This window comes from Schistocerca cancellata, chromosome 10 (assembly GCF_023864275.1).
Source record: "Schistocerca cancellata isolate TAMUIC-IGC-003103 chromosome 10, iqSchCanc2.1, whole genome shotgun sequence".
Taxonomy (NCBI): Eukaryota; Metazoa; Arthropoda; class Insecta; order Orthoptera; family Acrididae; genus Schistocerca; species Schistocerca cancellata.
In genome coordinates, this window is record NC_064635.1 from 64479000 (window position 1) to 64588180 (window position 109181).

Below are 109181 nucleotides of genomic sequence, written 5' to 3' on the forward strand. Positions count from 1 at the left end.
ACAAACGCGCGTTTGAGTAGCTAAATCGCACCACCTCAACAGCTGTAGATGGAAAAAGATCATACATTCGCACACATGTACACTCATTTTCCTTTCAGACATATGTACACATACCAGGTGATTCCGTGATCATGTTACAAACTTTCAGAGATGATGGAGAAGGGTAAATGTGCCAGTTTGAGGTAAAGGACCCTGGTCCGGAAACGACAGAGAAGATATTTATAAGCGAAAATCGTCCGGATACCTCTGACAATGGGACACATGTATCGACATTGACGTTGCTAAGATTGTAAGGTAGGTAAACTGCAGACGACCAAACCAAGACAAAAATGTCTAACAAACATGTCCCCTAAAGTGCATAGCTTAAGAGCTACGAGCACTTGATTGTGCATATCTTAAGAGCAATGGTCACATTCAGCGGAAGAGATGTGTCTCAGATTAGCGTAGGTGAACAAGTGCTCATACCCCTCGAGGTGTGGACTTTAGACACATGTTTACTAGACTTTTTCTCTTGTTTTGGTCCATACTATCATCTCTGAGAGTCGCCTACCTGACAGTCTTAGCGACAACAGTGCCGGTACAAGTGTTCCACTATTAGAGGTATGAGACTCGGTCGTTTCCATGCCCTGGTCTCTTTCCTCAAATTCATACATTCACCCTTCTCCATCATCCCTGACAGTATGCTACACCATCAAGGAATCGCACTTTATGAAACATAGCACACACTCATAGTAATAACTGCAAAAACATAGTTCTTCACACACACACACACACACACACATATATATATATATATATATAAAAACAAAGATGATGTGACTTACCAAAAGAAAGCGCTGGCAGGTCGATAGACACACAAAGAAACACAAACATACACACAAAATTCAAGCTTTCGCAACCAGCGGCTGCTTCGTCAGGAAAGAGGGAAGGAGAGGGAAAGACGAAAGGATGTGGGTTTTAAGGGAGAGGGTAAGGAGTCATTCCAATCCCGGGAGCGGAAAGACTTACCTTAGGGGGAAAAAAAGGACAGGTATACACTCGCACACACACACACATATCCATCCACACATATACAGACACAAGCAGACATATTCAAAGGCAAAGAGTTTGGGTAGAGATGTCAGTCGATGCGGAAGTGCAGAGGCAAAGACGTTGTTGAATGACAGGTGAGGTATGAGTGGCGGCAACTTAAAATTAGCGGAGATTGAGGCCTGGTGGATAACGGGAAGAGACTATCCGAACTCCGGAGATGCGAACTTGCCCTTCAATATATCCTCTCTTCCCGTTATCCACCTTCCCGTTATCCAGCAGTCACCTAGAAAATTCGGTCAACCACCACGGAAAAGGAAACACGTCGTGGACAACATACTGCTATAGAGCACTTGAATCACGTATTCAAGCCTGGAAGATTTGGCACAGGCATCAAACACCGGAGAATTGGCAGAACTTTTTGGAAACACAGAAGAAAACATCCAAAACCATCAGACAAATTAAACGCACGTACCATCACGAACGATTATAGGACATTGATAATGATTTTAAAAGAAACAACACAAGAAACTTTTATAGGGCATTTAGGGAAGAACTAGCAACCTTCAAGCCACCCACTCTTTGTTCTCGGCGCCCTGATGAAACACTTGAGACGAACAGAAAGGCCAACTATGAAATCCTGAAACAGCAAATGGTTCAAATGGCTCTGAGCACTATGCGACTTAATTTCTGAGGTCATCAGTCGCCTAGAACTTAGAACTAATTAAACCTAACTAACCTAAGGACATCACACACATCCATGCCCGAGGCAGGATTCGAACCTGCGACCGTAGCGGGCGCTCGGCTCCAGACTGTAGCGCCTAGAACAGCACGGCCACTCCGGCCGGCCTGAAACAGCAATTCGAGAAGTTATACAACTGTGAACGACCAGCAGACAAATTTGACTTTCATGTTGCGAACCAGGATTCAACTCCACCTACACATGAGGAGGTATGAAACACTGTATCACAACACAAGCACCGGGGGTAGATGGTGTAATTGCCAAAATGCTCCAAATTGGAGGTGAACTCTTTATTGACAGACTAAAATCTATCATCGAAAATATATGGGAAAGTGGAGTCATACCAGCAGATTGGAAAACTGCTTTGATTCACCCTCTACACAAAAAGGGCGACAAGACCGATCCCAACAACTATCGAGGCATTTCACTCCTACCAGTCACTTACGAAGTGCTCTCACGTGCTCTTCTCACCAGATTAGAACAACAGACTGTTGTGACTTGGCAAGACAGCCATGCCACTATGAGGAAGCCGAAAGGCACGCGTTTAAGTTCCGCAGGCTGGCGTGAGGTCTGGAACAGGACAAGGTAATTAATATAGCCAATAACGTACGTTGCTGCTGGAATACTTAACTTTAATCCATAATTGGTGAACATCGGTCTGACGGTACATGCATCACAAGATAAATAGCAAATGATAATGGCGCCTTGCTAGGTCGTAGCAAATGACGTAGCTGAAGGCTATGCTAACTGTCGTCTCGGCAAATGAGAGCGTAATTTGTCAGTGAACCACCGCTAGCAAAGTCGGCTGTACAACTGGGGCGAGTGCCAGGACGTCTCTCTAGACCTGCCGTGTGGCGGCGCTCGGTCTGCAATCACTGACAGTGGTGACACGCGGGTCCGACGTATACTAACGGACCGCGGCCGATTTAAAGGCTACCACCTAGCAAGTGTGGTGTCTGGCGGTGACACCACACAGACAAAACATATGATCGGTGAATATCAGGCAGGCTTCCGCCCACATCGATCCTGGGCAGAACAGATCTGGAATCTGGAACTGTCAGTCAAACTGCACGGTAGTCACCTTCGTAGATTCCAAGAAAGCACACGGCTCGATTTATCATTCCAGTCTGTTCAATACACTTCGTGCATATGGTGTAGATAACAAAACTACTTCATTAATTGAACAGACTTTAGCAGACACAACCTCAAAGGTAAAATTCATGGAAGAAGTTTCTGAACTTATTCAAATTAGGACAGGAGTGAGACAGGGAGATGGGTTGTCCCCACTCCTCTTTAACCTGGTACTGGACAATATTATCAAGACGTGAGAGAAAGCAATGCCTGGAATAAATGTGGGAACAAAAGACAAAAACATAGAATGCCTTGCTTTTGTTGATGGCCTAGCAATAATTACGTGGACTCCCTTGGGAGCCAAACATGCCATCGAGACACTTCATGAGGTGGCCATCAAAACTAGACTTCAAATTTCTTACGAGAAAATACAAATCTTGGACTCCATAAGTTCAAATCTGAAACCACTAGCAGCAAAATATGGTGACATCAAACAAAAGTACTTCAAGTACTTGGGTGAAATGATCAGCAACACTGGCAACGAAAGAGTAGCTCACAAAACACGAGCAGGAAAATTACGCAAAGCTCATACAATGACCTGGAACACATACAATAAGAAATCGCTATCCACCCACACCAAACTTCACCACTATCATACAGTCACTCGCCCAGAAGCGCTCTACGCAACTGAAACATCATTAACCATCAACATCAAGGACAAGGAAAGGCAAATACCCAGGAACATATTTGGACCCAAGATTCAAGATGATATCTGCATGTGCAAAAGCTCTGAAAAACTGTACTCAAGGGCTGAACGTTTCACGTCAGTTGCACGGAAAAGACGACTGAAATTCTACAGACGTTTAGCAAGAATGGACGCCTCTAGAATGACCAAGAAAAGCTTTCTTATCAGCAAAGAAACTCGCCAAACCTGGGCACGCTGGCTAACAGAAACCCAAAATGACTTCACGGAACTCAGTATTGACCCATTACAAACCACTTGGACTGCGAACAGACAGAAAATCAACTCTCATATATTCACAACCAAAAACCTGACGGAAAAGAATCTGAAATTGAAAAACGCATGGACACAAGAAAGAAGACAGGTCCATAGTGAAAGGATGGGGAAGTTTTGGGAAGAAAAGATGAACAAGAAAGTTAAGAAGACCAGTGCTAATTAATGGTTCCCCATGCTCCTTTATTCGTTTCGCCCTGTAAGGAGCACATGGAAGACCAGTGCTAATTAATGGTTCCATGTGCTCCTTACAGGGCGAAACGAATAAAGGAGCATGGGGAACCATTATTTAGCACTGGTCTTCTTAGCTTTCTATGTATCTTTCTTAGCTTCCTATGTATATAAATGAGAGAGGGTTTCAGCAAAAATCTTGGAAAATTCTTGGCCAATTTACTTCATATCTTTACATGATACTCTAACAAACGTTCAGACAGACATAGGCTGCATATTTATGTATAGTTTTATATGATGACAAATAGCAATTTAATGTTGTTACCGAAAACCTCGAAAAGTACTTGAACAATCTACTTCAAATTTTTGCACAATATCTTAATAAACGTTTGGACAGCCATCTGCTAAACATTTTAATATATATAGTATAAAATATATACAACGCAAAGATGAAATGTAGTCAGCAAAAAGCTCAAAAGTTCCCTGACTGATTTACTTCAGACTTTTACATCATATTCTAATAAACATTTAAATGTACATAGTACATATTTATTAATATGTGCAATACATATGTACAACATAAAGGGGTAGGCCTAGTGTTTTCAGCAAAAAATTTTGAAAACTCTTGACTGATTTACTTAAAATTTTTACACAACACTCCAATAAACATTCAGACGGACATGCGCTACACTTTTTCTTAATATACACTCCTGGAAATGGAAAAAAGAACACATTGACACCGGTGTGTCAGACCCACCATACTTGCTCCGGACACTGCGAGAGGGCTGTACAAGCAATGATCACACGCACGGCACAGCGGACACACCAAGAACCGCGGTGTTGGCCGTCGAATGGCGCTAGCTGCGCAGCATTTGTGCACCGCCGCCGTCAGTGTCAGCCAGTTTGCCGTGGCATACGGAGCTCCATCGCAGTCTTTAACACTGGTAGCATGCCGCGACAGCGTGGACGTGAACCGTATGTGCAGTTGACGGACTTTGAGCGAGGGCGTATAGTGGGCATGCGGGAGGCCGGGTGGACGTACCGCCGAATTGCTCAACACGTGGGGCGTGAGGTCTCCACAGTACATCGATGTTGTCGCCAGTGGTCGGCGGAAGGTGCACGTGCCCGTCGACCTGGGACCGGACCGCAGCGACGCACGGATGCACGCCAAGACCGTAGGATCCTACGCAGTGCCGTAGGGGACCGCACCGCCACTTCCCAGCAAATTAGGGACACTGTTGCTCCTGGGGTATCGGCGAGGACCATTCGCAACCGTCTCCATGAAGCTGGGCTACAGTCCCGCACACCGTTAGGCCGTCTTCCGCTCACGCCCCAACATCGTGCAGCCCGCCTCCAGGGGTGTCGCGACAGGCGTGAATGGAGGGACGAATGGAGACGTGTCGTCTTCAGCGATGAGAGTCGCTTCTGCCTTGGTGCCAATGATGGTCGTATGCGTGTTTGGCGCCGTGCAGGTGAGCGCCACAATCAGGACTGCATACGACCGAGGCACACAGGGCCAACACCCGGCATCATGGTGTGGGGAGCGATCTCCTACACTGGCCGTACACCACTGGTGATCGTCGAGGGGACAATGAATAGTGCACGGTACATCCAAACCGTCATCGAACCCATCGTTCTACCATTCCTAGACCGGCAAGGTGACTTGCTGTTCCAACAGAACAATGCACTTCCGCATGTATCCCGTGCCACCCAACGTGCTCTAGAAGGTGTAAGTCAACTACCCTGGCCAGCAAGATCTCCGGATCTGTCCCCCATTGAGCATGTTTGGGACTGGATGAAGCGTCGTCTCACGCAGTCTGCACGTCCAGCACGAACGCTGGTCCAACTGAGGCGCCAGGTGGAAATGGCATGGCAAGCCGTTCCACAGGACTACATCCAGCATCTCTACGATCGTCTCCATGGGAGAATAGCAGCCTGCATTGCTGCGAAAGGTGGATATACACTGTACTAGTGCCGACATTGTGCATGCTCTGTTGCCTGTGTCTATGTGCCTGTAGTTCTGTCAGTGTGATCATGTGATGTATCTGACCCCAGGAATGTGTCAATAAAGTTTCCCCTTCCTGGGACAATGAATTTACGGTGTTCTTATTTCAATTTCCAGTAGTGTATATGGTGTAAATATACACTGTTCAAAAGAGTTTGTGGAACACTTGTATCAACGTCTGTTGTGTCTTAACAACAAGCGCCGGAACGAAGAGAAAGAGCTTGTGGTGCCGATGAGGACGTCACCAGCATCGATATACGTTTGTCTCTAGACTCCGAGCATCGTCTTTGGACGTTGAGCATTGGCTTTGGGCTCTTCCGCCATGTCATTTCTTTGTCAGCCTTTGATGTGTTCACGTGAATAAACGAACTACTCTTAAATTGGCGTTGTTTGGTGTAACCAACACGAATCACCACCTCACTGGTGACCCCGAGCTGAAGCGTCTTCTATTTTCACCATTTTACTGTGTCCGCGACCTCCGCGTCGGTTATTTTCGCGTATATTACATCGACACAGCATTCGAACAATGACTTCGGCCCAGCGCCTAACGCCGGATTTTGTGATCGACATGCATCGTGTTGCAGGCGATGTACACCCACCAGGACTGCAACACGATGCCTCTCACTAGACGATTATGCCGATTTCGCCGGACGTTAACGAGCCTGCAACAATAAGTGAGGTTAGGAGTGTGCATGACTCTGGCTATCAAACGCCTTTGTTCCTACCACATGTGCCCTCCCTCATCGACTGCGCAGTTACTCTTACGGATCTCTGTGCAGTGCGGAATCAATGCCGATTTCTGCAAATGCTTCGTTGGACAACCTACCACCACTAGGACAACTGCAATCCGTGCAGTACCACGCGGATACCTGCCACGTGGCCAGAACTGCGTTGTTCACAGGTCAACCTCCTCAGCATCCGACCACGCCCACGCCTGCCTCGGTTCAGCATCAGCACATGCCTTCCTACTTCGATACCTCGGCCTGCAACAGGAACAATAACTTGTTATCTGTGCCTGACCTCCACCTTCGTCCCACTGCTATGCCTCAGTGTTTTGTGCCACGACATTCACCTTGTCCGCACACCGTTTTGAGTGGAGTGACTATGAACAGTGAACATTCACATATTCCGTCCCACACTGTGCCTCTGGACAGCCTGCATGTCCGCAGACTCCCTGCAACACAGGTGGCCCCGGCTCTGATCATACGTCTCGCTTCCCGCGGACTAACACGCGTTCTCAAACTCTGAACTTTTTCTCACCTGTCACCCCCGCGCCGGCTCCAGTCGAGCTTCCGCTACCATTCTCGGCACATCTCGGTACCTCATCTGCGTCAGTCTTCCGCGACGCGACAATCTGAACACAACCGCAACGTGTCGAGCTTTCGCAACCGCAATCGACACATTATGGTGTCTCACCCGTGTCGCCTTCCGCGTTGCGATGCATCGCGCTCAACCACAACGTGTCACCTTCACTCTGCCACCTGAACAGCTGTCGTTGCCACATCCCCTGGAGGCATACTCTCCTGGAATACTACAGCAACAACAGCTCGTTTCAGGCAATGCCTGACGAACTCAACTCAACCTGTTCTTCCGAACATTCTACAATGCTTAGCGATGCTGCCGCCGTTTAATCCCGACAGAGCTACAACCTGGTTCAAAATTGCGGACGAAGTGTTCGACCATTACAAACTCGACGAGACAACCAGGTTTCTGTGCCTCATCACCCACCTGCACGACCAGGAGGACTTGATAGCTGACCTGGTCGACGCCCCGGACTCATCTACCCAGTACAATCTAGCAAAAAAGACAGTTCTACGTTGGCTTGCACGCTCAACTGAGGCAGCAATATGGCAAGTGCTCCATGTCGAGCAACTAGGCAATGACAAACCTTCCCAGCTCTGGAGATGGCTACATGCCCTGGTCAGCGCTGATCTACTCTCTGACACAGCTCTCCACGCCATCTGGTCAGATAAACTATCTCCTCATATCCGCTTTGCTCTGGCTCAGAGGCCCCCGAGCCTGTCGAGCAAAGAATGACAATTGGTAACAAGCTACACGATGCATCACTGCTCTATTTCGCCAGCCACTGCCTACCCGACAAATCTCAGGTTCAGGCTCATTGCCCTGTGGCCAGATGCGGCTGGGGCCTCACTGTGTCGGCCGTTCCGCTCGCTCCAGCAAGCAGTAAACAAGCTACTAAGCTACTGGGACGTCACCAGCTCCACCCGTGGTCACGCCCTCTCCTGCAACCGAGCCTGCTGCGGCCACCGAACCTCGGCCACCGCCACTGGCAACGAACGTTCCACAGGAAATGTAACCGCACTACCCGTACTGTTACTTCCACACACAGTTTGGTGAGGCGGCACGGAACTGCAGACCACCCTGATACTTCCCAAACGACAATCGCAGGTAGGTCCGGATGCCACCTCCTGCGCACAACATGACAGGCACACCCCAGTGCTCCATTCTGTCCAGGAACGACCGGATAATTGCGGACGACTTTACATTAAAGACATTTCGTCAGGATACCTTTTCCTAGTGGACACAGGTGTCGATGTTTCGTTGCTGCCTACGTCCTTAGTGTCGTCGAACATCCGCCCTCACCATACTTCACTGCAGGCCGTGAATTCAACTAAACTACAATCTACAATACTCGGGTTCAACTTCCCACGTCGTCTCACTCTCCACAAACTGCAAACTCGAGTGGACTATTTTACCTATACTAGGCATTGACTTCTTGCGACACCACAAACATTCACTGGACCTAGTACAAAATGCCGTGTTTCATCACTGGTCCAAGACTCACTTCCCCTGTGCTCCGTCGAGCACACATTGGTCCGGGGTCATCTCATCTGTACATGCTCGTCTCTGTCGACGACGTTACAAGAAACAACGCACAAGTGCCTTGTCGAGCTTGAAAACGTCGCTCGCCTATGCAACGAAAACTTCGAGCTCTCCCTCCGGCTCCACAAAACTCAGCTCCAGCTCTCTGATGCAGCAAAGGAATTACAGACACTACAGCAAGGACAAAGCGAGGTCAGTAAGTGCTCCGAATCTGCTTGCAGTCCCAGAAATCGAGCCTCCGTGTTTTTACCTCCCGCTACCTCTTGCAACTGTGCTATTAAGACTGCCATAACATGTACTGACAGCTCCGCAGGGCCACACCCTCCTAACACCGCAGCGTTTAACACTCGGCTGGACACAAGTGCGCATGCGCGATGAGCATCATGTGTTCCTGAACTGACGGCTCCTACCCCGGCCCTCGCAGACAGCACCTCAAACTATGCAACTTCGGCTCCTGCACGCCGCTGTGCGACTGCCACTGACAACACAAACAGTGCACTTGCGCCAAACGTTTCGCCCGCGACCGTGCTGCCACAGGCTGCGCCCTCGGACAATGGACTCACTAACGTATCACGAGCTCTACCGAGCTCACCCGACCACGGTGCCACTGCTTCGGGCCGGCGGCCATCTTGTTGCATTGACTCCTGGGGCACTTTGCCGCCTCGGCTCCCGTCGGATTTGCAAGTGGCTCCGAACACCACAACCACGTCTCACCTGCCCCGCCTGACACACATTGTGAACAAACCGCATCCCGCGCCGCGGGCAACATTTCTGACGTCACCAACGGCATGGTTCACAAGCTTTGCCTCACGCCAGGTCCCCCAATCTCCAGTAAACCACGTCGACTTTGTCCCGAGCGCCTCTCCGACTTTAAAAGTCAGATTTCTGAACTACTAAGCTCCGACGTCATTGAACCCTCTGTCAGTAACTGGTCTACGCCCATACATATGACACCCAAGAAAGACGGGTGCTGGCGCATGTGCAGAGACTACCGTTGACTAAATGCACAAACACTTATAGACACCTACTCCATACCCAACATTGCCGACTTTACCAGTTCCCTCCGAGGTGCAACCACGATCTCTGTCATTGATTGCAAACGGGCCTACCACCAGATCCCCATGGCACCTGAAGACATCGGGAAGACAGCAATCACCACCCCGATCGGGTTATTTCAGTTTCGATTGATGCCCTTCGGTCTGAAAAACGCAACCCAGACCTGGCAACGCTTCATCAACGAAGTGCTATTTGACCTAAAATTCTGCTTTGCATATCTTGATGACATTCTTGTGTTCAGCTCCTCCGTTGAGGACTACATTCAACATGTGCAAACTGTTATGAACACTCTCGCAGCAGCAGGCATCGAGACCAACCAGGACAAATTGCTGCTACATCAACCCGCTGTCACTTTTCATGGTTTTCGGGTCTCTGCCGACGGCATTTCACTGCTCCCTGAGAAAGTACAAACAATACTAAACCTACCCAGACCTTCGTCATTCAAAGAGCTCCGGCGCTTTCTGCAGACAGTTAATTATTATCGCCGACATCTACCTCGGGCTGCGGAGATTCAGGCTCCACTGACGGATGCCTTGGCAGGCACCAACACTTTTGGATCTCGGCCTGTTCCATGGACCCCTGCTGTGGCTGACTCTTTCACTGTCCTCAAAAATCTTCTTGCCGAGGCCTGCACCATCGCGCATCCTCATCCCAATGCGCAGCTTTTCATCACCACAGACGCGAGTGATACTGCAATCGGCGCTGTCCTTAGCCAGACAATCGACAGCCAAACTTCGCCTCTGTAGTTCTTCTCACACAAGCTCACCAATGCACAACGGAAATATTCCATGTTTTACAGGGAGTTGCTCGCGGTCTATGAAGCGATCAAGCATTTTAAGACTGACGTTAAGGGACGCCCTTTCTATGTTTTAACGGACCACAAACCCTGGCTGCGGCCATTAAAAACCTGCCAGCTGACCTGCCTCCTTGCCGCTTCAGATACGTGGACTTCATATCTCAGTTCACCACCGATGTCAAACACACAAAGGGCGCTGACAATATAGTTCCTGATTTCCTTTCATGAGTCGACGCTGTCCATTCGCTGTTAGACCTCTCTGAACTGCCTAACCTAACACAAAACCTGATTTCAGACTCTACCTCTTCACTACACTTCGTCCACACCACCTTCCCTGGCATTTCTGGTGAGATCTGGTGCGACAACAGTATGGGCACGTTATGCTCCCTCATCCCAACCACACTCCATCGAGCTGTCTTCAACGCATAATTTAGTCAACCCTGGTGTTTGTGCTTTGTGTGGAGAAATGTCAACAAGGACTGCCAGCAATGGGCATGCTCCTGCGTCGCGTGCCAATGCTGCAAAATACACAAGCACACTTCATCCCCCCCCCCCCCCTCGGCGCCTTTTCGATCCCTCCTGGGCGTTTCCAGCATATTCATATTGACATTGTCGGCCCTCTTCCCCCCTCTAATGGCTTTCGTTACGTTCTCTTGTCTATCGACTGAACAACTCGCTGGGTCAAGGCTGTCCCCCTCCCCAATATTATGGCCTTGCTTGAGCTATCGTCCAGTCATGGGTATCGCATTTCGGATGTCCAGCTATCATCACAACTGACCAGGGCAGACAATTTGAGTCAGCCCTGTTCAACGAGTGTACCATTTGCGGCGTCCGGCGCATCCATACCACAGCATATCACCCGCAAAGTAACGGGCTAGTTGAGCGCTGGCACCGCACTAACAAGACGGCTCTTCGACGCGGCCCTTCCCCTTGTCCTACTCGGCATTCGTGTGATCTATAAGGAAGACATCAAAGGCACAATAGCTGAGTTCGTATATGGCCAGAACATTGTTCTCCTTGGAGAACTTGTGAGCCTTTCCGCTTCTCTCCCTCAGTCTGACTTACCTTCCTTCGTGGACCGCGTCGGACGCCACTTCATCAACCTTCATATCCCTCCGCCCACCAGCCACTCCCGCCCTAAGGTTCATGTCCCGAAATCTCTGGACACTTGCGAGTACGTCATGCTCCAAGATGACACTGTCCGTGCTCCCCTCCAACATCCGTATACCGGCCCGTACCGAGTTCTCCGGCGCTCAGCCAACACCTATGACATCCAGATGAAAGATTCAGCTGTTACAGTCTCTCGCAACAGACTTAAGCCTGCTCATGTCAAGCCTTCTTCTACCCCCCTTCAGGCCACGACCACGCCACTCACTGTTGTGGCTCATGATGCTCCAACCACTCCCTCCACGTCGGACTCACACGCTCGGTTGAGTGACTTCCAGCTCCAATCGTCGAACTCTCCTCCGACCTCGCCCCCTATTCCGGTGTCACGCACTCCATCAAGTGACCACATGCTCCCCACGTCGAGCGTACCTACGATCACACCCTCACCGCAAGGCCCTTCCACCTCTCCACAGTCGCCTGCCTTGCCCTGTTGAGGTTTCGTACGCCCCCCCATCTAGAACGTGCCGTCACTCGAGGTGTTTGTGCCTACCTTCATCCAGTGCTCATGACACAACCTCTGCCATCTGGTGAATGTGTTCCCCTCTCGCCCGACGTCGACCTGGACATGCTTCGTGTGTTTGCCACACCCACCGGAGACATCATCGTCGTCGCTCCGTTCCACCCACAAACCGCCGGCCTACCTGTGCCGCACAACCAGCATGCCCAGTACGATGCCTGGCGCGCTTCAACGACTTCCAGGTTCAGTGGCTGAACCTTCCTTCACGACATCTACCCATGCAGCTCCCCGACGACACTGTCAAGCTGACTGTGGTCCGGCTCCCACAGACCACCCCTGCGGACGCCTTAGTCACCCGCCCGGCTTCTCAAGAGTACTCCGTACTGCAGGGGGGCTATGTGGCGCCAATGAAGTCGACACCAGCATCGATATATGTTTGTCTCTAGACTCCAAGCATCGTCATTGGACGCTGAGCATTGTCTTTGGGCTCTTACGCCATGTCAGTTCTTTGTGAGCCTTTGATGTGTTCAGGTGAATAAACGAACTGCTGTTAAATTGGTGTTGTTTGGTGTAACCAACCCAAATAACCACCTCAAGCTCAAGACCAGATAAGGCGGTGAGGCAACGTCAGCCAGTAGCCCACTGACAAGGACCACACCACAACAGGAGCAACCTCTGTAAGAAGTGAATGTAAGTGCCACTCCTGCCAGCCTCGGTTGCCGATGCCATCCATCCCCTGCCCATGGGGCAGGGGAATGAAATTACAATAAAGAAAAAAAAAACAGCCTCGGCAGACATTACTGGACCGTATTCACAGAGTATTAGCGTGACCTAGCAGAGAGTGCTACAAGAACAGTTATTAGTGATCCATTACCACTGCTTGTTTGGACATTGTCTACAGCAAAGAACATTTCTGTAGGTATGTCGCCCACCGCTTGTGACACTTGCTGCACATACAAGTATTGTCAATCTTCCTATTTGTAATAAAACTACTAACATTTTTTGCTTGAATTGTTGTATAGCATTCCGAGGACGCAGCATCCTTTAGGTACCCTATACGAGACGAGTAGACAGGACTCCACATTTGGGGATGAAGCTTCAACGTCTAGTATGTTAAATCTGTTTTGATACAGACGGGACCTGTGATCTTATTGCATGGCTTGAGATCTTCGCTTTCAGTGCAAGCAACAATTAAAATTATTTGCCATCTGTCGACTATGTTATGCATACCAGTGTCAGGTGATCCCTCTGTAGCGGCACCACCGCGTAGGATAGGAAAAGTTAGTTTTGTGCGATATTCGGAGCACGAGTTACAGCCAGGTGTGGGCCGGATTGCAGTAAGTTACGCATACCAGCAGTTGCGAAGGCAAATAGAGGCCACAGGGGCATAGAACTGCTGGAGAGGGCGCACACAGCAGTTTCCATCCTGCAAGTCACAGGTAGAAGGGGGCCACCGGCCAACCTAAGTGTTACGCGTACGTGACGCGAACCGGTGCGCTTAGGAAAACAGAAGCGCACAGCCGAGTATTAATATGTGCTGTTTTCTAACGAGAGTCATTCAAGTGTGGCAGCTATCCTGGATGGCAGGGCGTATCACACCACCGGGATACAGGCAGCAACAATGGGGCACCAGCGTCCCCGTCCACGGCGGGTCGTTGGTTCGACCCTCTGAGGCTGACGTGGGGTCTGCAGCCAACCAGCGGCGGGCCACTCTGGCTAACTACCCTGGGCAGTCATCGCGGCTCCCGACACACGCTGGAGACTTTCCAAGGCGAGGGCCGCTGATTCGGACACCGGATAGCGGGCACTTGTTCGTCGCCACGATTTCAGCCATGTCAGCGAGGAGAAGGACACAGCTGGCCACCTGCAGCTCACACCGAGAGGTGCTGAGTAGGCAGGGACACAGACCGCTGAGTCAACTGCGGCATCCTGACAACAACGCACTCCACTGGCATACAAGGCTCGCACGACACAGCGTTGCATTGCACAGGCTGCTGGAGTGCTTCCTCAGCATAAATGCTCACAAAGAACATACAGGGTACTGAAGCTCTCAGAGTCGAATGAAAACCACTCAGGAGGATGTGATGAATGATTTTTTCCATTTTGTTATCACACTGGTCAGACATTTCACTTCTTTTCAAGTAAATGATTGAGTGTGTAATGATGTTTTGTTTTGTACTAAATTCTTGAAAGATAAAGGTGTAATTTGTATCATACCCAGTCCTCAATTATTACTCAACTACGTATAGCATTTGCCCTGAGTCATATTCCCCCAATTCTTCTGAGCAATGTACACTTATGTATTAAACGGAGGGAAATGTTGTTAGCAAAAATCTCCATCGATTTACTTCAAATTTTTACATGATACTCTAAGAAAGTTCTGATATACAAGAAATACATACTGCAAAATGGTTCAAATGGCTCTGGGCACTATGGGACTTTACATCTGAGGTCATCAGTCCCCTAGAACTTAGGACTACTTAAACCTAACTAACCTAAGGACATCACACACATCCATGCCCAAGGCAGGATTCGAACCTGCGACCATAGCAGTCGCGCGGTTCCGGACTGAAGTGCCTAGAACTGCTAGGCCACTGCGGCCAGCTATATACTGCATAAAAGAAGAAATATTTCTAAATATCTTAAAGTTTCTATATTGATTTACTTCAAATTTTTACATGAATATTTGTGTTCATGTAAGCTATATACATTTTAATACATATCATATAAAATATGTATATCATATAAAAGGATAACATCATTAATACATACTGAACATTTCTTAAGCAATTCACTTCAGATCTTAGCATGATGCCCAAACAAAAGTACAAACAAACTTAGGTTACATATTTTCAAACATACGTAGTACATAAATCTATATACAAAATCTATGCTACTATATAAGGATAACTGATAGTTTATCACTCTTACCAAAACCTCAAAAAGTTCTTGAACAAATTACTACAAAACTTTACACCGTACACCAATAAATGTTCGGAAGGACACAGGATACAATTTTTTCAAATACACTCCTGGAAATGGAAAAAAGAACACATTGACACCGGTGTGTCAGACCCACCATACTTGCTCCGGACACTGCGAGAAGGCTGTACAAGCAATGACCACACGCACGGCACAGCGGACACACCAGGAACCGCGGTGTTGGCGGTCGAATGGCGCTAGCTGCGCAGCATTTGTGCACCGCCGCCGTCAGTGTCAGCCAGTTTGCCGTGACATACGGAGCTCCATCGCAGTCTTTAACACTGGTAGCATGCCGCGACAGCGTGGACGTGAACCGTATGTGCAGTTGACGGACTTTGAGCGAGGGCGTATAGTGGGCATGCGGGAGGCCGGGTGGACGTACCGCCGAATTGCTCAACACGTGGGGCGTGAGGTCTCCACAGTACATCGATGTTGTCGCCAGTGGTCGGTGGAAGGTGCACGTGCCCGTCGACCTGGGACCGGACCGCAGCGACGCACGGATGCACGCCAAGACCGTAGGATCCTACGCAGTGCCGTAGGGGACCGCACCGCCACTTCCCAGCAAATTAGGGACACTGTTGCTCCTGGGGTATCGGCGAGGACCATTCGTAACCGTCTCCATGAAGCTGGGCTACGGTCCCGCACACCGTTAGGCCGTCTTCCGCTCACGCCCCAACATCGTGCAGCCCGCCTCCAGTGGTGTCGCGACAGGCGTGAATGGAGGGACGAATGGAGACGTGTCGTCTTCAGCGATGAGAGTCGCTTCTGCCTTGGTGCCAATAATGCTCGTATGCGTGTTTGGCGCCGTGCAGGTGAGCGCCACAATCAGGACTGCATACGACCGAGGCACACAGGGCCAACACCCGGCATCATGGTGTGGGGAGCGATCTCCTACACTGGCCGTACACCACTGGTGATCGTCGAGGGGACACTGAATAGTGCACGGTACATCCAAACCGTCATCGAACCCATCGTTCTACCATTCCTAGACCGGCAAGGGAACTTGCTGTTCCAACAGGACAATGCACGTCCGCATATATCCCGTGCCACCCAACGTGCTCTAGAAGGTGTAAGTCAACTACCCTGGCCAGCAAGATCTCCGGATCTGTCCCCCATTGAGCATGTTTGGGACTGGATGAAGCGTCGTCTCACGCGGTCTGCACGTCCAGCACGAACGCTGGTCCAACTGAGGCGCCAGGTGGAAATGGCATGGCAAGCCGTTCCACAGGACTACATCCAGCATCTCTACGATCGTCTCCATGGGAGAATAGCAGCCTGCATTGCTGCGAAAGGTGGATATACACTGTACTAGTGCCGACATTGTGCATGCTCTGTTGCCTGTGTCTATGTGCCTGTGGTTCTGTCAGTGTGATCATGTGATGTATCTGACCCCAGGAATGTGTCAATAAAGTTTCCCCTTCCTGGGACAATGAATTCACGGTGTTCTTATTTCAATTTCCAGGAGTGTATATACTATACAAAGGGAAAACGTTTTAGTAAAAATCTCGAAAAGTTCTTAATTAACATAGTTCAAACTTTACACAATACACTAATAAAAACACTAATAAGTATTTGGACTGATTTACATCAATTTTCATGTGATATTATAATAAAATTTGAATAGCCACATATCTTTAAATATATGTAATATTTGATTATATATAAAATATAATAGGCAAAAATTGTTAGCAAAAAATGTCAAAAAGTTATTGACTGATTTAATTCAATTTTTTTCACAGTACTTTATAAAGTTTCTGACAGACATAGGCTATATACACACATCAAAAAAGGTTTTGCGTCACCCCGGTTCCAAGAACTCCTGAAGATAGACATTGCATGTGGATATTGCATCATACACACAGTCTCTTTGACTATTCAGGGATGTCACTAAACTTGCCCAAAGATGTAAACGACAACACATGAGCAGCACCTATTACATGGAGGAAGCCCGAGAGCTGATCAGATGTAGTGGATGACTGCTACCTACGCATTATGGCTAGGAGGAACCCTGACAGCAACACCACCATGTTGAATAATGCTTTTTGTGCAGCCACATGATGTCATGTTATGACGCAAACTGTGCACAATAGGCTCCATGATGCACAACTTCACTACCGACGTCCATGGCAAGGTCCATCTTATGCAACCATGACACCATGCAGCACGGTACAGACGGGCACACCAACATGCCAAATGGACTGCTCAGGATTGGCATCACGTCCTCTTCACCAACGAGCGTCGCATATGCCTTCACAACCAGACCATCGTCGGAGACATGTTTGGAGGTAACCCGGTCAGGCTGAATGCCTTAGACACACTGTCCAGCAAATGCAGCAAAGTGGAGGTTTCCTGATGTTTTGGGGTGGCATTACGTGGAGCCGACATACGCCGCTGGTGGTCATGGAAGGCGCTGTAATGGCTGCAAGCTATGTGAATGCCATTTGCCAACCGATAATGCAACCATATCGGCAGCATATTGGCGAGGTATTCATTGTCATGGACGACAATTTGAGCCCCCATTGTGCACGTCTTGTGAATGACTTCCTTCAGGAGAAGGCATCACTCGGCTATAGTGGCCAGCACGTTCTCCAGACGTGAACCCTATAGAACATGCCTGGAATGGATTGAGAAGGGCTGTTTATGAACGACATGACCCACCAACCTCTCTGAGGGATCTATGCCGAACTGCCGTTGAGGAGTGGGACAATCTGGACGAACAGTGCCTTGATGAACTTGTGGATAGTATGCCACAACGAATACAGGCATGCATCAATGTTAAGAGGATGTGCTGCTGGGTATTAGAGGTACCGGTGTATACAGCAATCTGGACGACCACCTTTGAAGGTCTGGCTGTATGGTGGTACAGCATGCAATGTGTGGTTTTCTTGAGCAATAAAAAGGGCAGAAAATGTGTTTATATTTATTTCTATTCCAATTTCCTGTACAGGTTTCTTAACTCTCGGAACCGAGGTGAGGCAAAACTTTTTTTTTTTTATATTTGTATATTTTTAAACGACAAAGTAAGGTTTTCTCATAACACCTAGAGTGAGGAAAAAAAATAGTGTGTGGTACTGTACTGTGAAAATATGCGGTTTGTTGTCTTTCTGACAGTGATATCATGGCATTTAACCTACTAGACAGTTTGTTTCTCCTATGCATATTCTTTCTCTAATTTTAAACAAAATGTGTGTACACAACAATGTGCTGTTTTGTTTTATTCCTTGTAGTCAGTTTTAACATAGAACAGCTAAATTCTATTTATGGATTACCAGCTTGTCATTAGAATACTATGGAATCTCAATTGCCTCAAACTGTCACCAACGTCTAATGCAAGTGCTGAACAAAGAAACTTTCTGCTCCAACAAAAACCCTTAAAAAGCAACTTTAATCATGCTCTTTGGTTTACTGACATTTCGTAAAGCTATTAGAAGTTGTTACCTGTGGCTAAATTTGTGAAGTAAAATTAATGTCAGTGGAAAACATATGTTTATAAATGATAGAGCACAGCAATCAATCGTCCTTTTTTTTTCTCCAAGTTCTATTACGCAAATCCAGATTTCGGCTAGTGCCTAGCCATTATCAACACACTATTTTCTAATCTTGATGCATGTTAGTTCCCTGTTGTTCGGGTATCAGTAACAGTTCTTTGAAGATTCTAGCCCTGAATGAAACAGGTAAACACTGAATGTGGCCAGAGTTATTCACACAGTACGAGATTGATTTAGTTGCAATACTTACGGTTAGTAGTAGCCCTGAATGACTTTATCTCTCATCACATTCACACAGGTCATGTTCTGCCTTTTCCTATCAGCTAAATATTAACACCAACTTACATCTTCTGTTGCTAGGCACTAGCCGAAATCTGTATTTGCAAAAAAAAAAGGACTGACTGCTGGGCTCTAACATTTATAAATGATATAAAATTTATATAAATAAATCATTTATATAAACAAACCATTTATAAATTACATAACAGTTGCTGAGTGCACCCACTTTCCTAATGGAAGGTAACCTGATATGTTTTCCAAAACAATGTGTACACCAGGAACTACCAACAGATACTACTAACTGTAAGTATTGCAACTAAATCGATCTTGTACTGTGAATAACTCTGGCCACATTCAGTGCTTACCTGTTTCATTTATACATTTTGCCCATAATGCTGTAATCATGCAACGAATATATCCAGTTATTGAAAATAAAAGCTGAATAATAAAACAAAAGGTGACTGGTTGCAGTAATTTGTGGAAACCTTCATTCTTTTAAAATTAGAGTGAATATTTTCATTTAGAATGAAAATTGCTGGTTGAGAGGACTTGCAATGGCAGACACATCTACAGGTGCTTACATAGTGTTTCCTATGATGTGATTTAAGCAGGTAAGTGATATAGGTACAGTGAAGAAAGCACATTCAGTAGAGGAAAAGCACAAAGATGAGGCAATTGTAGAACCTGTTACCATTCATATAAATGCATCAGTCTGTTAATAGAGTATGCTGTAGAAAATTTGATTGATTATACTAATGTTGGTGACAAACATCCTCCAGAAAACAGTGGAATCAAAAACAGAAAAATAAAGATGTTGTCTGGTTATTTCTCAAAAATAAACTAAAATACACTGTGTCTGAAGTGGAATTTTGTAAATAAATTGTCAGTTTCTGGAAAGTAATGCATCAGTGATGGTGTGGACTTTGAAATGTGACAGTAAACAGCAGTTTCAGGTAAAAACATGTGCTTTAGATTATTCATGTTTTCTGGTTATTCTTTCAATCTTAGGTCCATCTTAAACTGGATGACTGGGAGTTTGATGCAGTTTACTATGTAAATGATTGAGCATTATGTTAAATTTTATAAGAAAATAATCACTTTATTGTCCATTTTTAGTACACATCGCAGTTACACTACTCTCTGCAGCCTCACTGAGAAACAACAAGCAATATCTACTTTACAAAATGTTAATCTTTAGGCCATTTTATCTCATACACATATACACTGCTATTGCATACTTACAATAAGCTTTATGTTATTAAGTAGAATACATATCACTGCTAGTGCATACTTACAATAAGCTTTATATTATTAAGTAGAATACATACAGGCTTTTCTGTCAAGACATCAATACTATGGTTGAATCGTCATATACCAGCTAATACAGTAATTAGTTTTTGATCTTAAAGAAATAAAAATTTCTTCTTTGTATTAAAAAAGGAAGAAATTACTGGTGAGATGTGATTTTGTGTGAAGCAATGTAATATCACAGGATAATTGACAGTGCATATTATGTAAGATAGTGAGCTATGACAGATCTTAAATCTGGGAAAGAGGTTACTGAAATACACAACACAACTGTTTTAAAAAGTTATGAAAAGTATAAATTCCCCATGCACACTACTGTAAACACACTTCCTCAGGAAAAACGAGTAGAGATCATGGTGATTTTAAACCAGAATGCTGCCATATAAACATCGTCACTGCTGTCCGATATAGTGTACACATGCAAAAATTATTTCCTCTTTTTTTGTACACAGCGTTGGACTCGGGACATAATACAGGAGAGTGCTTTCTTTGGGACCAGATTTCATTATGGATCACAGACAAAAGAACCACATTAGATTAGCAGCTCTTGAGCATCACCCACTCGTCGTCTTCACATGGAAGTTATACTTATTTGTGGGTAAGTTCAGAATGACACGAACTGTTGTAAAATGAGTGGTTGCTAGAACCAGGTGAGGTAATGGTGCGCTGTGTCGAAACAGTGAAAACAGACCTCAGTTACATTCTTCAGTCAGAAACTACAAAGTAGTCAGTCTTCACTGCAGTGTTCTCAATGGGTGACATAATTTTGGCAACTACAGGTGCTGTGTTGCTGAGGTGGTATTTGATGTGCCTATTTATTACCAATTATGTGAATGGTGATAGCTTCTTTGATGGTGTAATGAGTACCCTCGTTTTGTTTTAGCCCATTCCATATACAATGCTCAGAAACTGCATATTTTTCTCAGTTGTCTGAAATGCATACGACATTGATCTTTGGGTGTACATCCTTAGTAGTGTGGGAGGTTTCAGGGAAGGAGTTTCAACTACCTCGCTATCTCAGGCGAATTTCTCCTTTATGAAACCTAGCTGAGCAGATAGGTATGTGAAATAGTGAAAAACATTTTTAATCGCAAACTCTTTAAGGAGAAATTTGAGAACCTTTACAATACTTAATATCGGGGGAAAGCTTTACACAGTAAAAAACCACATTTCTGATTAGAGGCACACTGAAGTATATTATTATAATTTATGTAATGTTATGTTATAGTTCTTATAACCATTGGACACCACCCCAGGAACATTGCAAGTTAAATAGTTTCTTTACAACACAACACATTTCTACTGCCCACACATTTCTGGGGAAGAAAAGTTACAAAATAATGCCTTTGTAGCCTCAACTGAACACAACGTGCAAATACACAGAAGAGAGCCAGCAAAACAGTTGCTTTGCAGTCGTTTAATGTGTGATCAGTCACGGAACGTATGAGATACAGCTGCCAATTTCACTTCCCTTACTACAGACTGCCACCATTTCAGCACAACGTGCTTCCGCAGCTGCCAGATCTCAACTACCGTGTCTGCCATACTCAGTCCATTCATCAATGCATCATTGTCTTTCAATCTCTATTTTTTAAATCTAGACCAGATTTTATCTGTACTACATTATTTCTCACACTTGAGCTTCCTTTCTGTCACCTATTATAACCTGTCCATATTTACTGAAGTTACACTCCTCTTTGATTGACTACACATCTAAATCCTTGTACTCCACTTGTTTCATTTAGATCTCTTACAATTTTTCCCCACACTATCTCTGAATGGCTTTATCTCGCACCACATGCACACAGGTCACGTTCTGCCTCTTCCTATCAGCTAAATATTAACACCAACTTACATCTTCTATTGTCCATTGTTTCCCTATTTTCTTCCTTTATCTCAATTTTTTGCAGCTCAATAACACGAAAAGGAGAGATTGCTGTGCACTGCACAGAGTGGCACACAGACACACTGAGAAAAGGTTGCCAGATATTGTCAGCTCTCAGGCTAAGCTCTTCATCGGATACAGACAAAACGAATCACAAACAGTTTACACATACATCCTCCCACTATCATCATCTGCAGTCGTCTCGCACACATCTCCCTCCCCACTTGTGAAAGCTACACTAGCACAACAATTGACAATCTGTCTGTCCACGTGAAGGCCATCACCTAACTGTGGCCGAGCGTGCTGCCAGACTTAAGACTACCCAAGCCAGATACATTATGCCCTACGACACCAGCTTTTTTTGAAGTGCCCAGGTAGGAACTCTACCTACAATGTGTACTTCATTGCCTGGAACCCTCCTCGCCTTAACCCTCATTAGTCCCCAATCTCCACTACCCATTCTGGCAAAGATTGCCATTCATCTCAGATGGAGCTGCAGTCTGGCCTTAGTGCGCGGAGATGAATGTGGCCGTGTGTGTGTGTGTGTGTGTGTGTGTGTGTGTGTGTGTGTGCGCGCGCCCGCGCGCGCCCGTGCGCGCATGTTCCATTTTGTGTGAGTCTGACAATGGCCTTAGTCCGATAGCAGATATCTAGTAGTGTCATTTAAACATGCTTCAATGCCTCTTCTATGTGGCGAGTAGCAATCTATCCTTTTCATACTGCTGCTATTTCATTCCAGATTTTTTTGTTGCCCACATATTTTTGTTTTAATTTCACAGTACCACTCATTTGTAGTCATTTACAAAGTATCACATAATATAATAACACAGTTAGTAGCTCAGATGAAGGCTTTCTGTATGACGTGAATATAAAATGCAGGGTTGTCAATCTCGTGAAGCTGTTTAAAGTCACCATATAGTGTGTGTTCAGACTTCGTTCCAAAGATATCCTGCAGCATCCTCTTAAATACCTCCAATCTGTGCGGGTAGTACGAGAGACGGAACCTGTTCAAAAGAGGTCAAGCAGTATATTACTTTTTGGTTCTAGAAAGTAGCAGCGATGTGGCAGCTTAATTTCTTTTCATGAAAAACATTGAGTTTAAAACAACTGACAAAAACATTGGTGAATTTTATAATTACCTAGCAATTGTGTCATCAGGAGTTACTCCGTTTTGCACATTCTTCTCTTTTTCGTCAGACATGTCGAGCAGGTAGTCCAGAGTAACTACAGTCGGCTTCGCTTCCACGTACAGCACGGAAGTTACAATTTCTGTTGTCCTCTTACTCTACAAATTAATACAGAACTTCAGTGATACCAGGGAGGTGTGACTAATTTTATGTCATTTTGTTTACTGCTAGTATGTTAACTGACTGCAAAACCACACTGAACAATTTGAGACAATTTTTAATTCTTTTGCCTTAATTTACAATATCACTTCATAAAAATCAGGAGAAGAAACATGTACTTATTTGTTATGACAAAGTAGGAAAATTGTTTACCTTAACTTCTAATTAATATAATTTATTTTCAATTACCTTATCAATAAATCTGCAAATTATGGTCATTCACATCTATTAAATATTCTCCAACATGCTACTTGTATGGTAAAATAATCCACCTCAGCATAAAAAGTAGCAGGTGACTAGAAAAATCAATGTCTCACAAAAACTAGGGGCAGAAGAGTTGTCAAACGGGGAAAATGTTAAGACATGAAACTGGGAGTCCCATCCAGTTCAAAGTAAATAAAAATGCATTTATGGAAAAAAACACATTTATTTGTAACAGGTATCACTCACTATGTATTTTTGTGACATACCACAGTTTTCATGTTATTAGGAAAGGTGATGTTGTGCATAATAGTACAAATGTAGACAATAAAAAGAATTTACAGCCATCGAATATATCAACCGTTAACAGTAAATATATAAAATAATGGACTCATAACCGTAGATCACTAAGTTCTGTAGTCTGCCCAAAATTGACTGGAGATAACACACAGTCCTGCGGGCAGTAGATGGAGAAATACCACAACCCAGTACAGTTGCCTGGAGCCATTACTGCTCATGAGACTGGAGATCGAGATGCAGCACAAGACCTGTCAGAAGGAGCTACTTTCTGTTACTCTCCATTTCTCGGTGCTGCTCGACACAACCTGTTCAAATTCTGTTACATTGTGCTCCAGCATAAATGAATAAGTCAGCTATTTATTTATTTATTTATTTCGGTGTTCTACTATCACAAATGTACAGGGTGGTATCTCCCCTTTGAATTCAAATGCAATATTTCCACTTCTGGAGTAAACAGTTGCAACAATGGACAGTTTTATGCAATAACTGATTCATTCTTCTGTCAGCATTTCAGTTTACTTCATCAGTGAAGTTAGACATTTCTGTTTACACTCTGCAAAATGACTTTCTCAATGGAAGAAAGAATTGAAATTGTGGAAGCATATGTGAAAGCAGGTTCAACTAAGGAAACTTGTGGAATTTTCAGGGTCAAGTATCCAGACAGAGGACTGTCAGCAAAGAGAGCAATACAAAGTATGCAAAAAAACTGACAAACCTACTAATCTGTGCAAAATGTAAGATGACAAAGAACTGTTTTTGTTCGCACACCAGAAGTTATTGCAGATATTCATCAAACAATTATTCAGAGCCCAAAGAACTCTACGTGTAAATTGGCTCAACAGGCACACGTAAACAAATTTGAAGATATATAGTGTGACAGTTCTGTAGCAATTATGGGAAGATGACAGTCAGAAATGTGCAGATAACTAGCTGTGTTCTCCCTACTAAAAAATCCTCAATCCAGTCACAAATTTCACGGATACCCCACAAATCATACTTTTGATAATAAGCATAGGTCTGATACTGAGTCAAATTGGACATCAAGAAATTTTGCACATACCTGACTGCCTCAATTCATGGCTTTCAGGATGTCATGCAAGAAAAGTGTGAGTTGGGTTTCACATAATCGACCTTTTTTGAATCCATGCTGGTTGACACAACGGAGGTCATGCTGTTCAAGATACCTCAGCATGATTAAGCTCAGAATATGTTCAAACATTCTACAACTATTGGATGTCAATGACACTGGACTGGATTATAGTTTTGTCGTCACTTCTGCTACCCTTCTTGTCGACATGTGTGACCTGTGCTTTCTTCTAACTACTGGGCATGGTTTTTTGTTTGAGGGACTTACAATAAATTGTCATTAACAAAGGGACTAACTCAGCTACAAATTTGGTATAGAATCTGATAGGGAGTCTAGTGGTTCCCATAGATTTGCTCAGTTTTAATGTTTCTCAATGCCACTATCACTAATATTTATTTCATTCATCTTTTCAGTGGTACAAGAATTAAAAATTGGGGCAATACCCCTGGTTTTCCTTTGTAAAGGAACATCTGATACTGGAGTTAAGTATTTTTGCTTTTGCTTTGCTACACTATGTGAATATGGATTGGGGGTAAGGAATGAAAGAGGAAGCCGTCTCGTAGAATTTTGCACAGAGCATAACTTAATCATAGCTAACACTTGGCTCAAGAAATATAAAAGAAGGTTGTATTCATGGAAGAATCCTGGAGATACTAGAAGGTATCAGATAGATTATATAATGGTAAGACAGAGATTCAGGAACCAGGTTTTAAATTGTGAGACATTTGCAGGGGCAGATGTGGACTCTGACCACAATCTATTGGTTATGAACTGTATTTTAAAACTAAAGGAACTGCAAAAAGGTGGGAATTTAAGGAGATGGGACCTGGATAAACTGACTAAACCAGAGGTTGTACAGAGTTTCAGGGAGAGCATAAGGGAACAATTGACAGGAATGGGGGAAAGAAATACAGTAGAAGAAGAATGGGTAGCTCTGAGGGATGAAGTAGTGAAGGCAGCCAAGGATCAAGTAGGTAAAAAGATGAGGGCTAGTAGAAATCCTTGGGTAACAGAAGAGATATTGAATTTAATTGATGAAAGGAGAAAATATAAAAATGCAGTAAATGAAGCAAGCAAAAAGGAATACAAACGTCTCAAAAATGAGATCGACAGGAGGTGCAAAATGACTAAGCAGGGATTGCTAGAGGACAAATGTAAGGATGTAGAGGCTTATCTCACGAGGGGTAAGATAGATACTGCCTACAGGAAAATTATAGAGACCTTTGGAGAAAAGAGAGCCACTTGTATGAATATCAAGAGCTCAGATGGAAACCCAGTTCTAAGCAAAGAAGGGAAAGAAGAAAGGTGGAAGAAATGTATAGAGGGTCTATATAAGGGCGATGTACTTGAGGACAATATTATTGAAATGGAAGAGGATGTAGATGAAGATGGAATGGGAGATACGATACTGTGTGAAGAGTTTGACAGAGCACTGAAAGACCTGAGTCGAAACAAGACCCCGGGAGTAGACAACATTCCATTAGAACTACTGACGGCCTTGGGAGAGCCAGTCCTGACAAAACTCTACCATCTTGTGAGCAAGATGTATGAGACAAGCAAAATACCCTCAGACTTCAAGAAGAATATAATTCCAATCCCAAAGAAAGCAGCTGTTGACAGATGTGAAAATTACCGAACTATCAGTTTAATAAATCACAGCTGCAAAATACTAACACGAATTCTTTAGAGACGAATGGAAAAACTGATAGAAGCCAACCTCAGGGAAGATCAAATTGGTTCCGTAGAAATGTTGGAAGACGTGAGGCAATACTGACCTTATGGCTAATCGTAGACGAAAGATTAAGGAAAGGCAAACCTACATTTCTAGCATTTGTAGACTTAGAGAAAGCTATTGACAATGTTGACTGGAATACTCTCTTTCAAATTCTAAAGGTGGCAGGGGTAAAATACAGGGAGAGAAAGGCTATTTACAATTTTTACAGAAACCAGAAAGGGAAGCAGTGGTTGGGAAGGGAGTGAGACAGGGTTATAGCCTCTCCCCGATGTTATTCAATCTGTATATTGAGCAAGCAGTAAAGGAAACAAAAGAAAAATTCGGAGCAGGTATTAAAATCCATGGAGAAGAAATAAAAACTTTGAGGTTTGCCGATGACATTGTAATTCTGTCAGAGACAGCAAAGGACGATAAATAGTTTGTAGAAGAAGAGAATAGAAGCTTTCAAAATGTGGTGCTAGAGAAGAATGCTGTGGAGGGTAAAAATTGTAGAGGGAGACCAAGAGATGAATACACTAAGCAGATTCAGAAAGGTGTAGGTTGCAGTAAGTATTGGGAGATGAAAAGCTTGCACAGGATAGAGTAGCATGGAGAGCTGCATCAAACCAGTCTCAGGACTGCAGACCACAACAACAACATTGCTACACTCAATTTCAGTTCCTGTCTCATCCATGAGTGACACGACAAGCAGAATTTCTTTGCATTTTGTGAGAGATTTCTCAACAATATTCTGCAATGGTAGTTGTCAAAGACTTTTCACATTGCTGTCTTGACAGCGAGATGCATTTCATTCAGTGTTTCTCTATCTATATATTTATGCTTTGTTTTACACCTATTATGCAGTAGTCTCTGTTTCTTTACAGTGACTGTACACCATGGAGGGTCCCCCTCCCATCAACTTTCCTATTGTGTACACATTCACAACCACTACCGTGGGGCCGAGAATGCCGCCAGGAGTCGTGCTGAGGCAGCAATCTGCTGCCTGAATGACCGTATGTGATGACAACTGAATAAAGAATGTTATACCAAATGAGCTCTCCTGACTCCGCACTTGCTGTGGCAGGATGGTTTCCACACACTCAATTCTCCAGTAGAAACAGCCATCCCGGCTAATAGTGGAGTCCGCATTGCTGATACCGTTATAGTATATGCAATGTTAAACATACTGTATCATCACCAGACACTAAAGGCACTCCCTTGTCGATGTAGCTGTCCTTCCTTGTCCTTGCCATCTTTACCATTTGGTTCCAGTAGCTCAAGTTCATTCCACTGATAACACATTGTTATACGAATATTCTGGGCCAGCCTCTCGATTCTTTCCCATAATTTTTCTTCAAAGATTTTTTTTCTGAAGCTGTTATGTTGGTAGAGGCATTAATTTCTTTGGCTGTTTGTTCTTTCTGTTTTCAAGCTGTTTTAGTGGCTCTTCTCACATCGAAATCTCTCTAACTTCTAATCTTTGCTGTTCTTGAGTCCAACCTTCACGACCACAGCTCAAAATGGTCCAAATAAATGTTCTGATGAATTTCTTCCTTATTTCTGTATTAAGATGGTTGTTTATTAATAAATTTCTCGGCACTGTGACCAAATCGCTGGCATCTGTAACACATCAGAGGGAAGGTACATAAGATTTGACCCAAAGTCAGAAGAAACCCTGTCACGATTTGGTAGTGATGGAGGACTGATGGTCACAATAAAGGTGTCATCTTCTATGATGGTCACAATAAAGGTGTCAGTCTTCTATATTTCACCTAGGCGTCAAAAAATAACCGAAAAAGTTGAAAATAAATAAGTCATCAGGTCCAGGTGTAATCCCGGTTCAGTTTTACAAAGAGTGCACCACAGCATTAGCCCCTTACTTAGCTCGCATGGACTAAGAAATCAACCAACAAGCAAAACATTTTCTTCAAACTGTGGATGAAAAGCAACAGTTAAACTCCATATTCGTGGATTTCCAAAACGTATTTGTCACTATAGCTCACTGCACGCTGTCGACAAAGGTCTGAGCTTACAGATTAGGTCCCAGGTGTGTGAGTGGCTTGAAGACTTTTTAAGTAGTATATTCCAGCACACTGTCCTCAACATCGAGTATAACATTTGGATACAGCATTAGTAGTGTGCAGGTAGACACCGTCACATCGATTAAACATCAAGGTGTAACGTTTCAAAGTGATATGAAATAGAATGGGAATGAATGTTTGAGGATTGTGGTAGGGAAGGTATTCTCGAATATGGATTGAGTGGTCAGCATCCCCACAAGGTCTGACTGAAGGAAGACATTGAAGCAATTCAGAAGGACACTCCTAGATTTGTTACTGATATAAGTACTACTGAGATACTTCATGAACTCAAAAGGGAATCCCTGGATGGAAGACGATGCTCTTCTCATGAAGTACTATTGCAGAAATTAATAGAACTGACACTTGAGGCTGACTGCAGAATGATTCTACTGCCTCCAACATACACTGTGCATACGGACCATCAGTATAAGATGTATGAAATTAGGGCTCATACGGAGACATACAAACAGTCATTTTTTCCTTGCTCTATTTGTGAGTGGACCAGGAAAGGAAATGACTAGTAATGGTACAGGGTACCCTTCTTATGGTGGATTGCGGAGTATCTATGTATATGTAGGTGTAGATTGTTTCTTTGAGTTCTTTATATTACATTAACTGTTCTGTGACCATGTGCATCGGCTTGTGTATCTCGATTACAATCTCATATTCAACTAATTTTGTATATTGCGTTAAAAGTTCCACCTCCTTCGCCTTGTTAGTTTCGACCAGCAAGGAATCATTTTACAATTTTTATATGTTTTAAAGTACAAGAAAGTCCTGCTAAACCTTTGTGAATATAGAAAGGGAACACTTTTTCAAATGTCCTCTTCTTCTTGATCACCAGAAACACATTCGGACTACTCTCCCTCAGTCTTTTCGTCGAGTGGTTGTCACCGAGAGCAGGTAGGGATATAAACTAGCAGGCAGGAAGAGACCCCCTTACCTGGGTAAGCATTATACAACTCAGGTGCTATTTGTTCCTCACAGGCTGCCCACTACTGAGCATTTCACCTCAAGAGCCATATATCTCATCAGCACACGGCACACATTGAGGTCCAGTGTTTTTCTTATACATCCTTGTGATCTGGCCAGCTGAGCCTAAATCTCTGTTCCCTGTGACACACACAGTTCCACCTCCATGACACACAGCGGTCGCTGGAGTGTGCCTGCAACTTACAGTAACAGAGGACAGTTGTCACTCACTGGTCCCGAGGTCAGGAAACCCGAGTTCACTACACCCGTACCGGCAAACAAAGTTGACCTCCCTGAGGTGCTCCCATTTGGCACAGACTGCACGGCTCATGTGGCTTATCAAATGCCCCAAATGCGGTGAGTGTAGCCCCGGAGCAGCTGTTCAAAATGACGAACATCAGCTTCGATGCATACATTATGGTGGTCAGTCAGACTCTGCTGTACACTCACAAATGCACCTGTTGCCTACTATCAGATTTTTTTATGGGGACTCATATATTTAAGCTTGAATTATAAGCAAACCAAGAGCTCTATTGCAAAATCAGATATACTAATATTTTTCTTGTTTTATTGTGCATTAGCAGTTTGGTTTTAAAGTTCAATATGTATATTTTTTTTTATTTTAGATTGTAGTAAGCCTTGTCTTATTTTTGGTGTCTTCCCTACAAACTGCTCACTTCAAAAACTATATAGCTTGAAATGTGTTGGTCCAATGTTAATGAAATTTTAGTAGGTTATAGGAACTTATATTGTTAGTGGAAATCTCAAGTTACAGAATTCTTCAATCACCCAATAAAGTTATTACGATTTTTGAAAAGTAATTTTCTCTCAGCACAGGACAAACACATAACGGAAACTGTGGGTTTATTTTGAAGGTCTCTTTTGTAACTGTTATAAGCTACAACAACTGTGACCTCAAGTGTAATACAGATTTTATAAATAGTAATATTTAATACTGGTTTGTGCATCCTGGGCCTTGGGAATAACAGAGGGTGCAGTTGTGGAATCAGGTGCTATGTTTTCCAACAGACAAGGGGTTCGTAGCAACAATGCATTCATTTTCACAGCCGTGCAAGCTGTTAACCAGAACCAATCTTAGATATCACTCTTTATAAAATCCATATCACACTATATGGTCACAGTGGTTGTAGCTTCTCGCAACAACAAGAGAGACATTCCAAACAAACCCATGGTTTCTGGAATGTGTTTATCCTGGGCTGAGAAAAAGTTACTTAAAATAAACCGTAAGAGCTCTTTTGTGGGTGACTGAAAAAATCTGTAATGGATATTTCTACTACAAATATATGCACCTATAAATTATTAACATTTCATTAATGTTGGACAAATACATCACAAGCTATATAGTTTTGAATCGAGCAGATCATAGCGAAGAGCAGAAAACCGGAATACCCTTACAACAATGTAAAATAAAATATATATATCAAACTTTAAAACCAAATTGCCTCATATAGCTGAATGCAGAATAAAACAAGAAAAATACTGGTAAAATCATTTTGTGATAGGTCTCTTGGTTTGCTTGTAATTATAGCTTAAGCTTGAGTCTCCATAATAAAAAATCTGACAGTACTGCCCGATGAGAAGGGTAGGCAGGATTCTACTAAACAGTTCCCCCTTCAGTTTCTATTATTGTGTCATACACTGGCAACTTAAGGGAACCCATAGGAAAATTGCTATAGGACAGAGATCTGGAAATTGTGCCGGATGTGAGACATCACTCGGGCACTTGCGGCCATCGAAGTGGTGAAGGCCACAATCCTCCTGAAACCACATCCTCTTACGGTCGATGGGATGTGCTCTTCAATAGATTTGAAAACAGTGACCTTTCTGAGCGGTGACTCTGTTTCACTGAAAGATTTCCTTGAGATGTCCTTCATTTTCTGGGTTGAAATTCAAAATTTCTGTTAACCAATTTTTGTTATTTGTGAGAGCAAGATTTATTTCTTTAGTTTTCATGGCCATAAGTGACATTTTGTAGGTTTCCTCATCACTTATTAGTGACTGCTCCAAGTTCAGCTATGATTCACAGTTTTTTATTAATGCATCTGCAAGTCATAGGTTATGGTTCAGGGAAATTTGGAATTTCGACCCCATAAAGGCCGGACATCTCAGGGAAATCTTTGGGTTGAACAAAGTCACCACCCAGAAAGTTTACCATCATTTTCTTCATTACCGTCATCTGACATATTTTGTGCCACACCATATCATTATGTAATAATCTTGAGTACACGAGATTTTCACAGGAACACACCTCAAACTGTCATTCCCAGACTTCAACATCAATGGACTCCAATAGGAATAAAATATTGAATTTCAAACAGGAGGGAGTTGATGAAGTATTGATCTGCATTGAAATTACTGGAAAACAAGCGAAGGCAGAATATCCAGTGCCAATCTAACAAATGTCAAATGTATGTTCAGATACAGATCAGCACATACAAATGATAAGTACACAGCTAGATGACAAATGCTTATGCACATGTTTATCTCTGTCACACTTGAATATGTGATGGGACACAGGCCTGGAGTCAGAGTACCAGCAGACAGTGCAAGGTGATACCCCAGGTCACCAAGTGCACCGAAAGTAGCCATGATTAAGCAACAAGTTGAAGCCACCTTTTCTGATGGAACTCCACAACTAATTGTTTCTGCACCAGAACCTGCAATGGTGTCGCTATTTGTGTTTCGTCTTACAAAAAACAATTCCACTGACCTTTAGGTGATTTCTTCTCTTGCAGTTTGTCCACATGCCTTCCCTTTTACAAAATGTCAATGTTCATCGGCTAGACAAAGCTGTAGTAGAAAATACATACCTCTACAGCTGACATCAAAATGTCTTTCAGTGTCAAGTTACGTGAACGAGTAATTGAAAGGTAGTTTGTGTGTAAAAACTTCAACTTCTTTGATACAAAACACCATCAAGCCAGTGCTACAGTTTTGTCTCTCACAAGCAATCACTAACTCATTATAGCCAGTAAGAAACAGATTGTCTGTGACAGAACACTCTCTCAAACATTGCACAATTTGGCCTCTACGAATGATCAGTTAGGGGTTGCGCCTTGTACAACATGCCATGTGGATTTTGGCTATTAATAATTCTCTTAAGCTTACAAAATACACATGAACGAACTGCCCTCTACTGACTGATATACATCGTAACCAATCAAATATTAGTATTAACCCACGCAATCCTGTGTCTTACTTTTGACCAATCATAACTTAATAATTTTTATGAACAGTTTATCAAAAGAACAAATTTATAAACTCCACAAATATCAAAATAATTCCCTCTTTGAATAACAAAATTATCATAAAATATATATTGTTTTCCGAGTCCCATAATCTGCCTAGCTGTAGTTTACAATTTCTCTCTTTCTGTCCACAGTTCTAATGCTAAAATATACTCAGTTAATAGACAGAAAAATTCACACCATCAATCACATTAATTAACAGATTAGCAATAATTGATCATCAATCACATTAATTAACAGATTAGCAATAATTAATGGAAGTCATTATAATGGCAATAAATACAGTTCTGTTTCCCAAATATATGGTTTTAGCTACTTGATAATTTCATAGTTCAGAAAATGCTGACACCTTTCAGTCACAGCCGAAACTACTTGCAGCTAGCTCCTGGATCCAAGTGCATCTATCATGCGAGACACGACTTGTGTATGAAGCTGTTTGCCTGCTACTGCCCCTTACTTACATAAGTGTGACGCAAGGTGCTACACCTCGAACCTTAGCGCAATCTGTAATGATATCACTCAGAATATCTCTTTCTCTCAAAGAACAGTTCAGTTTGTTCTACTCCTTCAAAATTCCCTGAAATTACTCCATTTCTTCAGGTAAGTTCAATCACCCTCAGAATTCCCAATTTTTTAGGTTTTCCAGGCAAGTTGTAGCACTGCGTCTTCAATGAACATCAGGTGAAGTGGCCCATCCAGTCTTCAGCCACACTACCTGATACCTCCATGCATCCTACTGTGCAAAAGCATTTCAGTCAAGAAACTCAGCCAGATAAGCGTGGCTCCGACAGACAAGCATGTCATACGTATCTACCTGTCTGTGGCAATAGACTTATTCTTATCAAGATGACGCTGTCATGAAACTTTTCTCTGAATGTTCATTCTGCTTTCCAGGCCATAGGTCCTGCTGCACCATACATTAAACATACACCACGCTCTCCCTTAGATGCACGATCAGAACTGTATACAGTAGTGAACTCCACAGATGATCGAGTTGTTTCTTGAGGTAGCACCAACAATACTGATGTAATTAGCAGCTGTTTGTCAAGAAACGAAGGCAGTTCACAAACAACTGTCTCACGCACACCACCCCTTCAAAGTCTTCTAGTAACATCTGAAATGTTTCCGTCCAATAGTTTTTCCATGATCTTAAAACACTCATTTTTAGCTCCTCTAGCAGCCCAATAATAATGGAACACACAATTTCCTGAAAATTCCTCACTTTAGTCAGCAAAAGACTCAAGTTTATTTCTTTTCTTCCTCAATGGCATCAGTACGTGTAAGAAAACCACTTATAACTAACTACATCCTTCTGCCTTCGTGCACCACAGTAAAAGTAAAGTAAAAAGTAAATAAAACTTCACATTGGAGGGAAGCCCAGAACTGGACACGACTAAAAATGAAAACCTGAGATGTGCAGTTTGCTGAAGAGAATGCACAGATTAGACCACTTAACTTAGCAATTGTTTCATTCTTTCACAGAGATCATAGGGTTTAGCAGCACAAGACAGACACTTTTCCCGAGCCATAGAAAAAACCTCCCAGACCGACTGTCAACCTGTAACTCTCACTATTCTCACAGAGATATGAATACTTGCAAAAATTCTCCTATACCAATGTTCTAATCGCCCATACAAGATAAAAGAAATAGAAAGAATCATTGGAACGTTAAAAAATAGTTTTGACATATCTTCATATTAAAGCTGCACAAATGTCACAAAACCATTTCTATCAAATTTCCATTAAGCAGAACTTACATTGTAGTACAGACAGTGCTTCGGAGTTTTCCCAGTCTCCAGAATGTCGTCATAGTTCCGATGATCAATGAGAAGCAATCCTCCACGTTTTACACATTTCTTGAAATTTTCCAGAGCCTTCCTGCAGCAGTAAAAAACAGAAGTTTTGCATCATTTTTTTTACATCAGAATGGTGAGAAATATCAGTATTTCATTCATTTTCCAACTATAGAAAATCAGCATAATAAACACAAATACGCATAATGGATTTAAAAACCTTTATTTACAAAATGAAGTATCACTGTCATCTACCACTCTTGCTTATACAATAAAACCCCCTTTTTACACTTTCAGTAGAATGTGTAAATGTAAAATGCACAAAAGCATACAAAACAACAAGCAAAAATGAATAAATTACTCTTACTGTCATTCTCTTTATAGTGTTCAAAATATGAAATAAAAACAATTAAAATTTTGCCTGTTTAAAAAAGTCTGAAATGTGGAAGCAAAAGTCTTTTGAGAAACCACATTAAAAAGATATTCACATTCTAATGTGAGAATTATTATTCACAGTCATTATAACTTTATGGTAAATAAAAATTGTAAAACAATATTAGTTAAAACATAAAGACGGCAGTCTTTGTAAACAGAGAACAACGGGCATGAAATCTACAGCTCGTTGCCGACAAGGATGGTTCATGGATGTCCTGGGTGAGAAAGTGGTTGGAAACTGTTGTCGTGTTATGGAGCACATTGAGGAGGTATGTTTACTTCTGACATCAGGTCATGTCAAACTTAAAACTGTACGGATTAACGTATTCCACACAGAAGTAATAACGATTCGTTGATTGGGAGGTCGTTCCAAGGCGTGGCAGGCAGCGAAAGACGTCCCTGGAGGCTGATAAGAAAGCCTCCCCAGTGCGTCTGACAAACAGGTTTCAGGTACTGTCTCTGGCTGAGCCAGATGCAGCTGCCTGCCCTGTTTCAGAGGATGATTCTCAGCCTTCAAGGTCCGGGCAATCGCAGAGGGTGGGCTTATTGGTAGTTGGGAGCTCCAATGTTAGGCGCGTAATGGGACCCCTTAGGGATACGGCGGCTAAGGAGGGGAAGAAATCCAGTGTGCACACCGTGTGCATTCCAGGTGGAGTCATTCCTGATGTGGAAAGGGTCCTTCTGCATGCCATGAAGAGGACAGGGTGAAGCCAGCTGCAGGTGGTGGCTATCTGATTTGGTGAAGGCTGCCGGTCTTGCTTACAAGATGAAGACAGAGCTCACCATCTGCAGCATCATTGACAGAACCGACTGCGGACCTTTGGTGCAGAGCCGGGTGGAGGGTCTGAATCAGAGGCTCAGACGGTTTTGCGAACATGTTAGCTGCAGATTCCTTGACTTGCACCATAGGGTGGTGGGGTTTTGGGTTCCGCTGAATAGGTCAGGAGTTCACTACACTCAGCTGGAGGCTACACGGGTAGCAGAGGCTGTGTGGCATGGACTGGGCGAATTTTTAGGTTAGAAGGGCTCGGGAAAGTATGGGGTGGGCTGCAATCTCAAAGGGTGCATGGCAAATACAGGACGTGCTTGGATCAAGGAACAGTCGGAATTGTAGTTGTAAATTGTTGTAGTTGTGCTGGGAAAGTCCCTGAGCTTCAAGCGCTAATAGAAAGCACAGAAGCTGAAATCGTTATAGGTACAGAAAGCTGGCTAAAGCCTGAAATAAGTTCTGCAGAAATTTTTACAAAGTCTAACACGGTGTTCAGGAAAGATAGATTAGGCAGAATTGGTGGTGGAGTGTTTGTGTCTGTCAGTAGTGGTTTATCTTGTAGTGAAGTCGAAGTAGATACTCCGTGGAAATTGGTATGGGTGGAGGTTATACTTAACAGCTGAACTAAGTTAATAATTGGCTCCTTCTACTGACCCCCAGACTCCGATGATATAGTTGCTGAACAGTTCAGAGAAAATTTGAGTCTCGTAACAAATAAATACCCCACTCATATGGATATAGTTGGTGTGGACTTCAACATTCCCTCGATATGTTGGCAAAAATACTTGTTCAAAACCGGTGGTAGGCAGAAAACATCTTCCGAGATTGTCCTAAATGCTTCCTCCGAAAATTATTTCGAGCAGTTAGTCCACAAACCCACGCGAATTGTAAATGGTTGCGAAAACACACTTGACCTCTTAGCCACAAACAATCTAGAGCTATTAGAGAGCATCATGACTGATACAGGGATTAGTGATCACAAGGTCGTTGCTGCTAGGCTCAATACCATTTCTTCCAAATCCACCAGAAACAAAGCCAAAATAATTTTATTTAAAAAAGTGGATAAAGTGTCACTAGAAGCCTTCCTAAAAGACAATCTCCATTCCTTTAGAACTGACTATGCAAATGTAGATGAGATGTGCCTCAAATTCAAAGATATAGTAGCCAGCAATTGAGAGATTTATACCTCATAAACTGATAAGAGATGGAACTGATCCCCCATGGTACACAAAACAGGTCCGAATGCTGTTGCAGAGGCAACGGAAAAAGCATGTGCAGTTCAGAAGAACGCGAAATCCCGAAGATTGGCTAAAATTTACAGACACGCGAAATTTGGCACGGACTTCAATGCGAGATGCCTTTAATAGGTTCCACCATGAAACATTGTCTTGAAATTTGGTAGAAAATCTGAAGAAATTCTGGTCGTATGTAAAGTACACAAGCGGCAAGATGCAGTCAATACCTTCGCTGCGCAGTGCCTATGGTACTGTTACCAACGACTGCGCTGCTAAAGCGGAATTATTGAATGCAGTTTTCCGAAATTCCTTCACCAGAGAAGACAAATGGAATATTCCAGAATTTGAAACACGAACAGCTGCTAGCATGAGTTTCTTGGAAGTAGATACCTTAGGGGTTGCGAAGCAACTCAAATCACTTAATGCCGGCAAGTCTTCAGGTCCAGATTGTATACCGATTAGGTTCCCTTCAAATTATGCTGATACAATAGCTCCCTACTTAGCAATCATATACAACTACTCACTCACCGACAGATCTGTACCTACAGATTGGAAAATTGTGCAGGTCGCACCAGTGTTTAAGAAGGGTAGTAGGAGTACTCCATCAAACTACAGACCTATATCATTGACGTCGGTTTACAGTAGGGTTTTGGAACATATACTGTATTCAAACATTATGAATCACCTCGAAGGGAACGACCTATTGATACGTAATCAGCAAGGTTTCAGAAAACATCGTTCTTGTGCAACGCAGCTAGCTCTTTATTCGCACAAAGTAATGGCTGCTATTGACAGGGGATCTCAAGTTGATTCCGTATTTCTAGATTTCCGGAAAGCTTATGACACCGTTCCTCACAAGCGACTTCTAATAAAGCTGCGCGCCTATGGGGTATCGTCTCAGTTGTGCGACTGGATTCGTGATTTCCTGTCAGGAAGGTCGCAGTTCGTAGTAATAGACGGCAAATCATCGAGTAAAACTTAAGTGATATCAGGTGTTCCCCAAGGAAGTGACCTGAGACCTCTGCTGTTCCTGATCTATATAAATGACCTGGGTGACAATCTGAGCAGTTCTCTTAGGTTGTTCGCAGATGATGCTGTAATTTACCGTCTAGTAAGGTCATCCAAAGACTAGTATCAGTTGCAAAGTGATTTAGAAAAGATTGCTGTATGGTGTGGCAGGTGGCAGTTGATGCTAAATAATGAGAAGTGTGAGGTGATCCACATGAGTTCCAAAAGAAATCCGTTGGAATTCGATTACTCGATAAATAGTAAAATTCTCAAGGCTATCAATTCAACTAAGTACCTGAGTGTAAAAATTACGAACAACTTCAGTTGGAAAGACCACATACATAATATTGTGGGGAAGGCGAGCCGAAGGTTGCGTTTCATTGGCAGGACACTTAGAAGATGCAACAAGTCCACTAAAGAGACAGCTTACACTACACTCGTTCGTCCTCTGTTAGAATATTGCTGCGCGGTGTGGGATCCTTACCAGGTGGGACTGACGGAGGACATCGAAAGGGTCCAAAAAAGGGCAGCTCGTTTTGTATTATTACATAATAGGGGAGAGAGTGTGGCAGATATGAAACGCAAGTTGGGGTGGAAGTCATTAAAGCAAAGACGTTTTTCGTCGCGGCGAGATCTATTTATGAAATTTCAGTCACCAACTTTCTCTTCCGAATGTGAAAATATTTTGTTGAGCCCAACCTACATAGGTAGGAATGATCATCAAAATAAAATAAGAGAAATCAGAGCTCGAACAGAAAGTTTTAGGTGTTCGTTTTTCCCGCATGCTGTTTGGGAGTGGAATGGTAGGGAGATACCGTATTTACTCAAATCTAAGCCGCACTCGAATCTAAGCCGCACCTGAAATATGAGACTCGAAATAAGGGGAAAGAAATTCCCAAATCTAAGCCGCACCTGAAATTTGAGACTCGAAATTCAAGGGGAGAGAAAAGTTTTAGGCCGCACCTCCAAATCGAAACAAAGTTGGTCCATTGTAATATGAGACACAATTTAGGTCGAATGAATGACGATACAGCCACAGTCCAACATAATGTTAGACTGTGATACAGCTACAGTAGTTTGGTTCTAGTCGAAAGCTTAGCAGTCAAGCTTTACCAGGTAGCCATTGCTATGCGTCAGGTGCTCCGTCCGTATTTATACGGATACCCTTCCTTTTTCACGTGCTTCGTCTGGTTTGAATCGATTGCTTATTTTGCTTTGATCTGATAAGTGCCGCTTTCAATGTTATAGGTGTTTACGTCAGTCACTCTAAGCTGAAAATGCATTACTATACTGTGTCATGCATTGTTTGTCGCATTCTGATAGTGCGTGTTTACGGCCTGTCGCTGCTCGCGGCATGGCTTGCTTTTGTGCGCGCTACCGCCGCCTACAATTTAAAAAAAGAGAGGAATCGTCACATTAGCGAAAAAATGGCAAGAGACTGCTATTTGTTGTTACTTACACTGCTGCTTTCTTTGATAATGATCAACAAGAACCAAATAATAGACTGCATATGATATAACATGTTCTGAACGAGAGTTTGGCGAAAATTTTTCTCCGTTTGAAAATCTTTGCGGCCGCTTCTTTAGTACATCAAATTCTGCACAGAAATTAGTCATCTTAGATTTAAAAATCTAGTCAATTGCCATGCTTCATTTCTGACTGTATCACTATTAGGTATAAGAGTAATACGAATATAAACATGACACGATACGTATATTCTTCCGCGTTTGCTGTTGTCTCACTCTAGTTTCGTAGTTCATTTGGCAGACAGGATTTAAATGAGATAGAAGCAAACACGAAAGAATACATGGCAAAATGTTTATATTCGTATTATTCTTGTGGTGAAGAGAATACTGCATGTGATTCAAATTTCATCAGGTTCCTATTAGCAACCATCTCTTCTCACAGGTAGGAAAAAATTCAGAACGTAGAGTTGGCCATATTGACAAAAATCCCAGTATTACCAGTCGGATTTTCGTAGTACATTGAAATTCGAAGATGAACAATACGGAATTTGTATTTACTTCGTTGGATAATGTATGAAAATGCAGTGGTCGAAACTCGGGCGGAGAAAAATGCTCGTCTTCCAATTTTTTTTTATTTTATTTACTGACGCAGAGGTTTTGGCGCCAGTATTCATCTTTGTGCCTACAAGGGATGCCTGTGTAGCGCTACATACATTCGACGGCAGAAGTTAGTTGTGGCGGCACCTATGAACATTTTTCAGAACTTCCGCTTGCTTTGCACTCGATTCTAAGCCGCAGGCGGTTTTATGGATTACAAAAACCGGAAAAAAAGTGCGGCTTAGATTCGAGTAAATACGGTAGTATGATTGTGGTTCGATGAACCCTCTACCAAGCACTTAAATGTGAATTGCAGAGTAATCATGTAGATGTAGATGTAGATGTAGAAAATCCATTATAGAGATAGCCACCTTCAAAACATGTATTTATTTGTATAAATGACTGTGAAATTAAATTAAAGCTGTTGTAACACAACACAATAAGCAGATGGAAGGTTGATACTAGTGCTCCTAGCGCCAGATCATGGTTATCATAAAAGCAATGACTATCCAACCCTTCCAAACACTTCCAACTTATAACACAGGCAGCTGTGACCCACACACCGACAATGAACTTCTTACTTCCTGCACTAACTCTCATTCACACAATCAACAACTTTGCATATATTAAAAGTTTTCTGCTTTGTTGCAAAACTGATTTTGAGCAGGAATACAATGCACTTTTTGAAGAAATATGTATGAAAATCAACATAAAAGGTCTTGCTAATGCCAAACAAATGCAAAAAAATGTTGCAACACGGAATCATTAATGAACGAAAAGCGTTGTACTGAGAGAATAGGACTTCTGTTGGGACCGACAAAAATGATCATAAAAAGCGGGAAAATGTAACATGCGAGAACATAAAAATGGGATTTTACAGTAGATCTAAAAATGTGGTTTTACAGTAGATCTGCACAAACGAAAATGAAGATGGGCTACCATCAATGATTACTGCACAGCACATATAAACATGTAAAACATCAGTAAGGTTCCAGCTACAATTCTCTCCTTCCCTCCCTCCAATCCACAACCCCCCCTTCCTTCCTCCCTCCCTCCCTCCCTCCCCCCCTCTCTCTCTCTCACATGATGGGTCTGAGTGGAAATGGCAAAGTGAGGATAATAAAAGATAGGAGTCACAGATCTGGGTATGTGGAGCACAAGAGACTGGAAGTAGGAGGAAACAACAATGAGAGAAGGGGGAGGGACAGGGTATGAGTGGGTTGGTAGTAGTGCTGGGGGAGGGGCAGGGCAGAAATCTGGAGAAGGGGAGCATGTCTGCTGTCTTGCCCCCTTCCCTCTCCCCGAGCCATTCCCGTCCTGTCTTGATGTGGCTCTCTCCCTTTGTAGACATTTCTCTTTGTCAGATCATTCCGCTTTGCTTTTTTTAACAGCCACTATCTTCGTTAGCAGCCACTATCGCTTTCCAGTAGCAGACCAATGCACACATAGTTTCTTTCATTTCACAGAAGAAAAGGCATATCTGCCACCGTAACAGAACTGATCAATGCAGCTTATTTGGTTACATATGGTAGTAAACAATACTCAAAGTTGTGGACCTCATCATATTTTAAGTATAGGACTTCGCAATACAAGACATTTTTCTGGAAATATATTAACTCTTTGTTCTGTCATCAAAGTTAAACTGTAAAATACTATCTTGTAAACATAGAAGCATTGAAACACATTTAATTAGAACGATAATCAAAACTTTCATTTGTTTGACATCAACTATATCAATGATCACTATCAATAACGTTATTTATTTTACATTTAAATCTGAAGAAGTGACATAAAAAATAGAATATAAAATATACTTTGAAATTTTTTTGTAAATGTAACTTCAAGAATTGATGTCTCACATTACCATGTTCAAACTCGAGTCTATCGTAGCTCTCTTTGTAAATGGATGAAGAGTCACACACCCCATACTGTTGTGTTTTAGGGTTAAGGTGGATGTATCAGGTTCTTTGTTCATTTGTGTTGTTTTTCACAAATGTGCATACACCAACTAACTAATAGTAACAGAAGGATAAAATGAAGTTTAAAATGCAACTCACATTTGAAGCAAGCATCGCACAAGATCGTAGACTCACCACTTTTTTGCAGCCATGCAAGAATTAATCATACTCTTACAGAAAACAAAGCCAACATAACTGTTCCCGTCAGATTTTTATCGTCACAGTTAGCTGAGCTTTTACACGACAACCCAGTCTCATTTTGTAACAACCAAAGAGGATACTAACATTAAAAACCAGGTTTTATGTTAGCTATAGACTAGATTACTTACTTTTGGTCTCTCTGGTCTCCTGTGACATCAGGCAGATGCGCAAATGAATTTCCGAGGCAGATCACTGCATCGAAGCCATCTCCGACAAGGTCAGCTATATCATCGGCGAGGGTCAGCCAATTGGCTTCCTCGATTACTGAAAATGTATTTACAATTATAACAGTGAACTAGACAAATTTAAGCTTACAGGCAGTATCTCTTAAGACTTAAACTTGAACTTCATCTCAGACACAACCACGTGACAAATTAGGACAAAGTTTGGTTAGCAAACTTAATTAAAAAGCACAGATTTTTCACTTTTTGTGTTTTGTTAACCGCCTACATTCTTCCTAGTATTACAATTTACATAAATGTTGAAGAGCTTTAAAAAGAGCAGATACTGAATAACCCTGTTAAAATACAGAGCTTTTAGAGTATCTTCAAGATATTTGGTCACGAATGGAGGTTTGAACACTTTGTCTCCTTCTTCTTTTTCCTGGCTTCATCTCCTATCTTCACAGGGTCTGCATATTAATCTGGATTTGACAATGTCAGTGACAGAAGGTGGCTGTACGCCATTCCTCTCCTTGATGGTACTACTCACACATGATCTTGAGTACACTGATACATTGTTGGTGCAAGGTGTATGTGCACTACTCACTATTTTATCTGTTTTCTTTATTCACTTAACACCCTCTGACAACTCAAATAATTCAAATCTAGTCTATAGTTTAACAACTGTTGTAGTTATTGACAGTAGGCATTCTGCTGACAACCATTAAAAATATTTATTGCTATTTTAATTTAAACATTTTGTCATTTTATAGCTACTGAAAACAAAAGCTGCCACCAAATGAAGACCAAAGTCATTAAATTTAAATTAATAAAACATTAAAACTAAAAACATAAAAAGTACTTACATAGGATGCCAACATTAAGTTCTGACATTACAGAACACAGTTTCCAGCAGTTACAAGTATACCATGTGAGCATTCGAATTAGGTAGTGGTTGGATTTCAATACTGGTAAAATGATGAGCGAGTAAACAAACAGTCCGTGTGAGCTCAGAACTAAAAAGATATCAATATCAGGAGTTGATATCATACAGCTGTCGGATGCATATTGTAATGAATCTTGCCTCCTCCGAACTTTTGCACGTCAATTGAAATGTTCAATTCCATACAAATTTTGGCCCAACGTGAGTTAATTTTCATATTAAAATTATATATCCTACATCCAAAGTTTTTTTGCATATATTTGATTGCAAAAACACTATTTTTCTGATAACATAATTTTATTTTCCATATTGATCCATTTTGCAACACTGACCTCAAACCATGAAAATCAGCAATAACAACTGTCATCTTACATGATGCAAGAACTACTTTACAGTAAAGATAATATTGTTATGCCTCAGTTTTCATATAAATAAAATTTCTGTCTTTATTTACAATTTTTCTTATTTTACTATCAATAATATAACTGGCTGCGTACAGTTACAGGAAGCTGTTATTTTTCATAGTGTCAAAATTTGCAGCCTTTGCTATGAACTTTTAGGCACATAAATCTCCACATAAATTATTATTTCCAGAGAACATTGTGTAAGTTACAGTCAAAAAGCAACTTTCACTAAGAAAGTCCTGTTAATAATAATTTAGATTATATCTGGTTCCAGAAGGAACTGGAAGCTATGTACGAAATACTTATAGAATTTTTAGGTTCCAAACACGCCAGAGGTAACAAGAATTAACAATATTCCAGTGACTTGTCATTGAAACACCTTGGACCAATAATTTTGGAAAGCCTATATAGAAACAAAGAAGACACCCTAGAAAACAAGGCAGCCATAGCAAGATTAGTAACATTTATCTGCCAATTTCAAGTTTACTCCCTTCAAAAATTATTTAAATGTTGACATCAACAGAATAGACAAATGAGTGTTGTAAATTTTGCATCAGTTTATCCATGAAGATTTAATAGAAGGGAGTAACATTATATGTGAGTATGTCATCCAGCATTAAAACATTATCTGGAATATTACAGGAAACTGACGATAGGGAAGCAGATAAAATTACAGTGTAAATGAGAAAAGTGTAAATAAACCTCAAGTACATATTGGCTGTGTATATGAAAATCAAGTAAGATGATGTAGATCATCACCAGAGGCAATGGAAGAAATACAGATAAATACAAGAAATATAATGAAGCTATGTTATGTGAAAAAAGTGTTTCTGTATAAAATAAAATGCTACAAACAGTAAGTGAAATTTGGGGGAGGGGGGCTGCAGATGCTAGTTAGGCTGTGTCTGACAATAAAAGTGACATTGCAGTAGATGATGGGCAGATCAGGGGGATATTTTCAATGTCATCTTGGGGAAACTGGGAAGACTGGACACACAATTTGAATATTAAAAACTGAAAACAAAAATAATATTGAAAATTTAAAATTATAGATGCAAACAGAAAGTAATAGTAATATTGAAAACTTAAAATTATCTACGCAAACAGAAATCAAAAACAACAACAATGAATTAAAATCAGGGTAACAGGAAATAGTGAAAGAAAATAATGAACAGTTGGGTTTTAATCTATAATATCAAATATCAGAACTAATGAAAGAAACGAAGGCAAGATTTAAAAATTTGAATGAAATTAGACACTGTTGGAAACAGAATTATGATTTTCACAAATAAAGTCTTAGCCCAGTTGTTAAACAAAAACAATCTGTTGTAGAAACTGATACTACTTTTGTGGTACCAGAAACTTGTGTTAACACAACCCCAAAAATAATGCTTATCTAGTGTCAACAAAACTAAAATTATTTCTGTTGAAAACAATGATCCAGTCAGGGCTAATGAAAATCAGAATTAGTAGTTAACACTGATTCTGTCACTTGAACATCTGCATGCATAAAAGTATTTTCAAATACGATTCTTTCCTTCAACAATTTTTTGTTATTTTCTAATCAATTACAGCTTAACTGGTGCTCATTGTACCAAGAACAATTCTGTGAACAGTTTAGAAACAGTAATGTACAGGTTTGGAATAATGCTGCAACTAATAAAATGCCTACTACAGAACCCAAATCACAAATTTCAGTATACAATGGCAATGCTGTAGCCAGTAAATATAAATAGGTAGGTAATGCTGATGAAAAATTTGAAAATATTATTGTTTCCTGCACTACAACTGAAAGTATGTCAGCCAGTAAAAGTGAAATTATATTTGTTTGTGGTCAAAACATATACCTAGTTTGCTGATAAGTTTTAAAGTAATAATGAGTGAAAAATGTAATAGTAGCACTGTGCATGCTTACAGAAACTGAGTTGAGGAAATTATTTTTGAACAACATTTGAGTGAGAAGAAATTGCAAAAATTATACTACATGACATCATGGAGAGGTCTGCAAGTCATCCACATATAAGACTATAGTGATAATATTAAAATTTTTGTCTCCGAGTGAAAATTCTAAGACTTTTCAGCTTTATTAGTTAAATTTCAATGAGACTGATTTAAATATGGACTTTGAAATTTTTGCTATGATATGGACAATGTTACAGAGGTACATTTTATATTGCATTTGTTGTTGTTGTGGTCTTCCATCCAGAGACTTGTTTGATGCAGCCCTCCATGCTACTCTATCCTGTGCAAGCTTCTTCATCTCCAAGTAACTACTGCACCATACATCCTTCTGAATCTGCTTAGTGTATTCATCTCATGATCTCCCTCTACAATTTTTACCCTCCCTGCTTCCCTCCAACACTCTTCTAGTCAATTTGTGCCACAAATTCCTCTTCTCCCCAATCCTATTAAATACCTCCTCATTAGTTACGTGATCTATCCACCTAATCTTCAACATTCTTCTGTAGCACCACATTTTGAAAGCTTCTATTCTCTTCTTCTCCAAACTACCTATCGTCCATGTTTCACTTCCATACATGGCTACACTCCATACAAATACTATCAGAAATGACTTCCTGACACTTAAATCTATATTCGATGTTAACAAATTTCTCTTCTTCAGAAACGCTTCCCTTGCCATTGCCAGTCTACATTTTATATCCTCTTTACTTCGACCATCATCAGTTATTTTGCTCCCCAAATAGCAAAACTCCTTTACTACTTTAAGTGTCTCATTTCCTAATCTAATTCCCTCACCATCACCCGACTTAATTCGACTACATTCCATTATCCTCATTTTGCTTTTGTTGATGTTCATCTTATATCCTTCTTTCAAGACACTGTCCATTCCGTTCAACTGCTCTTCCAAGTCCTTTGCTGTCTCTGACAGAATTACAATGTCATCGGCGAACCTCAAAGTTTTTATTTCTTCTCCCTGGATTTTAATACCTACTCCAAATTTTTCTTTCGTTTCCTTTACTGCTTGCTCAATATACAGATTGAAAAACATCGGGGAGAGGCTACAACCCTGTCTCACTTCCTTCCCAACCACTGCTTCCCTTTCATGCCCCTCGACTCTTATAACTGCCATCTGGTTTCTGTACAAATTGTAAATAGCCTTTCGCTCCCTGTATAGCACAGCATAACTCCAAAATTTATCTTAAATTTAAAACAGATTAATGATCTCAATAATTCAATGTTTACCACTGAATCCAGTGTCATGTTGTACTCTGGTCTACTATTTTGAAGTTATGGTTATATGATTATAGAAAACAGGTGGATTTCAATCCTTAGCAAGTAACTCAAACCTTAGTTGGATGAATGCAATTTTCTGCTTATCTACAAAATTTTGTCTTCTACTGCCTTATCTGTTAATTATAATAAAGTCATTTAAATTATCTTTACTAAAGTTATTGTCATTTCAAAAATACTGTTATATTTTTATATATTCCATTTTTAAAGATGGACCAGAACCACAGTATTAAAATCTAATTATATTTTATTGTAATGCTAGTGAAAATGTTTTTCAGGAAATTAACTTTTCTTATATTTCTCATAATGCTATTTTGTATCATTTTTTTCAAGCGGTACTGGTTAAACTTGATGATGGAAACAAAGTTACTGGCACCCTTTTATACATATCCATGGCCTCATTCCATTCTTCTATAAAAATTAGAAACTTATGAAAGCAGAGGAGTGGAATTAGACTTACTAAGATCATACCTTGCTGACAGGAGACAATGTGTTACGCTGTATCATACAACTGGGGGACATACACAAACAGTAAAATCTCTTATAAAATTTTTAACTGTAGTGTCTCTCAGAAAAGCACTACCAGGCCTTTTATGTTTGTTGTGTACAAAAATCAAACCAAGTAAGTTATGGCAATGATACTTTCTACATAAGCTGGTGCTCTACAAAACAGTGGCCAGTGCAAAATAATACAGAAAACATTAATCTCATCACAGAATATCCCACTGTAAACAAATTGGCACTAAATAAGGACAAGACAATTCTGATGGAGTTTCTGCTAAATTATAAATCAAGACAAATAGATACTGAGCAGAGTATTCAGTTGGAACATCTGATAAACATACATTCCTGGGTATTACAGTAGATGAACATCTTACATGCAAGGAGCACATCAGCTATATGTGTAAAAAAATCTCCTGTGACACCCTCCTGCTAAAACGCCTTTCTGGCATAATAGTGCCACCTGTCTTAAGACAAATCTACTTTGGAATCAGGCAATTAGGATAATAGCTAATATTAGTAAACGTCAGTCCTGTTGAGAATACTTCATTAAGTATAACATACTAACTGTAGTAGCCACCAGAAAGATCGCGGGAGGCGCACATTGGCACGGCGCGTCATGGACGGTAGTTGCCGCAAGTAGAGTCCCATCCACCAGAGGGCACGCGAGAATTCGGACGCGCCCTCTGCCGGTGTAACAACAAGAACAACAACAACAACAACTCCGGCAGGACAGGCTGAGCGCAGTCAGTCAACATCGGGCATGCCTAGGACACAGTCCCGGTCTACGATAAGTGAAGTGCGACGTAACGTGAACAGTGTTACTACACAATTGGCGACGAGTAGGGTCGTTCTTTCGCGTGTTGCGTCGTTGTTCCGGTTTCGCAGTTTCTCCACGGCATGGAGGATTTGGTGCGGGTTTTGGTTGCGCAGCAGACGGAGCTCATGGCCACCATGAAACAAGTGCTTCCGGCGTTGCTCTCCACGCCGTCTGCTCCGGCGCCGTTCTCTCCTCCCTTTCCCCCGTATGACGAGACGGCGGAGGATTGGGACGCATATGAACATCGCCTTCGGCAGCATTTCCAGGCGTTTCATGTTGCCGATGCGGAGGTATGTCGTGCTCTCTTCTTGTCTTGGATATCTCCCTCGCTGTATCAAGTTTTGCGGCAGCTAGCGCCGTTGCAGGAACCCTCGTCCTTGTCTTTTGACGCATTGTGTTCATTGCTGTCTTCATATTATCGCCGCCGCACGCATGTTGTGGCGGCTAGGGTCGAGTTCTATCAATGCAAGAAACAGCCCCATCAGTCTTACCGGGCGTGGGCCGCAACCCTGCACGGTCTTAGTCGCAAGTGTCATTTTGTCACAGAGCAGTCGCGGGAGTCGTATGCCCATGTTATGGTACGCGACGTCATTGTTCGTTCGGCCCCTGATAGGGAGGTCCGGCAACGGGCCCTGCAGTTAGAAGACCCTTCCCTCGAAGAAGTCCTGTCCATTGCTCAATCGTATGAAGTCTCTCACGCAGCAGGTCAACAGCTGGAAGCGTGGTGCGACGTCGCGGAGGTAGAGGGCGGCGCGGCCGCGTCCACTGTGTCCGGGGTGGACGACGTGCGAGCGGTACAATCCGGCCGTTACGGCCGTTACGGCCGCTCCCGCGCGGCGCGTAAACAGAATTCCGGCCGCCGGCCCCTCTTGCCGTCCTGTGTGTCGTGCTATATACATCATGATCGGTCGAAGTGCCCCCAGCGTTGGGCCGTTTGTCGCAAATGTAATAAAAACGGTCACATTGCTAAAGTTTGCCGCTCAGCCTCAAAAGAATCGAAGGAAGCAAGTACAGAGGACGTGGACGTTGACATTCAGGAAGTTTCATCGGGCCAGGCTCCCGACGCATCGGCACGCAAACTCTTTATCGAGGTGTCAGTTCGGTCGCGCCGGTTACAACTGCAAGTAGATACGGGCGCGGCAGTTTCGTTGTTGAATGCACAAACGTATTCCGACCTTGGATCGCCCCCGTTGGCGCCAGTTTACCGGCGTCTACGCGGTTATGGTAAACAGTTCATTCCCCTACTGGGTCAATTCACTACCGACGTGACTTACAAATCAGTCACTCGGCCGATTACTTTTATTGTTGTCAGTGATGCGAGCTCCGCTAACCTTTTTGGCCTGGATGCCTTTCAAGCTTTCGGTTTTTCTATCGCTGACACCATACAGTTGGTCTCCGAAGACGTTCCCTATCACTCATTGGAATCTTTGATCTCAGACTTTCCAGATATTTTTGAGGAGGGCCTGGGGCGTGTTTCAGATTTTGAAGCTCACTTAACGTTGAAGGCGTCGGCTCGCCCGCGTTTTCTACGCGCGAGGCAGATCCCCTTGGCTCTCCGCCCTCAGGTAAAGGAAGAGCTAGACCGGCTGACAGCCCTAGGGGTCGTTCTCCCCATTTCTTCCAGTGAGTGGGCTTCGCCCCTCATTATTGTCAAGAAGCCCTCGGGAAAATTACGTCTTTGTGGCGATTTTAAGGCCACCATTAATTCCCAATTGGTGGTGGACACCTATCCTTTGCCTCGTGCTGATGAATTGTTCCCCGCCGTGGCGGGAGGCCACTATTTTTCGAAAATCGATCTGTCAGAGGCTTATTATCAGATACCACTTGATGAGGACTCCAAATGGCTGGCAGTCGTCAACACCCCGTTTGGCCTTTACCAATACCAGCGGTTGGGTTTTGGAATATCCAGTGCCCCGGCGATATTCCAGCGTTATCTTGAGCATGTCACGTCGACAATCCCTCATTGTATTAATTACCTGGATGACATAATTGTCACGGGCCGCAGCACGACGGACCACTTGCAAAACCTTCGCACCCTCTTTCTCAAATTCAGGTCTGTGGGCTTGCGTTGCAACCTGCAGAAGTCAACCTTCTTCCAACCGTCCATTGAGTATGTGGGTTACACCATCTCTCGGCATGGCATCCAGCCACTAGGAAGTTTGGTCCAAGGTATCGTCAACCTTCCTCGGCCCACATCGCTGAAGGAGTTACAAGCTTTTTTAGGCAAGATAGCCTATTACCACCGGTTCATTCCCAGGGCTTCCACTATAGCCCACCCCCTGTACTGCCTTCTGCACAAGGGTGTTCCTTTTGATTGGTCGCCTGCATGCGAGCGAGCGTTCACCTCGTTGAAGGGCCTCCTCACGTCAGCCCCTTGTTTGGCTACTTTTGATCCCCATAAGCCATTGGTCCTGGCTACGGATGCTTCGCAGTATGGGGTGGGGGCGGTCCTGGCCCATCGCAACGCAGATGGTTCCGAGCAACCACTGGCGTTTGCGTCGAAAACGCTTAGTCCCGCGCAGGCCCATTACTCCCAGGTGGAAAAAGAGGCTTTGGCCATTGTCTACGCTGTTACCAAGTTTCACCCTTTCTTGTATGGCACGAAGTTTCAGTTAATCACTGACCATAAGCCGTTAATATCGTTATTTGGCCCCGCCTCTCAGATTCCGGATAGGGCGGCCCACAGACTACAGCGCTGGGCCTTGTTCCTCTCTAAGTACCATTATGACATTCGTTTTCGCCCTACAGGCCAGCATGCCAACGCCGACGCTCTTTCCCGTCTTCCGGTGGGCCCGGACCCTACATTTGATCGAGAGGAGATTATGTGTTTTCATTTGGATGTGGCGTCCCGCCAGGTGGTTGATGGCTTCCCGATCACTAGTTCTCGAGTCGCCAGGGAAACGGCGGCTGACCCGGTTCTCCGGCAAGTAGTTCGCCTCCTTCAGCAAGGGTGGTCGTCCCGCCCTCCGGGCCGGGCCTCGGACCCTCTTCGTAATTATTTTCTTCTACGAGACCGTCTCTCGGTCTTGGAAGGAGTTCTCCTTCTGGCTACCGATGATACAGCTCCTCGCGTGGTTGTTCCTGCAAGTTTACGACGGGAGGTCCTCAAGTTATTACATGCGGGGCACTGGGGTGTTTCCCGTACTAAAACCTTGGCTCGCAGACATGTGTACTGGCCCGGTATTGACAGAGAAATTGAGCACTTGGTGGCCGCCTGTTCCCAGTGTGCAAGCCAACAAGCATCTCCCAGGGCAGCGTTCTCTTCATGGCCGCCGGCAACCCAGGCGTGGGAACGTGTTCACATCGATTTTGCGGGGCCGTTTCTCAATGGCTTTTGGCTCATTGTCATTGATGCTTATTCCCGATTCCCATATGTGGTTCGCTGCTCCTCAACCACTTCAGACGTTGCAATCCAGGCACTAGCAAAAATCTTTTCTGTGGAAGGTCTGCCAATCACCCTGGTCTCGGACAATGGACCGCAGTTTCTTTCGCAGACCTTCCAGGATTTTTGTAGGCGCTTCGGTATTCGGCACGTTTGCTCTCCCCCTTTCCATCCACAATCGAATGGGGAAGCTGAGCGCATGGTGCGCACCTTTAAGACGCAGATGAAAAAGTATGTGCACGAATTTCCTGCAGAGGAAGCATTGATGTTTTTCTTGACGGCATACCGGACCACACCAATGGGAGACCGCAGCCCCGCAGAGCTCCTCCATGGGCGTCAACCTAGGACTCTGCTGCACCTCCTCCAGCCTGGTCCTCGCCAGTCTTCCCAAAACGGAGTACCTGGCTTTCCACTGGGTATGTCAGTCTGGGCCCGTGGGTTTGGTCGCAATCCACGTTGGATACCGGCAGTGGTCCTGCACCGACATGGCCGCCGGCTCTATACCTTGCAGGTGGGGGACCGGGTGGTACGTCGTCACCAAAATCAGCTACGTCCACGTTCGGGCACCCACCCTCCGACCTCTCGGACACCGGCTTCCCCATTGCCGGCACCTGTATTGGTTTCACAGGGGACGTTACCTCCTCTCCCCGCTGTGACTCTGCCGCACTGTGATGGTTCTCAGCCTTGGCAGCCTCCAGTGGCTCCAGCACCGGCATCGCCGTCATTCGAGCTGCCCCAGCGAGAGCTGGCCCCCCTAGCCGGCCCGGTTTCGCAGGGGGCTAGTTCCCCTGTGGTCGTCCCTTCCCCTTCGTCCCCGCCACTGGGTCTTGCCCCTCCTGAGGTGGAACAGGATCCAGAGTTCGACAGCTTGTCGCCCGTTCTGTCCCGGGCTCCGGTTGGGGGACGACGGGGGCCTCTTCGTGTGGGTCACTTCCAGCCGTATTCGAAGGTTCCGGCTCGAGGGTTGGCAGATTCCCTCGACTCCGGCCATCCCATGGATGTGGAGGTCATCACTCCTGCCCGACGCTCCACCTTCCGACGCAGTGGATCACAGTGGCTTCACCCCCCGAAGGAGGAGGAGTGTAGTAGCCACCAGAAAGATCGCGGGAGGCGCACATTGGCACGGCGCGTCATGGACGGTAGTTGCCGCAAGTAGAGTCCCGTCCACCAGAGGGCACGCGAGAATTCGGACGCGCCCTCTGCCGGTGTAACAACAAGAACAACAACAACAACAACTCCGGCAGGACAGGCTGAGCGCAGTCAGTCAACATCGGGCATGCCTAGGACACAGTCCCGGTCTACGCTAAGTGAAGTGCGACGTAACGTGAACAGTGTTACTACACTAACAGTGTATTCATTGTATGTTCTCAGGACTATACTGTTTGTAAAAGAAAATATGGAATGTAGTATAATCAATAGTGAAATCCATACCTATAATACAAGAAAAAGAGAGGATTATCACATTTATTTAATAATAAAAGAGCGACAGACCATAGTCCATTTTCTGCTAGAAGACATTTTCGTAACAGACTGCCAAATAATATAAAACTGTTTAATGGTAATATATTTAAGACAAAATTAAAGCATCTGTCAATTGCTAAATTTTTGTACTCTATAAAGGATTTTTAATGATGATGTGTGTAATTTATCTTTATTTCTAAACACTTATTAATGTTTGTATGTTTGTAAACCTACTATGTCCATGACTGTTAAAGTTATTATGAACAAATAAACCATTTATTTATTATTTACGAGGGCCATTTGAAAAGTCTGTGCAAAGTCTGAGAGATGGCACCACCAGCGCAAATCGAGGTCATGTTTAGTTAGTAGCATCTTTGGAAAGAACGCTCACCAAGTTTCAGCCATATTGGTCTATTTCTTTGTGTTTGGCATTCATGTGAATCAAGGAAGCCAAGTGACTGTCAAAAAATGGACGAAGAAGAATTTTGTGTGGTGATTAAACATAACTTTATGAAAGGCAAAACACCTCAGGTGACTCAAGGGAAGCTTGATAAACATTATGGTGACTCTGCACCTTCGGTTTGAACAGTTTATAAGTGGTTTCAACATTTTCAGAGTGGCCATATGGGCATAAGTGATGCTGGACGTTCTGGATGTCTTGTGGAGGTTATGACTCCAGAAATCATTGATAAAATCCATGATGTGGTGGATAACAGAAGAGTTAAGGTGCATGAGATTGTTAGTGCTGTAGGCATCTTGAATGAATGGGTACATAATATTTTGCACAAACATTTGGACATGAGAAAGCTATCCGCAAGATGGGCTCCGTGATTGCTCACGCTTGACCAAAAATGGAATCGTGTGAAGCGTTGCAAGGATGGTTTGCAGCTCTTCACGAAGAATCTGCAGGACTTTTAAGTGTTGTTTCGTCACTGTGAATGAAACATGGATACATTACTATATTCCTGAGACCAAACAACAATCTAAACAATGGGTTACCAAGGGATAATCTGCACCAAAAAAGCTGACGACCAGTCTTTTGGCCGGAAAGGTTTTGGGATTCGCAAGGGACAATCCTCATTGACTATCCGGAAAAGGGTAAAACTATTACAGGTGCATATTATTCATTGTTATTGGACCTTTTGAAAACCGAGCTGAAAGAAAAACGCCTGCAATTGGACCAAAAAAAAAAATCCTTTTCCATCCCGACAATGCTCCAGCACACACCTCAGCAGTTGTGGTCGCAAAATTAATGGAAATAGGATTCCAACTCATTTTACAACCCCCTATTCTCCAGACTTGGCTTCCTCGGACTACTATTATTTCCCCAATTTGAAGAAATGGCTGGCGGGACAGAGATTTTATTCAAACGAGGAGGTGATTGCAGCAACTAATAGCTATTTTGCAGACTTGGACAATTCCTATTATTTGGAAGGGATCAACAAATTAGAACAGCATTGGGCAAAGTGTGTAAGTCTAAAAGGAGACTATATCGAAAAATAAACAAGGGTTACCTCAAACATGTAAGTAGTTTTTATTTTTGCATGGACTTTTCAAACACCTCTCGCATTTATTTATGAACATTTATTAGGTGAGTAACATAATAGTATCCACAATGGATGCATGTAATCAAATTATGTATGTACAGTAGTATAAAATGGGTAATGTAAGCAAAACCATGAAAGCAAGTAGTAGTAGTGTGTGAACTGAAAACTCAACAAACCTATGAACAGGAGTGCTCTTATTTTTTGCACTTTATGACAATTCAGAACAGTGACCATTTTTAAATGTTGCAAATCTCAGGAGGCTACTTTTATAAAAAATCAGTAGTGGTAGTGAGAAAGGAATTGAAAATAAGTAACTATTAGATCAACCTCACCTTCACTGCTGAACATTTGATGGGAATATACCACTGGAAGAACAATTTTTAAGGAAGAACACTTGCGAAACAGAAAAGAAAAATATTAGAAGGTTTATCAGTGGGAAAGAAAAGTACAGTGATGGAAACAATCAATGGTACTTATTAGATTCTCCCTACAACTTGTCTTCCATTTGCATTCTGTACTACGTTTTACACAAATTCATTAAATTTTACATTTGCTGTCACTGTTACTCTCAGCTGTTGGTGATACTATTGAGACTGTTTCACTGATACTGTGCATTTCTGCTCAGTACTTACCTTGAACAAATGAAACTTCTTCCATTACTGCCAGTAGAACATTTGCAATAGAACGCAGAGGTCCTGGCTTATGAAACAGTAGTCTCCATCTTCAGGGAAGAAAAAAATACCTAGTTTTGTAGGAGGGGGGCAAGGGGTGGCTTTATTAGTTGGGCCTCTCTCTAACGTCCCCAACCAATTCCTCTCGAGAATGATTTCCTAGCAGTCTTCATCAGTCTAAGATTCATACCGAGTTGTCCTAAAAGGCAGGATAGAGAACATTCTAAGAGCACCATGAATAATCACAGGTATGGTTAATTAGTTCGCAGTAGGGACAAAAATGCTCTTTGAATTCAGTAGGAAGTGCTGCACCAAGTGTGTCATGCACTGTGGAAATCCCAAGAAGGAACAGAGATTGTGGTTCGACATTACGGCAGTGGCAAAGCCATTGCAGACAGAAAGTAAAAATTTATTGTGGTGTTTCAGAAGCAACTGTCCCCACCTCAGAATTATAACTAAGTTCAAAAGCTGCCAAAAGGACATCAGTGTTCTGTTTCACAGACTTGCTCACCTTTCAAGCCCGAACCCTCATCGACAGTAAAGGTCATTCCTTCACATGACTGTGTAACATGCAGCCTTCCTTAAAATAGTGAAGCCATTTTAACATGCAACACACTCACTGGAAAAGCATTGCCAAAAGAACATAGACTGCCGTAAACATTTTAGCCAATTTGGCAAGTGAGTTGCAGCATTATTTTATTTACATTTTACCTTTGGTGATTTTGTTGCAACGCCTGGCTCCAGTTCTAGGTCGGCAGAGCCGCTAGGGAGCCAGGCTTAGCACAGGTGTACCTACTAGTCGAGGGTCCCGAGAGCGCAGGCAGCTACAGCTACCGTGGATTCCCATAGGGAACAGCACCAGATCTGCAGGCCGTGGTTCGAGGAGGGGCACTTTGCAATACTACAAAAACCAAAGTATTTATATAACATGTGGAAAACAAGAAAAATAGGAGACAGCTTAAACTACGTAGAGACAGAAAAAACAACTAAATATTGTGAACTGTACAATGACCAGGCAAAACATCACAATGTTCTCAGTATATCGCAGAGTCAAAACCAGCTGCAGTATATCACTACATTTTTAACTTTCCAGCTGAGCCAATGGTTGCATTTTTGTATGCTGAACAGGAATCACTGAGTGATGTCACCCCTGCAGGCGTCATGAATGTGAGCTAAAAACTTGGAAAAAAAAATTCCCCAAGAATTCCAGGCGTGTGGAGGAAGATGTCAAGAAGCTCTTGATAAATCAGTTAATTAATGTTTCAAAAGGAGTGGCAGCATATTAATAATTTAAATGGGATAATATTCATATAATTAACACACTAAATTCATAATACTCAATAAAATTCAGTTTCAGTGCTAGGTTAAAAACGCAGAACTCCCTGTTTTTTCCAGGTCACATATAATTCCCTGAGAATTCCAGGTTTTCCAGACGAATTGCCACCCTGGCTCCAGCATAACCGGTGTTCTCTGCCACGTGAGGGAAGAAAGAGAAGACTGCTCAGATTACACCTCTACCTACATTTTGCACGCCCACTGCAATCTTCAGATTGCATTACTGTTACAGCAACCACACTATTATTCTGTAAAACATGCACCTCCTCGACACTTTAACTCCATTCTTAACAAGCTGAGCAAAGACCTCAAACCCTCGCTTAAATGTAAACTTCCACCGCTGTTCTCGAGGGTTACCTTTCTTATAAAAAATTGTCTTTATTCATGAAATCGTTTTTTATAAAAACAATGAAAGACAAACTTTTCTGTACAAATTGTTTAGTTACTCTCTCAATACTTACCTTTAACACTTACACACTTTTGTATGCTTTTGAACAAGTTCTGAAAAAGTGCCTCAAAAAACACATGCTTTCAGAAGAACAGACTCACAAGGTTCTTAAATCGACAGAAACTGCTTTCCATGCATTTTTTGTCACTGCAAATAAATTGCTACGTAGCATTTGCCGTTACTTATTCTTTGATCTTTTAACGTGATGGTTGTGACAAGTCCGGTGTATCTGTTTTGTGAACAAAACACTGTTGTCGATTGTGGTCCAACTGGGTACATTGCCAGCAGTTCACTGGTTCTCACATCTGGGCTCATATCAATACAACTGAGTTTGGGCCCCCTTTACACAGTTATATGTGGATTTTGCATTTGCTCAGCGAAGCTGTTTGAGCATTTCCTTACACTATCTGATACGAGTCTTTGGGCAGATCCCTGCAGGATGGACGGGTCTTCTTTGCAGGTAAACAGTTGTACAAAACAGAGTGCACAGCAGTTTTATATACACTCCTGGAAATGGAAAAAAGAACACATTGACACCGGTGTGTCAGACCCACCATACTTGCTCCGGACACTGCGAGAGGGCTGTACAAGCAATGATCACACGCACGGCACAGCGGACACACCAGGAACCGCGGTGTTGGCCGTCGAATGGCGCTAGCTGCGCAGCATTTGTGCACCGCCGCCGTCAGTGTCAGCCAGTTAGCCGTGGCATACGGAGCTCCATCGCAGTCTTTAACATTGGTAGCATGCCGCGACAGCGTGGACGTGAACCGTATGTGCAGTTGACGGACTTTGAGTGAGGGCGTATAGTGGGCATGCGGGAGGCTGGGTGGACGTACTGCCGAATTGCTCAACACGTGGGGCGTGAGGTCTCCACAGTACATCGATGTTGTCGCCAGTGGTCGGCGGAAGGTGCACGTGCCCGTCGACCTGGGACCGGACCGCAGCGACGCACGGATGCACGCCAAGACCGTAGGATCCTACGCAGTGCCGTAGGGGACGCACCGCCACTTCCCAGCAAATTAGGGACACTGTTGCTCCTGGGGTATCGGCGAGGACCATTCGCAACCGTCTCCATGAAGCTGGGCTACGGTCCCGCACACCGTTAGGCCGTCTTCCGCTCACGCCCCAACATCGTGCAGCCCGCCTCCAGTGGTGTCGCAACAGGCGTGAATGGAGGGACGAATGGAGACGTGTCGTCTTCAGCGATGAGAGTCGCTTCTGCCTTGGTGCCAATGATGGTCGTATGCGTGTTTGGCGCCGTGCAGGTGAGCGCCACAATCAGGACTGCACACAACCGAGGCACACAGGGCCAACACCCGGCATCATGGTGTGGGGAGCGATCTCCTACACTAGCCGTACACCACTGGTGATCGTCGAGGGGACACTGAATAGTGCACGGTACATCCAAACCGTCATCGAACCCATCGTTCTACCATTCCTAGACCAGCAAGGGAACTTGCTGTTCCAACAGGACAATGCACGTCCGCATGTATCCCGTGCCACCCAACATGCTCTAGAAGGTGGCCAGCAAGATCTCCGGATCTGTCCCCCATTGAGCATGTTTGGGACTGGATGAAGCGTCGTCTCACGCGGTCTGCACGTCCAGCACGAACGCTGGTCCAACTGAGGCGCCAGGTGGAAATGGCATGGCAAGCCGTTCCACAGGACTACATCCAGCATCTCTACGATCGTCTCGATGGGAGAATAGCAGCCTGCATTGCTGCGAAAGGTGGATATACACTGTACTAGTGCCGACATTGTGCATGCTCTGTTGCCTGTGTCTATGTGCCTGTGGTTCTGTCAGTGTGATCATGTGATGTATCTGACCCCAGGAATGTGTCAATAAAGTTTCCCCTTCCTGGGACAATGAATTCACGGTGTTCTTATTTCAATTTCCAGGAGTTTATGTGTGAAGGTGCCTCTGTCTCATGGTAAGCCGTGTCTCACTCCTCTCTATCGTGTTCCTCACAGTGTCCACATTCTCTATAATCTTTACCAATCCAGACCGACCTTCATGAAATACATTACAATAAAATTCCACAAACCGATTACAGACAACTTTTCGTGAAGCTGAAGACAATTGATTGCCAAAGGTTGAACAAAGGAATTCGAGGCACTGTTGATGAGTTAGGCATTCTACATCCACATCTACAAACATACTCTGCAAGCCACCACATGGCATACAGTGGAGGGTATCTCGTACCATTACTAATCTTCTATATGCCTCCATATGAGCCCTAATTTCTCTATATTAACTTTGTGGTCCTTATACAAAATGAGCATCAGCTGCAATAAAATTGTTCAGCTGCCAGCCTCAAATGCCTTTTCTCCAAATTTTTCTCAATAATGCTTCACAAAACGAATATTGTCTTCCCTCCAAGGACTCCCATGTGGGTTTACGAAACACCTCCATAATACTCGTGTGTTAATCAAATTTTATTTTTTCCCATCCCATCAGTCTTCTTACTGATTTGATGCAGTCCATCACGAATTCCTCTCCTGTGCCAATCTCTCATTCTCAGAGTAGCACATGCAACCTGCGTCATCAATTATTTGCTGGATGTATTCTACTCTCTGTCTTTCTCTACAGTTTTTGGCCTCTACAGCTCCCTGTAGTGATCATTCCATTTCATATCCCTATAAAGCGTTACACCCGGGTATTTGTATGAGTTGGTCAATTCCAATATTATAGTCATAGGATCCTATGCTTTTTTGTTTTGTGAAGTGCACAATTTTACATTTCTCAACGTTTAAAGGAAGTTGCCAATCTTTGCACCACTTCGAAATCTTATTTCTGCAGTTTCTTTAAGCAGTACTTTGTTACAGACAACTACATTGTCTGCAAAAAGTCTGAGGTTACTATTAATACTGTCTGCAAGGTCTCTGACGCCCACAGTCCATAATAAGGCAAGGATGTCTGATATCTTGTTTCACCTCCTCTGACCATTTTCCGTAGATGTTCATGGCAGTAGCACACAGACATTTGACCGACTTCTGTGTTTCTGAGATTGTCAGTTGCAGGTGCCAGGCGTCATTGTCAGAGTTGCTTCTGTCAGTGGATTTCCTAATTTACAACCTATGTTTCCACTAGATTGATTCCCCATTTGTCTAAAGTCCATTTGCATACTTCCCTTAGTGTGTCATGTGCCCACAGTGCCATTACATGAGCTGGAGTCCCATAGTCCCACAGTGAGCAGTGTTCATAATGTTATGGCTCATCACTTAGTGTGTGTGTGTGTGTGTTTTACACTGTAAACAGTGCACACCACAAGGAAGCCTTGGAAGCCTTTAAAATAGGTTTTTTGATCTGTGGTTGGTCACACATATCTCACAGAGGGTGGACAAGAAAAAAAGTTCCCCAATTTCCCGGTTAAAAATATGTTTCCTTCCCCAGGTGAAAATATCCTTTTTCTTGGCAGAAAATAACTTATTCCACAATAAGTGACAATATACTTTCCCTGTAAGCTACAGAACTTACAAATTCTTTGAATGGTAAAGGTATGAAGATCTTTCATGCACAGCAACATGTATACAGCCTATTTTCGTATTACGATAGTAAAAATATGAATTCCACCGATTACGGCACAGTAGCTTTTGGAGCACTGAAATCAGACTGTGATGCACTTTTATCAGCCAATCACAGCTCACTTTATGTGATTCACCATCCAATGACAACATATTCAAATCATAGGACACGTGATGTGTCAGCCAATGGCAACATCATTTAAGTAGTACGCTCACACAAATATGAAAAGATAATGGTTTAAATTAATCTGTTCAGTACAGCTACATGAAAAATTAAGTTTTCACATATAATGCTGGCCATCAAAATTTTTTTGCTGTTAATTGCTCAAGAATTCACCTCACACTTTTTTTTGAAGAATAATTACACTTTTTGGCCATCATTATTTCATAACTTTTAATCTATGAAACAACTCAAATAAATACGAAAAATTAACCTTCAAGCTTGGTCTTTTTTAGTGCATTACCCTTTAAGATATATGAAGCACAAACATGACAGTATAATTTTAAATAAAGGCATAAATGGCTGGTCTTCTGGACCCCAAATTTTTCAAAGTGGCTGGTCCTCTGTATTTAAGTTCACAAGAGTCTACTGCTCTGTGATTTAAGAAATTCATCACACATTCTCATACATAACATAATTCATCTTGCATAAGAGGAAATTTACTTTGAAATTAATGCTTCTCGAACCACCAATCGCCATACTTCTCCCCGACCTGTTATAAATGTAAACAGTTGTGACATCATGCTCATTGAGACCAGTTTGACATGTTTTGCTGCCAGCAGACACTTGTATGTGCAGTTTGTTTTGTTGTAACGGTGCATTTTCTTTGCAACTAAAATTTTATTTTGATGTTATTCTCTCCTTTCTGTCTTCTTGTACTAATATTATTCTACTGTAGCAGGCAAAGATACAATTCTTTGTTACACTATCAGTTCTTACCAGTAAAATAACAAAAATGTAACTGGAAACTAAAACAATGAAAACTTGCTGATATTCTAAAAAGTTCCTGGGATTTTCACTGATGAAAAAATTCCAACATTGCTCCCAGGTTTCCCAGGGCGTATACACCCTGTTACAGAATCAAACAACGACTCTTCAAATTGGTGTCTACCTTCATGTGTCGTGTAATGGTAAACAAAGTGTTATCCAAGCACAAATAACTTTTCTACCTGGTGTCAACCAAGTAAAAGCTTAGACTGACCTTTCTGGGCAGAGAATAATCCTTTATGAAGCTGCCAGAACATGTGATACTGTAGAAGATACTGGGTAAAAAATAAATAAATTTATATTTTGATGTTTGGTGTCAACAAGAGTGGAGATTATTATTATAGTAATGGAAGCAGGAATAATGAGATGCTCCTGACAAAGGTTCCATCTAAATATATGGTACTGCAAATCTAACTGGTGTAGCCGTGGTGATCTGAAAGTAATCGCCGTTCTCATAAGAATGTAGACAAGACAGGGTACAGCAACTACTGCTGTTCTATTCACACATGGAGCTCTGCAGACAGAAATCCTCATTATAAAAAGAAGGTGTCAGCAAGAGATAGTTTGTAGCCAGAATGTAAAAACCTCCTTTGTACGTTGTCAGTTGAGCGTGATGAGTGTAATCGCAGCACCTCTCCATACAAAGCTAGGACTCACGAATAATTTCATAAAGGCACTAGACAAAGATTCAGACACTTTACTTCATACATTGGATGAGTTTCCAGAGTTGAGTCTCATGAAAGTAAAGGAAGGTTTGTTCGTAGGTCCATAAATAAGGAAGATCACTGCTAATGGGTGATTTCCGAGAGTGGTGCTGAAAGAAATGTTTGGGTGACACTTGGACTGGTCATAACCGACTTCCTCGGAAATTATTAAGTTGTCTATTACGTATATGTTCAGCAATGTTCAGCAAAAAGTGTGTTACTGCTTACAGACAGCTGGGTTGCAACCTTCACCCAAAATTATTTTCATCAACTCACACCTTTAGTTCTTCCCCGAGAACACAGGTTCAGATAGTAACGAATGCAGCGAACATCTTCATCAGGACAGCTCGGAGACAGAGTCATACTATTAAGGTTTTCATCAGGACAGCTCGGAGACAGAGTCATACTATTAGAGTTAAAAGTGTACAGCAATTTTGGCTGACTACTGTCAGACATTTCAGCACGAAATATCAAATGGTAAGCAAAACTCAACTCTACAGCCAATAAATTTAGAATGCACACACGTTAAACAGAGAGAGTATGTTCTGTACGAGTATATACAGTCTTTCTGGGTCTGCCATGTTCAGTACATAAATCCACATTCATTAGTGCCTCGTATACTAATAATTGATGAAGTTTATTATCTACATATTGTTTCTCTTTATACAGTGCTAGAGATATATAAATGGCCAATTTCACACATTTTAAGAATGATAGTTATCCAGACAAATTGTTCGCATGTTATGAAGCAGCAAGTTTAAGTCATCTTAGAAATAGTACTAGATATCAAGATTTCCAACAGGGAGAGAAAAAAATCTGTATTATTTGACCTCACAGTGGCAATGTGATTTAGTTTTATATTTTGTTGCATTTAAATATCTGTTCAGTGTAGAGCAGGAACTGACGTTACAACTACAGCTATTCCATAACAGAAAACAGTGCACAGTGTTAAGTTCTGACAAGCAGATACAGGGTTGACTTTGGGATCTTTCACATGGCATGTATTTTTGCTGTTGCAAGGTTTCTCACTTCTTGAGTGGCTCTCTTTTCTTTTGTCTGCTTCATTCTGCTTTCCTCATTTTTGTTTCTCATTCTCTTCTTAGGTCCAGAGTCCTTTCGTACTTCCTCCTCTGGCAGCTTCATTTGTCAGATAGGGGTCCAACAACTGTCAAGGCTAACATCTTTCATGTCTAATGTACTTATTGTGTATAAATGTTGGACAATTTGTGGTACTACAAGGTGTCTCAAAACAAAGTTTATATCTGAATAGCTCTCTGCACATGTTCAACAAATTGGAGAAGAGTGGGAGCAGTACATTTATTGGTTGCTTGCCTTCAGGAAATCTATTGATATGGAGTGTTTCTCATGAGTGACTGAGCATTATGCGTGTGAGAATTTTACAAATGGCTCTGAGCACTACGCGACTTAACTTCTGAGGTCATCAGTAGCCTAGAACTTAGAACTAATTAAACCTAACTAACCTAAGGACATCACACACATCCAGGCCCAAGGCAGGATTCGAACCTGCGACCGTAGCGGTTGCTTGGCTCCAGACTGTAGCGCCTAGAACCGCACGGAGGAGAATTTTACAAAACAGTGATTTGGTAACTGTAGTGTGGACGAAGTTCTGCATTGATTGTGGATTGAATAATGTAAATGGGGTTCCAAGTGTTCATCTTAATCAGAAATGGATCAAAACGTTAGAGCAGACCAGTTCAATACTGGCCAAACCAAAATCCAGGCGACCACATCATCACGGATTGATGATTCCATGAGGACTCTCAATTGGCCTGTTCATGATGATCCTAACCTCTCTATTCTTAAGTGAGCTAGTTCTTTAAATGTGCACAGATTGTCATTGCATTTAAACTGTGCCCTTACAAAATCCAATTAGTGCAACAGTTAAGGCCTCAGGATGCCAGACTTAGTCTGCAATTTGTTAATGATGTGACTGAGTTCACTTTATTTAGAAACATCTTGATTTCTGATGAGGCTCATTTTTATCTGAGTGATCAGTTCAATAAGCAAAACTGCTGTCACTGGAGTCCAATGAATCCTAAACAGAAGCATGAGAAACCCCTTCATTTGCCAAAATTTACTGTACAGGAATAATTTGACCATACTTTTTCAAGGATGAGAGCAGTCATGCAGTGACAGTGAATTCGGAATGTTATGTGACAATGTTAAATGACTTTTTGGCATCTGAATTGCAAAACTTCCCCAGTTACGAGGGGCATTCGAAAAGTCCATGCAAAGTCTGAGAGATGGCACCACCGGCACGTATCAAGGTCATGTTTAGTTAGTAGCATCTTTGGAAAGAATGCACACCAAGTTTCAGCCATATTGGTCTATTTCTTTGTGTTTGGTATTTGTGTGAATCAAGGAAGTTGAGTAATGGGCGAAAAAGAATTTTGTGTGGTGATTAAACATTACTTTCTGAAAGGCAAAACGCCTCAGGAGACTAAAGAGAAGCTTGATAAACATTATGGTGACTCTGCACATTCGATTAGAACAGTTTATAAATAGTTCCAATATTTCTGGAGTGGCCATATGGGCACAACTGATGCTGAACGCTCTGGATGCCCGATGGAGGTTACGACTCCAGAAATCATTGATAAAATCCATGATGTGGTGATGCATGACAGAAGAGTTAAGGTGTGTGAGATTGCTAGTGCTGTGGGCATCTCAACTGAATGGGTACATAATATTTTGCATAAACATTTGGACAAGAGAAAGCTACCCACAAGATGGGTTCCATGATTGCTCACACTTGACCAAAAATGAAATCGTGTGAAGTGTTGCAAGGATGGTTTGCAGCTGATCACGAAGAATCCACGGGACTTTTAAACATGGATACATTGGTATACTCCTGAGACCAAACAACAATCTAAACAATGGGTTACCAAGGGAGAATCTGCACCAAAAAAGGCGATGACCATTCCTTCAGCTGGAAAGGTTATGGTGACTGTCTTTTGGGATTCGCAAGGGATAATCCTCATCGACTATCTGGAAAAGCATAAAACTATTACAGAGAATATTATTCATCATTATTGGACCACTGGAAAACTGAGCTGCAAGAAAAACTGCAATTGGACCAAAAAAAATATCCTTTTCCATCAGGACAATGCACCAGCACACACCTCAGCATTTGTGGTCACAAATTTAATGGAAATAGGATTCCAACTCATTTCACATCCCACCTATTCTCCAGACTTGGCTCCCTCATCTAATATTTGTTCCCCAATTTGAAGAAATGGCTGGTGGGAAGAAGATTTTATTCAGACAAGGAGGTGATTGCAGCAACTAATAGCTATTTTGTAGACTTGGACAATTCCTATTATTCAGAAGGGATCAACAAATTAGAACAGCGTTGGACGAAGTGTGTAAGTCTAAAAGGAGACTATGAGGAAAAATAAAAAAGGTAGTTTTTCTTTTTGCACGGACTTTTCAAACAGCCCTCGTATAACCAAAGAACATGGTTTCAGCAAGACAGAGCCACAGCACACACATCCAATGCATCTACACTGTCAGTTCATGAAGTTTTCCCCGGAAAATTGATTTCCAGATTTGAGCCCCATGGATTTTTTTTTTGGGGGGGGGATATGTCAAATCTAAAGTGTATGTCATTAATCTGGCTTTACTAGAGCAACTGAAAGAAATTATCCATAGTGAAGTGGCAGCCATACCAGCATTTACATGCGGAGCATCACACAGATTTTTTTTCATCGTTTAAATGAGTGTAATAGGCACGCTGGATTCCATTGAAATTAAATAATTTTTTAGAAGAAAACCCCTAAACTGTATATTTCAATAATAAACATTTTGCTGATTGACTTCAACCCAAATTTAATTTTGACACACCAAATATAAATGTTCATTTGAGACATCCTGTAGAAATGCAATCCATGGAGAAGACAGAAAGCTCTTTCAAAAAACCCTGAAAATTTATTTAATTAAGCAAATAATTTCTGTAGTTAGGATGTAATTAGCATTTTTAGGCTATCTCAGTCTCAGTTAGACTTACCCCACTTGTCGAAAGCTGGCTCCTTTCTGCGATTCCAGCGAGCCCGAAGTGCGTACTTGAGCATCTTGTCCGACGCGTCTACTGAAGTGACCTCAAATCCTTCTTCTAGCAGCATTATTGAATCAATCCTGAAAGAATAAAGATTAATATTCACTGTTCTGTGGTGTAGTGAAAGTTCACACAGATCTGTTCTATGAGATAGTAGAGAGTATTTCTGAAAGTTATACTTCAGAACTTTTTAGTTTATCTGCACATGTTCATTTCCAGCGATTTACACTAAAGAACACTTGGAGCTGCATGATTTAATTACTTTTAAAGGTTTCCATATGATGAACTATCACTTCTAGAGCAAGTAAAGTAACCTCGCACTGTGTGCCCCCTGTAAAGAGTGGGGTCACAGCAATAGTGTGAGCACAACACCAAGGCAGTCTTGGTTTACCCAAGCTAATAGATCATTCTAAGTCAAGGGTTTATATAATGCAAGATACTTTATTGTTTCATTAATTTGTACATTGGTGTCTATAGACCCTTTCCCGATGGATATGGCTAGTCTTACAATTGCAAAATTGTGCACTTATATTAGTAACTTGAGCTTATTGTTTTTCTGACAAAATTAACTGGAACATATAAAGTTCCACATTACTTTGGTTAATGCAGACAGGAGACTACATAGATAACTAAAGAACACAGGTAATATAAAATACACCATTTTTTAAAATCAAATTGTTTTTTCAAATGCCAAAAACTGCTGTTCACTGTGTCTGCAAAATGTGCTGCATGCCACATTTGAAAGCCAACTGCATTACCCACTGATAACTAAAACTTCCTTACAAAATCACACCTAAAACACTCTGTACTTCATGTTACATGCTTACAGTCCACTTTCAGGAAATAATCATTCAACTGTTTCTGTTTCCGATTCACTTTTTCCCTAATGTTACTCCTCTTTTTCTGGAGAATCAAAAAATAGACAAAATTTGTCCCACATTCTCTAATGAAAACAAATTTTGTCCCAAATTCTCTAACCACACAGGGATGCATTTCAATGTGTTGATGTGCAGAGTAATGGGTACCTCGTACCACCATTCTCTCTCTCTTCCCTTACTGACCATAGTCACTATATCTGCATCCCTTGGCTGCTCCAGTTCCTGCTCATAAGTGTCGCTTTTTTAGCCGCTCACAAATGTTTTCACAAGTAGCACAGTGTAAGGGCACAAGCTCAGGTGAGAGGGCTTGATGCTGTAAAAAGGGCACCTCTGGCAATATGGGTCTCGCTCCAGCTGCCAGAGGCGATGGTGATGTGCATGTGAGTTGCATTTGTGTGTGTGTGTGTGTGTGTGTGTGTGTGTGAGTGAGTGTGCGCGTGTGTGTGAGTGTGTTATCTATTTTTGACAACGACCTTGTTGGCTGAAAGCTAACTTTCCCACAGTCCTTTATGTTGTGCCTTTCTGCGACTGTGCTATATGGTGAATAGCAACTATCCTTTTCATTATATTGTTACATTCCATCCTGGATTTTCCATTATCTGATTTTGCCTATAAGGAATTGTAACATGAGGGTGTATACGTGGACAAGGAAAAATATTCCCGGATTATTCCCGGATTTCCTGGTTAAAAATACATTTTCTCCCGGGTGAAAATACATTTTCCCCCGTGTTATGTGAGAGTATACTTTTCCTCGCCACTGTAAAAATTATCAGTCTTTTGAATGTTTATGGTTTTATATACCGACGTAGAATTTCCCGGTACTTTAGAAAATGAAACTCAGGGGGGAAAAACACGTTTTGAAAGACCTTTGATGTGCAGCAACATGTACGCTGCATATTTTGTATTATGAAGGTATAAATTTGAATTCCACCAAACACCAAATCTCACTTCCCGAAGCATTGAAATCGAGATTGCGTTGCACTTTTGTAAGCCAGTCATAGCTCATGTCACATGGTCTCGCCAGCTGATGACAGCATAAGATCACTCTTAAGTAGTGCAAACACACAAATAAGGAAAATTAATGGTTTAAATTAATATACAGAGCATTCACATATAATATAGGTCTCTAAGATTAATAAGCTGAAAGAGAAGCTAAGCTTCCACATATAATGTTGATCTTTTCTGCGCGTGTTACACTTTAAGATACATCACACAAATGTGCCAGTAAAATTTTTAATAATGACGTAAATGTCTGATCTTCTGGGCTTGAAATTCTTCTAAACGGTCGTCCTCAAAGAGTTGATTTTTAAATGAGAGTCAAACGCTTTGTGATTTAAGAAAATCATCGTACATTCTCGCACATAGTTCATCTTGCGTGAAAGGAAATCTGCTTTGAACGTAACGCTTTTCAAACTGCCATTCGCAATATTTTCCCGCAGCCTGTTAGCAATAGGTTTGTTTCAGCAGTTGCAAGAGAGAGCCGATAACAGGCGTCACCGTGCTTGCTCAGCCACGATGACGCAGGAAGCCCATATGTTCGCACGGGTAAAACATTAAAAGATCTTACATTATGTCATAAAAGAAACAAGACAAAAGAGAATACTTCAAGAGCGTCAGAATTTCGTGAACCATACTAAAATGCATAATTCAGCTTAAAATGCACATTCGTATGTAAATTTTCTTGGAGTACCAGTAGGGTATTATCTCATGTTTGGTTCCTTATTATGGCAAAATACCATACGTGCACTTGAAATGCAGCGAACAGTTGAAACTAGCCAATAGTGTGAAATTAAACACTTCATTTCAAATAAACTGAGTGCCTCAGCAGAAAAGATTAATAAAAGCCTAATCTCTTTAGCAAACCGGTAAAAATAACTTCATTGTTCTGTAAGGTGATTAATGCTAGACTGTCAGAAAGGCGGAAATAAAATCTCAAACTAATAACATATTCAGCCTTCCGTAATTATGCGAACGTATTTTAATTCATTTGATAGCTCCCGGCCACAATAATCCGTTTTGTTATCAATTAAGGTGAGAGCAATAAACGAAGAGGAAACAACAAAATCACTGAACGTAAACATAGGTCATGTGGAGACGAACAACCTCCCCACCACAACTCAGACCGCTCTGTGCATCAGCCCCAGATTTACTATATTTCCGAACCGGTGCAATATTAAGTAGTGGCGCCCAGCCACACTTCTGTAACCAGAAGCGGGAGAAGGTACTACTCATATGCGACTCAACTGCGCATGCGCAAGAGCCCGCCCACAACTGCTCAAACGAATCTAATTTAAACAGTTGTCACGTCACGCTCATCGGAGGCAATGCATAGTCTTCCTAAAACCTTTGACATTTTGCTGTTGGCAGATGCTTGCATGAGCACTGTTTTGTTGTTGTATAAGGCGCACTTCCTTTGCAACTTAAGTTTTACTTTCATTTTTTTCTCTCATTCATGTTTTGTTGCTGCAGTATTATTCTGCAGTAGCAGGATGCAGTAATATCCTTAGATAGAGTATTGGTTCTTACCAGTCAAAATCACAAAAATTTAACTGAAAACTAAAACAATGAAACATTCCTGGAATTCTATGCAATTCCTGGGTTTTTCCCGGTTTTCTCCTGGATGAAAAAATTCCTGGGTTTTTCCCGGATCTCCCGGTTGTCCCAGGTCGTATACACCCTGAACACAGTGAGGTAGGGTAGTTCCACTTGCTAATAAATACCACGCCTACTGTAAATACTATTATTTATGCTCCATTTTCATACACACTCAAAGTGTACATAATTTACTGATCTGTTTTGTTAGAAGTCCGATGTTTATAAGTTAATCACCATCACCATCAGTGATAATAAGCAGGCATAAAATGAAGAGCAATATTGATTCTACTGACATGAATTATTCATAAATTGCTAAAAGCACCTGCAGTAGTCAATAATTAGACGAAAAAGCAATGAGAAGATCGATGACAGATTGCACAGGTTACAGAGTGCTCTGGCTGTTACAATACGAGTGCTACACTGTCACTCGAAGAGGAACTGGTAAATAAATGCAGAAATACAACTTACCCGGTGCCACAGGCAACATCCAGAATTCTTTGGCAGCCATTCTTCCTCAAGAGCCCGACCAGGAAGTTGCGGTAATTCTGCGTGCGGGAGTTCTTGTCTCCAATGAATGCCTCCCAGACGCGTGCTGCCCTGCCGTCGGCATACTGGTCCCGGACTCCTTCGGCAGCGGCGCCTGCCGACCGCATGTGGAATACGTTGTCCATTTCTGTAAGGTGAAACAGTGATTGCTCACAACAAATACATTGCATGCCAGGCATCTGAGAGCTATGTGACTGTTACAGCACAACCGCCAGTTGGTCACTGCGTATGTGCAGAGAGGTACTGTTCAGCGCTAATACACCTGTCTGCCTCGAGTTTGCCCCATGTGTGCATTGTGTGGGTTTTTCCCTGTTTGTATTACTACTGTACAGTGACTTCAGATTGAAATTGAGTTCAATTGAGAGCCCAAGTAGACACAGGCATTTTGTCTAACAATATCCAGAAAATTAAAAGGAAAGGTAGGCTAACAGAATCTGGCAGAGTAAAGAAATTTGTAAGTCCACAAAAACAAAAACAATACTAAATGTAAAATAATTATACACATCGATAATTTTGATGAAGCTGTTGTCAGGAAAATTGTTTGCAACATTTATCTGACAGAAAAACGAGTGCCTACAATGGAAGGAATTAAAGGAGCTATACACTTTCACGTTAGTGAGTTATTAATCAAATTTGATCTCCACTGGAGTGGGGGAGGGATTGGAAGGGGGGAGGGGGGGGGGGGGAAGCAGGCTCATGTTTTTAGAGAGAAGTGACATCTGAGAAAAAAGAATTGGGTAGATTAAGCAATTAAAAACAAAAAATTAGGGAGAAAACTGGAGCCATTGTTTACATTGGTGGAATTTTCATTTTATCATCACATGAGTAGGAAATCATGGAATGGTAATAAAATTCAGTCTCCTCAAAAGGTATCAAAGGGACAACACCTAATAATAACTCATGCAGATGGTGAAACTTTCTTTATCCCAAATGCACTTGTCATGTGGAAGTCAAATCAAGCAATGGGAGATTATCACTACCACACGAACCAACTAAATTGTGAAGAGTCATTGACAGGAACAAGTGATGCTCAATTTAAAACCTACCTCTGTAGTAATTTTCAACAATGCTCAATATCACAAGGTTAAAATAAACAAAGCCCCAATGTCTAATTCTACCAAACAAAATATCAGAAAGTGGCTGACAAAGGAACATATCCCATTCTCAGACAGCATGCTGACACCTATTCTGTATGAACTTATTTGAGAACCAAGCCAAGGACCGTCAAGTATTCCATCAGTAAGATGCTAGTAACTGCTGGACACATTGCTTCATGCCTTCCTCCTCACCACCTGGAATTAAATCCAATAAATAATATTTGGTCTGTTATGATAGATTGGGTAGTTTCTATGAAACAGCTTTCTTTGCAGTATAACATCTGTGAGACATTTGAGTGAGGAGAAATTTAATTCAAAGACTGATTCCCTTGTGCAAACACATTTTAAAAAATTGAATGAGAAAACATGCAACAAGAAATCTCTTTCGACGATGAACAGATAAAATAATAATATGTTTAGGTGGCGTAAATAGTGACAGCAAAAATGATTACGGTGATTCTCCCTCTGAAGATGGTAGAGGACTGGAAGGAGAAACAGAGCTGCCCGGTAGTGACTGAAGGTGTGCACTCGCAGTTAATGTTTTCCACATTCAGCACACCCACACTTGTGCCGAACTCCACAGTCATTCTCTCCACGATGTCACCCATGCTGTCAGATATCTGGCACGGAGTGTGCCTGTGATTGTTACCAATAACTGAACCGTGAGAGTACGGCACTCCTTCGAGCACTACGCCTACGTGAAGCTCCAAGGTGTAGGCAGATAACGAAGCTGTCACTCTGCCCACTCCACCCTCCCCCCCCTCCGGTTCCCTCCTCCAATTAATTACGCACAAGTTGTTGAAACTCTAACATTTAAATTTTCAACCTTTCACAATCTAAACAAAATATGTGGCACGAACACAAAAAGGTGGAGGCACCAAACACAGGAGAAGTTGCTGTGAAGCGAGGTGGCCCAGCCCTAGGTAGCTTCAGTCGGGCTCTCCTGTCCTCGCTAAACCTGCACATATACTCGGCAAACTACTGTAGGAGTTGCTTCCACAGTAACACGCATTAGGGTTTCTTCTGTTCCATTTCACTTATGGAGCTGAGGAAGAATGATAGCTGAACGTTTCGCTACATGCTGTAAACTAGTCCACCCTGCTCTTTGCACTAGCTGCAGGGCTGTAAGGACTGCAGTATATTTCTAGGTTCCTCACTTAAATCTGGTTCTGTAAACTTTGAAGGCATGCTTTCACGGAATATGTGAAGTCTGTCTCCATGTGTCTGCCAGTCCAGCTTTTTCACCTCATCCATGAGGCTCTCCCCCAAGTGAAACAAACCTGTGACCGGTTCTGCTGTTCTTCTTTGTATGCATCAATTATTCCCAATTGGACCTATTCAGTAAAAGAAATGTGGTAACTCGAACAGAATGACCTCCTCAGTCCCAACTAGCACACATTCTGAGAAAAAGGTCAAATCAAAATATTTCAGCTGTTTAAATTTCCAGTTGTTATTTGAAAAAGTTTTTGATGACATTCAGCCAGTCATGCAATGCATTTTAAAAGAGTAAACTGCCACCTGGCTGTGTATTATTACATTTACCTTTCAACTATTCAGATTTCAGCTTTTATGTCATTATCACATACAATGCTAAAAGTTGTTAGACCATAGACACACACACACACACACACACACACACACACACACACACACACACACACACACACACAGTCAAATGGTGATTTGGTGATTTACTCTTTTAAAAAGTTATTTTGTTTGGGCAACCAGTTTCACCGCTACGTCACACCATCTTAAGGACACCCCCCCCCCCCCCTCTTCCCCAACTCACGTGTAGGAAGAATCCCACCTCTAGTCCAGTCAAAATATGGGCCAGCAATCTTGTCAAGTCAGGAAATGATCAAAGGGATCATTGTGTTGTGAAGAAGTCTATGGATGCCAGTCATTGAATGTTGGCCCCTATTTTGACTGAACTAGAGGTGGGATTCTTCCTATACATCAGTCAGGGGCCCCGAAGTTGGTGTAATGTAGAGCTGAAACTGGTTGCTCAAATAAAGTGACTGGAAATTTAGACTGCTGAGGGTGGTTTGGTTCAACATTTTATACTGAACGTCTGAGATCCCGTAACCATCTGTATAAAGAGGACTTACAGAGACATTCCAAAAATGTCAACCTGACTAGCCCTTTTATCATGTGACATCCCAAAGGCCATCGATTGAGGCAATCAGGTATGTGCAATATTGTTTACCTTCTGAGAAAAATTTGACTCAGTATGACACAAATCTTTATTAATGAAAGTCTGGTCATTTGGGGTATTGAACAAACTTTGTGACCGAACTGAAAATTCCTCGGTAGGGAGAACACAGCAAGTTAACTCGCACGGAGAGTCATCGTCAAATGTAGAAGCAATTTTGAGCATGCACCGGAGGAGTGTGTTAGCACCCTTACTGTTTCTCTTGCATGTTTTTGACCTGCCAGGCAATATTCATACATGTCATACTTTTTGCAGATCAAGCAATTACCTGCAGTGAAGTACTACTGAAAAAAACTGCACAGTAAGATTTTTAAATGGTGAAAAACTTGCTTAAATGTTCACTTCACAAAATGAAGAAAAACTAAGTATCCTATGAAGTACAAAATCAACAAGTCACAACTGAATTAGTCAACGCATACAAACACCTGTGTGTTTCAAATTGTAGAGACATAAAATGAATTATGGCATGGGCTCAGTTGTAAGTAAACAGGTGTTAGACTTGGGGTCATCGGATGGATACTGGGTGTATACAAAGAGGGACAGCAAGAATGGTCACAGATTTGTTTGACACAATGGAGAAGCTAAAGAAACTGGATTGAACTCTTTGAGAGCAAAATTAGATCAGTCAAATTGTGGGAGGGTGGGCAGAGGGGGGAGGGGATGGGAGACTGACTGAATATTTGTCCAGCTTTTTTCGGACAGTATTGTTTATAGATAACTGCTACAAACTACTAACACTGTCTGCAAGGTCGTTAATTAATACACAATACAAACAGTAATGCTCCCAACAGACTTTCTTGTGGCATACCTGAAGATACACATCTGTCAGTGACTCTGACTGAGAATACCTCAACGAAGTCACATATTTTGTAGGGTACCCAATATTATCATACTTTCATCAATAAGCAGTGGTCTAACACTGAGTCAAATGATTTTCAGAAGTGAAGAAACACTGCACGTACCCAAGCCCCTCAGTCCACAACTTTTAGCAAGTTGTGTGGGAAAAGACTGAGTTAAATGGCTAATTGATGTGTTAGGAATCGATGTTGCTCAGCATGGAGGACATTTAAGCTTACAATACGTTCTCAGACTGCACAGAAACCGAATGTCAAAGATATTGACTGGGAACTTCGTGGATCACTTTTGCTACCATTCTTGCAGACAGGTAGGCCTAAGATGTGTGCTTTCTTCCAAATATTCAGGAAAGTTACAGGGGTCAACTGCACATTACGGTTAAAAGAGTTGCTAGTAAATCAAGTGTCAGAGATGTTATCTCTAATAACCTTAATGTCAGTACAACATACAGATTTTATCTTCCTCTTTTTCTTGCATAGTTCCATCTAATCAGTGACCAAAAAGATACACAAGACACAGAAGTAGTCCCTTTAGGGTACTGATCATCAGCTTGCAGTTATTTAATGACCAAGTGAGAGGTGTAAATGGTTTATAATTTTAGCAGAAACAATATCTTCTTTGAAATAATTAGCACCAAACGTAGCAAGGGTATCATATTCCCCGTCTGTCAAACCGGATTAGACTGCTGTCACTCGATATTATTCAGCCTATTTCATCCAGTGAATAGGCTACACTACTGGTCACTGATAAGAAGCCGATGGGTAAGCTGACAGCCTCTGTGCATGACTGCATCAATCAACTCGACGATATCATTGTTTTGGGTTCTTCCACCAATTGATAAATAGTAATGTCTCCTTGGCAGCTCACCAAAGCATGAAAGGGGGCCGACCGAGGTGGCCTCTATAAGAGCGCCTGTGAACTGTGTGGACACGTGAGCTCTGAAACTGTGTGCATCATGAATGAAAGTACATCAAAAGGGTGTGGGTGCAGGAGGGACCTAATAAATGTTAATTCTACTGTGTATTTGTCACACATCAGCTGTAATACTGTGTCAGAAACAGTTCTGATATCATTCTCACATTGTTTCGTAGTACCATAATTGTGATGGCTACTAGAGAGAGGGAGGGTAACACGGTCTGACATCACGAAAGAGCATACAGAACAACACTCTGCCCCTAGTCTTTGTGTTTAGAACCATGTTCATACTGACTCTTGTTGTTAAATTTCAAATTTTATCTGTTTAGTATTAATCCTTCTATTAAAATTTCTACTTCTCTTTTTTTTATCTGCTTTATTTTTTAAATAATTACTACATTTATTACTATTTTTATAGTAACCCAGTGTTAAAACATAATCTATTCATGAATTTTATCATGTACCAAATGCCAAAAATGTTACAGACACATTGACATTCATTCAAATAATTTAGAAATAAAGGAGACTATTCATGGGACAGTAGAAACATTGAATCATCGAAAGGTTCACACACACAAAAATGAGTATAAGTGCAGACATTTCTATTGGTGTCTGACATGTCATATGTTGTTATGTTGGTTGGTACTGCCAAGTACATGTAGCACAAGCAAGCGATTAATGCTTATTTTCCCGTGGGCAGAAGCTCAGGTGTTGAAGTGTGGACACAAAACAGTTAGTCTACCCGGACAGGTGTAGTCCATTTAGTGGTGTAGTGCACCATGCACAAACCGTCAGGTCATAAAGTTTGTGACATGTTTGTGGGAATATTGTTCAATGCAGAGAAAAACAACCAACGCACTGATGTGTGCACATATTGAGCAAGCACAGATAAAAACAGCTGCATTTATACTCTGTGTATACATGTCTATTCATGTGTGTTTATATTTTTTATTTGTATATTTAGTTAATGGGTCTGTAAACTCTATTTACAAACTACGTGGTCCACACAGCCAAAATGGTTGGGAACCTCTGTCCCAGAAGATTATACCATAGGACACAACTGAGTGAAAGCAAACTAGTAATCTCGTCTGTGGATGAGGGAGACTGCTGGAAAAACTGAGCCTTTTTATTAAATTATCCTCAACATGGTGGCTCCTCAGTGTACAATCCACCTGGATATCCAGCAACTTCACTTATGAAGCCTCAGCCAGTGTGTGCCCCTTAATATCTACTTCTGTTACCTAAAGTCAACTGTATTTCAGAATCCTGAACATGACTGTTAGCAGCAAATGCAAGTAAGTTTCCAATTAATAAAGTACACAGCCTGTCAGTTGCCAATTTTTAGTATTTTTCGATTTGACCCATGTTTTGATACCATTTGTTAGTATAAATTTCAGAAGAAACAGGAGTTACCTATTTTTTATTTTATTTTATTTTTATTTTTTGTTTATAAGTAATGCCTTGCTTCCTTCACGAATATAAAATTACTGTAATTCATAAAAGAAAAATAAGAACTAGTACTCATATTACTTTAGCTAAAAATTGTTACATCTGTCACCAGCTGAGGTGTTCGAGTCACATAAGGACAATGTGATTAAAATCCATTTAAACTATATGATTAAAAACAGGAACAGTTATCGAACGGACATATGCCGAACTATGCATGAAGCATCTGGCTCCAATGCTTAAGCAGACCAACATAGAGTGCACCGCATGCTGCAAGCTCATGCTGTAATACACACTCGAATAATTAATACTTAACTCTTCCAGCAATGACATACTGTCATAATGTACAAAATAGTAATCTAAGGTACTATAAAAATGAAACAGTGGAGCAGGAATGGAGTGAAACCAGATAAAATTAAAAGGAGTAAGATGTACTACATAATCTCAAACTGGAGGGTCTCCCATATTTTTTTCACAGTATACCGCAATAAGGGAAGAAACTGTATTAAAGTCAATTGTATTTGTTTGGAATAGCGTAATAGCATAATCTGAACATTTGTGCAATTTGGGAGTGTTTGTCTGACCAAGCTACAGCTGAGGGCATTTTTTTACATACAAATAGCAATGTTTTGCCAGTGAGAACCATCCTGATTGATACAACAGACCAATCTAACTGTCATAACACTGATTCTGTAAAAATTCCTGCCCTCACTGGTGTACAAACATTCGTGTCCATTTTCAAATCTGGACATGAAAATGTCATGTCTCTGCTTCGCCAAGGACCTGACTGAAAGACAATGTTTCAAAAAAAGATGTCTGTCTAAAGGTTTGAAATATTGATCAACTTCCCACAGTTTGACGATTCTACCACACGTGAGATGAGGAAGCAAAGCGAGTATGCAGCTACCATCTCTGAAATACTGACAGTTCCCAGCATATGAATTGCCTTAGTGAGAATGTGACAGCTGACGAAACATTTGTTATTTTCTGAGTGAGGTGTGGATTTCATGTGTATATGTCAAAGAAATGCAGCAAGTATGGCATCAAGGTACAATGAATGACTGGCCCATTTAGTACATATGTTTTCAAAGCTTACATATATACTGGAGACAACAGTGATGGCATTGGGCTAAATGAAGACGAGAAGAATTTTTTTCAAAATCTCCTCAAGCAACACTGAGCTTATGCAAACCTACTGAGGGATCAAACAGAAATTTCACTGGAGATAAATGGTTTTCATGCATGGACTGGTGGAAGAACTGAGAAAAAGATTTCTGAGATTTGTTGAAACCATGAAAAACAAAAATCAAACTGTCATTCTGCCTAATTCAAGTCTGATAAATCTAATCCAACAGGATCAGTCCTCTATGGTTTCACAAATGAGTTACCTGTTACTTTGTTGTCTGCTGTTCCCAAGAAGAACAAAGCAGTTATTCTGACAGATTCTAAGCACCACAGCAAAGTGATGGATTCTAACAAGAGGAAGCCAGAAATTATCTCCTATTACACCAAGACAAAAGATAGGCTAGACCCTCTGGATGTAAGAGATGGTCACTAGCTCTTTTTTACACACTTATAAACATACGTAAATAGTTTCATACTCTATTTGTACTACTGACAAAACCATGTCATGAAAAGGATAAGGTTCGTCTAAACATTGGTCCACTCTCTAATAGAACCACACATTAGAAGACGGCTCACAATTCCCAATCTGCCCCATGATATCGAAGACCTCATATGGCAAGATATCTATGATGATGAGGAATCTATTGCTGGAGGAGATGGTGAAGTATCATGCAATAAATTTGAGAAGAGGAAGACCTGGTCTGAGTGTCCATCTTCCAAAGACCGAAAGAAAATTTAATATGCCTGAAATGTAATAGGAAAACGTGAACCACATGTACAATCAGAAATGAACATAACATTGGTTTTTAGAAACAGTTAGAAGCTCTTATAAACAGTTACAATATTAGTCTTCAGTAACAATGAAGCACAATATTTGTCTAATAACCTCAGTTAATTTTGAATTAATAAAACTTAATAATACTCCATTTGATGTTTCATGTGAAAAGAACAAAAATAGTACCCTAAACACATTAATAAAATATCAAAAATGATAAATCTAAAAAATGTGGAGGTGGAAGAATCAGGTCTCCCAGGCTGGATGTTTCTAATTATGTACTATCAACCTATGTTTTTCTTTAAGAGTTAATAACTGCCTAAAAATATTCACACAGTTTGAAAATGAGGAGGAGGAAGAACCAGGTCTCCCAGAGTGGATGTTTCTAATTATGTACTATCGACCTATGTTTCTGTTTAACGATTAATAACTGCGAAAAATATTCACACAGTCTGAATGCATAGCTAGGCGAAGTTTACCAAGCGCAACACAGTAGAAGAGAGATTTAATAATTGTCCAAAAATATTCATACAGATGGAATTCACATTTCCTCTATGACAGGGGACCAACCGTTCAAATCCCTGACCAAGTTTGTTCCCCATGATTCCCCTACATCGCTTAAGGCTGACTCTGGGTGGTTCCTTTGAAAATCTACTCACACGTTAAAGGCTTAACATAACAATACATGTAATACTTTACGAACTGTATTGTCTTGAGGCAGCAGTAACTCACAGCTCGCACATTATCCACATGGCCACTTCCAACAAACTTCACACGTAATTTCCAACCTTTCGAAACTTTTACCCGTTAGCACCCCGCAGAAAATGATGACAGCAAAAAAATGTTATCGCGTACAGTCGCGTAGTTTCGCTGTTCGCGCAGTAAAACTTCAGCCTCAGGCACAACGTTTTAATTTATTACTTCTTTACTGCTAATTCTCTTCGTAGCCAATTTTGCGAACTGTATCCACGTATACCACCCAATGTCTCTGGACAGCTGTATCATTTTACGACGAACGGTTCAGGAAAGGTGGTGTTAAAAACACTGAGATGTCCGTAAAACCAACTTCTGTTTAAAATGGTGAGCAGGCACCTAGACTACAATAACCCAGTGTTTGATAACTGGAGCACTTGTCATTGTCAAACATGGTTTACACACAATTACATATCTCTTCTAAATTACATACCTTTTCCTACACTAGGAGTGAATAATCCGAAACTAATAACAATATAACTAGGCCTTTGCATGTTCAACTAGTAAGAGTTTACTTGGTTAACGTCAAATAAGAAACACATCAACCGATTCGTAATAAGTCGTTTGATGATGTTTTATGCATGGGAGTTAGATTCTTTAAAGATTTGAGGATGACAGGGAGGGATGTTGGGTTACAGTACTTTTTTCTCCCTATTTAATTTAAAACGGGACCTGTATTTTAGGATCAAAAATAGCTACCGTATCCGTGCTTCGAAAACGCTTTGCTCTTTCCTAATTCTATTCAGTTGACGCTTTTGTGGAACAGTTCCTACTGCCGTCCTGAAAAAAACACTTTTTCCAAGAGGAAACAAAAGTTTTTTTACACGAAAAAAAAGTTTTCGTTTCTCAGAGGAGCAAATATACCTGTTTTCTGCAGTTTCGACGCCATCCATATGCAGCGCTAAAGTTTCCCGGTATGCCGAACAAGGAAAACAATGGCATCAACTACGCACAATTTTCTCGGTACTTTAGCGCGAGCGGTGGAATCGTTACAAGTCGGATGACTTCGGGCCACTACGTATTGTTTTTGTTGTAGTATTGAATCTCAACTCCTTTGCACAATTCAGGACCAAGTCATAAGGCTACCAATCTTTAAAGAGAACCTGGAGCATAGGAGACGACAGCTCACTTTTCTCGCTCCATGCTTTCATCATTATTATTCATTTGCTTTCAAACGATTAAATTTGCAGATACAACGGGGAGTCCCCTCCTATCGAGGGCGCCAAAGTGTACCCTGCACATGCGATATGGTGGGGAGTGGACGAAGCCCAATGAATCACAATACATTAGCTGTCGAATGGCATGGAACGTGCGGGAAGAACAAGCAGAGACTACAAACGCAGTGCTGACATCATACTTGCCGTCACAATTAAATTTATGTTCCAAGAAACGCCGACAGTGCCATGTGTTGGCCGCCATAACAACTGCTATGTATGGCCACGGCGGTAGCAAATATGAGACTAAAACCAGAGGGACAGGGGCGTAACAAATGCTTATAAGATTCGTGATATCGTAATTGATAGCATCATGTGAAATAAATGGACTTGCTGCTACTAATTCCTTATTAGTTCTCATACGCAATTCGAAATTAAAAGAGCCAGGAATAAAAGTTACATTGTGGCAATAAGAAAGAGTGACGAGAAATTCGTTATTGACATATGCAAAACGTAATTATAAAATAAAACACATAAGAATCGTAAAAAAGCAGGAATCATTCAGAAACTGTCTTATTGGCTATCTCGTCTGCCCAAGAGTTGCTGTTATCGTCACTACCGCCCGATTCGGCAGGATCAATAATGAATTGGACTATCGCGAGTTCCACAACAACGCCGCACCTCCATAAATCTGCTTCCAGGTGCTGGAATTTCCTGCAGTATGCTTGCCAGTCTTTAGCAGTTCCTGCCAGAAAATGTTACTGACATCCTAAACTAATTCTCGTTTGACATATCGCTAGAAGTATTTCACTTCCAAAATAGTCTCGTAACTTTTGCTCATAACTAGTTCCACCGCACTGAAGTCGCAATTATGTGAAGGCAGGTGGAAAACCATGTGGCCTTTCTCTTTGCCATTTCGTCTTCCACATGCAAATTCTTCACAAATCTGTTTTCTTGAATTAAAGAGAACAGGGCCTGCTTTCTCATGCTGTCATTACGTTCAACATTCCTCTTCTACATCCATTCCATAATTCTCGTCCCCCTGCTTAGCTGAGTGGTAACGTCCTTGCCTCCCATGTACTGGGCCCGGGTTCGATTCCCAGTTGGGTTGGAGATTTTCTGGGTGTTCAGTTACCTTCCTCATCATTTCGTCGTCACCATCGGCCACAAGTCGTCCAATGTGGCGCCGACTGAAACAGTCTTGCACTCAGCGGCCGTAACTTCAACTACTCTACCTCCTTTGTTAATATCTTAACCTGTTCTGGCATTTCCTTACATGTCTAGATAAAATTCACTACCAGCGTTACATCTTTCTCTAGTTTGATGTGTTCTGCATGTAAGGTATCTTGGAGCGCAGACAATTTATATAAATTACTTGTAGCTTTCTGCTACTCATCAAGCAACAGACTGGGACATCCCTTTTAACACTGCCATACAATCATTTCATTTTTTCCCACATCCTCGTTTTTGTCATATAGCATGGGTGGTTTGTCCACCTGTCTGTTGTGGTATGAAGCGTTTTTCATCAGAATTACTGAGTTCAGGGGGAGATTTGGGAAAACCATATTCATGAACAACCCAACAAAGTTTTGTAAGTTACTCTGACCATGGTAGCCACCTATGGATGACTTGGTCAGAATTTTAGTTTGGCTTCCCTGACGAACTTCTGCTTAGAACTAACATTTACAACAATAAGTATTTTATTTAGGAGGTTCCCCATTCCATAACGCCAGTAACATTATCTTTTTGCCAACGTTTCCTAAATGTCGTCTTGCTGTCAATTCATATTTCATCCAGATAAAATGTTTCACTCAGTATTTCCCTAATATGTTTCATTTCTACAAAGAAATGTGACCGCCAATAGATAATGCTCCCACGATCTAACAAGAAAGTCCATTTATTTTGCACCTTTTTTGAAATAAATCCCATCGACAACAAAACGTTCCTTGGAGTTGTAATGCCTCATGTCCAGCCGATCTTTTCCTCGAGTGAAAGCACTGCAGACTGGGAAAATTTTTCTGTATCAAATAAAAATGTTCTGTCGTTCATCTGACGACACGTCTTTCAAAATCATCCAACTGGATTTCCCGGTCAATTTTGGCCTGAATATCAAAGAAATGAAAGAATTACGTCTGAAAGTAGGACTAAATTCTATTCAGAATTTATAGATGGAATTAACAGTGATCCTCCCCAACGCTGGTATCAACTTTTAGGAACGACACATATGGTTGTGTATCACATCACGCAGCTACATCTAAACAAATACAAATAATGATGACAGGCTGTACAAAAAATTGCTTGCGGCAGGATTTGTACCCACCAGCCTTAGAATATTTTCCCATTACATCAGTCACTATGCTATGGCGATGTCTTTTAACTTACGCTTCCCATTGCAGCTAAAGTCCGCCAGCAGATCACAGGCCTTTCTTTGTTATTCAGGAATGAGGGGCCATTGACGTAATGATGGTAAGATGTGGTACAATACCTAGTGACATAATCTGCACAACTGCGTGTATATAGAAGTTTAGAGAAATCGATCCTAAATTCGGCCCCACACCGTAATGTGCTACCACTCTGACTAAACCGGATTATACGCAACATAAAAAACTCAAAATATGTAAGCAAATATAAATGCTTAAAATACGCATGAAAAGTATCGAAACAATCAGGATTGAATAATAAAAAAAAATATTTACTGCTGTGTGCGATATGTCTCGAAGTTGGATCTGTGCATATCGATTCCGAAGAAGTGGGCCGACTATGCGAAAAATCGGGATATTTAGAATGTTGATCTCATGATCTGTGTACTTTGTGGTAGAGATTAGGCAGGGCCGTTTTTGACATAAGTTCTTAAAAAAATTCAGAAAGGAGATGCACATCGTGTATCGAATATTATTCCTCCTTTGCTATTGTTGTTGGTAACAAGCGAAAGCGATACAGTTATATGTGCGAAACAATCGATATGCACAGGTCCTGCTTCGAGATATATCGCAAGGAGAGAAGCATGTACAAGAACCCGTAATGTTTTATTTCAAAAACAACGTACATTAAGGAGTTTTTTTAAAAGCATTAACATGTAAATAATATCGTCAGACTAAAGGATAGTTTACAAATTATCTTACATTTTCCTACTATTGTAAACATAGGCAATAAGGTACTGTTCCAAATGTGTAGTAGCAAGATTGTGTCTCCAATCACTAAAAACATTTTCCTCTGCAGAAAAGGACCATACTAAATCAGATGAAACACCTGGGCAGTATTTAGATTGGGTACTGTGTTACACTTACTGTTTGTATCCAAAGTTCACCTGTCCCATTACTAAAACCATCAACTTGGAACAAGGGTTCAAAGCCTGGGTTATTTTCAAACTTTTTTTTTAAGTCTTCTTGGGAATACCTCCGACAACGTAGTGTTCAATAGACTAATTCTTTTCGTTAACTGAATAGATTCATTCAACGCCAAACCTTGAGTTTCAAACTTTTTAATACACGGAGGTGTATGGAAAAAATGGGTGCTAATCACAGCAATATTTTTTAATTCTGGAATCATTAAATACCTCCTTGAACTGGCAAACTGCCGAAGCCTTTACACTATCGAAGTCGTTTACTATGCCTCTGATAGGCTCAAAATGTTCATTGCAACACAGCATCAACTGACATACCCCAATGAGTTGCCTTTGGTTTGGGAGGTACAGAGACCTTTGGTATTTTTTTATTTGCAGATCTTGATGCGAGCAGGTGCATGAAGCAGCACTTTCTTTGTGGATGAAATCAGTTTATTTACATTCCTAAACGTGGATTGTACTTCTTCAGCAAGGCGATGTACTCTGCAAGGAAAGCACATCACATGAATCAAACTGGGATAAAAGACATGGAGGGTTTTTCCTGCTTTGATCATATATGGAGCAGTATCCGAGAGAAAACTGTTCATCTCAGAAGGTTCTATAAATGTTTTTCTAATATCCTCATTCACAAATTTGGCGATGATAGAATGATTTGTGTCTTCAAGTTCTTGCAACCACTAAATAGGAAGAACAAGGCTCTTTTTTTAACGCATCAACAATTAAATTTGTAATGTAATGGTTACAAGTGTCCATAGCTTCGTCAACTGAAATTAAAATAATGTTGTCCTTGAGTTTATTGCGTATTTCTTCCAGACCACGTAGGTAAATTGTCGGTACGTAATTTTAATGCAATTCTGATTCATCTGGTTGTTGTTGTTGAGGTCTTCAGTCCAGAGACTGGTTTGATGCAGCTTTTCATGCTACTCTATCCCGTGCTAGCTTTTTCATCTCCAAGTAACTACTGCAATCTACACCCTTCCGAATCTGCTTAGTGTATCCATCTCTTGGTCTCTCTCTACGATTGTTATCCTCCACACTGCCCTCCAATACTAAATTGGTGATCCCTCGATGCCTCAGAACATGTCCTAGTCAAGTTGTACCACAAACTCCACTTCTCCCCAATTCTATATAGTGTATCCTCATTAGTTACGTGATCTATCCATCTAATCTACAGCATTATTCTGTAGCACTACATTTCTAAACTTTCTATTCTCTTTTTGTCTAAATTATTTATTGTCCACGTTTCATTTTCATAGAGGGCTACAATTCATACAAATACTTTCAAAAAGACTCCTGACACTTAAATCTACACTCAACGTTAACAAATTTGTCACCTTCAGAATCGCTTTCTTTGCCATTGCCAGTCTACATTTTACATCCTCTCAACTTCGACCATCATCACTTATTTTGCTCTCTAAATAGCAAAACTCATCTGTTGCTTTAAGTGTCGCATTTCCTAATCTAATTCCGACAGCATCATCTGATGTAATTCGACTACATTCCATTATCCTCGTTTTGCTTTTGTTGATGTTCATCTTATATCCTCCTTTCAAGACACTGTCCATTCCATTCAACTGCTCTGCCAGGTCTTTTGCCGTCTCTGACAGAATTACAATGTCACCGGAAAACCTCAAAGTTTTTATTTCTTCTCCACAGGTTTTAATTATTATTCCATAATTTTCTTTTATTTTCTTTAATGCTTCCTCAATTTATAGATTGAATAATATGGGGGATAGGTTACAACACTGTCTCACTCCCTTCGAAACCACTGCTTCCATTTCATGCCCCTTGACTCTTATAACACCCATCTGGTTTTTGTACAAACTGTAAATAGCCTTTCGCTCCCTGTATTTGACCCCTGCCACCTTCATAATTTGAAAGACAGTATTCCAATCAACATTGTCAAAAGCTTTCTCTAAGTCTACAGATGCTAGAAACGTAGGTTTGCCTTTTTTTAGTTAATCTATCTGCTAAGATAAGTCGTAGGATCAGTATTGCCTGATATGTTGAGACATTTCTACAGAATCCAAACTGATCTTTCCTGAGGTTGGCTTCTACCAGTTTTTCCACTTGCCTGTAATTTTTACATCTGCGAACACCTGCTTTCCTTGGGATTGGATTTATTATATTCTTCTTGAAGTCTGAAGGTATTTCGCCTGTCTCATACGTCTTGCTCACCAGATGGAGAGTTTTGACTGGGCTTGTTCTCCCAAGACTATCAGTAGTTCTAATGGAATGTTGTCTACTCCCGGGGCCTTGTTTCGACTTAGGTCTTTCAGTGCTCTGTCAAACTTTCATGAAATGTCATATCTCCCATTTCATCTTCATCTATGTCCTCTTCCATTCCCACAATATTGTCATCAAGTACATTGCCCTTGTATAATCCCTCTATATACTCCTTCCACCTTTCTGCTTTTCCTTCTTTGCTTAGAACTGGTTTTCCATCTGAGCTCTTGATATTCATACAAGTGGTTCTCTGTTCTCCAAAGGTCTCTTTAATTTTCCTGTAGGCAATATCTATCTTACCCCTAGTGTTATATTCCTCTACACCCTTACATATGCCCTCTAGCCATCCCTGCTTAGCCATTTTGCACTTGCTGTCAAACTCAGTTTTGAGATGTTTGTTCTCCTTTTTGCCTGTTTCATTTACTGCATTTTTATATTTTCTCATTTCATCAGTTAAATTCAATTTCTGATCTGTTAGGTCGGTGTCATGAAATGTAACCGACTGGAGCGCTGGTTTCGCTACAGCTATTTGATGTCTCTGTAGTGTGTTTGTAAATATGGCTTAAAAGTTGGTGTGTTCCTTCGACTTTTTTATATTTTTAATAAACTTTCCTTGACAATGTTGGGTATGAGCTAGGGCATAGTGCATGCTATTAATTTTGTGTTGATGGGCAAGTGGAATATGCGGCAGGCGATTTCATGTCCAGTCACAGCTACAGCCATCCGGCTCTACATATGGAAACATACAGGCAGCTTTTCAGCAAGCTGGAATAGAGAATATAAAATAAAAAAATCTTTCTTAGCTTCCCATTCTACTTTGTTTATCCTTGAACTCAGGATGCCACAAGTTAAAAAGCACCTCATCTGTTTCGTACTTTTTATTAATTTTGTAGGTGTTGAAACACCAATTCCATTATTCAAAAATAAAAATAGTTGTTATTGCCCATTTAGTGTACTAAACATTTATTTACATTCACATATTGCCACTTCAGTGTTTTATAAATCTCTTCACACCTCTGGAATTATTTTAGTTGATGTGCAGTGTGATATTCGAGTTCTGTGTTGTAAACTGAAGTAGCTCTCTCCTGTGTCAAGAAATCCCAGTGTCACAGTTTGCCTGTCTTCTGCACGTAAAGCATTTCTCAAAAGTGTATTCTCTTTTGTAATATGAGAAGCCACTTTATTGAGCAAATACTGAAATACACACTCACCCATTTGTAGTAATTTACGTCCTCCATAGTAGCTCTTGTAACACATTTTGCATGTTTCCTTTTTTCCCGCTGCTTTTTTTCCAAATACACACACAGTGCAATTATGGTACTAGAAACTGCAGCGTATAAGAGGTTGTTGTCCGCCATTTTGAACTTTGATGAATAATATGACGACAGTGCAATACCCCTCTTTAGTGCCACGTCAAATATCTTTGGCCAACAAATTTGACGAATATTTGATGATATCTTTGATCAAATTATTGTCAAAGAAATATGATAGTGTAATACCAGCCTTACCCAAGGATTTCTTCTAGCCCTCGTATTTTTACCTACTTGATCCTCTGCTGCCTTCACCATTTCATCCCTTTCTTTCATCTGGTATATTTTGATTTAAGCGATATTTGCGCAGGAAACCTTTAAGGATAGGATTTGTAAGTTTGTGAAGAGGAATGTTACTTGCAATGAATGTTTCACATAGATCCATGTATTTTTGGTTACCTTTGGAGCTTAAATCACTGCTACTGCTACTTGCCGCTGGCAAAAGTTGTTGTCATAGGCCTTTCCTTTGTATTCTTGCGGTATGAATACTTGTCTTGACATGCTGTTCAATTTGAAACACTTTTTGCACGGAACATTTTTCTCACTCTGAGTGAGAGGGATGCTTTTTTAGACACGGACAGAGATAGATATTGCCCCACAATACAGATATTCCTGACGGTAATACCTGAGCTGTACCTGCAGCAGCCTGAGCAATCAGCAGTATTGCCCAGCTATCCCAAATTTTGCAACAATATTGATGACAATACAATTGCGGCCACACATTGCCATAAACTATGGACCTAAATACTATGGATAGGTTAAGGCCTACGGTGTCTTCATTACCTGAACGACATGACGCAAAAGATATGTCCGCCGCCAGCGAAATGAGCTTATTTCACTGATCTTTATCAAGTACAACTTTATTGTTTTCAGAGCTGGAGTCTTTAGTTTAGCGCAGCAAAAAGATGTGGAAAAATTGTTTAGGGACAAAATAAAAACTTGTATTTTATTAACACATAACACTTTTATAAACAGGGTACACACAAGGCTTCATTGCCAGTCAGAAACCATAGAATACCAGTTCACAGAGGTCAAATGCACTCGGCACAATGTATCCTATGCCCAACTATACACACTGGAAAAATATTTTGTTCATATATATCCAACACTCCCCCCTTGAACAAATATTTTTCAGATACTGAACACTACACATCACAGGTTAGACCATAATGTTTCACCAACTTCTGAAACTTGTCCTTATTGGAAGGCTTGATTAGGAGATCTGATGACTTTTCTTCTGTGGATAGATAATTGATGGTTATATTTCCATGCTCCCAGTGATCCCTTATAATGTAATGCTTTATGTCAATATGTTTGTATCTCACACTGGTGACACTATTGTTGGCAGGTTTAATAGCCCCCATATTACCACAAAATATCACAACTACTTTTATTTTTGTAAGAGATTCTATTTCACCCGTCGAAGTTCTAATCCAAAGAGGTTTTTCGATAGTGGAGGATAAGGCCAAATATTCACCTTTCATGGTGCTCAAAGCAACTGTCCTCTGTCTCTTACATGACCAGGATATCAGTCCTCCCATCAGTTTAAAGCAACTTCTAGTGACGGAGTGTCTGCTTTCGAGCTCATTTCTCCAATCTGCATCACTATACTGCTCTAAATGTACATTTCCCTTTTTAGAATACTTCAGCATATAAGAAGTAGTTCTCTTTAAATACCTGAATATTCTCTTGATTGCCATCCAATGTTTTTTTCTTGGACCATTGCAAAATTTGCTTACAGCATTTGCGACAAATGCAGTGTCTGGTCTGGAAGTCTGTGCTAAGTACAGTAGACTTCCTGCAGCTTACAAATAGGGTACACTTTCCTTAAATTTCTTGTCCTCACTAGTTATTAAAAGTTTTGGATTATTTTCCATTGGAGCAGAAATATGTTCACAATTCTCTGTACTGTACTTTCCTTATATATTTCTTGTATACACAGACTGAGCAATTCATAATTCTTCTCTGTTGGTACTTCTTAGAGCCTTCATGCCTAAGTACTGATTAACTTCCCCTTAAGTCATGCTAATTAAATTCTGACCATAACCGTTTTTTAAAAAGTCCATTTCATTTTCATTATTGGTCAAAACATAAAAAAATCATCTATGGTCAAGATTGTAATATGATGAATATTCCACCATTGGTGAGAAAGTCTTTCGATAATCTATTCTTTGTTTCTGGCAGTATGCTTTAACTACCAATCTGGCCTTGAATTTGGTACTGCACTGTAAGGATTTTTAATACTGAATATCCATCTTGTTCTTAGTGTCTCTATATTTTCGGTCATCTCAACACATTCATATGGAACATTATCCAAAAATGAATGTAATTCTTTTTCACTAGCCTCTTGCCAACTTTGAGCATAAGTATTAGCCAAGGTTTCATCGACTGTGAAAGGTTTGAGAAACATACATTTCATACTCTGGACATCTTTTCGGTTTTGTTCTACATGTAGAACGCCTTAAACTCACTTCCTCTATCGAATCTTCTTCCTCAAATTCATTTCTCAGGTAGCATATCAGATTGATCTTTATTCTTATCTTCCTCTGTTTCCGTTTCCATCTCTATTTCAGCATTATCACACCTTATATTTGGTTGAATTACTATATTATTTTGACTATTTTCCTTTATTTTATGTTTAGAATTCTCTAAAAATACTACATCTCTACTACTTACACTCCTGGAAATTGAAATAAGAACACCGTGAATTCATTGTCCCAGGAAGGGGAAACTTTATTGACACATTCCTGGGGTCAGATACATCACATGATCACACTGACAGAACCACAGGCACACAGACACAGGCAACAGAGCATGCACAATGTCGGCACTAGTACAGTGTATATCCACCTTTCGCAGCAATGCAGGCTGCTATTCTCCCATGGAGACGATCGTAGAGATGCTGGATGTAATCCTGTGGAACGGCTTGCCATGCCATTTCCACCTGGCGCCTCAGTTGGACCAGCGTTCGTGCTGGACGTGCAGACCGCGTGAGACGACGCTTCATCCAGTCCCAAACATGCTCAATGGGGGACAGATCCGGAGATCTTGCTGGCCAGGGTAGTTGACTTACACCTTCTAGAGGACGTTGGGTGGCACGGGATACATGCAGACGTGCATTGTCCTGTTGGAACAGCAAGTTCCCTTGCCGGTCTAGGAATGGTAGAACGATGGGTTCGATGACGGTTTGGATGTACCGTCCACTATTCAGTGTCCCCTCGACGATCACCAGTGGTGTACGGCCAGTGTAGGAGATCGCTCCCCACACCATGATGCCGGGTGTTGGCCCTGTGTGCCTCGGTCGTATGCAGTCCTGATTGTGGCGCTAACCTGCACGGCGCCAAACACGCATACGACCATCATTGGCACCAAGGCAGAAGCGACTCTCATCGCTGAAGACGACACGTCTCCATTCGTCCCTCCATTCACGCCTGTCGCGACACCACTGGAGGCGGGCTGCACGATGTTGGGGCGTGAGCGGAAGACGGCCTAACGGTGTGCGGGACCGTAGCCCCGCTTCATGGAGACGGTTGCGAATGGTCCTCGCCGATACCCCAGGAGCAACAGTGTCCCTAATTTGCTGGGAAGTGGCGGTGCGGTCTTGGCGTGCATCCGTGCGTCGCTGCGGTCCGGTCCCAGATCGACGGGCACGTGCACCTTCCGCCGACCACTGGCGACAACATCGATGTACTGTGGAGACCTCACGCCCCACGTGTTGAGCAATTCGGCGGTACGTCCACCCGGCCTCCCGCATGCCCACTATACGCCCTCGCTCAAAGTCCGTCAACTGCACATACGGTTCACGTCCACGCTGTCGCGGCATGCTACCAGTGTTAAAGACTGCGATGGAGCTCCGTATGCCACGGCAAACTGGCTGACACTGACGGCGGCGGTGCACAAATGCTGCGCAGCTAGCGCCATTCGACGGCCAACACCGCGGTTCCTGGTGTGTCCGCTGTGCCGTGCGTGTGATCATTGCTTGTACAGCCCTCTCGCAGTGTCCGGAGCAAGTATGGTGGGTCTGACACACCGTTGTCAATGTGTTCTTTTTTCCATCTCCAGGAGTGTATTATCTTCTTATTCACGGGATTACAAAACCTGTATCCTTTCAAATCCTAACAGTAGCCAACAAAGTATATTTCTGAGATTCTGCATCCCACTTACCTCTTAATGATTTTGGAATCTGAACTACGGCCTCACATCAAAAGACTTTTGCGTGCCTTTGGTCCACTTTCTTCCATTCCATTCTTCATAACGTGTCTATTTCTCACATCTTTGGTAGGTGATTTGTTTATTAAATACACCACGCTGACACGGCCTCTGCCCAAAAGCACTTGGTAAGCCAGCTTTGCTTAACATACTTCTTGCATTCTCTACACTGGTTCTGTTGACATATTCTGCAACTCCATTTTGAGAGGGACTATGGCAAATGGCAGTCTGATGCCTGATATCCATTTCATTCAACAGTTCCTTAAATTGTCTGTTTATGTATTCTGATCCATTGTCTGATGTAATAATTTTAATTTTCTTCCCAATTTTTCTTTTGGCTATTTTGCAATAAACAGCAGATACATCATTCACTTGATCCTTGGTACTTATAAGATAAACATGAATGTATCTGGAAAAATCATTTATGAATGTCAAGAAATAGTAGTTACCTCTTAAGCATTTATTCTCCATAAGTTCACAGCGACCTGTATGAATTGGTTGCAAGACTTCCATAAATCTGTTTTAACTCGATCGAAATGGCAGTCTGACATCATTCCATTGCAAATACACCTCACAGTGCTCTTTTCAAAATCTTAGACATGGCTGCTATTCAGCAGCTGCATAAATTTCAAAATTGAAAAAAGCAGCCAACCACTTGCAAACCAAACGTTTATTTAGCCCTTGACCTATCTTTCGATATTTATAAAAATATCTTCTTCAAGAGGAGTGGGCCCAAAACTATATATAAATGCTTACAAACTATTTTTACATACATAATAAAATATTAATAATAAAAAATACTTGTGTGGTAAGCGTACTGACTTGTTACATCACATATTAGTACATTACATTACCTAAAGCCGAGCAGCTCTTGTCATATATAAAATTGATATAGAAACCAGCTACATCACATGCCATGGCGTAAGACAGCAGCTAGATTACATTCAGCTTACGTCAGAATAAATGCACAAATGTATTCACCCACTGGAAAAATCAACTGTATGTATAAAATTATAACAGGAGTCCAAAGAAAAATATGTATGCATAACGTAAGTATTCGGAATGTCGGACACAAATACCAGCTGTTCAAAGGTACAGGCTCAGGCGATAGGAAAAGATTGGCATGCAGTGGGCGCTAAATTCATGCGTGTAAGACCAACGCCTTCGTTATGTTAAGTAACAGCATTTTACATTAAAGTAAAAATGAAAATTTCTTTTACACGGCTACTAATAATGCAATAAATTTACAGGTATACATTACGTATACAATCTCTAATACATTTGCTGACGGAGTAATACTGTACGTAAATTCAGCATGCAGACGCTCGAGTTCCATTTACAAAGGACCACTGTTACAAAGGAATGGGGAAAGAGGAGCAAATATGAGCTAGAACAACAACACTAAAAAGAGAAACTTTCGCTTAACACTACGCAAGCTTAAGCGATAAGAGAAAATTGGAATGCAGTGGGCGCTATATACATGCATATAAGCACTGCGTCTTGCTCGTGTTAAGTAACGTAATTTTACATCAAAGCGAAATGGCAGCCTCTTACAGGAGGCAAGGAATGAATGCAATAATTTCAGAGGTATATATTAAACATAAAATTACCTGTAAAACATTTATATAGCAGAATGATACTGCACGTAAGTTTAGTGTGCAGAAGATAACAATTCTATTTCAAAAAAATATTTTTGTTGCAATTTTTTGGTATACCAGCTGTCAGAACGTGTGGTGAAAAGACCAGGAAAAATGAAACCCAGTAATATTAAATACAAATAGCTGAACAGTACAGAGGAATTATTTTGAGGAAAACTGCACATTCGCCGAAGTTAGCGGAGGTCAGTAAACATTTACTATGCGACCGTGAGCAGGTCTTCGAAACTATCAAGGAAGTGCTTACCAGCGAGTTGCAACTGATCGTCCAAGGACGTTATCCACACTGTTAGCAAGGTGTTTATAAATTTCAAGTTCTTCTTAAATCCAGTTTCCAGCCTTTTATTTCCTCACGAAAAATTACAGATTCTTCTAAGTCCCTCGGAGAATGGTCTGAAATAAGTAAATGTTCAGCAAAATAACAAGAGTCTTTCATAAATTCAGGCGTCTATAAACTCGTCTGTAAGGATTGCCCTAGCTATTATATAGGGCAGACTGGTAAAGCTGTTGCTTAAGAAATGGGGAAATGTTCATAATCCTTCTTTTGCTAAACGTTTACTCATTTCAGATCATTCTCCGAGGGAATTAGAAGAAACCATACTTTTACGTAAGGAAATAAACGCTGGAAATTGGATTTACTAGGAGCACTTGAAATTATCTTGCTATAAGAGAGATGGGATCATGTTAACGATCAGTTGCAGCTCGCTAGTAAGCGCTTCCTTGATGGCTTTAAACTGTTGTTCTAGGTCACATACTGTAGTACGTGTTTACTGATCTCCGCCAACATCGGCGAATGTGCAGTTTTCCTCAAAATATTTTCTCTCTACTGTTCAGTTACTTACATTTCATATTGCTGGATTTCATTTTTCGTCATCTTTCCACCAAATGTTCCTACAGCTGGTATTCTTAAAAAAATTGTAATATAAGTAATTTGTTGTACGGCACCGGTAGTAGAATTGTTGTCTTCTGCACACTAAATTTTCGTTCAGTGTCACCCTGCTACATAAATGTTTTACACGTAATTTTATATTTAATGTATACCTCTAAAATTATTGCATTTATTACTGGTCTTCTATGAGAGATTTCCATCTTGCTTTAATGTAAAATTACGTTACTTAACATGAGCAAGACGCAGTGCTTACGCACATGCAGTGCCCACCCACCTACCAATTTTTTTCTTATCGCTTAAGCTTCCGTATTGTTAAGCGGAAGTTTCTCTTGCTAGTGACGTTGTTTTATCCCATATTTACACTTCTTTTCCCAGTGGTTCCTTGTAAATAGAACTCTAGCTTCTGCATGCTGAATCTGAGTGTAGTATTACTCTGTCAGCAAATGTATTAGAGATTGTATATGTGATGTATACATGTAAATTTATTGCATTATTAGTAGCCGTAGGTTGCAATGTTCTTCACATAATGTACAACATGAGCAGTAACAATTTGTTTTTCCCAATTCACTAGCAATTTAAGATCAACATTTCCTGTGAGTTCACACTTATACTTAGACCTAACAACTGTAAAAATTCCAGTGTCGGTCCTTGAGTGAACATCATACAAGACTGATGAAGCTTTAATAATATGCACAGATACTCCTGAATCTAGAAACCATTCTAAATGATCATCACTCGCTTCACTAAGACAGCCGGCCGTTGTGGCCGAGCGGTTCTAGGCGCTTCAGTGCGGAACCTCGCAACTGCTATGGTCGCAGATTCGAATCCTGTCTCGGGCATGGATGTGTGTGATGTCCTTAGGTTAGTTAGGTTTAAGTAGTTCTAAGTTCTAGGGGACTAATGACCTCAGATGTTAAGTCCCATAGTGCTCAGAGCCATTTGAACCATTTTTCACTAAGACAATAAAAAGCAGAAAAATGCCTTACCTTTATGGGTAGTCTTCCTCCCAAGACTACTAGAATTCTTTTCTTTAATACTCAACCTTCCATTACACTGTCATGAAAAATTTCAGTATTCTGGCATCTGAAACATTTTATTGACTTCTTTTTGTATTTAGAGTATAAAGCCGACGCTATTTGTATTTCTGGAGCATAAGAATCTGGCTCATTTAATCATTTCTCACATTCTGTGTAACCTTTGCCTTCACAATATCCACTGTAATTATTCCCGAACTTTCCAAAATAGCGTCGTGTCCTGACATAGGTGGGAGAGGGAAAAAGGGGTTGCTGGTCAGTCTGCGCTCCCGAGCGGTACAGAGCAGAAGGCAGAAGACAATTCACTGTGAAGACATTTGATTGTTTTCTTCTATCTGAGCCAACACTGGTGCAGGCATTTACCAGAAATGCAGGTGGTGAGACTCGGTAGGGAACTCGTTGTGGATACTCTTGGACAAACAGGGTTTTGAAATAGCTGTTTATTCCAGACAGGACTAACTAATACGCTGGAGGCTAGTTCTAGGGTTAGAAACAGCACGAACAACACTGTTACAACAGAAACCAGTGCAGAAGTCCCAGGCGTGGATGCCGACCACATTAGCAAACACTAGCAGCATCTTAAGGCAACAACTTAGTTGCAAAACAAAACATACTGAATGTGACACTGTTCACTGAGGCACTCCAAGTGAGAGAGCAGACTTAAACGCTGAGCTGGACCGAGGCTGGAGTCGACGGACGCAGATTCTGCGCCCAGATCGTCTGACTGAGAATTCTGCCAAAATGCGGAATCTAGGGGTTTTAAAGAGCCGCGTGGGGCACTGTTTTTCCCACTTAAAGCCACTCAGCCAATCCCGTAGGTCTCTTGCAGGAGCCTGCCAATCACGGTTTAGTTAGGTCCCCTCTACTGCTCCTAAGGCGGGGATTTTAATACTGTTGCACTAACTAAGTCCGTATTTGGTATCAACATTGTTCAGCTGAAAGCTAAACGTAACTGCTCTGCCACATAAGGCTTGCAACATTATTGTTATACGTCATTTAGCTCCGCCCCTCGGGCTCCCCGGAGTAGGGACTGCTGGGTCAACAGTTTTTGGCGTTTTCACTCTCTTTCTAACCCTTGTGAGCCTACTGACGTTGCTGTTCTCAGGGCTGGTATCAAGCTGGCTCTATACACTAGTAGGTGCCTATTGGTTACAAAATTCTACGCTGACAGCCTACTACAGCGTCTAGACGACATATGAAGTTACATGTTAATTCCCTGAGGAGTAACTAACGCCCTGGGACCGCGTCTGGGGGCGTCTGCATTTTCGCAAGGCTCTCCCCTTACTGTTTACTTCATGTAACAATATCTCTCGTAGTTTCGTCTGCCCTCAGCATCGTGTCTGCTTCCGCGCCTTGGAACGCCTGTCCTCCTTTCTCACAGCTTCAAGATAACACTACAGTAGCAAGGAATAATCAATATATTACAATGTATTAATATTTCTCTGGTAGTCCAGCTAACAATAACGTACCAGTCCATTCGTTTGCAATTTCAAAACTAATATTTCTCAAATGATTTGAGATTGAAATTATTTTATACAAGTATTCGTCCACGCTTTTGCACTTGTTCAGTCTTGTACTTATCAGCTAGCGAAGTAATCCTATTTTTCTGTTTAAACATCCATCTTTAAATGCGTTTTTCAGTTTGTCCCATACCTCCTTTGCTGACACAACCTTTTCTATGTGATCATATTGTACTGGATCAATCAAATGTATGATTTTTGATTTCGCCTTCCGGTCCTTAGAAAAACTTGACTCTACGTTTCAATGCACCTTTTACGACGTCCTACAGGTCAACCAAACGCAAGTAAGCCTCAACGGCAAATTACCAAGTTGCGCAATTCTCGCAACCTACAAGCCGCTCTATTTGCGGTATCTGTATTATACTCATATTAACAATCGCTTTTACTCACAGTATACACAGTGCAATTTTTTATGGTCATCTGCACACTTTTGCGGAAAAACGCGTCACCGTGAAATTTATTACTTAGCGTTCATTCAGTGCGGGGCTCATTACCTGTTGGATTCTTAAGTTTAGCGCAACGAAATGACGTGGAAAAATTGTTTAGGGAGAAAATAACAACTTATGTTTTACTAACACGTAACACATTTTACGTAGATACTATGCACAAGATCTCGTTGTCAGTCAGTAACCATAAATAGCATTTCACAGAGGTCTAATGCACTCGGCACAAGGTATCCTACGCACAACTACACCGAAGAGCCAAAGAAACTGGTATACCTGCCTAATCTCGTGTAGGGCCCCCGTGAGCACGCAGAATTGCCGCAACACGATGTGGCATGGACTCGACTAACGTGTGAAGATGTGCTAGAGGGAACTGACACCATGAATCCTGCGGGGCAGCCCATAAATCCGTAAGAGTACGAGGAGTAGAGATCTCTTCTGAACAGCATGTTGCAAGGCATCCCAGATGTGCTTAATAATGCTCATGCCTAGGGAGTTTGGTGGCCAGTGGAAACGTTTAAACTCAGAAGAGTGTTCCTGGAGCCACTCTGTAGCAATTCTGGACGTGTGGGGTGTTGCACTATCCTGCTGGAATTGCCCAAGTCTGTCGGAATGCACAGTGGACGTGAGTGTATGCAGGTGATCAGATAGGATGCTTACGTACGTGTCACCTGTCAGAGTGGCATCTAGACATATCAGGAGTCCCATATCACTCCAACTGCACATGCCCCTATCCATAAAAAAGCCTCCACCAGCTTGAACGGCCCCCTGTTGACATGCAGGGTCCATGGATTCATGAGGTTGTCTCCATACCCATACGCATCTATCCTATCAATGCAATTTGAAACGAGACTCATCCAACCAGGCAACATGTCTACAGTCATCAACAGTCCAGTGAGCCGGCCGCGATGGCCGAGCGGTTCTAGGCGCTTCAGTCTGGAACCGCGTGACTGCTATGGTCGCAGGTTCGAATCCTGCCTAGAGCATGGATGTGTGTAATGTCCTTCGGTTAGTTAGGTTTAAGTAGTTCTAAGTTCTAGGGGACTGATGACCTCGGCTGTTAAGTCCCACAGTGCTCAGAGCCTTTTGAACAGTCCAGTGTCGTTGATGATTGGCCCAAGCGAAGCATAAATCTTTGTATTGTAGAGTCATCAAGGGTACATGAGTGGGCCTTCGGCTCCGAAAGCCCATATCGATGATGTTTTGTTAGATGGTTTGCACACTGGCACTTACTGATGGCCAGGAATTGAAATCTGCAGCAATTTGTGGAAGGGTTGCACTTCTGTCACGTTGAGCAAATTCTCTTCAGTCATCATTGGTCCCATTCTTGCAGGATCTTTTTCCGGCTGCAGCGATGTCGGAGATGGTGTTTTACCGGATTCCTGATATTCATGGTACACTCACGAAATGGTCATATGGAAAAATCCCCACTTAATCGCTATCTCAGAGATGCTGTGTCCCATCACTCTTGTGCTACCTATAACACCACGTTCAAATTCGCTTACATCTTGATAACCCGCCACTGCAGCAGCAGTAAATAGTTTAACAACTGCATCAGACACTTGTCATATATAGGCATTGCGACTGCAGTGCCATATTCTGCCTGTTTACATATCTCTGTATTTGAATACACATGCCTATACCAGTTTCTTTGGCTCTTCAGTGTATATACACTGGAAAAATACTTCGTTCACATATCTCCAACATTCAGGTGGAAAGTTAAGGAAAGAATTATGGTATTGTTAGAATCAAATTCATATGGACCTAAAAAGCTATTCCAATTTTTGTCCCTGGGAAAAACTGAACATTACATTGTTTTAAGGGGGGGAGGTAGTCTTGGAGCAGCAGAGACACCACAGGACATTTTAATATCCACTGTTTATACTTTTATGAATAAATTCATAAAACATTGTCAGCATGACTAGAAAGGATTCAGAATTCACAATCATAGCAGTGGAAGTTAAAAGAAAAAAGAAAAAAAAAATTTTTTTAGATGTGAAAGTTCATCATTTTTTCACTTCTATTGGCTGCATTTGTTGCTATAGGTACACATTTCTTCATAAGTAAGAGAGATTCTTTGATGAATTTTGCACAGCACGTAAACCATACTTACAGGTGTATGAAACTCTAGAAATTATTTAATTTATGAAAAAATGAATGTGCTGTTACATTTTAAACTTTATGTTTAGAAAAAACTCAAATATTATAGTAAATTATCTCAGTTTTTACCACCGGTTTTAATATATTTGGAAAATTCTAGAGTTTCATACAACAGTAAGTATGGTTTGTATGCTGTGCAAAATTAATCAAAGAATCTCCCATACTCATGAAGAAAAGTGTACCTATAGCAACAAATGCAGCCAATGGTACATGAAAAAAGGTGAAATACAAATGTAAAAAAATAAATTATTTTCTTATATTTTTGAACTTCCACCACTATAAGTGTAAATCCTGAATCCTTTTTGGTCATCCTGACAAAGTTTTATGAATTTATTTTTAAAAGTATAGACAGTGTAAGTTAAAAGTTCCTGTGGTGTCCCTCCTGCTCCAAGTCATCCCATTTGACGTCCTACCTCCTTTAAAAATGTAAGAACATTACCAGTCGAATTTTTTTTTTGTCGTGCACCGGGTGCAAGTCTTTCAATTTGATGCCACTTCGGCGACTTGCCCGTCGATGGGGGTGAAATAATCATGGTTAGGACAACACAACACCCAGTGCCTGAGCAGAGAAAATCTCTGACCCAGTCAGGACTTAACCCAGGCTCTTAGGATTGGCACGCTGACCACTCAGCTACCGGGGGCAGGCGGACACGAGTCGAGTATGTCAGTGTGTATGAACATGCATAGCGTTGTGTTTCTCTCATAGCTGGTCTGTTTCCACTTGCAAATCAGTATGGTTGCTTCAGATAAACAAAGAGTATGTGTGAAATTTTGCTTCGTGCTTAAGAAATCGATGCTTCAAGAGGCTTTCCAGTAGGTTGCTATGAGTTGCACAGAAGTTTTTGACTGGTTTGAGATGAGTCTTGAAGACCAACCTCTTTCTGAACACCCTGTAACATCGTGAAACGAGGAAAACGTTGAAAAAACAACGCGGGTTGTCATTTCATGATCAACCAAATTTCAACAGAGACAGGCACGAGTTGGAGCTCATGCCAGCGGATTTTGAGTGAGGATTTGCACCACATGCATTACTGCCAAGTTTGTTCCTCACTTTTTAACACAGGAGCAAACAAACATGTATATGATGTGTGCCAGAGATTGAAAGTGACCCAGACTTTGCACAAAGGCATTACAGGTGATGACAGTTGGTGTTACAGTGTCTAGTGAGTGGAGGACTCCCTACCCTCCCAGACCAAAAACAGCAATCCACGTGAGTTCAAATGTGAAGACGATGTACACCCAGCCCAGACTGGTAACCAGCAGTTTTATTTGGAACTCTTAAGATGTCTGTGAAAGGATGTGTGAAGTAAATACCTGGAATTTGACAAGTAGGCGACTGGTTCATTCATCATGACCCTGTCACCACACACACAGCCTTACAAATGACCCACTATTTGGCACCTCATCGATGATGTGTCATTCCGCAATTTTTACGAGAAAAGTGTAAATTCATAATTCATTGTCGACAATTGTCTGATGCACCCAGATATGAAATTAAAACTTGTAAGCATGACACACACCTCACAAACTATGGATCTTGCTGAGGTGGGGTGGCTTGCATGAGTCAGTTATACAGGTACTTATACTGTAGGTGCAACCAGAATGCATGAGTATCTGTGTAAAGGCCAGGCAAACATGTGGTTCCTGAAGAAGGGCAGCAGCCTTTTCAGCAGTTGACTGATCTGGGTTCATAGCACTAGCAACATGGCCTTGCTGTTCTGATACTGAGAGTAGGTGAAAACATAGGGAAACAGCAATCATTAATTTTCCTGCGGGAATCCATCTCTACTCTTTGACTTGTTGAAGATAGTATCTTCTTGAGTAAAATATTTCAGAGGTAGAATAGGCCTCCATTGGGATGCCAGATGGGGACTATTCAGGAGGATGTGATCATCAGGAAAAATGGTATTCTACGGGTCAGAGCAAGAAATGCTAGATCCATCTTCGGGTAGGAAGATTAGAGAATTTAAAAAAGAAAATAGAAGGATTAGAATTAGATATAGCGGGATTTAGTGAAGTGCAGTGGCAGGAATAACAGAACTTCTGGGCAGGCATATACAGCCTAATCAGCACAAAATCAAAAAGGGGTAATGCATGAGTGGACCTAATGATGCCAATGAAAATAGAGGTGCAGGTAAGCTACTATGAACAGCCTAGTGAATACATTATTGTAGGCAAAGGACCACAAAGCCAACACCTACCACAGTAGGAAAGGTTTATGTAGCAGCTAGCTCCACAGATAATGAAGAGATTGAAAAAGATGCCCGATGAGATAAATCATTCATATAGTTGACAATGAGGAAAATTTAATTGTGATGGGAGAATGAAATTTGGTAGTAGGAAAAGAAAGAGAAGAAAAAATAGTAGAGCGTGGACTGCAATATCCTTTCTTTTAGCAGTGCTAGTTCTGCAAGGTTCGCAGGAGAGCTTCTATAAAGTTTGGAAGGTAGCAGACGAGATACTGGCAGAACTAAAGCTGTGAGGACGGGGCGTGAGTCGTGCTCAGGTAGCCCAGTTGATACAGCACTTGCTCGCGAAAGGCAAAGGTTCTGAGTTCGAGTCTCAGTGTGGCACATATTTTTAATCTTCCAGGAAGTACTTGCCAAACATTTGTTTGTGGAATGCCAGTCTCATGATGCAGACATCATGCTGATTTTTGTGGAATACGGGCGAAGCTCCGCCTAACCTATTCAACATAATCATCAACATGCAGGTGACCTGGTGATTTATCATGTCACAGTGAACAACCTATCTCAACAAAGTTCTTGTGCCAAGAGTAAATTGTAGGCCTGCTTGGAAGTTATTTAGCATATTCCGTGCAGAGTTCATTTCATGAGACCAAAACACACACCAGTGAAAGTAGTCATTTAAACTGTGCACTACACTGGTGTTTCTGGTGGTGGATTGGGGTACTGATGCACTGTGTGAATCAAACTTGAGATTGTTTGCTACAAAATGATACATCTACCACACTCGATAAATGCAGTTTGCTGGCCCACAAAAAATGTAATTAGCTTAAATGCATATATACTGTGAAGTATCTGCACAGCACAAGCACTTGACAACATGATTGTATGCAGCTCGTGCTGTTTGTATGTCTCACTGCCCTTACATACATTTTAAGGATGCTACCACATTCACTGTGAGTGTCTGGGTCACTAGAAGTGGAGTGTGAGCTCAGACAGGATAAGGGTTGGGTAAAGCAGGAAGAGCAGTCTGGGTCACTAGAAGTGGAGCGTGAGCTCGGACAGGATAAGGGCTGGGTAAAGCAGGCAGAGCAGTGGCCTGGTCTCGGTGCCATCCCGACACAGACTGTAAAGTGATTCAGGAACCTGAGTCTCAATTGCCATTGGAACTGCCCTACTCCAAAATCTGAAGGCAGTTTCTTAGCGACAGAATACACGTCGACTGCAGCTGCAGCATACAACTTTCACTTGACGGCCCTCTCCCAGACTGTGTGGCATTATCGTCTGGTGCAATACAGCTAAGATAAAAAGAAGTGTTTATTCTAAAGAAGTGTGCAATAAGAAGTCGATAACTGAAGATGACGAAGGAGCCTCTTCGGGGACAAGTCGTATAGGCACCACTCCATTACAGTATTTATGGTTAAAAACGAGTGTAAATTCAAAATGAACTACATAATTCACAACTGCAATACTAGAAGCAGAAATAATATCCACACTGACTGTGTGTCCCTGTCTATGGTTCAGAATGTAATCTGGTGCAAAAATCTGTAACAGGTTATGGGCATAAATCAGGCAGGAAACTGAACATCTCCCAGTGTTAGAAAACAAAGTAAAACAGTATGTTATTAGCCACTCCTACAATTTATCAGAATATTTGGTCTCAGTGATGTAAATTCAACATAAGTCTAATACCTGTATTAAACAGATGTCGACTTTATCAGTACATAGACAGTTACATTTGGACAGTCAGATGAGGACAGCAGTTGAGCAGAGTTGGGAGAAGGTATTACAGTGCCGCCCCCCCCCCCCCCCTTCCCCAGTGTAGCTGCTGCCTTCCTAAGATCTGTGATTGTTAGTCTACTTTACAGCAGTGGTTGCTTCTGGTTGTTAATGCATAAAGTGATTCACCCCACATCCTGGAAGGCTCTCCTGGTAGCACTTATGGAGTACAGTGTGTTGGTGCTCTCCTGGCAAACTGCTGGGAAGTAATTATTATTATTTACGAAGCCACAGTTCAATGCCATTCTTTAGAGAGTGAGTGAGAGAGAGAGAGAGAGAGAGAGAGAGAGAGAGAGAGAGTGTGTGTGTGTGTGTGTGTGTGTGTGTGTGTGTGTGTGTGTGTGTGTGTGTGTGTGTGTGTGTGTATGGGGGGGGGGGGGGGGGAGGTGGGTGCTGGGAAATGCGCACTGTTGTTTTGTATTTTTTTTAATGAAAGAATATTTATACTTTTGCTTTAGTTATTTCCGTAATTCAAGTGAGAGAAAAAGCTATTCACAATTCGTATTCAATACAGCTTTCTCTGCTAGCTTATCCTGAGCCTGTCCCATCATCCCTGACATAGGTGTCCACCAGAATTTATGCAAGGAGGGGCAAAATTCTAAAACTGCCATTTTTGATACAAAAACTTGAGTAGTTCCTGTTTATTGTTAACAAAAATAACCAGGAGAAATCCTCAAAGTGAAGAAACAAAATAAAATTTAAAAATGTTTATTCAACATTTGCAACCTATGACACTATTCGCTTACAAAGCTTCACATCTGATCATTTTAATGGTTTTATTCAATTATTTTCATGCTTTCTAACTTGACTGGCATAATTAAAGGTTAACAAAATGTATTATGGAAGCTATTTTTTTTAAAGTTATTTTGGTAAAGTGTAATCCAGGCCAGCATTTGACTAGATGTATGTGGGAAACCACTCAAAACAATTACAAACTGCCCGGTACTATCTACTCCTAACAGCAGTGGAGTCAGCCAAGAGAATTCCCACCCCACCCACACAGCTGGTAGACTGTCGAATTTGTAAATCTGTGATTACGTGTTATCTCTGCTGCACCCCATAGTGTTTGAGAAAATACTATTTGATGAACTAGGGATTTTTTTTACATTACCTTTCACATTTTTTCCCCACTTTTCTTGCACATTACACTTACAGTTTAGTAAGATCATGTTCTTTGGAGGCCACTACAATTACTCTGTGACTAAAAAGCTGACTGTGGTCTCAGAAAGCTGTGACAGGTTCTACTTGACACCAGACAAACACAAACTATTGTGCAACAGGAGGATGAAGTATCCATGTGGAAATATTAGACACACATGATGGGCAGACGTTCTGCACCCTCGTTTATTGTGTGTTGACATTAAGCACCAGGATCTGCACACCAGCATGTCGGAATGGCCTCTTCTTGGACTCGATAAGGACTGTATGAGGAAGGAAGAGAGAGTGGTTGGGGGTTCTGTTTTGGCAATGTTCAGTAAATCGACACATCTGTCCGAATGCAGTACCCCAACCTGATGTAGAAACTTTTCTGACAATATCAACTCTAGTGTTCACTTTTTTTTGCTGTATTTTCTAAGTATTTCATACCTTTACTGCATTTGTTTTTGTCCTGACAAAGTGCATTACTATTTCTCTGGTTCAGATTGACTGTGAAGTGAGACTGAACTATATAAAAAGGATGGACAGGCCACAAGAATGTGCAGGTGAGCTGAGCACTTTCTATAAACTACTTCTGGGGAAAAAGGATGCAGACTGGAGTCAGCTGACTGCGGGTGGAATGACTCTAGGTTAAGTTTTAGTTACTTTTTTAAAAAAATGAATCTGAGTTATTTTGTGCATTACGAGCTTTTATGAACACATTTCTGTAGAGACTGAACAAAATGACCAAAGTAATTACAGTACTTTCAACAGTTCTCATGAACAAATTTGGAAACCACTAATCTGAGAAAAAATCCATGAAATGAAACCTCTGTAGCTTTTACTTCTCTAATGAAAGACAATATTTATGTTATTCAGAGCATCGACCACCACTTGACAAATTCCGCACAGTTCAGCAGTGTTCTAATGAACATTGCACTTAAAAATTAATAAAGACAATTTAATGTCCTCCTCCATCTTTCTTCTACAGTTTCAATTGTCATCTATTTTGTGTTGCATATTCTTTGAGGCTCTTTCCTCTTTGACGTGACAGTGTACATTTATAGTAGTACGTAATATATAGAAACGAGAATGTGTAAATATGTGTGGTATTAGACGTATCAGTTTTACCAGTTAGTTTAAAACATATTTTGTGATTGTAATCACAAGCAAATACTTACACATTACTGCCTGCTGCCAACAACATGGAATTTTGAAAAGTGCTTTAGGTGGGGAAATGGATGGCAATCTAAAAATGAGCAATAATTGGTTCCAGAAAAACTGAATTACTTTTCACTTTTGATTTTGAGCAGAAATAGCAACTTTAACCTTGCTGCACTGATGACAGTCTGAACAAAATGTAGGCCTATGAAAATGCAAAAGTGAACAAACTATCAATGTTTACCAATTATATATATATATATTTTTACTCTTGAGTCTGAATACAAAGAAAACTTTTTGTTAGCAATATTTATAAGTCATTCTTTGAAGCCAAACATGTGTTAGCAGACTGTAAATAACAATATTCTCGCATAGATGTGCTGTAGTAAGTGCACCAAGCTGATACAGAGCAAAATCTGTTTTCCATGTCAAGCATTGCTGTGATTACAACTCAAGTTTGTGTCAACAAATCAATTGGCTGTGTAACAGAGATTGTATCTGCACAACATGGTACAGGATAGTGGTCAGACTAGATGATGCAATTTTGGTGTTGTTTGTATAAGTAATTAAAAATACACATTTGGATTATCGAAGGTTAGAGCTATTTGTCATGCATAAAAGATCAGCTTTATAAGAAGGTGACACTCAGTTACTTTCAGGTCCCTTAAATGATAAGCATTGTGAAGTATAATTTGCATGAAAATTAAACACATCACATTTGAATTCACACTTCACTGTATGCTTTTCATTTATAGATACCACTGTTAAACAATAACCATAAGGTGGTGTAGGAGTTGTCAAATACAACCAACCATTATGTGCTTTTCAGTTCATTTATGCTGTCTGTCAAACATTTTTTTTTTTTTACCTTATGGACTTTGCCAAAGAGTTGTATAAGCAGCTACATTCACTCCAACATTTGTGTATCAATGAAACAATAGTTATAAATTAAAAACCAAATGTTAATATTGTACAAGTTTATAAAAGTACAAAATGTTTGAATTTTTCATTGTTTTTATTAAAAAAATCAGGCCTGTACCACACTGATGGTGAAAATATGAGAAAAGCTTTATACCGTAGATAAACCAGAAACTATGCTTGATTTTTCATTTCAGTATCACACTGATGCTCGCTATTTAACCATACAGAATAGTTCCTACCTTGAGCACTAGATTTTCAGAACACAGCATGTACTAAAGTGAACATTATGTTGGGTACCATGTAATTTATTGTTTTTCTCTGTTGCTGAGTATGAACATCTTAAAGTGTTTATTACAAACATTTTTTCTGCATTTCAGGTCTGAGTATTGTTATAAACTGATACTTGTAATGAAGGAACCTTCTACATTTGCCCAAAACGCTTCCCTCATGTGCCACTTATACTCCACTCTGATAATTATAATACATTTTTGTCACAAATTATGATATTTGCTGCGATAAATAATAAGGTAGTTCCTCACATTAAAAAAAGCTGTTTGGTATATCTGAAGACTGCTGCATAAAAGGCAAAGCTTACTTCTTAGAAATTTTTCAATATAGACCTACGTTAGAACAACTTCAAAGGACTAAAATTCAAATAAACTGACTGCAGAACCCATTTCACACTAAAGCCTAGAGCACTTACTTGTAGTGTGCTTCTTGTATGCCTTACAGTATTGTTAGCCAGATACTACAGGGCTTTCCCTAGCTATCAGTCTTAAATAACTCAGTTCAGAAAACAGTACAAGAGCGGCACACGATTGGCTAGCTGAGGGAAGGCCCCCCTCCCCTACAGGCATCACTTGCTCAACAGCACACAGCTAATACGTAGACAGCTGCAGATTGCATCACTGCCAGCTGCCTGATAAGCAGACTCGGGTGCCAAGGTCACACAGTGCTGCGAATGTCAATACAGTGACACACACACACACACACACACACACACACACACACACACAGAGTCAGCATTACCTGCACATATTGTTGCTCTGAGAGTCCTGATGCTTTCTTAAGATTGCACAACATAATTAGTTAATCTCTTTTACACTAGTTGAGAAGCTTTATTTATTAAAAGTATTTCATTATTATGGTTTTAATAACTTGTGCAGTTTTCATTTATTAATTTGTTTATCTCAAATTTCAGACGTGACAAGAAAAGTCTAATATTTACATCTGCTTACCTTTGCCATACAATTTGTATTTATTTATGCGAAAAAGGATAAGTAGTTTGGAACAAGGGAAGAGCAATGACTGGTTATGCAGTGATCTCTGTAGGGCTCATTTCAACATGGAGAAATCTTGGATAACTGCTCCCAGGGCCAGACTGACCTTCCACTTTGACACTCTAGACTGATTAGTAATCAGTGACATTTGGCACTACTTTTAGACTTTATCAATTTCATACACACATCTTACCCAGAGCACTCTGCATATTGCAAGCCAGTAAACGATCACATTAATATTTCATTTACTGTTTCAGTACAGAGAAGGCACAAACATTTATGAGACTGAAATTTTGTTTCAGTATGTAAAACACACATGAAATGGCACACATTCTGTAATATAACAAATGGAATAGAACTCATTCCCAACAAAATTAAAGTATAGTTGTGTTCTACAAGGTATCTCAAAACTTTACCATCAAGTTTCCCACCCAACCATCAGCTAAATATGTTTTAAACCTGAAAAGTACTGCTCTTTTAATTTGATAAGAGTAAAGCATAATATTACAGATGATGACTGAAGGAAACAAGCTACAACAGCATATAAGCCCACAAAAAAAAGCTTTTTACATGAAATACTTTTGCCAGATTTGTTGTTGCAACTGCATTAAATTAAGCAACTACCAGCACATA

At 41.5% G+C, this 109181-nt stretch overlaps 1 protein-coding gene across 1 annotated transcript; it reads right to left on the reverse strand.

Moving 5' to 3' along the window:
- Positions 1 to 23054: 23054 nt before the first annotated feature.
- LOC126106894 (glycine N-methyltransferase) lies at positions 23055 to 108118 on the reverse strand. Its single transcript, XM_049913309.1, has 7 exons — positions 107972 to 108118; positions 70886 to 71090; positions 66897 to 67024; positions 42856 to 42991; positions 35023 to 35143; positions 23435 to 23580; positions 23055 to 23299 (listed from the first exon to the last, which is right to left on the reverse strand). The coding sequence occupies exons 2-7, from the start codon at positions 71086 to 71088 to the stop codon at positions 23134 to 23136; spliced, it is 900 nt and encodes a 299-aa protein (XP_049769266.1). The 5' UTR covers positions 71089 to 71090; positions 107972 to 108118; the 3' UTR covers positions 23055 to 23133.
- Positions 108119 to 109181: the final 1063 nt, after the last annotated feature.

Bases quoted from the DNA above. Each gene is read 5' to 3' on its own strand.
- LOC126106894 (XM_049913309.1), bottom strand. From the start codon at position 71,088: ATGGACAACGTATTCCACATGCGGTCGGCAGGCGCCGCTGCCGAAGGA. The intron at 67,025-70,885 runs GTAAGTTGTATT...TTATTCTTTCAG, and splicing joins GATGTTGCCTGTGGCACCGG to GATTGATTCAATAATGCTGC. The intron at 35,144-42,855 runs GTAAGTAATCTA...TTACTGCTGCAG, and splicing joins GGAGACCAGAGAGACCAAAA to GAAGGCTCTGGAAAATTTCA.